The sequence below is a fragment of the Aquarana catesbeiana genome, linkage group LG03 (assembly GCF_042186555.1).
Source record: "Aquarana catesbeiana isolate 2022-GZ linkage group LG03, ASM4218655v1, whole genome shotgun sequence".
Lineage (NCBI taxonomy): Eukaryota > Metazoa > Chordata > Amphibia > Anura > Ranidae > Aquarana > Aquarana catesbeiana.
In genome coordinates, this window is record NC_133326.1 from 502265870 (window position 1) to 502410048 (window position 144179).

General features: G+C 43.1%; 2 protein-coding genes across 3 annotated transcripts; one reads left to right on the forward strand and one right to left on the reverse strand.

Moving 5' to 3' along the window:
- The first annotated feature begins 2779 nt into the window (after nucleotides 1–2779).
- Nucleotides 2780–62932, forward strand: MYOZ3 (myozenin 3). The gene is made up of 6 exons (XM_073621099.1): nucleotides 2780–3297; nucleotides 38322–38408; nucleotides 48159–48313; nucleotides 49528–49732; nucleotides 50611–50782; nucleotides 60678–62932. Exons 2-6 carry the CDS (start codon nucleotides 38330–38332, stop codon nucleotides 60862–60864), a joined length of 798 nt encoding a protein of 265 aa, XP_073477200.1. The 5' UTR covers nucleotides 2780–3297; nucleotides 38322–38329; the 3' UTR covers nucleotides 60865–62932.
- Nucleotides 62933–75081: 12149 nt separating this feature from the next.
- On the reverse strand, nucleotides 75082–120123 carry DCTN4 (dynactin subunit 4). 2 transcript variants are annotated; one of them, XM_073621100.1, is made up of 14 exons: nucleotides 119357–120120; nucleotides 111596–111666; nucleotides 108346–108524; nucleotides 107846–107889; nucleotides 99250–99357; nucleotides 97422–97442; nucleotides 97138–97211; nucleotides 92826–92938; nucleotides 91663–91772; nucleotides 91493–91566; nucleotides 87898–87952; nucleotides 82150–82257; nucleotides 80970–81067; nucleotides 75082–80820 (listed from the first exon to the last, which is right to left on the reverse strand). In XM_073621100.1, the coding sequence occupies exons 1-14, from the start codon at nucleotides 119489–119491 to the stop codon at nucleotides 80598–80600; spliced, it is 1413 nt and encodes a 470-aa protein (XP_073477201.1). In that variant the 5' UTR covers nucleotides 119492–120120; the 3' UTR covers nucleotides 75082–80597. The 2 variants fall into 2 exon arrangements, with proteins under 2 accessions (XP_073477201.1, XP_073477202.1); XM_073621101.1 differs by lacking the exon at nucleotides 97422–97442 and having other exon boundaries at nucleotides 119357–120123.
- Between the last annotated feature and the right edge of the window lie 24056 nt (nucleotides 120124–144179).

Here is a 144179-nt window from a genome sequence, read left to right on the forward strand (position 1 = left end):
AACAACAGTGCCCCCCCCCCCCCCGGTCATCATTTGCCAGGCGGGATGGAATTAAAGTTGTCATCAAAGTATGGCAACTTTTCTCCAATGAGGACACTTTGTTCTATGACAACTTTCTAAGAAATTCTGTTCACTTTGGAGTGATTTTCTCTAATTTCTCTGTGTCTCCAAAACAGGAAGTGATGAAACATCTCAGCAAGACACAGGAAGCTAAAAATACCCCAAAATATCGTAACCTTTCTCTTCTCTATCCAAAACAGAAATTAAAAAAAGTTTTGGCTTTGCATCTATTTATTTAACATTGATGTTTTATATCCTATTATTCCGTCAATAAAAGGTGCACTCATTAAAGTGGTGTTCTGGCCGAAATTATACTTTTTAAATAAAAATAACCCTATAATACACAAGCTAGTCTGTAAACTAAGGTCTGTTTTGTTAGTTTATAGCAGTAGTTTGTAATTTTATAAACTTACAGCAGGCCATGGCCATCTTAAGTGTGGGCATCTGAAGCCAGACTGTATTTCTTCCTGGATCTCATCCTTGCAGACCTCGCACATGCTCAGTGCAGCACAAGCAGTGTAATAGGTTTCAAGTCAGGTTTCCAGCTTCCTGATGACGCATTCTATGATGCGAAACGCGTAGAGGCTGCTGGGAGATTTTTTTGCATCACGTGACCGGACACGAACAGGAACGGGAACGAGGCTTGAAGCGCAAGCTACACGTGGAGACCGCACAGTACTACTAGGCGGACCATGCAAACAACCAAACACCCGTCCATAACTGCTGGATAAGCTTCGTGCCGGCTCGAGGGCACTTTTAAATGTGAGTGGATACTCTTTCTTTGGATTTTAAAATAAATAGTTTAAACATATTGCGCTATGATCGTTTTTTGACCCTATGCTTTTATGTGAGGAATACTAGAGTCCAAGTGTAGCTGGTGAGGAGTGTTACTTAGGTGGAGTGGTTATCCCTTGAATGAACCAAAGACGCATCTTTAAATAAGCATCTGGTGAGTGGCCAATCTGAATGGTGGAGGTGTCTCACTAAGTCACATATGATTACTGAAGGAACATAGGAGCACGTCAGTCACAACAATTGATGAAGGATTTTGCAGCACTTTTGAAGGACTTTTTATGTATTGGTTAATATACGGTTAATTTTGGTTTGATTTAAAGCACATGATAATACCTATAAGTGATTGTTTGGAAAAATAGAAAAAGAACATTGTAAGTGGTGGTAATATGGGAGTAGCGCATTCACACACATTAATCACGGTTTCCATAGCTACGGCAGTGTCAGTGGAAGTTGCGGCCCCTTCCCAGAAGGCATTGCAAACAGGAAATGATGCGATGGGCCATGGCCAGGGAAGAGGAAGTGAAAAATGAATACAGCAGATATACAGTAGGTGCTGAGAAAAAAAATTATAAATATCCAATTCGTTTACAGTGCACAGTTTAGTGAGGGATGCTGAAGAGTTGTAAAAGTGGGTGGAACTCCACTTTAAATGAGTTTCACAGAACATCATGAGTTGTCTATTGTTTGCATTCAGACCTTGTCTGTCTAATTGATTGCCTGTAGTAACATTACAGAGCAGACCAAGGAGGAGGCAATGGGAGTGTTCACTCCACTTAATCATTCAACTGTGTGTGTGATTTGAACTTAAAGCAGAGCACCGTCTGAAAAAATAAAAATAAAAGTCTGTATCTACAAATACTGTAGCTGCTGACTTTTAATATAAGGACATTCACCTGTCCAGGGATCCCACTAAGTCGACACCCAAAGGCGATTTGCCCATTGGCTTCAGGTGCAGGCCCTGGCATTGCAACAAAAGGAAACTGGCAGGGAAGTTTTCAGGATTCACAGCCAGTTTCCTACTGCGTATGCGTGAGTCGCGCTGTGCTTTCTGAATGGTCCTGCCATCTTCTGGGACACACACAGGTTCCAGAGGGCAGCAGGGGGAAGGAGGAGGGGCCAGATATGTCGTAGATTGTGGTGCAGTGATCTTACCCGGAAGTGGGATCGGGTACCTGTCAAAATCAGGTACCCGCTCCCACCCAAAAAGTCCCCCAAATGTGTCATTGGAGGAGGGGGTGCGAACAAGCGGAGCTTCCCCTTTTGGGTGGAGCTCCGCATTAAGACACTGAGCTTGGTGAACAGACTTTTTCAGCAAAGCAGTTAAGATTAGTCTGGTAAACATATATCAAGAAGCATAAAGATCCACCTGTTGGCTATAAATCCTGAATGAGATTTCATACCTGTGACAAACCCAATCAAAGTTTATATTTAAATACCACATCCCTAAAATTGGAGCTTACATTGGAATTACAATATGGTACTGGCATGGGACTTTTAAGGCATTCATTTTACTGTAAAAACACATTTTATTGTTTATATTTCTTTAAAAACATCAATATATATTCTTATTGCACAACAAGGGTACATAATAGTAAAATACAAGATTAATCCAAAAAGGTCAGCATTAATACTGTAATATGTTCATATATAATAGTCTTTATGGCTCAACGCGTTGCTAGGACATAATCCTCTTCGTCAGGAGCCACCGATATAGACTTTATATAACATGCAATCTTATAAGTATGGTGAAGGATTTAAGCTGCTGTTTTTTCACAGTAAGGTGATACTCATTTAATCCACAGTAAAGACAAGAAGTCAATACCTATATGACAAATAAAAGAAAATGAATCTAAAAAACCTATACTTTGCCTTATAATTGCTTGCAGAGATTTAGATCAGTACTATACACAAACAAATTTCTCCTAGCAACACTGCTTGACACACTGTAAATATTACTTACAGGACATTGGGTATGAGAGATCCCTAATGGGTTTTACATTTGGTGTGCTGTCTGTGCTAACTTTAACCTGTAGCCTGTAATAGTGGCATTATGTCATCATTGGAAGACCCAGCACAGTTATTTTGAGACAGAGCAAGTCTGGAGGGAGAAAGCTAGACTACGAGGACTACCAGAAGAAGAGAAAACAGTGAGCAATAGGCAAACCTGTGTGGAAGAAGATAAACCTGACTGTAAAACAAAAAAAGGGAACTGTGAAAAGAAAGACAGACAGAAACAGATGCAAGATATAAAAACAGGTGGTGAGAAGTTACACATGAGAAGATAAGGCAGAGTATTTCGCATTTCGAAAGAGAAATTGGGATAAAGAACATTTTGATCAATAAACAGCACAAAGGGGCATCTAAAAAAAGACAAAAGCGAAAAGAGCATAAGATACATAAATAAGAAAACTCAACGCCTGAAGACTCAAGTTTTTCTAAAAGGTGAGCAAATATATGCTAAAATGCACAAGGCTGAGCTTCCCATGTACCCAATCCAGGCATGTGCCTAAGGGCAGTGTGAATATAATTATCTAAATGTTGTATTGTTCTTTAATCAACTAATTTGGCTACTAATGTCCTAGGAAACCATTTTGGTATGGTCATTTTACCAGGTAGAGATTACAAATAATAACTTTCGGACTATGGTATTGCAGGAGTAGATCTTTTGGGATGGAAACAATCAACCATTTTTCTTTTGTTATCTATTTATAGTGCAGAGAGCGGATGGCATTGCTCACACTAGAATACTTGTACAATATACCTCAGGTGAGAAAAGGAGCTTCTTAAGGTCTAAATACTCACTAATTCCTAGTGAATGAAGTAAAATCTATCACTTTTCCAATTCACAGCAAAGCAACCAGTTTATCTGAACACTTTCCTCCTTTGTTGGAGATATCTTCCCCTGTGCACCCCTGCTGCCCCACTATTCAGCCAAAGCACTATGACCTACCTGGTACTTCTGGGTATTGGGGCACATGTAGCCCTCTTTCTTTCTTCCCTTGAGTGGCCAATTTCCAAGCCACAGCACTGTCACATGAGGGAAGATCTTTAGCTCCGTGGAAGTTCCAACAAAGACCAACACAAAGCAACATTAGGCATTTTATTCAGGGCTCCAACAGGATAACATGGCAGTAAGGGAGCAAAGGAAATGAAGGTTAATTGGCAGAGGAGGTGAACTGTCAAGATAATGCATTACTTTGTCCTAAATGCTCAGTGATATGTTCACTTTAAAAGAGAAGAGGTGCTTAAACTGAATACTTTTTTTTAGAGATCTCTTGTAATATGCATTGTGAACTTGAGTTTGAGCACAGAATGGTGCAAAGAGTAAAATGCTAGTAGGAGAGGGGCAACCAATCATATTACCCCTGGTACCATTTATTGAACACGCCATAAGTGTCTAGAGCAGCATCAACTCATAATAAGCACTGCAAATATCAAACAATGACCTCATTCATTTTGACAACTACAAAATAAATGTGTTGCGCTAAATGAAAACAAAAGCAAAAACCAAACATCAAAGTGAGTCCAAGAGTAAGCAACATGACATGAGACATGAACAAATTCTTGACTGTTGTGTCACCAATTGCCTCCACGAACCACCACCAATGATAAAGATGTGCTCTTACCAGAGAGCGTTGGCCCCCTATTATGGGAGGTCAACAAGGGCTCTTGTGCATAGGACACTCCAACTCCGTTAAGAGATCCACATGGGATATGCAGGAGATGCAGCTCCAACTAGCCCGTTGGAAAAACAAATAATCCTCTTAATCCAATCATGACACCAATTAGCGTACACCAGTCGAGAGATAAAAACGCCAATATAGTGTAAAACCTTTTCCAACAGGATTTATTTAAGGTAATGCACTTACATGAGAACGGCTAAAAAACAGCATGTCCCGGACACAGTAGCTTCCATAGACTGATCCTTTAGTCGCGATGACAGGAAGTGACACATAGTCATCTAGACTAGAGGATCAGTCTATGGAAGGTACTATGTCCGGCACATGCTGTTTTTTATCCATTTTCATGTAAGTGCATTACCTTAAATAAATCCTGCCAGTGTCCAAACAGTACAGCATATTCCGATACAGATCTTGTTACTCATGCAAGTAAAAGAAGCAACTCATGCGCTGTATACTACTACCTTCTTCTAATGTAGAGGGAAGAATTGATCCCATTGTGTACACAATTTCCAATAACCTGGATTTCTCTGCTCCATATAAGCGATTCCAATGTTGAATTATCCCCAAGAGTAGTAGTCTTCATTTGAATGTTGCATTAGACTTTGTATGACCACCCTAACTATGATGTGTCCATGCAAAGTACAGTTTGCAAGGGACAGAAAAGAACCTGCTGTTTTATTGTGGTCAACTCATTAAAAAGATGAATTGGTTGGTTGCTGTGGATTGGTTGTTGTTGTATGCGCTGACCAGGGCTGGATTATTGGCAACGTAAGCAGTTTCCTGGGGCCCAGCAAGTGCAGGAGGAAAAAAAATCAATCACCTCACCTGCTATTTAGAGATATGAAATGCACTTCCTCCTTTGTTCCCCGGAAACCATGTGACACAGCTGATGATACTCTGGTTCCGGTGTCCTTGTGGGCTGGCTAAAGAGAGTGGGAATGTTCCTATGCAATTCTGCATGGCAGATGTGATCATTTACACAGGACCACTTCATAAGCTCACTCTCTCTGGACAATCACACACAGGAAACGTTCACTCTTACTTGACCCCCTTACAGGACTAGACATATTTACTCAATCACCCATCTGTCCTACACACTGCAACACTCTACAACAGATTCCTATTTCTCACACAAGACAGGAGTTCTCTCACCAGACTCTCTCTCTCACAAAGGACTAGGCAGTGTCACTGTTCTCTCTCTGTCACAGGACTAGGGCAGTGTCAATGGGCCCCTCTCTGTCATGGGACAAGGGCAGTCTCACTGGACCCATTCTCTGTCACAGAATAGGGACAGTCTCACTGTTCTCTCCCTGTCACAGGACAAGGGTAGTCTCACTGGGCCCTCTCTCTATCACCAGACAGGGACAGTCTCATTGGGCCCTCTCTCTGTCACAGAACAGGGGCAATCTTACTGGCCATTCTCTTTGTCACAGGACAGGGACAGTCTCATGGGGCCCTCTTTCTGTCATATGACAGTAGCAGTCTCACTAGGCCCTCTCTCTGTTACCGGACAGGAACAGTCTTACTCAGCCCCCTCTCTGCCATGGAATGGGGTAGTCTCACAGGGCTCTCTCTCTATCACAGGCAGTGGCGAAGCTAGACACTCTTTCACCTGAGGTAAAGACTCAATTTGACGCCCCCCTCAAAGAGGATGGTGTCATTTTTTAGGAGCCCTGTTGGGGGGGGGGGGGCTCTGGTGAAATATCAGAGTATAAACAGACCCCTGATGTCAGATTCCTCAGTCCCTTTCTCTGCAGCCTCAGATGCACTGGGCAGTGGATGAATGGGCAGCGCTCTGTGCTGAGTGGCTTCCTGTGCTTTCACAGACTGAAGCATAGTAAGCACAGTTTTTTTAAAGAGAGCACGGGGGGGGGGGGGGGGGATTGGGCAGACAGCAAAAGGAAGGGGAACCTGGAGAGGAGGGGAAGTGGGGGTTGGCATTTAGGGGAACCAATGGGCTGTATTTTCCTCCTGCAGCAGCTAAATATTGGTGGGAGGGAGAGGATTATCAGTGGTCATCAGTGGCCATCAGTTAAATGAAATGCCGCACCTGCCATCCCTCTTCTCCAGCAGGTTCCGACGGGCTGCCAACCCCTGAATATGGATGTTCCCTGGGCGCACCCCATGTGCATGCTTATGGGACCTGTCCTCACTTTGTGCTGGGCAGAGGAGTTGGGAATTTACTGTGCACACGCTGAGCTGATTCTGCTTTTACCACACCAATACTATAGCCCACCAATACTACACCCCAACACACTAATACTAAAAACAACCACACCAATACTATGGATGACCACACCAATATTACGTGCCACACACTTACTGGCTACTACACCGCACACTGCATGGCTACTACACTCCAGCACACCAATATGACAGAAAACCACACCAGTACTACGGACCACCAATACTTCACTACGCACACTACTACATCTCACCACACAAATACAATAGCCCACCAATACTACAACCCAACACACCAATACTACAGACCACCACATGACACAAATACTACACCACAACAGATACTACACCCTACTAAATCAATATTACAGACTACCAATACTACACCCCCATCTCACCAACTCTACACCACATCTAGATTTATAGATTATCAGCCACCACATCATTACTAGAGACCACCACACCAATACTAAAAGCCCCAGGGCACCGGAACCCCCATATGACACCATGACTACATGTACTGTGCCCCATCATAGTGCCCAATTATATCTTTCTGTATTATGGATCACACTCCTCCCTGATGATAAGTACAACACATTCGGATCTTGGAGAGTCATTATCTCTCTGGTACATAATGGATCCCTAGTATATAGAACAGATCCCCTGATCTGAACACATGTCACTCGAATCGGGCCCCACCTCTTGACATCAGCATTGTACAGCCCTGGACCCAGATCTTCTCTAGTACCAGCAAAGGCGGGTACAAGGCGGAGAGGGGATGTTCCTATTATGCTGACCCCACGTTCAGCCGCTGGGTGTGACTGTCTAGTAAGTGACTAGACAAACAGTCACTTGCCATTCATGTATCTATAGGGGCAGAGCATTATCCAGTACGAGCCTGTGCAGTGAGTTCAAGCACGTGCCCCTTCTTGTCCTGGCCATGCTTCCGGAGCCCGTCTCAATGTGGTGCCTGGTGCCCAGGGCACATTCCCCCTTGCCCCCCCCCACCCAGTTTTGGCCCTGGTCACAGGACAGGGCCAGTCTTATTGAGTCCTATCCCTTATCATGGGACAGGGGCAATATCATTGGTCCCTCTGTTTGTTACAAGACAGGGGCAATATCACTGGTCCCTCTGTTTTTCACAAGACAGGGACAGTCTCACTGAGCCCTCTCTTTGTCACAGGATGGGAACAGTTTCACTGGGGCCTCTCTTTGTCATAGGACAGGGGCAGTCTCACTGGACCCTCTCTTTGTCATAGGGCACAAGTGATCTCACTGGGTCCTCTCGCTGTCACAAGACAGGGACAGTCTCACTGCACCCTCTCTCTGTCAAAGGACAGGAACAGTTCCACTAGACACTCTCTCTGTCAAAAGACAGGGACAGTCTTATTCGGCCCCTTCTCTGTCACAGGACTGGAACAGTTTCACTGAGCCCTCTCTCTGTTACAGGACACGGGCAATCTTACTGGGTCCTCTCTCTGTCATAGGACAGGGACAGTCTCACTGGATCCTCTCTCTGTCACGGGTGTTGGGGGTCTCTAAAGTGTACAGTAGAGGATTTGCTAACTAGTAAGTTATTTTTAAACACCTTGTAAGCTAGTGGCAATATATTGATGAGGAGGGGAAGCAATCATTCTGTCTAGGGTCCATTGTAGTGTCACTTCAGCTTTGGTAGTGGTTTATTGAAAATCTTTTTAATATTTCATGAATAAATCTTAGATACATTTAGAATTGTTTGTATTTGATTTTATCCACAAATCTGACATTATTCATAACTGATCTGTCTTGTAAATTTGCACAGATCTAAGAGGAGCTGTTGCTTAACGACAGAGGTCTCAGTATTTCTTACGTTCCTCTAATGCACTCTGGAAGCTGATATTAAATCCTGGCAGCTGTAATGGTGGTCTATTTTAAGGAATTATACATTGTAACTTATGCATGCTTCAGATACAGTAATCTGATTGAACTCCATGCTCTGGTGTAATGAAGAAGACCACCGGACGTCACTGTGCAGTGCTAAACACATTCTTAATGTCTCACCAAGCATGGCAACTCTGGAAGCATGCAGGTTCCAGTCTGATTGACAGGTTCAGAGAAAAAATCTTTTACAGGCATAGGCAAAAGAGCAATCATTAGTTAATGGGAAAATTCTAATTAGACTCAATTTTGAGGTTAAGCTACAGATCAAAAATAATTTGACCTGTAAAAATTTTTTCTCACTAGTGAAGGAAAATGCTTTAAGTGTTTTGGCTAGACTTGGTCCTCACGATCACACAGAAGCAGCCACATTTTGCTGATTAATTAAATTTTCTGCTGTAGGCAAACAGTCTGATGCATGTGCCACCCCCTAGCTGGGGAGCTATGGTCACATGTCTCTGGCCATGGGCCCACAATATAGGCAACACCTACATATAGGATGGAAACACAGGGCCCGGGTTGTTAAGCCGGTTCCTTGCTTAGTCACCCACTTAGCTTTGCAGGGAAGGAGCAGGAAAGCCCAGCCCCATCCCACCCAAACTTTACACATGCCAGGATTCCAGAAACGTCCCATTTAAAGGTCTGGCCAGGGTCAACACTTAAATACTTTACATTCTCAAGGTCCTAAATTCTTCTAGTGGTCTCATATCTGGTCCCTAGGCAGAGTCTGCACCATGTTTGAGAACTGTATTGCATTAGCCCAAACATTATAGTGAGTGCATCCATGAAAACTACCAAGCACACCACTTTCAGAGATGTCGTCTCCAGACGACCACCTATTCCTGACCTTAGTTAGGTTCTAAAAATACACTCTTCAGGTATTGACTGTACATCTCACCTTCAAGAGACACATGAGATTTCCTGCATAAAATCACTCATGGTTAAGTCCTTGCATCCATTGTCAGTGACATTGACTTTAATGAAACTTTACCAAAAGCTTATTAAAACAGCTCACAAACGTTCAATTGCACTGTGTACAATTCAGTTCCAAACATGGTAATAATGTGTCCAAACAGTATAATGTAATTTCCATAACATGCCTCTTAATGAACTCTTAATGTCCATCTAAACACTACTCAGAAGGGGGTGCTGTGGTGCTCACCTTGTCATATTGTCAAAAATGTTCATAAAAAAGGTCTTCAGGCCTTAACGAAGAGTTCCGCCCCCCCAGCAAAAAAAATTTTCAAGTCAGCAGCTACAAATACTGTAGCTGCTGACTTTTAATATTAGGACACTTACCTGTCCTGGAATCTAGCGATGTGGTCACCCCAGCTGATGTTTCCATTGGCTTTTGGGAGCTGCCGCCGCCTTTCGTAGGAAGGAAACCGGCGGACGGCGGTTCCCTACTGTGCAAGCGCAAAGCTGCGCTTTCTAAATGGCCGTTGGCGGGGGAAGGAGGAGGGGGCTGAACATCCGAGTGATCTCGCAGCAGCGAGATCTCTCGGAAGTGGGGACAGGTACCTGTCAAAAACAGGTACCTGCTGCCCCCCCAAAAGGTGCCAAATGTGGCACCGGAGGGGGGGAGGAGGCTGGTAATCGGGGCTTCCACTTTTGGCTGGAACGCCACTTTAAGGCCTGTACACACAATCTAAAAATCGTACAAAAAATTACGCTTTTGAATCGATCGTACGGTAATCTGATCGTTATTACACAGCTTTTGTCTGAAATTTTCCAAAGGAACAAACACTGAAATGTTTTTCATATATTCCCAAAATATTTATATAAAATCTGTCCTGTATGAGGCACACCACAAACAACTGGACGATTGAGTGAGAAAGATCCTAGCCAAACTGGTGGGGATGAGGTATATTCTATGCATAAATTTGTATTGTATAAGATGGTCCCTAGCCAACACCAATCTGAAAAAGGAAACCTCCCGGAGATCTTCCCAATCATCCCCATCCAGCTGAAGAAAGTCAACCAACCAGGTGTTTCTACAAGGTGCGAGAACCTTGCCTATATCAGTATACAGTATATTAGACAAAGCCTTAGCTAAGGTATCCTCACAGAGAAAGGCCTCCAAATCCCCCATTCAGATAGTAATCACAGAGGATCCAAATTGGGCATGGTAAGCAAGGTGGAATTGCAAGTAACGGGAAAAGTGTGATTTAGGTAAGTGATATTGAGATATCATGACATCAAACTGGAGGAGTACCCCATTTTTCACTACATCTCCAACTTTTTTAACGCCACACTTGGTCCATCTGATGGGATCAGGGTAATTATAAAAATTGGGTAGCAGTGGGTTCTTTCAAAATAGTGTATGAGGGGATTATTTATGGTCATCTCCCATTTCTGCCTTCCTAGCCACCTCCCAGGCCCTGACAGTACCACGTATAGAAGCTGTGATAGGATATGGAGCCCTACCTCCCTAAAACACCAAATGAGTCAGTGCCTCATAGGAACCTATTATAGCTGCCTCCAATGCCACTGCCGCATCATCCTCTGGGAGAGTCAGCCATCTGTGGGCAAAGACCAACTGACCCGCCAGAAAATAGAGAAAAAAATCAGGGACCGCCAGCCCACCCTGTTCCCAGGGTTGCTGAAGCAACTAAAGTTTGATCCGAGAATTACGCCCCCCACCACAAAAAGGCTGAAACGAAACGATCTATACTCTTTAATATAGTCTTCGGGATCCACACAGGCGAATTCCTGAAAATATACAGAAAAAGGGGGATGAATTTCATTTTAAGGATGTTAACTTTCCTGATCAGTGATAAGGGAAGATTCTGCCAGGCCAGAAGTCTATGTTTTAGCGTTTGAAGCAACGGAGTAACATTTAGCGGAGTAAAATCAGAAACTGAGCTAGATATATGAATACCCAAATATTTAACCTTATCAACCCATTGTAATGGCCAATTTTCCAGGACACATAAAGTGGGCAAGGGTGCTTTAAGTGGCAGGACTTGAGACTTACTCCAATTTACTCTCAGTCCAGAAAACACGGCAAATGTACTTAATATCGAGAGAGCCACAGACAACGAGATGTCAGAATCATGAAGAAAAAGAACCATATCATCCGCATATAGGGCTGTTTTTTCTACCAGGCTACCAACTTGAATGCCCTTCATCCCCGGAGAAGCTCTTAAAGCTGCAGCCAATGGTTCATGAATGTAAAAAGGCCAGGGTTCTTATTTTAACAAGCAAGCACTATACAGTACATAAAGTGGAACTAAAGGCAAAAGGGAGTAAGGAAGGGTTATATACCTTGTCAGTTTTCTTTTTTTTTTGCTCTCTGTGTCTCATTGGAGAGATTTCCCTTTACTTCCTGTCCCACAACAAAAACAGGGGTAATCCCTCCAAACTGAAGGAATGCCTTGTCATCAGAACTATTAGAAGATTTTTCAGTGGGGGGTTTTAGTGGTTTTGCTAGAGTTGTAGGGATGATACTTACCAGTGTTATTTTCAATAAATGAGCATTGAGGTTTTATTATCTATTTAAGATTTCCCCTCTATTCCTTTTCTTGTGACAACCCAAAATTTTGGATTTTCTTTCACTTTTGGTGATAGTGGAGGTGACTATGCCTAACGTGTACAGACAGCAATAAAAACCTGGCAGATGTTTTAAAAGCTCTCCACTCTATCCAAAATAAGAATAAAAATAAAAAAAAATTAAAAAAGTTTCTCCTTTAGTTATACTTTAAAGGTAACCCACCCACTTTACATGCAGATTGTACGAATACTTAAAAAGAAGTATAGGGTTCTGCTACTGGTTTACTGTATCCCAGATCTAACAGCCTTACAGACAGCGTAAACTCTTTCCCTATGATGGATAACTGAGACTGTGATGAAGTCTGAAGATTTGCTAAACGTGCAAGGGGAGGTGTAAAACTAAAAACAATAGGAAATGTATATAAAATAAGTATGATGCCACAAACAAATAAACAGCACAGTACAATGCAAATGCAAATGCAATTCATGGACTATAATAAGGCTAGACCTGGAGTCTCCAAACTGCTGCACACAGGCCAGATGTGGCCCTTTGCTTGCTTTTATTCAGCCCTTGGGGCCCTTTTCTTCTTTTGGGGCACAAACAAACTGAAAATTCTAAAAAAAAACATCAATTGCAGCCTCACTGTGCCCATTAAACGCAGCCACTGTGCCCATCAATTGCAGCCACTGTGCCCATTAAACGCAACCACTGTGCCCATCAAACACAGCCACTGTGCCCATCAAACGCCGCCACTGTGCCATCAAATGCAGTCACTGTGCCATCAAATGCAGCCACTGTGCCCATCAAATGCTGCCACAGTGCCCATCAAATGCTGCCATTGTGCCCCATCAAATGCTGCCACTGTGCCCCATCAAATGCCTCCACTGTGCCTATCAAATGCCGCCACTGTTCCTCCCACTGACACCAATTATGGGGCACTATTCTTCCAAATAACACCAATTATGGGGCACTATTCCTCCCACTGACACCAATTATTGGGCACAATTCCTCCTATATACACCAATGATAAGGCACAATTCTTCCCACTGACTTGGTCACTAGAAGGCACTGGCCCAGTCATAACAGAAACTATGCAAGAGTTTTAAATTACATTTGAACAAACATCGGCATTTATCAATATGCATGCCCTCTGGGGCAGAGCATATGGCATTGTACTAGGTAAAACAAGATGATCTTTGTAAGGAACTTAAAGGAAGCCTATATGGAGAGAATATGAAACCAGGCATTGCTGAGCTCTCCTTCAAAAAATACACTCTTCCTGGTTTTTATGCTGGTCCAATGGTTGCAATATTTTCTGAGGCAAAGACCTAAAACAAGCATGCTGATCGGGAATTCTGTCTTCATTCATTCCTGTAGAACTCCTTTGTCCAGTGTCCTCTGTCTAAGATGAAGACACTGGGAAAATGGTGCCCTGAGTCCAGGATTGTATGTCCCAACCCTGCAATCCAGCACTGCTCCATGTGAATCTTCTAGGATTTAGGGGCCCATCTATATTAAATGTGGACCAAACGGTGTAAATTACCATTACAGTATCTGTAGCCGGCTGCACCAACCTCCTCAAGATGGTCTGGATGCCCCAACTGTTATACTTTTTACATAATTCGTCCTGTTGTATCCCACTCAAGTATTTTAGGAAGAATAATGCAGTGTTTAGAAATTTGATCTGGTGAAAGAAGACTCCTAGGATTAAATTAGAATTTTTGCAATATTCTAAAAAGCAGGAGGGACTGTCTACTCCTAACCCATGGGTGTATTTCCTTGCCTCTTAGCTTCAGCATATTGCGTGATGGGGGAGGCATGGACCTCGGAGGTCCTCCTTTAACCTCCCTGGCATTTTCCCGAGTGTGGTTCGGGGTTAAATTTCAGTACCATTAGCGGTAACCCCGAGCTACACTCAGGATTGCATTGCAGGATCCTGTGCAGGTAATTACCTTGTCCCCAGGATCCTGCGATGTCCCCTCCACTGTGTCTGTGGGCTGTAACCTCCGCCCGATGCCTCTGTGTGCCAGGCTCTGTTCCCTGCGAGCTCCGCGACGCATGGGGGCGGAGCCCAGCGGCAAATTCAAAAAATAGAAAATTCATAACACATACAGTACACTGTAATCTTACAGATTACATTACTGTATGAAATCATTTCACATCCCTTTTGTCCCTAGTGCTTTGTCCAATGCCCTGCAAAGTGTCCCTTTACGTCAAAAGTGGTTTTAGACCAGCTAGAAAACAGCGATAGTAAATTAGAACACTTGCAAAAGTGAGCGATAGTGAATCTTGGGGAAATTAATTTAATTATTATTTTATTATTATTTTTTATAATTATTTATAGTCATTTATTATATTATAGTTTATGATTTTGTGTTTAAAACTTTATCATACCAGGGATATCTACTAGACTCTTGTTTGGACAGATTTAAGTGTGTTATTGCTAAGAATTACAGGCCTACAATAAAAAACGCCAAATTTGTACCGCTTTGAGACGCAAACATTTGACATAATCATACCGCCAGGGTGGTTAACGTGCTTTTTTTTTTTTTACTTAAAAGGTAAAAACACATTACAGATGATAGACACTCGTACTGTTCTTAAATTGCAATCTGCACATCTTACATTAAATTTGATGCATAAGGTATGGCAAACAGTTAAAAACTCTTTTAGAAATCGTTGGATACACCAGATATACTCAAGTTTGATTCAATGATAAATTGGCGGAACATTTTCTCGGCTGGAAGGTTTTTTGAGGTGGGAGAGAGCAGGAATCACAGCTCTGTCTCAGCTTTATTTTGATGGAACCTTAAAATCTTTTCAACAATTGCGTTCGGAGTTTAATTTGGAACAGCATTGGTTCTATCAATATTTACAATTACGTCATGCACTTCATGCACAGGGCTTGATTCCATCCACCTCCTTTGCCTCAACGCCTTTGCTTGATATACTTGCCCAGGCTGAGACTACTAAGGGGTTCATCTCATTGGCATACACACAGTTGTTGTCAAAATTCCTTCCTAATGCCGCGTACACACGATCGGAATTTTCGTCGGAAAAGCCTTGGATGGTTATTCCGACGAAATTCCGCTCAAGCTTGTCTTGCATACACATGGTCACACCAAATTCCGACCGCCAAGAACGCGATGACATACAACACGTACGATGGGACTATAAAACGGAAGTTCAATACCCAGTGCGCCACCCTTTGGGCTCCTTATGCTAATCTTGTGTTTATCTCGTGTTAGTAGAAGTTTGGTGAGAGACGATTCGCGCTTTTCAGCCTCGTGTTTTTCATTCCGTTACTGCTCTTCAGTTTGTGCTTGTGGGTTTGTATCTGTTTTTCAGTGCGTGTAGTCAGTTCGTATCTGTTTTTCAGTGCATTCTTGTCCGCTCGTTCCTGATTTTCAGCTCGCTCTTCACAGGCCTTTCTGTTCTTCAGTGCGTTCTGTTAGTTCGTTCTGACCAGCCGACCGTTTTGAAGCCATGTTGCGGGTACGTACTCATCGTAGAGTTCGTGCTATGCGGGGGCTTGGTGTTGGGTTTCTTGCTTTGACCCAAGCCCAGTCCATGAATAGAGTGGGAAGGAGTTCATGGACCAAGAACTGGTTACTCCAGCGTGACAAATTCTCTCATATGCCTTTGCTGCGTGAGATCCAGGAGAATAATCCTGATGATTTCAGGAATTTTCTCCAGATGACGGACCCCATTTTCCACCGTCTGTTGGCTTTGCTGTCCCCTTATATTATGAAGCAGGCAGTGGCGTAGCGTGGGTTGTCAGCACCCGGGGCAAGGCAAGTAATTTGCGCCCCCCCCCCAACCTGCGGACTTTTAGCTATCCCCGAGTCCCTTCAAATACAATAGTACTGACCTACCTGATTCCTATACTGACCACTACACTGAGAACTACACTGTCCACTACACTAGATTGTCCACTACACTGACCACTATACTACACTGACCACCATACTACACTGACCACTATACTACACTACACTGTCCACTATACTACACTACACTTGACCACCATACTACACTGACCACCATACTACACTGACCACCATACTAGGTGGGCACTGCACAGCAATTTATATGATGGGCACTGCACATGACATGGTGGGCACTGTATGACACAGCACATTACATGGTGGGTACAGCGCATTACATGGTGGGCACTGCATGGCACAGCACATGACGTGGTGGGCACAGCACATTACATGGTGGGCACTGAATGGCACATAACATTACATGGTGGGCACAACACATTACATGGTGGGCACTGCATGGCATAGCACGTTTCATGGTGGGAAATGCAACTGCACATTACATGTTAGGAACTGCACATGACATGGTGGGCACTGTTGAACAGCACAGCACATTACACAGTGGGCACAACACACTACATGCTGGGCACAGCACATGGCAGGGTGGGCACAGCATAGCACATGACATGGTGGGAAGTGCACATGACATGGTGGGCGCTGCACATTACACGGTGGGCACTGCACATTACACGGTGGGCACTGCACATTACATGGTGGGATCACTGTATGGCACAGCACATGACATGGTGGACACTGCAAATTACATAGCGGACATTGCAAGGCACAGCCATGACATGGTGGGCATTGCACATGACATGGTTGGCACATCACATGACATGGTGGGCACTGCACATTACATGGTGGGCAATGCAAGGCACAGCACATGACATGGTGGGCACTGCACATTACATGGTGGGCAATGCAAGGCACAGCACATGACATGGTGGGCACTGCACATTACATGGTGGGCACTGCAAGGCACAGCATGACATAGTGGGCACTGCACATCACATGAAGGGAAATGTAATGCACAGCACATGACATGGTCAGCACAGCGCATTACATGGTGGGCACTGCAATGTACAGCAAATGACATACTGGACACAGCACATTACATGGGGGGCACTGCAAGGCACATGACATGGTGGGCACAGCGCATTACATGGTGGGCACTGAATGGCACATAACATTACATGGTGGGCACAACACATTACATGGTGGGCACTGCATGGTAAGCACGTTTCATGGTGGGAAATGCAACTGCACATTACATGTTAGGAACTGCACATGACATGGTGGGCACTGCAAGGCACAGCATGACATAGTGGGCACTGCACATCACATGAAGGGCAATGCAATGCACAGCACATGACATTGTTCAGCACAGCGCATTACATGGTGGGCACTGCAACGTACAGCAAATGACATACTGGACACAGCACATTACATGGGGGGCACTGCAAGGCACATGACATGGTGGGCACAGCACATTACATGGGGGGCACTGCAAGGCACATGACATGACATGGTGGGCACAGCACATTACATGGGGGGCACTGCAAGGCACATGACATGACATGGTGGGCACAGCACATTACATGGGGGGCACTGCAAGGCACATGACATGACATGGTGGGCACAGCACATTACATGGGGGGCACTGCAAGGCACATGACATGACATGGTGGGCACAGCACATTACATGGGGGCACTGCAAGGCACATGACATGACATGGTGGGCACAGCACATTACATGGGGGCACTGCAAGGCACATGACATGGTGGGCACAGCACATTACATGGGGGCACTGCAAGGCACATGACATGACATTGTGGGCACAGCACATTACATGGGGACACTGCAAGGCACATGACATGACATGGTGGGCACAGCACATTACATGGGGGGGCACTGCAAGGCACATGACATGGTGGGCACAGAACATTACATGGGGACACTGCAAGGCACATGACATGACATGGTGGGCACAGCACATTACATGGGGGGCACTGCAATGGACATGACATGGTGTGCACAGAACTTTACATAGTGGGCACTGCAATGCACATGACATGGTGGGCACAGCACATTACATAGGGGCACTGCAATGCACATGACAGGACATGGTGGGCACAGCACATTATATGGGGGGCACTGCAAGGCACATGACATGACATGACATGGTGGGCACAGCACATTACATGGGGGGCACTGCAAGGCACATGACATGACATAGTGGGCACAGCACATTACATGGGGGGCACTGCAAGGCACATGACATGCGGGGCACTGCAATGCACATGACATGGTGGGCACAGCACTTTACATAGTGGGCACTGCAATGCACATGACATGGTGGGCACAGCACATTACATAGGGGCACTGCAATGCACATGACAGGACATGGTGGGCACAGCACATTACATGGGGGGCACTGCAAGGCACATGACATGACATGGTGGGCACAGCACATTACATGGGGGGCACTGCAAGGCACATGACATGACATGGTGGGCACAGCACATTACATGGGGGGGCACTGCAAGGCACATGACATGACATGGTGGGCACAGAACATTACATGGGGACATTGCAAGGCACATGACATGACATGGTGGGCACAGCACATTACATGGGGGGCACTGCAATGCACATGACATGGTGTGCACAGCACTTTACATAGTGGGCACTGCAATGCACATGACATGGTGGGCACAGCACATTACATAGGGGCACTGCAATGCACATGACAGGACATGGTGGGCACAGCACATTACATGGGGGGCACTGCAAGGCACATGACTTGACATGGTGGGCACAGCACATTACATGGGGGGCACTGCAAGGCACATGACATGACATGGTGGGCACAGCACTTTACATAGTGGGCACTGCAATGCACATGACATGGTGGGCACAGCACATTACATGGGGGGCACCGCAATGCACATGACATGGTGTGCACAGAACTTTACATAGTGGGCACTGCAATGCACATGACATGGTGGGCACAGCACATTACATAGGGGCACTGCAATGCACATGACAGGACATGGTGGGCACAGCACATTATATGGGGGGCACTGCAAGGCACATGACATGACATGGTGGGCACAGCACATTACATGGGGGGCACTGCAAGGCACATGACATGACATAGTGGGCACAGCACATTACATGGGGGGCACTGCAAGGCACATGACATGCGGGGCACTGCAATGCACATGACATGGTGGGCACAGCACTTTACATAGTGGGCACTGCAATGCACATGACATGGTGGGCACAGCACATTACATAGGGGCACTGCAATGCACATGACAGGACATGGTGGGCACAGCACATTACATGGGGGGCACTGCAAGGCACATGGCATGACATGGTGGGCACAGCACATTACATGGGGGGCACTGCAATGCACATGACATGGTGTGCACAGCACTTTACATAGTGGGCACTGCAATGCACATGACATGGTGGGCACAGCACATTACATAGGGGCACTGCAATGCACATGACAGGACATGGTGGGCACAGCACATTACATGGGGGGCACTGCAAGGCACATGACTTGACATGGTGGGCACAGCACATTACATGGGGCACTGCAAGGCACATGACATGGTGGGCACAGCACTTTACATAGTGGGCACTGCAATGCACATGACATGGTGGACACAGCACATTACATGGGGGGCACTGCAAGGCACATGACATGGTGGGCACAGCACTTTACATAGTGGGCACTGCAATGCACATGACATGGTGGGCACAGCACATTACATGGGGGCACTGCAAGGCACATGACATGGTGGGCACAGCACATTACATGGGGGGCACTGCAAGGCACATGACAGGACATGGTGGGCACAGCACATTACATGGGGGGGCACTGCAAGGCACATGACAGGACATGGTGGGCACAGCACGGCACATGACATGGTGGGCACTGGGCACAAGAGAGCACATTACATGGGGGAAGCAGCAGTCTGTCCCCTAGCACAATAATTACACAACATCCCCCTAACAAATGTACTGACCTTATCATAACAGCATGGGAGATGTCCTTCCTCCCGGGCTCCTGCTGGTTAGAACATCAGCGCCCCTCCCCCAGACACTGAGGATCTGTGTGTGTGTAACAGATCCTGTGATAGGGGTCAGTCATCGGCAGAGACAGGACTTGGCTGCACTGACTTGTCTCCTCCAATACTGTCCACTACACTGCCCCCCATAGTGACACTACACTGCCCCCCATAGTGACACTACACTGCCCCCCATAGTGACACTACACTGACCTCCATACTATACTAAACTACACTGTCCTGCCTACAGTCTCTCTCTCTCGCCCCCCTCCCTCCCCCCCCCAGTAACATGACTCTCACTTACCTTCTTATCCTGGCTGCATCGGTCCGGATGATGAGGAGAACACAGCGGCGGCTCACTTTCTTCTCTCCCCTGCGCTCTGCTTGCTGCCATGTTCAGTATCCAGCGCCCTGTGATTGGGTGGATGGGGGTCATGTGCGGAGGCGGGGCGCCTCACATGACCCCCATACACCCAATCACAGGGCGCCGGACACTTAACATGGCGGCCGGAGCCCGGGGACACAAAATTAAAAATTAGGAGGAGGCAGCCAGTGACACATACTGGCGCCCCCCTAAATATTGCGCCCGGGGCCACGGCACCCCCTGCACCCCCCACGCTACGCCACTGGAAGCAGGGCACCTGCATGTGGCAAGCCATCACTCCGGAGCAGAGGCTAGTCACCACGTTGCGGTACTTGGTGATGGGGAGAAGTCTCCAGGACCTCAAGTTCTCTACAGGCATCTTCCCTCAGGCTCTGGAGATCATTATTCCAGAGAACTGTTCTGCCATCATACAGGTCCTGCAGAAGGACTATATTAGGGTAAGTTTTCTCCTTTAACATCACATTCTATGTATTTAATGTATGCTAATGTTTTGTATTTCTTTCATCATTCCCTAATTACCATGATTGTAATATGCTGTGAATGTCCTCTTTGTCCTCATGGATGCTGTAAGCTTTTAATGCTCTTTTTTTGTCCTTCATGCATATTTGCCTTCACTAACCTCCCCAGCATGCTATCCTGGGCCCATATACACCTAGGCTAGTCACTTAACAATGTATTTTGTCAACTCCATTGTAGTACTTTACCATAAACACCCCCTAAAATGTGCCCAAATGTTATTGTTGTCCTTAAATTAAGGTAGAGTGCCAGAGGCTTTTTTGGGGTCCAAAACTCATTTATAACCCTCCCCCCCCCCTTAAAATGTTTCCAATGGGCCATCGGGGGGGGGGGGAGGGTGAGGAATCTGATAAGTGGACCTTATATTTTTGTCTTTAAATACTCCTTAAAATAAATGTTATACTGATGTTGGCCAAGAATGTTTGTGTCTAATCTGCTTGCAATGTTATGTGCAAAAGTACTAATATTTATTTTTATTTTTTGATTCCATAGTTTCCTTTAATGTCACAGGAATGGCAGATTGTGGCTTCCCAATTTGCTTTGCGTTGGGACTTTCCTAACTGCGGAGGGGCAATCGATGGGAAACATGTACACATCGTCCCACCACCCCACTCGGGGTCATACTATTTTAATTATAAAGGTTTCAATAGTATTGTGTTGATGGCGATGGTGTCGGCAACATACGAGTTTCTCTATGTGGACGTGGGGAAGAATGGCTGGATGTCGGATGGTTTAGTCTTTGCCCAGATCGAGTTCTACCGACATCTCCAGAGTGGTGGCTTGGGATTGCCACCTGCAGAAAGGGAACGTTGAAGGACTCCCCATTTGCTTTTATTGCTGATGAAGCATTTGGTCTGGGTGATCACCTGATGAGGCCATTCCCCCAGAGGACCCTCACCCCGGAGAAGAGGGTTTTTAATTACTGGCTGGCCAGAGCCAGAAGAGTCGTGGAGAATGCCTTTGGGATAATGGCCAGACGGTTCCACCTATTTCTTAAGGCAATAAATATGGCGGAGTACAAACTGAACCACATAGTTCTAGAATGCTGCATACTTCACAACTTTTTAAAGAGAAATGGTCCAAATTATGTTGCCTCAGTTGGGCCTGAGACTGGACTTCCAGAAAATACAATGACGGCCCTGGAAGCTGGCCATCCTGGCTTGCCCCCCCAAAGCGTCCGTGAAGTGCACCAAAAATATGTAGATTATTTTATGGGTGGGGGGGCATTGCTATGCCAGCAAATTAGTAAAAATTTTCAATATTAAAAAAAAAATTTATCTGATAAAATCTTGATTTTGATTTATTGCTTGTGTTTCTTTTAGCTGTCTCCTAGGTTCTCCTAGTGCACTTGTAGTGCCAAGTGGTTTTTCCATTATTAAATAACACCCATTGTCACTGTAAACACCAACTTAATACAAAAACTGGTATTGAGCATTGAAAGAAGAAGCCACACATTGTTGAGTATAAAACCTTTTACTCCGTGTACATTCACATGTGCGTTGTAAAACATTTTTTGTTAAAAAAAAAAAAACATCTTGGTTTTATAAAGTTTTACCTTGAAAATATTTTTTTAGTACATAAACAGGCATATTTCAAAACATAACATACACAACTCAGGAACTTACAAAGTTCAACATTGAAAAACTGAAGGCAATATCAGACATTATAGTGTCAAAAATGTGTTGATATTGCCTTCATCAGATGGGGTGATGTCACCCCTGTAAAAACCAAATTTTTAAGATGCACACAAATTGGGAGTCAAAGTGGGGATTTCCCTCCTGATCCCATGCCTAATGTCAATGTGTGCTATCTCCCATCATGGGGGATCAATGGACGTGTTTTGGGGGTGCAACCACTTCCTCTCACCTACTTGAGTTACAAGGAAGGGGTTGCACCCACAAAACGGGTACATTGATATCCCCTGATGGCAGATAGCACATGTTGACACACTGTGTGCATCTTCAAAATTTGGCTTTTAAAATGAGTCAAAAATATAAAAAAATTGGTCACAAAAAAAAGAAAATGGTGTAATTTTGTTGTTATTTAGATTATTCCTAGTACATCAATCATGTTCTTCAGTTTTTGTTCAACCTCATTTGTTTTTTGCTTGGTGATGTCTAAATTCCGACTATAAAACATTATGTCCTGGATTGGCCTTTGTGCACTGTCACTGGTGAAATGAGGAGATTGTTCTTCCACAACATGCACATCACCTAAAGGAAAAAATATACACCATGTATTATAAATTTGCAGGCATACATCTATTACCTGAATCTGTGGTCTCAGACACTCACCTGTTGTGGTGACAATTTCAACCACCTCTCCTTCCTCCACATCCTCTGGTTGTGGTGTCCTCTGTTCCCTTTCTTCAGGAGGTGGGGGGTTCCTGGTGTCCTTAAATGTCCAGAGTCTTTTCTTCCCTATGAGAATGAAACAAAAGGTATACTTAGCACACCAATATTTGAGGCCAGAAATAGGAATATGAAACATTGCTTGGAAGTGGGGTGCAATTGTCTGTTTTGGCAGAGTTCCAAGATGAAGACATGATTTTTTCCCTTACCAAAGCTGGAATACTTACCTTTTTTGGACAAGTTTCACACATGGAGACACCCCAAGTATCCACAGGAGTACCTGCATGGGACACCCTAAAAAGTTTGTTCTTGTGTCCCACACAGTGCTCCTGAGTCCAGATGTGTAAACAGCTGCTGAGTGTCCTCTCCTTACATTACACTGAATCAAGTTTGCAATTCTTTCTAGTTTCAAACCATCTAGACAGCAAAGTGCTAAACTTCTTTTAATACAAATTAGCATGACCAAATGTAGTTAACCTTGTATCTGCCAAAAACATTGTATTTAGTAGGCAAGCGAACAATGTTTACTGTGACCGATTACTGTGCCCACGAACATTTTAGCCATTTTAAACTGTACAACAGTAAAGAAAAGCGCATGGAGCAGCATGCAAGTAATAATAACAAGAGGAACACACGACTAGTACATACTTTTTAGAAGCACTTTCTTGATCCTTCTGTACTGATCCTGCTCCCCCAATTTCAGGTCTGACCAGCATTTCCTCAATTGCTCCTTGGATCGTCGTACCCCAAAATTCCTGTGCAGACTCTTCACAACTTTAGACATGATCTTGGCCTTTCTCACATTTGGGTTTGAGTAAGGTCCATACTTCTCGTCATAGTCGGCCCTCTTCAAGATGTCCACCATCTCTACAAAGGCCATATCTGATGCCTTAAATCTCCCGTGGGATTGTGCCGTTTCTGGCTCCGGGCTTTCCTTCTCGTTACTGCTATTACGCACCTGCTGTGTCTCCGCCATGTTCCTCTCCCACTGTGATGAAAGGAAAATTCTAGAAAGAACGTCAGGGGCGGGCGACGCGGGCGGAGTTTCACGCAAGCGCACTGTATATAAAGTGTATATAAAGCTAACACACGTATGTCGTACGTACAATCTGTGAGTGGAGGAAGTGCTGATCGTGAGAACGAAGGTAACATTTTAACTTGGGACATCAGTGGCCTATACTGATTCGAGAATGAGGCCTATATTGGGATAAGATTAGGAGAGTTTAGCCTGATATTAGCAAATATGAAATGATTCAAAGACCCAGAATTAATGGGCCAGTTCATAGACAGATACAGGGATATGAGAAATTTGTGGGAGGTTAAAAACCCTTTATATCAAAATAAACAAGCTAGGAAGGCATCGCTGGAGAAACTGCTGCAATTTGTGAAGACGCAGGTCCCCGACGCAGACATCGAGTTTGTGGATAAGAAAATTAGTAGCTTGAGAAACATGTATAGGAAGGAGCTTAATAAGGTCCAGGCTTCCAAAAATCAGGAGCAGCAGCAAAGGATGTGTATGTACCCAGTCTGTGGTACTACAACAGGATGCAGTTTCTGGAAGACCAGATTGAAGACAGGGACTCACTTTCTACACTTCCATCCACCCTTCCCTCAACCCCTCCCTCAACCCCAGCTGAGGCTTCCGAGGACCAACCTGGGCCTTTCATCCTGGAAGAAGTTGAGGAGCACAGCTGGAGGCAGGTATAGTATTTTTGAACATATTTATTGTGTGAAAATTAGTGTTGTTAACTAGATGTTATTATTGATAACAAATGAATGATTGAACAAAAAGTGTTTTACATATCAATAGACAGTAGGGGCCAAAAATGATTGGGACAAGAATGAAAAATGCTGGGCTCAGAATGATAGTCTTTTCTATTTATTAACATTAAATTTGCAACAGTCATGAGCTGAAAATTGTGTGTGATTGATGAACCTAAAACTATGTCCCTTTTTCATACACAGGAAGACCTCAGCCAGGACGAGGCTCTGGAATGTGTCAGACAGGAGGAGGCGGGAGTAAGTGTCAGCCAGGAGGAGGCGGGGTAAGTGTCAGCCAGGAGGTAGCCAGGCCCAGTAGTCTCACCCAATCCCAGGTGCCTCCCCTCCGCCTTACAACAAAAAGGGCCAGGAAGGGGAGTAACGTGGAGGAGGCAGCACTGGGCCTCATTAAGGACACTAACGCGGCCCTGAAAACACCCCCCGATGCTGAAGAGGCCTATGGCTGCTATGTAGCTACAAAATTGCAGCAAATGGAGGAGGGCCAACGCCTCATGTGTGAGAATATTATTTTTCAGGCCCTTCAGAAGGGGTTGAGGGACCAAATGAGTGATAACATGCACTTATGTGCGCTTGCCCATCCTCCTCCTCCTCCTGCCACAAGTCCACCTCCAGAGCCACAGCCTCCAAGGAAGGCTGCAGGGAAGGCTGCAGGGAAGTGTGAAGGGAAGGCTGCAAAGAAGACATGAAAGTGATGGCCTGGGTTCAGTCTGGTCTGATAGAAGACGCAGGCTGTTGTAGTACCACAGCCTGGGGACATATATGTCATCTGCTGCTGTTCCTGATCTCTGGGAGTCCTGGACCAGATTGTGCTCCCTATTATATGGACTTCTCAGGCTACCAATTTTTATTTACAAAGAGTTGATGTTTGCCCTGGGGGCCAAATTCAAGCAGTTTCTCCAGCGTTGCCTTCCTCTTTATTTTGTTATGAGCCAGAATAAATGGAGATTTTTTTATATGAAAATACTTGCCTATGTGTTTTTATTCAAAAAGGACAGTTTGTTTGTGAGTAGGCTCTGTGCTAGATGTGGCCATCCATGCCCAAAGCTTAGGCGTTACTGGCAGGGGGTTATCTCAACTTTAAATGATTCATATGGTATTTTCCTAACCCTTGACCCTATTTTATGTATCCTGGGAAATGTTGATTCCAATAAATTGGACTCAAAGTTAATTGGAATTGTTGCAGTATTAAGATCTCTTTTTATTGCACGAAAACTGATTGCTTCATGATGGGTATCCTCAACTCCGTCATCAGTGGATGAGTGGAAATCCAAAGTGATAAAATATATTCTATTTGAGAAACATACGTACCTCTCTTGCAATGCTCTACATAAGTTCACAGCAATAAGGTCTAGTTGGATAGACGCGATGGGCCTGTCTATTAACCTTTGTTGTGAAAGTTGCTCTCATTGTTACATGTGGGATATTTATTAGGGCTTGTTCACACTTTCTAGCGCTCAACAAATGCTCCTATAGCGTTTGTATGGTGTTAGTATGGGTGTCAGACAGGCGTCAATGAGCTTTAGTATGGGCATTAGACAGGCGTTTTACAAGCATTAATGAGGAGTTAAAACTGCTCCCCAAACGCCCTATGGGCAGTTTTGAAGCGTTTGACGAGTGTTAAAACTGTTCCACAATTGCCTATTCCATTACAGTAAGGGCTTGTTCACACTTGCTAAATTACTGATGCTCAACAAACGCTCCTATAGCGTTTGTAAAGCGTTAGTATGGGCGTCAGACAGGCATCAATGAGCTTTAGAATAGGGCGTGGTCCCTATGAGCGGTTTCGTAACGTTTGATGAGCGTTAAAACTGCTCCACAATGGAAAGTGACAGATTTTAACGTCCCGCAACCACCCCAAAGCCGCGCCGAAAACGCCTGCCAAGCATTTGCGGAGTGTTACTATAGACTTGAATGGGAGGTGTTGAAAAGCTTCAACGCCTCCTGACTCGACATGAAGTTTCAATTTTGAAACGAATCAACGCTAACGCTTCATGTTTTTGTAATGTGAACAGCACAATGTGCTGTCTATTGAATCTTGTGCATAGGTGTTTGAGGAATGTTTTTAACGCCTGTCAAACGCTTCTCAAATGGCTGTTCTTAAGCCAGTTTGAACTCAGCCTTAATGAACGAATCTTAACGCCCCACAACTGCCTGCCAGAGCATTTGCAAGGCGTTACCATAGACTTGAATGGGAGGCGCTGAAAGGCTTCAAATGGCTCCTGACAAGACATGAGGCTTCAATTTTGGAGCGACGCTAATGCCGCGTACAGACGATCGCACATTCCGACAACAAAATCCATGTTTTTTTTCTGACGGATGTTGGCTCAAACTTGTCTTGCATACACACGGTCACACAAATCTTGTCGGAAATTCCGAACGTCAAGATCGCGGTGACGTGCAACACGTACGACAAGCCGAGAAAAATGAAGTTCAGGAGCCAGTGCGGCTCTTCTGATTCAGAGCATGCGTGGAACTTTGTGCGTCGGAATTGTGTACACACGATCGGAATTTACGACAACAGATTTTGTTGTCGGAAAATTTGAGATCCAGATCTCAAATTTTGTTTGTCGGAAATTCTGAAAATGTCCAATGGAGCCTACACACTGTCGGAATTTCCGACAACAAGCTCCCATCAAAGATTTCCTGTCAGAAAATCCGACTGAGTGTACGCGCCAAAATGCTTAGTGTGAACAGCACTACGTGCTGTCTATTGCATCTTGTGCATAGGTGTTTGAGGGGCCTTTTTAACGCCTCTCAAACTCCTGCTCCTAATGCTAGTGTGAACTCAGCTTGATATACAGTATTTATTTAATGGCAACTTGTGGGTTTAGTGCTGTCATTTTTTTTTCTTTTGTTGCTATTTTGTTTACATTTTTCTATTTTTAGTTCTTTTTTTCTGTATGACAGTGTGTCTCTATGTTATTCTGTACTTGCAAAGAAAAAATCTCTAAATAAAATTTGATTAAAAAAACAAATGTGGACCAAATGCTGGATCCCTTCAGCTATTAGATACACTCAAGCCTAGTACACATAAAGGGAGCCCTTTACAACATGAGGGCAGACAGTACAGTTACAATACGATTTTTTTCATTCAACCCAGCAGGCTGAACAAAAAAAAAAACTGAAGAGCTCAGGAGGTGCCGCTGTACTAACCGCAATGTTAGTACAGTGATTTCCCCCCCCCCCCACTGAGCTATTGTGTTCTGACAGGGGGACTACCCCTTTCGCCAGAACACCCCAGTCAGCGCTCTTAGTCATTGAGTAAGAGCGCTGATCGGATGCTGATTGGCAGACCTTTTTTGGCCATGTCCCTTCGAAAGAAGCCAGCTGCCGTACACACGGGCCAAATGTCGGCCAGTTTCTATTGAACCAGCTGATGCCATCCCATATTCAGGCCCATGTCTACTAGACTTTAGACGTGGTTCACTTCTATCTAGCTGTAAATTAGTGAACAATGAATAAGTGTATTTACTAAGTATAAAGATCAGTGTTCCTATGTACTAGGAACACACAATCTGTCTCCTCTCCCCTGACAGAACATGGATTTGTGTGTTTACACACACAGATGCTCGTTTTGGCTCTGTCGAGAGTAATCGGGGGTGCCCGGCGGACATCGCGACCGCCGGGCATGCGCATTGGCTCCCCAGTACCGTGGCGGGCATGCACATGCCCCCTATACCCTTAAAGCAACTGCCGTACAGCTATGGCGATTCGCACAGGGGAGCCATTCTGCCGCCGTCGAATGACGACGGGCGGTCGACATTCGGTTAAGGAAGGAGGCCCAAAATTGTTCTTGCACAGGGGCCCTCTGGAGACATCAACACTGGGTGAGAAGACTTTTCCATTGCACACCATTACTACATCATGGGCATGCGTGGCTTTGCTTGTCTGGCATGCATGTTCTTGATGTAATAATGATCCAGGGCTGGAGAGAATATGTTATCGACAAGAGAGCAGGCTTTGTCCCTCTTCTGACTTATGCAGCACCGTGTATTGTGAATAAAGGTAAACAGCAGGAGATCATATATAACCCACTTAGCATAAAGAACTATCTTGAATGCACCACCTGCTGAATGTATAATTTCGTTTTTACTGGACTAAAGTTTTTAAAACACAAAATTAGTTCTATGTATAATTTCATGTTATTAGAATTTATAAAAACAGACAGTAGAGATGGGACGAGACACTTATGTTAGGCACAGAGAGATTAAATAATTTGATCCCATGTTTAGTTTATGGTTGGATTCCCCCTAGCACTGATAACAGCTGCCGCAGTATGTCATCAACTCCACAAAGGGTCACACACACATACAGTATACAATATCAGTGCACCATATGCAGCTCAAGGATAAAATTCCCTTCTACATTCCTCCATTCAATCGCTTCCCAAAAGTGACACAATTGGAGTCTGCCATCACAGAGGTGCAATTACAGCAGACAGTATTTGCTTTGTTAGTCAGTATTCAAACACCGATGTTCTTTAGCACACTGCAAACAGTTTTTGGTTGTTTCCAATTGATAGGAGAAGCATCTTCAATGTCATCTGCTGTTGTACTAAACGTCTAAAGGTAATATGGATGTTATAAACCACAACTGTATTGTGATGTTAAATGTATGCTGGTGATTTGTACTTGTGGCCTAACTCCCAATTTCATCACCCACATTCTGCCTCCATTGACTTGAAAATGCCCAAATCCAATGATCATGCCATTGCCAGTTCTGATAGTCCATTCTTCATAATCTGTTCATATGCAAAGCATTAGAAAAAATGGAGATGGGGGTTGATGTATCTGTGTCTCAGATAGGCTGGCACAACTTCTGCTGCAGACGCTGTACTTTGATTTCTCTGGTCACGAAATGTATGTTCCTCAAAGCCAAGCAAGAAGGTCATGTGTCTCTAATTTCAACATGCTTTCTACATCACTTTAGAAGGGATTATGTTGATAGGAGTTCTTGTCAAACGCTTCATTTTCCCTTTGAGCACATTCACATTTGATCAGAAAATGTAGCATAGGACAAGAAAAAGCCGTGTTTGACCTGCCTTGCCTGCAGTTTAAATGCAACTCAATAGGACATGCTGTGGTCAAAGAATCAGAATGCAATGTAAAGCTGGTCTAACACAGCACCTAAACTGCCATGTGTATTGCTCCTTAAAGTCGGTGGGATTTTGCAGACTTGTTTGTACGTTGCAAACACGGGCCAAAAAACAGGAAGAAAAATGCCCGTTCTTTTGGAAACAATCACAGATGTCATGTGTAATTCTATTCTGATTTCCTTCTCTTTAAATATTTAGGGATGTTATGTTATTGTAACTATAAACTAGACAAGGAAATGGTCTATGTTCTGCATTTTGTATTTGTCTATATCTTGGAAATGTTTCAGGTTATATTTCAGAATTGTGAAATCGCCTGCTTAAATTGTACAGTAGGTGAAGACAAAAAAATTAGTTTTTTTCCAGTTTTGCATAGAGTGGGGAAAGATTAGAATTCCTATTGGGTTTTTGCTGCTATCTGGGGCTCCATTAAAGAAATGTAACCACACTTCTGTTCTGCTGACAAAGGTTTCACCAGACAGAAAGTGTGGTGAAATCTACAAGAAGGACCGAGACACAAATAAAAATTTGAGATAGAAGCGCTACACCACAAGTTTATAGCCCTGATAGAATTTTATTCCAATATAAAATTAGGTAAAAGATTATACAAGAGTGTCAACGAGTTTCAAAGACCAAACCTCATGTCCTTCATTAGTGTCATGACCCCTATATGAACACCACTGCAATACTTTTGAATAGTAATGCAAATGGTACATTTCCATGGTTCTAGAACTAACTGTTCCTCAAAAAAGTAAAAATCTGACAGGAGTTCTTTTCTTTTTCTACTCTGCTAAATAAAACCAATTTTCATTTATGTCTGTGGAAGGATATTCAATATGGCACTAATAGGTGCAGACTGGGTTGGATCAATGTAAGTGAACTGGGAGGGCAGTTTGGGTGGATATTCCACAGGAAATGTCCTTTGATTTGGTAATGGATCCAAAACCAGCACATTTGACGCAGCACTTCTGGGAGACTAAAGAGATCTTTAGGTAGACAAGCAAACAGAGCCAAGTGCGCAGACTAATGCCCTGTATACACGATCGGACATTGATCGGACATTCCGACAACAAAATCCATGGATTTTTTACGACGGATGTTGGCTCAAACTTGTCTTGCATACATACGGTCGCACAAAGTTGTCGGAATTTACGATCGCCAAGAACGTAGTGACGTAATCTCGTGTTAGTAAAAGTTTGGTGAGAGACAATTCGCGCTTTTTCAGACTCGTGGTTTTCAGATCGTTTTCTGCTGTTCAGTTTGTGCTTGTGGGTTTGTATCTGCTCTTCAGTGCGTGCAGTCAGTTCGTATTGCATTATTCAGTGCGTTCTTGTCCGCTCGTTGCTGTTTTTTAGGTCGCTTTTCACAGGCCTTGCTGTTCTTCAGTGCGTTCTGTTACTTCGTTCTGAGCAGCCGACCGTTTTCTAGCCATGTTGCGTATACGTACTCCTCGTAGAGTTCGTGCTGTGTGGGGGCTTGGTGTTGAGATCCTTACCTTGACACAAGTCCAGTCCATGAATAGGGTGGGGAGGAGTTCATGGACCAAGAATTGGTTGCTTCAGCGTGGCCAGTTCTGTCATATGCCTTTGCTCTGTGAGATCCGTGAGAATAATCCTAATGATTTCAGGAACTTTCTCAGGATGACGGACCTCGTATTTCACCGTTTGTTGGCTTTGCTGACCCCCTATATCAGCAGGCAGGATACCTGCATGAGGCAAGCCATCACTCTGGAGCAGAGGCTCGTCACCACCCTGCGGTACTTGGCGATGGGGAGAAGCCTGCAGGACCTCAAGTTCTCGACAGGCATCTCCCCCCAGGCTCTGGGCATCATTATCCCAGAGACCTGTTCTGCCATCATACAGGTCCTGCAGAAGGAGTATATTAAGGTAAGATTTTTATCCTTTAATATTACATTTTATTGTATTTAATGTTTGATAATATATTGTATTTCTTTCCTCATTCCCTAATTACCATGATTGGAATATGCTGTGAATGTCCCCTTTGTCCTCATGCATGCTGGATTTTTATGTACTTATTTTTTTTGTCCTTCATGCATATTTGCCTTCACTTACCTCCCAGCATGGTCTTCTGGCCCTATATTCACCTCATGTAGTCACTTAACAGTGTATTTTGTCAGCTCCATAGTAGTGCTTTGCCTTAAATACCCCCTAAAATGTGTAAAAATGTGATTTGTGTGTTAAATTCAGGCAGAGTGCCAGAGGCTTTTTTTTTGGGGTCCCCAAATCATTTGGAACCCTCCATCCCCCCAACTGCTAAGTCAGCTGATACCAATTCTCTATCTATCCTCAATCATCTATCTGCTGACTTTGCCAAACCCATACACACTATACCCATCTCTTTGGTGGTCAGATGTATGGATGAATTCCCCAAAGCATGTAGTGCAAGGGCCTGCCTGTATACTTTCAAATGGCACTGTTTAAAGTTTTTGTATCCTATTATTATCTTGATAGGTAATAGCAGAATGTCCAAATGTGCTAAAATGTGTACAATGTGTATTTATATCTTTGTATTATGACACTTCTTACCTGTCCAGGGGGCTGTCAATAGTGTAAGTAAGGAGGGTCTGGCCATAGTAATACACATTATTTAGGCATTCATCTCTCAATGAAGTGGATAGGGTTACCTGTCCAAAACATCTCCCCCCCTAAAATGTTAGAAATGGCCCATGGGGGGGGGGGGCTCTGATAGGTGGACCTTATACCTTGGTCTTTCAAAACTCCCTAAAATAAATGTTATACTGATGTTGGCCAAGAATGTTTGTGTCTAATCTGCTTTCCTTGTTTAGGTGCACAATGATTATTTTTTTTTCTTGTTTGACTCCACGAACGAATAATATGTCCATGAACATGAAAGTTGCCATTTTAAACTGTACTACAGTTAAGAAAAGCACATGGAGCAGCACTTATTTTTATTAATAAAAATAAAGAATAGGAACACAGCACAACTACTTACTTTTTTGCAGCACTCTCCTGATCCTTCTGTACTGCTCGTGCTCCCTTAATTTGAGGTCCAACCACCGCTTCCTGAGCTGATCTTTCCATCGTCGTACCCCGAAATTATTCTGCACACTTTCGCCATTATCTTGGCCTTTCTGACATTGGGGTTGGGGTAAGGTCCATACTTCCCGTCATAGTCGGTCCTTTTCAGTATGTCGACCATCTCCAACATCTCCCCAAAGGACATATTTGAGGCCTTAAATCGTCTCCTTCTGGATCGGGACGTTTCAGGCTCCGGGCTTTCCTCCTCCTCATTGCTGTAATTAGCACGCACCTGCTGTGTCTCCGCCATGTGCTCTTCCCCCACTGCACCGAACGAGAAGGGGTGGGGAATAGACTAGAAAGAACGTCAGGGGCGGGCAGAGTTTCACACATGCGCAGTGTATATAAAGCGTAACACGCGTGCGTAGTACGTATGATCTGTGAGCGGAGGAAGAAGTATCGGAGGCGCCAATCGTGATAATGAAGATAAGATCTAAACTTGGGCCTATACTGCTTCTAGATTGAGGCCTATATTGTAACAAGATTAGGAGAGTTTTGCATGACATTAGGGTTTGTCTTGTGTTGTGTCTTGCAGATAAAATGGATGGCTTCAATGACCACAACTTCCTCCCCCTGTTCATAGACAAATACAGGGAGCTGCCCTGTCTGTGGCAGATCAAACACCCCCAATACAACAATAAACAAAAGAGGCAGGCAGCGCTGGAGAAACTGCCGGAGTTGGTGAAGCCGGTGGTCCCCACAGCAACCATCCCTTATTTAAAAGCCAAAATTGGTGGCCTGAGGAGCACTTATCTTAGGGAACGCAAGAAGGTCACGGATTCCCAGAGATCAGGAGCTGCAGCAGATGACGTTTATGTCCCCAGACTGTGGTACTATGAGAGACTGCGATTTCTGTAAGACCAGACTGAAGTCAGGGAATCCCTCTCAACCCTTCCTTCCACTCTTCCTTCCACCCTATCTTCCACCCCAGCTGAGGCTTCCAATGTCCAACCTGGGACTTCCAGCCAGGAAGAAGTGGAGGAGCCCAGCTTGAGCCAGGTATAGCATTCTTCTACAGATTTCTGGTCAATAAATAAATGATGTTTACTAGATGTTATTATTGATCACTAATTGCTGATTTAATGAAGTGTTTTACATATTAATAGACAGTAGTGGGCAAAAATAATTGGGACAAGAATGAAAAATGCTGGGCTCAGAATGATAGTCTGTTATATTTGTTAACATTCAATTTGCAACAAACATGAGGTGAAAATTGTGTGTGATTGATGAATAAAAAACTCAAACTATGTCCCTTTTTTATACACAGGAAGACCTCAGCCAGAACGAGGCTCTGGAATGTGGCACACAGGAGGAGGCTGTGGAATGTGGCAGCCAGGAGGAGGCGGGGGTTAGTGGCAGCCAGGAGGAGGAGGGGCTAAGTGGCAGCCATGAGAAGGCCGGGCCCAGTAGGAGCCTGACAGAATCGCAGGTTCCTCCCCTCCGCCTTCCAAAAGACCCAGGAAGGGGAGTCACGTGCAGGATTCAGCACTCAGGCTGATTCAGGAGGCATCTGCGTCCCTCAGAGCCACCCCCACTCCTGAAGAGGCCTTTGCCTCCATGGCTGCCACAAAACTGCAGGGCATGCAGGAGGGTCAACGCCAGCTGTGTGAGGACCTTCTTTGCAAAACACTAACTAAGGGGGTGAGGGGCGAAATCACACACAAAACCCACCTGTGTGAGTTGGACCATCCTCCTCCTCCTCCTGCCACAACTCCAACACCACAGACACAGCGTGGAAGGAAGACCAGAGAGTGATGACCCTGGGTTCAGTCTGGTCTGGCAAAAGATGCAGTCTCTTGTATGACCACAGCCTGGGGACACAGATGTCATCTGCTGCTTTCAGCATCTCTGGGACTTCTGGACCAGACTGCACTCCCTTAGCTAAGGACTCCTCAGGCCACCAATTTTGCAGTAAAATAATTGATGTGTGCCCTGGGGGCCAAAGGCTTCGCCAATTTCTGCAGTTTCTCCAGCGTTGCCTCCCTCTTTGTTTGGTTATGAGCCCTTAATAAAGGATTTTTTGTTTCAATTAGACTTGCCTTTGTGTGTTTCCCTTCAAAAAGGGCAGTTTGTTTGTGAGGAGGCAAGTACACTTGTAAACTACAATGTGAAATTAACAAGAGATACCAACACCAAGCAACCTCCTTGAGATTAAATAATACAAGATAATAATGGTGTTGTGGTAACTTGACACACAAAACACACACAAAAATATTCAGGATGTAAAATCAAAAAATAAAAATAATTAACAAGATCAGGCTTGAAAACAATACAAACCAAAAAAATAAATAAATAAATAAAATCAGGCTTGAAAAAAATACAAACCAAAAAAATAATAATATATATAATTTTTGTCAGATGTGACAAATCAAAATATATTGATGAAATCACGAGAAATAATAAAGAAAGAAGTTTGTGAGAAGTCTGTGTGAATATGAGCAGCAAAACTACTTCATTCTTCTAGCATTATAAAGAAGAAGAGAGTGCGCTGTATTAAACTATTTTAAACATTGCAGCCTGACGAAAGTGCTCTATCCATTCCGAACGCTAATTTTACCAGACCGAGCTGTTCCGTCTCGGAATTTCTTCTGAGCATGTGTGGCACTTTGTGCGTCAGAATTGGCCACACGCGGTCGGAATTTACGCGATCGGATTTTGTTGTCGGAAAATTTTATAGCCTGCTCTCAAACTTTGTGTGTCGGAAAATCCGATGGAAAATGTCCGATGGAGCACATACACGGTTGGAATTTCCGACAACAAGCTCCAATAGCACATTTTACATTGGAAAGTCCAACCGTGTGTACAGGGCATAAGTGTAGAAGGTAACATGACATTTATTGGAAAAAGACAATTGACTCACATGTAGTAAAATCAAAAGAGATTATCATAGTTCTCAGGTGGCTTTCACAATCGGGAGAGATCCCTGGAGGGTGTCGATATGGATACCCTGGTAGTGGTCCTTATGTTTCCTGTAGTAATTAGATAGACAGCAAGGGGGTGCCAGACTAAGTGCAGTATGATAGAAGAATGGACACAGCCTCTTCAGGAAGCAGAAATCAGCACATGGGGTCTGTGGAGCGCACATGGGTCAGGAAATGACGGATGGACGACGACGCATTTTGAGGCTGCCGCCTCTTTTTTAAGCCAACTGGCTTGAAAAAGAGGCATTGCCCTGGCCATCCAACTTAACTCCCATAGAGGTGGCGCCCTCCTGGGATCCTGGAATTTTACCACAAGCTGCAGGAGTACGTGAAACTGGCACCTTAGCATGTCATTCATGTGCATGCCTACACAATTTGAGTGCCAAATTTTTGTGCTCAAAGAAGGAAGCATGGAATAAAACAGGAGAAATCCAGTGCACGGAGGATGTATGCCAAAAGTGGAGAAAGTCTCTAAACCAATGGCTATGAATACAAGGAGACGAGCTCAGTCCATAAGTCCATCAATCCAAAATAACTATTGGTGGCAGCCATCCTAAGAGTGTGTCCAATTCTGAAAAGATATGAGAAGAGAAGTGAGAGAGGGGAGGGGGCGCCACCTGAGTGTAGTATTAAGGTACAGGCTTTATTATTACATGATTAAAAACATTCACAAGGTATAAATGGTAAAAGTGCTCATCAATAATACCCAGCCCTGGGGGGTCCCACTGTCCTGCAGGCTCCGCCTGTATCATCCACGCTGCTGGAAGGACATGGTTGGAGGCACAGAGACCCCTGTGAGTACAGGAAGTCTCATGCCGAACCAACATGGAATGCACGGGCGGAAATGACGTCACTAGAAGGGATGCAAGTCAGGTCTGGAGATGAGGAATGCAGGCTACGTGCTTGGAGCTCACAGCTCCTTCTAGTGGCCTCCTTTTTGTACTGTGTCCATTCTCCTCTCTTACTGCATGGAGTCAGGCACCCCCTTGCTGTCTGATTATTGCAGGAAACATCAGGACCACTACCAGGGTATCCATATTGACAGCCCTCCTCCAGGGATCTCTCCAGTTGTGAAAGCCACCTGGTAAGCTACTTTGATTTTAATTGTCTTTTTTCAATAAATGGCATGCTACCTTCTACACTTATAGGGCGTAGACACGGTCGGACTTTGTTCGGACAGTCCGACAACAAAATCCTAGGATTTTTTCCGACGGATGTTGGCTCAAACTTGTCTTGCATACACACGGTCACACAAAGTTGTCGGAAAATCCGATCGTTCTGAACGCGGTGACGTAAAACACGTACGTCGGGACTATAAACGGGGCGGTGACCAATAGCTTTCATCTCTTTATTTATTCTGAGCATGCGTGGCACTTTGTCCGTCGGATTTGTGTACACACGATCGGAATTTCCGACAAAAAATTTTATCTCCTGCTCTCCAACTTTGTGTGTCGGAAAATTCGATGGAAAATGTCCGATGGAGCCCACACATGGTCGGAATTTCCGACAACACACTCCGATCGGACATTTTCCATCGGAAAATCCGGCCGTGTGTACGGGGCATTAGTCTGCGCACTCTGCTCTGTTTGCTTGTTCATTTCTGTCTGTGTTGCTACTGTGAAATTTCCCTCACTTCCTGTTTAGCAAAACATTGCCAGCAGGGAAGAAAGTGAAGGCAAATCTCTCTAACAGAGCCCCAGATAGCTTTAAAATCATCCAGGGTTTCCTATCCTTCTAAACGCCATCCAAAACTAAGGTAAAAAAATTGGCAACACATATACAGCGTTTTTACACGACTATTGTTTAAAAAGCAAATAAATTGTAGTTTATTTAAACCCAATAGAGGTACAGTAAGAGCCGTCTTTGGCGGAATAGATTAGGAGAACATCCCTTTTGAATTTTCAGTGTATAAGTAGGACAAGTTTACTCCTTCAACTACCTCTTTACATTATCACATGTATTCTATAATATGCTTTTCTTTCTCACTTGGCTTCCAGTCTTCAGTCTGAGACTGTACAAATATCTGACCTATAGCCTAGCACAGACATAAACAGCTATCTTTCCTTTCTCATCTGTCTAAGTCTCTCAGATGTGCAGTTGAAATATTAAATTATCTAGAAGAAAAAAGGGGATTACAATAAATCCTTGTGGTATAATTGTTCTTTTCTCTTCTTAGCCAGGAGAATGTTTCCCACATATGCAGATCTGGTGAAGGAGAGGAAAGGTCTGGCGTCTGCAATAGTACGAGAAATAAGAGGGGAAGGTGAGCATTTAGCAAACTGCGTTTATTTGTGAATTCTTAAAGAGGTTGTTCAAACATGTGTACTATTTATGTCTAGTGTGTCTGAATATCAAAGAGGATAGGGCCTAATAATTCAGTTTATCACAATCATGGTACTGAAAGTGTAACCAATGGTGGGATATAACAGGAGCAACCTAGCTACCGGTAGTAGCCTGGCTATGCATCTTGTAATCCTATTGAACAATCTTCTTGAGATGTACAGACAATTATGCAGGACAAAAAGGTATCAGACTAGATTCAATTGGACTGTATTGTTTAGGTAGGGGCTTCAACTATATACTACACTAAATTTGGTAGATTTAAAGGAGATTGAATAGAAATGCGTTAATTTGCCATTGCTATCAAATTTCCATAAAGTTTATAAAGAATGTGAATTATGTCAGTTTATTATCTCACTGGGTGATCATAGCCAGGATATCTATATATCTTTGAGATTCTGTAGCTCTAGCATTGCTGAGTGAGTTTTTCCCTATGCCCGTGAAGGGGGCTAGAGATCTTTATCTTCATGTCAAAAGATTGGGTTGCTTCTCACACCAAAGAAGGGGTTGAGGTGTCTTTTCTGGAGTCAGCTGCTTCAGTGGACTTACTCCTGTCACTGTCTGTAAAGCCATATATTTAACAGTATATGCAGCATTGTTAACAGCAACAAGTGTTGTAGCTATTGTTATTCTTCTGAGCAGGGCCCTCTTTAATGTTGATTGGACCCTGGGCAAAAATTTTCTTAGGGTCCCCCCCCCCTATGCAATTTTGCTCTCCGCCTGCTCTGAGACATACAATAAATATCAGCTAGACTTAAAATCAGTTTACTGTATCAGATCAGGCAATGATTGCGATTGGTTGCCAGAGGTTACAGCATATCATTACCACTTACTGACTGGATGTTGAGGTTACAGCACACATTACGGCTCACTGATTCGTTGCCATAGGTTACAGCACATGATTTCTTCTAGTTGATTGGTTGCTAGAGATTACTGTACAGTAATACTGCTCACTGGTTGCTGGAGGTTACAGCACATCATCTCTTCACTGCAGAGGGGCATGATATACATATGAATGCCACCTTTATTTACATATGAATGCTGCAGGCCTCAGCTATTTACAAATGAATACTGCCGCTATTTACATATGAATGCCGTTGTTATTTACATATGAATAACGGTTATTTACATGTAAACACAGGGTCTGCAGGTGAGTCATCTGTACACAACAATAGGGCAGATCTGGGCAACATTAGTAGCAGCACTTCACACTGAGATATCAGGACACAGCAAAGGACTAAAACTTCAAGGGACAAGAGAATTTAAACTGGGATAGTTGGCAAGTATGAGGCTGCTGCTTTGGGCCCCACAACAATGACAGGGCTCAGGGCAGCTGCCCCTTTTGCCCTGCCTTAAAGACGGCCCTGCTTCTGAGTGTACTTAAAATAGGTCTATAGTATTCGCAATGCTAAAATTGTGTTGTGAGGTAAGCAGGCACAAGAATGTGTCTAGATTTGGGAGGGGGAGGGAGTGGAAGGAAGTAGCAGGGTGTCAGGACACTATTGTTAAACATGTATGAAGATGCTTGTTGTAGTTCCTTCAAGTACCTCCGGGCAACACAGTTTTTTTGCCACTTGTGCAATCATGTAAGTTCCCTTTTATGTAGGAGTCTCACCCATGATTTGCTAGGCAGCCTCTGTCCATGACCCTAGCAGAGCCAGGGATACATGAGCAGGTGGCGGGAGGAGGTGAGTAGCAGAGTGGAGACTAGAAGGAGTGGAACTCCTATAAGTCTGAGGAACTCCTGGACCACAATGCAGTTGTGCCCTCCACCGTTGAGATATAAAGTAATATGCCCTACTGTGAGACACCCTGTAGATGTACCTGTTAAAGAAATTAACTAACTAGGTCTTTTCTGCAAGCGAGTAGGCAAGACTGGTCTCAAATTCTTTCAAAGGAGTTAACGGTGTAGCTAATACCTGGGGAGAGTGAATTTAGTAGCCAGTTCAGGTGTGGGTAGGGGTTTACTAGTGGGGAGTCCGTCAGTGGCCAAAAAGGTTCTCCCGGGTGCAGACATTCGCCATCTGGACACGTGTCTCGAGGGCCCAAGGTGTTAGAAGGGGTCCCTCTTGAACTAAACCCTATGGGCTGATGTAACATGCAAGCTGAGCTTGTGTGAAGAGCTAGCAGGGTGTAGTCGTAGCTTTGGCTCGTCGCCCCTACAAAGTGGAACCGTAGGCCACCATCTGGGAACTGGTTTAGCAACCCAGATGTTAGGGGGCCTTCTAACATATTGATTTCTTTTTGGAAAGGCTGTATTTTTCTTAAATTGTGATGATGAAGAAAATGTTAATACATTGGTTTAGACTCTGCATAGCCACATCTGATCTCAAAACAGGAATCCTTGGGTGTTTTTTCTCTTCATCAATTGAAGCATCATGATGTGCTTTTAAACTAGAAAGGCTTTCATATTTGCTGATTATATTGTGTAAAACAATTATGATTATTGAAGATATCATAAGAAGAGCTTTTGGGTCCTGGCTCACATGTGACCCAGAGGATCTTAGGCTTTACTGTACCTACAATTTGAAATCATCTCCTACCAGGATGATTTGTGTTTGTATGGCTTTTCTCCAAATGTCCTTATTTCCTCCTAAGACCCCATAAAGTACAGGTAGATTAACAGTTCTTCTGCCTAAACTGTGCTATGAGCAGCCAATGCCTTCAAACCATCTAGTATTAGTGGTAGACAACTGGTTGTTCCGCTCCTGTAAAAATGTTCAGGATATTGGTAGAGCTGGGAACACAGGAGAGAAAAATTTGCTGAGCAAACAGAACAAACTTCCTTCACATCCTGTTATATGTAGCAATCATGGTCTTGTGGTCTTCACCAAGGTCTGAACCACCTCGGATGAGAATCCCTGCATCTCTAGTCCGGGTGATTCAATAGAAAGGCTATTAAGAGTCTCACTGGATTAGGGTGCTGCCATTGGTGTTGGCATAAAAGATCTTGTTTGACTGAAAACGGGATTGGTGATGCTGATGACACCTGGGGGAGCAATTAAAACCAAGGCCTCCTCGGCAGGTGGAAAGCACCTGTATGGCATAAACATGTTCTGTCCAAATTTTCTGAAGAATCTTCATAATCAATGACACTGGAGAAAGGCAAACACCAATGGGAAAAACCAATGGCACTGTGAATCCATCTTCTATCACTTCACCTTTGTACCTTGTTGCAAATACCAGATCCTGTGTGTTCAGTGGACTCTCTATGAGAACTATGGCTGGAATACCCCATAGAGCCAACGCTAGTTGAGGTACGTATTGTTGGAAAATAATTTGCCTAACTGATCCGTTAGTGGATCCTGCCTGTAAACTGCTCTCCGCTCAGTGAAAAGCTTATGTTACGAAATGTAACAGGAAAAGACAGACACAAGACACTTGGTGCCCCTTGGTGGGCAATGTAGGCTACTGCTGTCTTATTGTCAATCATCAACTTCACTCAGGCCCCTTGGAGGAAGATCCTGAAAGGCTTGCAATGCTAGAAAAAAAACTGCCTTACAATTAGGACAGATAGAGCATCTGCAATCCACTAGGCTCCGATGGCCTTGCACTTGTCTCCTCAGACTGGAGGCAGACTGGCATCCGATGTCAGAATTATTCCATCTCCTGGGCCAAGAGACACACTGGTGTCCAAAAACTCTAGTTATTGCTAATTTGATCCATAGACAGCCCATCCCATTGACTGAGAAAGGCAAACTGAAAAGCCCCTGTGTGCTACTTGGCCCAAGGCAGCAAATTTTGCAGTTTTGGAAAACCACTTGACTTATCCGGGCATGGAAAACTACTCCAAGATCCTTCATAGGTTAAGAAGGAGTTAAGTGCTTTCCCTGTTTGTTCACTAGTCAACTGAACTTGGAAAAGAAATTCTAGGACAAGGTTGTGATATTTTGCCAGCTCCTGGCTTACACATGAGACAATCAAAACATCGTCCAAGTAGTGGTAGAGCCTTATCCCCAAAGATGAATTACTGCCACTACTGCCAACAAAATGTTAAAAGAAAGGTTCTTGGTGCTCTGCCATTTCTAAAAATGGCAAACACCTGAACTGGAAGTGACAGCCGGTCACTGCAAATCTCAGATGTCTCTGGTGTTATGCGCCGATTGGTACATGGAAGCATATGTCAGCCAGGTCGATTGACACGAATTGGTCCTTATGCTGAACTATCACCATGATGGTTTCCATGAACTCCATCTTGAACCTTTTGTTGTGTATGTACTCATTCAATTTCTTCAAATCCAGGCAGTAGGGAAAGCTCCCGATGCCTTGGGTACTAGAAACAATGGGGAGAAACCCCCAGATTTGTTCTTTTGGTCGCACCAGCACTATGGACTTGTTGCAGTATAATTCTTGGAATAATTCTTTCTTCTTGAGATCTGTTGGTCATGAATAAAAACTTTAGGTGATTGTACTCTCAGCTAGCTGTCTTTGATGTTTGTCATCAAAACAATCCAAAAAAGGAGGCTATCCTGGCTCCCACTGGAAAACACTGGTTGGGCCCACCTTCAAAGAGTTTCCAAATGTCTAGCTGCCTGCTATGGATCTGATTCCATGTAAAGAGGAAGTTTGAGCCCCCTTCACTGTGATCTGGTCAATTACAGCCTGGCCTATAAGATTTGGCCCCCTGAACCCTTCTGAAGATCGACTGATTTGACCAAAAAGATGGCTGCTTCCTCTGTGGCCACACTCTGGACATTTCTTCTGTCACTCCCTTCGTCCAGCGTTTTGCCAAACAAAAACCTCCCATTATGGAGAATGTTACAAAAGGCTTGTGTGGAAGCTTCATCCATCCTCCAGTGGTACAACCACAAAGCTCTCATCGCTGTGACTTAATGCACCAGCCCTAGAACTAGGTCTATTGAAGCCTCGGCCAAAAGTCAGCAGCCAGGTTCAAGTCCTCCAGAACCATGCCCACTACTGCAGGTTCCCCTTGAATTAAAGGCCATTTCTTAATGCTTTAAACATCACAGTTAACGCTGTTGCTAGTCAACAGGAAAAAAACTGTCACAGTATAGATTTTCTGCAAATCTGCAGGCCAGTTCACCACAATTTCTGTGTTGAAGGGGTCTTTCAGCAAGCAAATTTTTGAAATGTTCAGGTGCTTTTTCAATGCGTTTTGCCATGTTACAGATGCATTCCATACAGGAAAAAACGCAGCCTGTTCTACTTTAGTTAACTGTACTTGAACACACTGTACTGGTTTGACGTAGGCCATTGGAATCCATGGTAAACACTGTTCATGCATAAAATTGCATTGGACTGCATCTGATGTATAGGATCCCTAAAGTATTGAAAGGCAAAGACACTTGCACACCAGACACTGGCAGGCCCTATCCACTCCTGGAAGTGCATTGCTTAAACATGCATCAGCCTGCTTCATTGGATAAAGCTTGGAGACCCTTTACTGCAAATCGGTCTTCTTATCAGATCTCTCCCATTCTTCATTGTTGAGCTTTTAAAGCAGGGTTCCACCCAAATTTTGAACATTATCTTTATGCATTCTCTTCCTTGCCTAGATGCTGACATGCTGTGTAAAAAAATTTAAATCGCCGTAATTACCTTTTTTTTTCTAATCTTCTTAGCACTTCCTGGTTTTCCTCCCATGGGAGTAGGCGTGTTTCTAGCCTCTCCCAGACCTCCCACAGTACCCCGGGAGCTAGTCTCAGGCTTCCCAGCATGCATTGTGCAACAGCGTCATCACAACATCTCGGTGAATGCTGGGAGCACAGCATTCACTGCATCCAGGAAATACATGCTTGTGGGCTTCAAATGCCCACAATGAAGATGGAAACCGCCTTCAGTGAATTTTATAAGTTATTCTTTACAACGAAATCGGATACAGGCGGACTTATTACACAGAACACGTGAGTAGATAATCATGAGAAGAAAAGTTTGTGAATGAACTCCAAAAAAAAAAAACGATAGATAGGTGGACCCCTGCTTTAACTCTGTGATTATGAGAAAAGAAAGCCCTTTCTTTTTTCACCTTTTGGAAATATCTGCGTGCATTTTGCGATGGTTGGGCCTGTGGCATAGATATTTTCTGCATACTTTCCGCTACAGCCTCTAGGCTTTGAAATTTGTGCTTCCTTATCCATTGTCATTTTAGGCGATCCATGCCAATTAATTTCCCATCACTGCAGACTGCATGCCGGTCCAGCAAGCATCCAGGCCTGGGCAAGGCATTTTCTATTGTGCTGATTTAAACGCATGTGAGCCATTGCCGTGTGAGCTACTTAAGGAGCATGAAAGCCGCCTTGTGGGAATTTGAGGAATGCAGATTGTCCTGGTCAGGAGATAACCAGTGGCAGGTCTTATGTTTTCTGGAGTGTTTGTGTTTAGGGCTTCTGCTCCTAAAATAATGCAAAACACCATACTTTGCATTTCTTGAGCACTCTTTTTAAAAACATGTCCCACGCTGCCTCCGCCTACCTTTTGCTAGTGTTCTGTGTCACTGACAGTTGTGATGAGCTCATGCAAAAATATATAGAAAAAAAAATCATAATTCTGTCACCAAGAAAAACAGGTACACTGTCCCTTTAAGACCCATCTGCTTCCATCCACTTACTTCAGAAGCAGCAGCAGGTGAGGTCAGGCAGCCTTCCAGAGGCAGACAGGAGACACAAAATCTGAGACAAAACCAGTCAGACTCTATAACCCCCGGGAACACAGCACAGCAGGATAGCAACAGTCTTTACCGCACAGGAGAAAACTGGCAGGACTGCAGAGAGAGTGAGAGAACCCAGTTCCTCTGCCAGTTCCAAGACTGTTTAAGCTGCTGCTTGGTGGATGATGTGGCAACCCTATTGGTGACTGGCGATTACTACCCCACGCCGCCCCTTCTCCCTGTCCTCTGTGACATCATCCACCGCCGCTCTCAGACTGAATAGAAAGCCAGGAGACCAGTTTGGCATGCTGCCTAAACAACACAGGAAAAACCCCAATGGTGACATTACAGAGCTTAGTAATACCACAACGGTGGACTATTCATGCTATCTAAGCAACATTGCCCAAGGCCCGGCACAAAGGGCACCCAGTTTTTAGGAGGGTTCACCATCCAACATTCAGGGTCTCCCAACTCCATGAGAGGCTGAACATGGAGGGGTAGGTTCGGCAGGGGGGATATCCTTGCAGTAACCAAAGTACTTACCAACTGCAATCCACAGGTGGCCTGGAACATGACCAAAACATTATATTTAGCAAGAAAGAGGTGGTCCTGTGAGCTCCAGAGGAAGCGTTAACCCATTGTGTGCTGACGTGAGGTAGGGCCAGGAAAATACATTAACAGCAGCTACCAAAAATCTAAACGCTCATATATTGGAATTTGAAGAGGATACATGATTTGGACTTTAAATGGCACTGGATAGGTACTGATGCAAACGCTACAATATTTCTTGTAAAGTGTTATAGCATATCATCATTAACAATAATACAATTAGAAGTCAGCGGTTGATTATTTTATTCTTTGTACTTTGAAGTACAGTTTGCATTATATAATACTACCATTATATAATACTACCATATACTGTATGCCCAAGACATTTCTATTAACTATAACAAAATTGTTCCTGCTCGTAACATGATATAAATATCTAACCCAACCAGCAACATTTCAGACAAGCAAAGCCAGGAAAATACATATTTATTTGGCACAAAGATGTTCTTCTTCACATGTGCCTGCACAGAAAAGACATTTGTTCACCGAATTTGGGATGGCCCCTTCAAATTTCAGAGGGTGCTGTTAAATTCAGGGAGGCATGAAATGTAATGCCTTGCCTGAAACAATCATTAAGCAGGATATATGCTGTTCTGTTCAGCGTGGAATGGAGCTTACAACTGTGTTTTAGAAAGGTAAATACTGCCCTCTAGTGATCAGACTGTGTTTAGTTTGATGAGTGTATAGAAGAGCTCCCTTACATTAGAACTCACGTGTAGGGCTCCATGCACACTAGTGATTTTTTTTAAGCTGAAAAAATACGCTGGATAAAAAATGCTGGTAATGGCATTTTTTTGTAGCGTTTAGGAGCGTTAGCGTTTTATTAGCATTTTTTGCAGTTCCTAGAAAAAAAAAATTGCTAAAAAAAGGCTTAGTAGTTGATGTCCTTTTTTCCCACAATAGAGCTTTCTTTTGGTGGTATTTGATCAGCTCTGCCTTTTTTAATTTTTTCCGCTATAAACAAAAAAAAAAAAGAGGGTCAATTTTGAAAAAAAAGCTAAATTTTTTACTTTCTGTTATAATACATGTCCCAAAAAAATGTAAAAAAACAAATTTATTCATCAGTTTTAGCTAATATGTATTATTCTACATTATTTTGGTAAAAAAAATCCCCATTTATCACCACCCTCTGGACTCGCCCCTGTAGCCAGTTTTCAATCCAGGTACTCACCCTATGGTCCGTGCCGACAGACCTTACTTTGTACAGTAAACGTTTGTCGGGAACTGTATCAAATGCCTTTGCAAAATCCAGATACACCACATTCACAGTTCACGTCTTTATAGAAGGTTAATAGATTGGTCTGGCAAGAACAAATGGTCTAGCTATCACCTGACTGAGTTCCTTAAAGATCTTGTCCCAGTGACTTGTTTATGTTAAGTTTTTCAAGTCTATTTCTAATTCTGTCCTCTTTTAACCATGAGGGTGCTTCCTGTGTCATGCTATGAAAATTAACATTACAGTCTTGGTTACTGTATCCCCCCGTTTCCCTTGGGAAAACTGAAGAGAAAAATGTATTGAAAACCTTTGCCATCTCTCCGGCTTTTGTAACCAGATTCCCTTCATCATCCTTTATGGGGCCAATATGATCTGGCCTCTCTTCCGTGCTATTTATGTACTTAAAGAATTTCTTGAATTTTTTTTTTACTCTCCTCCGCTATGTGCCTTTCGTGTTCAATCTTAGCCACCCAGATTGCACCCTTACAGTTCTTATTGCATTCTTTGTAAAGTTGGAATGCTGACAATGACCCCTCAGCTTTTTTTTTTTTTTTTTTTTACACCTTTTCTTTTGCTTTTATATGCATTTTTATTTTGGAGTTGAGCCACCCAGAATTTTTATTAGCTCTTTTAAATGTATTTCCCATTGGAATGCACTGCCCACTACCTTTATTTAGTATGCTTTTAGTATGCTTTTTTTCCTCCGTGTTCTTTGTTCCTAGGATTTTATCCCATTAAATACAAAGAGCACAGTTTAGAGAAGTTGGCTCTTTTGAAATTCAGGGTCTTTGTATTACCCTTGTGTTTCTTATTTCTGTGATTTATACTGAAACTACTTGACCTATGGTCGCTGTTTCCTAGTTTGCCCCGTATTTCCACATCCCTGTCTGTATTGTTAGTAATCAGTAGGTCTAGTAACGCATTGTTTTTTGTTGGTGCATCCACCATCTGACCCATGAAATTGTCCTTCAAGATATTTAGGAAATGACAAGCCTTAGACGATTGCGCTGTTCCTTCCGCCCAGTCTATAACTGGATAATTAATTCCCCCATTATAATGACACTTCCCATCCTTGCCACCATTTCAAACTGTAGGTCAACACACTAAAAATATAACAAGCCTGATCTTAAAGTCCCACCAAACGAAAAATCCCAACAGTAATAGCGTCTAAGGTATGTGATTAGTGTACCTGAACCAGAGAGGTGTGCATGTCTTCTAATTTGATGTTTCTGTTGCTGTAGGTCCAACTTTGGACCTGGGTAAGAAGGTCAGCATCCCAAGGGACGTAATGATGGAAGAACTCACTTTACAACGCAATCGTGGTTCTTGTATGTACTTGGAGCGTCAAAAGCGCGTTCAGAGGTTTACATTTGAATACCCATCAGATCAGATCCACGTAAGTTGACCTTTGTAATGTTATAGAAACTCTTAAAGCTGAACTGCAAGCAAACAAATAAATTTGCTGATGAAATATGCATGTAGTTGTCTTACCTGAAAAAGAATTTGTCCATCCAGCCCTGAGATTTGCACCTCTGCCACACAGTACAGTCCTGTCTGGCAAGGCAGAAGACCTGATTTTTCTATGTTGAGTTAGGCAACGCTTACAGGTATTGTCCCTTCTCAGCATGTAACAGGGCAGTGAAAGGAGAAGCAAATATGTTTAAGATTTAATGTATTGTGTACCCTTATTACAACAAATCACTACAAGTACCTCTTGGACAGTATACTGTAGGTCAGGTACCCCCTAATGTGTAAACATGTATGCTTTCTAACAATCACATATGCTTATGAAAAGTTAATAACATAACACAAGCCTCCAGGGAGGCATTGTAGCCTAGCACCGGACAGGTTGTGGCAATGAGACCACCATCCCTCCATATATAAGGTCTGTATTTAATATTATAATATATGTAAACCTAGTCAGCAAAATCTCTAATAAGAGGGTGACAGACAATATGCTGTGCCTGTCCCTGAATTAGGCTCATATGTTATCAATCTGTTACAGTTGCCCCTGGTGGTGACATTGCTGCCGCACATTGTACACCCATGGTCCATTGTTACCACCAAACGGAAACCCATGCTTAGAAATGACACACAGCAGTTGCTGGAGGGTATATTGACAGGAGGTGGTTGCAAAGAGGCTACAATAGATCAACAGAACTGAGACGCAACAGATGGCAAAAAAGGGAAAAACTATTTTATTTGAAATTAAAAAAAAAAAAGAACATGGCAGTGGTTTGTGATACACAGTGATTTAAAAAACTAAATTCAATTAGGGTGTATTTTAAATGTATGATATGGTGGCAAGGGATTATTCTCAGATTAAATTACCATTATCCACCAATGAGCATACAGTACTGCATGTTAATCCACATGAGATCTGCTAGTTTTTTGCATTCCACTACTTACCTTGGCAGCTAACACAGAAAAATAACTGCACAGCAAAATGGCAATCGCCACCTATATCAGTACTATGTAGGTCTGGATTACTATTATAATATTATTATAATACATGTACACAAATGTTTGTGACTATCATATTTTTTACATAAGGTCATATTTGTTTGGAATTACTCAATCTGCATAATAAAATGACTCTTCATTTATCAGGCAGGTAGCAATGTACATGCCCTGAATGCTGATCAGACAGCTGTCAATGGCCTCTCTGGTTCAGCAGGGGTTGATGGGAAAGAGAACTTCCGCTCAGAGATACACATAGTCCCGGGAGGAAATCAGACCCCACCAAATATCCCTAAGAAATCTGCCAAGGTCTTGCAGATGAAGATGCAGTTGAATCCAGGAGGGATTGCTCCAGGTAAGAGTGAATAAATGCTACAACAGATGGGTCCATTGAACAAGTCTGGCTTCAAACAGGAACAAAAATGGCAACTACACCAAAAAGAGTAGATCTAATTTCCTTCCTGAGACCTCAATAGCAAAACACAGTTCACGCTGTTTTGTAATTGAGAGCTCAATAAAAACTTTAGATCTACTCTTTTGGTGTACTGGTCATTTCAGTTCATAGATTTATACAGTCTCCGTTGGCCTTGCACCTTTCATTAGGAGTGAAAGGTGTAGGTGCAGAATGGATAATATGCATATTCTAAGCAGGGATCTAACCATGCCACAGATCCACATGGCACCTAACACTGTCTACATCCAAAGATCCTGTCTATTCCCGAATATTCATACCTCTACCCTACTGTCATCTACAGTGGTCCCTAAAATAAGCTCCAGCATTGGTAAGCCCCCTCTCTTTCATGGCAAGCTTATGCACAGCTCCCCTCTAGTAAAGAGAAGTGTACTGTGCTCTCTCACCCTCTGATTGTCTAACATATCTGTCAATTAAACAGAGAAGAACACAGCTCCCCCTTCCTAGACGGGCAAAAATGTCGGTGTCAGAGACTTCAGCACGTCTGCATCTGCTTAATGTGTGTTAGAATGGAAGTAAAGTTTGTGAGGGGTAAAGGGGCTCTTACACAATTGCCCAGCATTGGAGCTTGGGAGGAATGTGCCATGCTGCTATTTTTTTTCCAACTGCTCTATCGCAGAAACAGTGACAATCTACAGACCTGGGGGGCTGTTGGCATGTATGTAATATTCTGGCTCCTCTTCTGCAATTTTTTTAAAAATTTGTTTTAAAATGTCCTGATGATGATGTTGTATATTGAGTTCCTGCCTGTCTAATACCAGGTTACTCTGGACCTTTAAAGGGAGTGCCATATGAAAAGTTCAACAACACAGCCATCCCTTACTATTGCCCTTGGACTGAGGGCCACTCGGTGGAGCATGTCATACCTGGTGATGAATCATTACCACCACCTCCAAAAACACCACTAAATGTCACACACCGTACCCATAACAGGTAAGTGTATGATTCTTCACTATGAGAGTCCTAAAAGGTTGCTTTAAAGTGGGCCTATGCCCAAATACTACCTTTAAAGGTTTTAATAATCTTGCTGGGATGTACAACTAAGGTGCATAAGCAAGGCTGAAATACTTTCCAGCCCTTCCATTTCTAAAACACTGGGCATTTGGCCACATTGACACGAAGGATCAAAGTTCAGATTTGCCGATTTTCCTCTATAGCAAAAATCACATGATCAAATGCCTAGGCAGAAAAGGGAGCATAAAGCAACCCATTTCAGAAGACTGAACTGGGTGTTAAGTGGCTAAGTGTTAGGGTGCAGAATCATCAATCTTCATAAAGATTTCCTCTTACTGTTGCATCTCCAAGACAGGATATGACAATAAATCTTTCAACAAAGTCACAAGCAGGAAAAAAGAAAAAAGAAAAAAACATGGGTTTAACGTATTTCAATCTAAAAACGTAAGATATATGTAGCGCTACCTCCATAGGAGCCGCTGGTTAGGATGGGTCCTCAACCTCCTGAAGAACTTTAGCACCTCTGACACACTAGATTGAGTGTACAAAGAATGCAATATCACAGAAAATCACGAAGTAATACTTAGTACCCAATACATGTAATATTTCAAAGAAACAGGCACAGATCCAGTTAGTAAAGGAAAATTTAATATATTGTCATCTGATATGGTTGGTACCGAAGTAAGCACAGAAATAGATTAACATTGCGTGATAGCACAATTTAGTATACTGGGTGATTAGTGATGAGGACTAGGCATAAGATCAGCATAAACAGTAGCAAGGTCACCTAAAATGCAGCAGTGAGCAGTAATAAAGTTTCATTTACCAAACACAGGAATTATACTGCCAAAATGCATTAATGGTGACTATGCTAGGCCTAGACCAAAATGAAGGAAAGGGGAGAAGGAAACAAAGGGGTCTCACAGGATAGTTTTACAGAAGGGGCAGTCCTTTATGTGTTTTTCCTTTGGCTATTATTGGGGCCCCTTAAAAAGCATTGGTGCACCTAATGACAGTTTCAATAAACCAGCATGCAGTATACGTGAAGTATAGGTGTGGTATACTCAATGTCCTGTCTCCAGAAACTGCTAGCAGTGTGAACAATGGACAGTGCCCCCTCACCAGTTCCCGTGGTGTGGCTATGATCTCTCTCTGTACAAAGAGGTGGGGCCCTCAGTCTCTCCGGAGATTCAGCAGTGGGAAGAAGAGGGTGCTCTGGTCTCCCTACGGCAACAGAGCAGATGCAGTCGCTGCAGTCTGTGCTGTGCTGACTCGGGTGTCTCCACTGGTCTGGCCTCTCAGAAGCCTGGTCAGATATGCAGCACATGTGCTTTCATTGGTTCCCTTGGTGCCAAGAGGAAGAACCTAACTAGCCAGCCTCAGCAAAGCAGTTCCACTGCTCCTCTTTGCCCCACTACCTCTTGGAAAGTTTATTGCAAAGGTTCCATAAGCTCCACAATATGGCTAATTTCCTGGAGTTCAAATCCCATGATCCTCAGCATTGTGCATAGGATTCCATAAGTTTTTTTTCTGGCTATAGTTCTCCCTCTGCTGACTGGAGGGGATAATGCAACATCACATTCAGCATAACAGCAGAAAGTGAAAGTAAACTGATTGTAAAGAGGGAAAAGTCTCCTTCCCCATGTTTCTGCATTCCAGCACCTGGCAACATATTCTATACAGTGGGGACGGAAAGTGTTCAGACCCCCTTAAATTTTTCACTCTTTGTTATATTGCAGCCATTTGCTAAAATCATTTGCGTTCATTTTTTTCCTCATTAATGTACACACAGCACCCCATATTGACAGAAAAACACAGAATTGTTGACATTTTTGCAGATTTATTAAAAAAGAAAAACTGAAATATCACATGGTCCTATATATTCAGACCCTTTGCTCAGTATTTAGTAGAAGCACCATTTTTATCTAATACAGCCATGAGTCTTTTTGGGAAAGATGCAACAAGTTTTTCCTTGTCAAAAGAAGTTTATTGAGTATACAATGTTATAAAGATACATAAAGTAAGTTTACAAGGATCTATAAAGTAAGCTTATTGTTTTACAGTAGGGTTTATATAGGTAAATATCATGAAATTTCAAATATTAAACATTGGGTTCACGTAAACCTAAATTAAAGATATATATAATTTCCTTAGTTACTTTTGTAGGTATTTAAATGATTTATACCTACTATACATATTGTTTACAAGTAGAGTGTATATAGGTCAAATAAATTCTGATAATGAGCTTTAATCTTAAGGTGGAGAAAAGGAAAGAGAAAGAAGAAAAAGGGTTGAAAGGTAGAGGTATGGTCCACAAGGTTGTCCCGCTCGTCAGTTTATTATTCTTTTTAGTTCTCTTTGAAGCCTTAGAATGGGTGTCTCTGTAAGTCATTTAATCTGTTACCATGGCAACAGGACAGAGTCATTGAAGTTTGACAGGAACTGTTGTTTTATCCAAGGATGCCAAAGTTTTTCAAATTTTGGAATTTGATTTTGATCGATGGCTACCATCTTAGCATGGGACATTGTATTATTCATTCTGTGAATTGTTTCTGCTAGTACCAACGTAGGAGATTTCCATGCCTTGGCCACTGTTTGTTTTGCAGCCGTTATTAGTTGGATCATAAGTTTGAATTGAGAGAGTGTTAACCATTCCGGTTTTAGATTAAGTAAAGTTAAATATTTTAGATGCAATCACGAAGACTTCCTTCCAGAAGGTTTGGATTACTGGGCACGTCCACCATATGTGTAAATATGTGCCTATTTCTGGGCATCCTCGAAAACAAAGAGCTGAGGTATTAGGTGAATATTTTGCCACTCTAGCGGGTACAAGGTACCAGCGAGTTAGGACTTTATAATTTGTCTCCAGTGCTAAGATGTTGGGTGAAGATGACTTAGATGTGAGCCATATGTTAGACCAGTCCGTGTCTTCTAAAGTTCGTCCCAGGTCCTCCTCCCAACTCTGAACGTAAGAGGGTCTATTAAGATTTGCTACTCCATATAATTGATTATAAAGTGATAAAATTGTACCTTTAGCAAATGGATCTTTTGTACAGATTGATTCAAAAATGGATAATTGGGATAATGGTGTATCCCCCTTTAGGAATGGTGTATAGAAATTTTTGATTTGGAGATATCTAAATATCTCAGAGTTTGGTAGATCATATTTTTCTCTAAGCGATGGGAATGAAAGGAATGATTTAGATGCTATGAAATCATTTAGTGTCTGAATGCCTGATGTTGTCCAAGCTTTAAAAGAATTTGGGTAGATCCATGCCGGATAAAAGGCCGGATTTCTGATAAAAGAAAGGAGAGGATTGTGTGGAGATTGTAACTGATATTTGGTTTTTAGTTTATCCCAGAGAGATAAGAAGTGTTTAGTTATGGGATTATGAATTTTAAAGCGGTCTTTAGGATCAAGCCATAATAAATTTGATATTAATAGAGGGTCATTTTCTGAAGCCTCTATAAATACCCATAATGGGATTTCCTGTTTTGCATGGTATTTGGACAGACTGGCCAAATGTGCTGCTCTGTAGTAGTTAGTAAAATTAGGGTATTCCAGGCCTCCTTTATTTTTGGGAAGATGTAGTGTGTGTATAGGTATACGTGGTTTAGAAGAGCCCCATATAAACGAAGTTGCTCTTTTTTGTACTATTCTCAAAAAATAGGAAGGAATTGGAATAGGGAGGACTCTGAATAGATAAAGCAATTTGGGTAGAATAGTCATTTTGATTGCATTAATCTTCCCTATCCAGGATAAAGGAAGTTGCAACCATTGTTTTATTAGATTTGTGATCTGTCTTAATACAGGAGGATAATTGGTTGAGAATAAGTCAGAATGAGATGCTGTTAAATGAATTCCAAGATATGGGATTGATTTTTCTGCCCATGTGAATGGGAGTGCAGCCCTAGCCGGGATCAATTCCATGTTTGTGAGTGAAATATTAAGCACTAGGCATTTCTTAGGATTAATCATAAGGCCGGATAGGGCTGCAAATCCATCAAGAGCTGGTATTAAGTTAGGACCAGAGACCTGTGGTGATGATAGAAAAAGTAATATATCGTCTGCAAATATACATAATTTGTGTGTAATACCTCCTACTTCAATGCCAGTTATAGTTTGGTTTGCTCTGATGTATTGGGCCATGGGTTCGAGTATAAGAGCAAATAATAAGGGAGATAATGGGCAACCCTGTCGGGTACCTCTTTCGATATTAAAGGCTTCAGATTTGTATCCAGCATATTTTATATAGGCTTTGGGTTTATTATATAATGCTTTGATCCATGTTAAAAAGTGGGGTCCAAAACCCCATTTTTGTAATGAATATTGCATATATTGCCAGGATACTGTGTCAAATGCCCTCTTAATATCGAGAAATAGAAAACATAAAGGGATTTTCCGTTTTTTAGCAATATGTGCCAATAACACTGCCCTGCGTATATTATCGCCTGCCTGTCTATTTGGCATGAAGCCTACTTGATCTCTATGTATTAATTTTCCTATAATGCTATTGAGGCGTTTTGCTATTATTTTTGCTAATAATTTAATATCAAGGTTTAACAGAGAGATAGGCCGATAATTCACACAGGAAGTATCATCAGAAAGGGGTTTTGGGATCATACAAACAATTGCTATTAGTGTTTCTTGCCGAAAAGAATGTCCATCTAGAAGTTTGTTAAAAGTTTCAGTGAGAATGGGAGAGAGTATTTCTGAGAATGTTTTATAGTATAAAGCAGAGTAGCCGTCTGGGCCTGGTCTTTTGTTAAGTTTTAGGTCTTTTATGGCGTTAGCAACTTCATCTATAGTTATAGGCTCATCCAAACTGGTTTTTTGATTCTGAGATAACTCAGGTAAGGTTATTTTTGAGAAAAAGGATTCAGCCTCTGTAGGATTAAATTCATTGTTTGTCTTGTATAAAGTTGCGAGATGTGAGTGAAATTTATGGACTATTTTAACTGGATTACAAGTGTAAACATTTTTTGATAATTTCAAACGTATTGGTTTGAAAGATTTGTTAGTTGAATTTAATGCCCGAGCCAAATATGTACCTGGTTTGTTTGTATTCATGTAGAAATTGTGTTTGGAGCGTTTGAGGGATTTATCAACTGACTCAGTGAGAAATAGATCGTATTCCAATCTAGATTTTTCCAGATGAGATTTTGTACTCTGAGATGGATTATCTTGAAATGATATGTAGGCTGCATTAAAATTGAGTTCTAGTTTTTTTGCTAGATTTTTGCGTTCCCGTTTAAATAGTGCCATTTGTCTTTGTATTGTACCACGCAAGACAGGCTTATGAGCTTCCCACAGTGTTATTGGGGAGATGTCTGTTGTATTATTAATTGATATGTATTCCTTTAAAGCTTGTTCAATGGCCATCTGATGTAGTGGGTGTTTGAGCATTATGTCCGGTAAGTACCACGTTGGGTCATGCGCTTTTGGTATGGCTGAGGCTATAATAGTGTATACTGCATTATGGTCAGACCACGGAATCGGAATTATATCTGATGCAATAATTTCTGGTATCATTCCTTTGTTAGAAAAATATGATCTATTCTGGTGAAGGTTTGATGAGGGTGCGAGAAATAAGTGAATTTCTTTTTCATTGGGTTACTTTCTCTCCACGAATCTACCAGATTGTATTTGGAAAGAAGTTGAGAAAAAGGTAATCTAGAGGTTATTTTGGATGGTGTAAAAGGTGATTTATCTAGAAATGGGAGGAGGACCTGGTTCGAATCCCCACACATTATCACTGTTCCTATTTTGTGTGTATTAATCACTTGTAATATATGTGAGAGGAATGGTGTAGGTTGTTTGTTAGGAGCGTAGTAGGAAATCACCGTGATTGCTGTATCCATTATATAACCCATGAGTATCAGGTATCTACCTTCTGGGTCTTTAATTTCTGATGATAAGGTGAATGGTGTGGATCGGTGAAATGCAATTAGAGTTCCCCTTTGCTTGGTACAGGCAGAAGCCGTGTAAATTTGTTGATAAAAAGGAGAAATATATTTTGGAGTAGAATCTTTGGTGAAGTGTGTTTCTTGGAGGCATACTATGTGAGCCTTCTTGTTATGGAAAGTACGGAAGGCTTTGGTCCTTTTTTGAGGGACATTTATTCCCTGAACATTCAGGGAAAGTATATTCAGTGGTGCCATGGCAATAGATCAAATAGTTTTGACTTACTTTTTGTTATGCAGAGCTGACTGCGCAGATCAACCTGTGTGGACTGAAGAGATGAATAGATAGAAAAGAAACCAGTGAATTCTGGAGTAAAGAGTAAACAAAAAACATATGAGATTAGATGATACATTGTATAAATTATTTTTTGCAAGTAATCACAATTTACCCGTGAAAGAGAATAAATATCTCTCTCAGGGGAATAAGTGCCTTCGTCACACTCCCACATAATATGGTTGGGAGAATGAGGAGGGCTAATGGGGGTACACGGATCTTCCGCTTACAGGAGAGAAGTGCTATGTCAAAAGACATCAAAATGATGTTTCATTAATTGGAGTGCAGAATATAGTTTTTGTTGAAATTATTTATTCCAGGGTGGTTGTATATGGTTAGTCTTGCCCTAGGCTAAATAATTCAGTTAGAAAGGTACTGTTAATAACATTGGTATTGATGAAGATAGTTTGAATTATTTTGGGATTTTAACCCTTTTAGAGTAAACAATTACATATTTTATTCATATGTAACTGTTTAGATATGTTAACTCATAAAATTGAGGTTGTATTGCTTCAGATTAGAATAAACAAAAACATAATTCTAGGAACTAGTTAGGTAATAATATATTTGTTTTAAGAAAAGAAAGAAAAAGCTTCCATTACTTCTGGATTATTGAACATATTTGTCCTAAAAAGTAATAAATCTATTGTTATTACCTGATAATATATAACTGAACAAGAATTTCCTTATTTCACTTATATATTCTAAGGCTATATGAATCAGAAGTAATAAGAAATATAACTGGAATGTAACATGATCCCACACAGTGTGTGACTATCAGAATGCAGTTACATTCAGTTATAAATATAGGTTTTTTTATAGAGAACCATCTCTTAGTATAATAAATGAAGAGATATCAGGAATTAGGATGTCAGTCCATTGAATCTTCTTGGTCCATGGATGATGTGGCATAACGGCCTCTTTTGTGAGAATGATGATTCCCATTTTGTTCTGAAATTTTCTGGGTGCTGCCTGAAGGTGAAGATGATGCCATTCTTCTGCGTGTGGGAGTGTTGCTGCTTGTGGGTTCTGTCAGATTTAATTTTAAAAGGGTTTGTTGTAGTTCATCTGCTGATCTGCTTCTGTAAATTGTACCTTGGTAGTTAAATCTGACTGAAAAGGGGAAGCCCCATTGATACATAATGTTGTGGCGTTGCAGTTCCATTAGTTGGGGTTTCATGGATCGTCTTTTAGTAATAGTGAGTTGGGATAGGTCAGCAAAAATTTGATAATTGTGTCCTTGAAAATTAAGTTCCTTTTTTTCTCTTGCAGCAATTAGTATTTGTTTTTTCGTTCTGTAATAATGAAATTTTGTGATTATATCACGTGGGGGTCCATCTTTCTTTTTGGCTGTGAGGGCTCTGTGTACTCTGTCCAGTTCTAAACGTTCAATAGGGATATCTGGCTTTAGTTCTTGTAATAGAGCAGTAATAGTAGATTGCAGGTCTGTCACAGTTTCAGGTATTCCCCTTATGCGCAAGTTTGAACGTCTGGCTCTATTTTCGTAATCTTCGAGCTTAGTTTGAAGTATTAAATTCTCTTTTTTTAATTGTTCCAATTCTGTTATATGTTCTTGGGTTGTAATTTCAATTTCATCCATTTTTATTTCTAAGGCTGCGGTGCGGTTTCCCAGCTCTCTTATTTCTTTGGTTAGGCTTTTTGTTATTTGGTCTGAGGTTTGTTTTAAAGCCTTATGAAGCATCTTTTCAAATTGTAATAATATTACTGGGGATACTGAGGAGGCTTGTGGAGAAGTTTGTGAGAGGATTTGTTCTGTATCTGACTCAAATGGAGAGTCTTGCTGTGACATTTTCTGTCTGTGAGAGCGCCCTGATGCTGTATCTTGTGAGGTGACTGGAGCTGCTTCAGCTGCAGTGAGTGCCTGTGAGCTCTTTGTGAGGTGATTTTTATTTCTGCCACGGTTTCCTCCCAGTACCATATTTCCTGCCCAAACTTTCACAGTTTGTTCCCTGGGGCAAAAAGGTTCAAATGGATACCTTTTGAGCCTGCAGGCTCCGCTTTTACCTTCTCTTCTCTCCTCAGCGGTGTGGAGCTCTAACAATGCATGTCTGCTCCGCTAGGCTCCGCCTCCTGCCCCCTCGCAACAAGTTTTTCACACCTGGATTTGGGGATCCTCTGCCATTCCTCCTTGCAGATCCTCTCCAGTTCTGTCGGGTTGGATGGTAAACTTTGATGGACAGCCATTTTTAGGTCTCTCCAGAGATGCTCAATTGGGTTTAAGTCAGGGCTCTGGCTGGGCCATTCAAGAAGTCAGAGTTGTTGTGAAGCCACCCCTTCGTTATTTTAGCTGTGTGCTTAGGGTCATTGTCTTGTTGGAAGGTAAACCTTCGGCCCAGTCTGAGGTCCTGAGCACTCTGGAGAAGGTTTTCGTCCAGGATATCCCTGTACTTGGTCGCATTCATCTTTCCTTTGATTGCAACCAGTCGTCCTGTCCCTGCATCTGAAAAACACCCCCACAGCATGATGCTGCCACCACCTTGCTTCAATGTTGGGACTGTATTGGACAGGTGATGAGCAGTGCCTGGTTTTCTCCAAACATACTGCTTAGAATTAAGGCCAAAAAGTTCTATCTTGGTCTCATCAGACCAGAGAATCTTATTTCTCACCATCTTGGAGTCATTCAGGTGTTTTTTAGCAAACTCCATGCGGGCTTGCATGTGTCTTGCACTGAGGAGAGGCTTCCGTCAGGCCACTCTCCCAAAAAGCCCCAACTGGTGGAAGGCTGCAGTGATGGTTGACTTTCTACAACTTTCTTCCATCTCCCGACTGTATCTCTGGAGCTCAGCCACAGTGATCATTGTGTTCTTCTTTACCTCTCTCACCAAGGCTCTTCTCCCCCGATAGATCAGTTTGGCCGGACGGCTCTAGGAAGGGTTCCGGTCATCCCAAACGTTTTCTATTTAAGGATTATGGAGGCCACTGTGCTCTTAGGAACCTTAAGTGCAGGAGAAATTTTTTTGTAAAGTTCTTGTTAAAAAAAAAAAAAAAGTTAAGCTTTGGCTAGGGGGAAGGTCAAAGTAAATTTGTGCTAAAAGAAATTATGTGGCTGTGATTGCTAGCTTCCTTTGGAAGATGCTAAATGTCTGTCTATCTCTGGCTTTAGGACAATGACCTAGAACGAGCATGCAGATTTTTAAAGTCAGAGTGAAGCGAAAATTCCTAACCTGAATACATGTTCCAATTCAGTGACACAGGAAGTACTGGAGCTATTGGATTAGCATGAAAGCCAAAAAAATTTTTACAAAGAGAGGTCAACTATAGAAGCCTCATACTTCCTCTCCGTAGGTTGTCTTGTGGCAAGAAAAGCAGCACCAAGCATTAGACATCATAAACATGCTGACTTTTTGCATGAGGTCCAAATAATTTTACATATAAATGTGGCATTGCAAGGTCATATAAAATAGGAGTCTAGGGGGAAATTACAGATAATAGTATTTATTGCATTACAAGGACCCTGACAGGCTGTAAACAACTGCTCAGGGGTTCTTTTGCCATGTACAGCAGGTCACAATCACTTCTATTTTTTGCAAACTTTAATTTTTTTGAGTTGTGAACATGCATGTCAAATGAAATGAACGATTTTTCTTGAATTTTTTTTGTCTTATTAATTTCCAGAGCTCCGTTACCCTTTGGAAGTTTATCTGTAGTTAATGGCGGAGAAGCTCCCTATAATTATGAGGAAATTCAAGCTCAAATTGAAGAATTACCCAGCGGACAACAATTCATGTTCCAAAGACCCAGCTTCAACCGAGCACCTCGGGGGTGGGCAATGACCTTTGTGCCTGAATCAGCAGACTTATAGATTTAATTGAGGTGTTAGGACAATGTGTACAGATTGCTTCACATTGCTTTGCTTAAAAGTAGTTCAGATACAAATATTTGCATTAGTTGATGAGTAGGTATACTCAAATGCTCAGACTGTGCTTTAAGTATGTCTGTATGACACTAAAAAGCAAAGTAACATTGCAGTTGGTTGGCAGGTACCCTTCAGTGCTACATGGTATATTTACAGAGAGTCTGCCCACCTATTAGAATCTTTTCTATAAGGCTAGTTATGCCTTCTGCTCTACATGTGACAATGTCCTGGCCTTGTGATAAGTCTTGAATAGAGGAGGAGAAATGCGTATTTATCTTAAACTCAGAAATCCAGCGTCTGTAGGGCTCTGCTTGGGTACAATGTTGCACCAGAGGGTGCCTGCCAACCATATGCAGTGCATTTTATCATGTAGCACTACATTTTATCTTTAATACATTGTAAATTTAGTGCTTCCCTACAGGAATTTTATTTTGTTCTTTTATAATTACTATTTACTGATATTACCAAAACACAGTAAAGCATCAGGGAAGGACTTGGAGCATTTGGCCTTGGAAGGCCAACACAACCAATTAGCACTTTCACGGCAAAGACAGATTTTTTTTTGGGTGAAAGAACAATGCGAAGTGGTTACAGTACTGGATAAAAGGGAAGGGCATGGGAATAGGTGGGTGTTCCTAAAGGACTGATAAAATTATTTATTTTGACACAACTTCACATGTTCCAGAATCAGGTTCTTTGGTAGCTGTATGCATTGCTCATATGACAACTGTAAAGGGAGCCACTGCAGCAAGTCCTCTTTCTTGCACTTGTAATTTGATGAAGTATCTCCACTCCAGACTACCAACCCAACATGTCTTACTAGTGCTGGCCTGCTGTGGTGCATATGCCTTATTGCCCCCATCTCCTGCACAGTTCTCCCATCAAGCATGATCATCCTGGCATACACAGAATATTGCTTAAGGAAGGGTTCACATATGTACAGCCGCGGTTCACAGCATGAGGTCCAGTGCGTTCCTGCTCACCGATTTAGGTTCAAACCAGGTCCGAATTTTGCCTGAATTTGCACCTGAATTGGAACCAAAGATGCACAGGACCCTTTTTAAATGCGGACCGCCCCGAAACTGTGTGAACGAGCTCCATTGAGAGCCGGTCACACTCTCCTGTCATGTAAATTGGATGTGGGGAAACCCGCATCAAATTCTCATATGTGTGAACCCTGCCTAAAGGTAAAGTGCAGACAAAATCAAAAAAGAAGAAAAATCAGCACAAGGGACATAAATAAGGGGCTGTCACAGGGTCTCATTAAGGGAGCTCACCCTTTCTATACTACAGCTTCTACGAATGGAACATAATACAATAATTGAGGACAGAAGATGATCGATTGGGGAGGAGGGTGCTTTCTACTAAAAGAAGAGGAATCCGCACAAGGGATGCATCCTACTAAGTTATGTCCCTTGTTCTGATTTTTTTGTTTTTGATTTTAGCAGCATTTAATCTTTAAAGAGCAATGCTACCAGGAATCATACAGCCACTTAAAATGTCACTAAGCCCACATCATAAAAAAACTATCAATAAATGGTGTATTACATGCTATTTATTCTCACTCAGTCACTATGAGATTTGTTTTCTGTATTCTGCAAAAAAAAAAAAACTGATTGATCCTACTGCTCTCTATCTCCACCTTCTGTTTATGTCCCTAATTCAGCTAGGGATTTTGCAGCTGTGGTGGCAACTTTGCACATGCTCAGTTTTCAGTGAGTTTCTATGCTGAGCGTTTCCTCTTATTACATCTGAGCAGCCCGAGTGACTATAAAGTCACACATGTGGGTGTATACACAGTGGTAAGTGACAGCTCACTCCCTCCCTCCTCCTCCAAGCAGACTAACCAGTTAATCACAATGGGGCAGGATATTACATGTAGATTAATGGTGGCTTCACCTCCCTCAAATTCTAAAACACAGGCTGGTGGGGCGTGACACAGCCTGTAACTGGCAGAAATCCATCCACACCATGTAATTTCCACTAAATAATAAAGATGTGTTTTAAATATGTATTTGTATGGCAATTGAAAACAGTTTATTGATTCTAATTATTTATTTTTATTCCAAAGGATGATTTTTTTTTTAATGTGTGACCAGCAGCAGAGGACTAGAAGTTCCTCCTGCTTATGTTTCCCTGCAGGCAAGCTAGGAAAGATCTGGGTCATGTGAGAGCCGTATATTGATTAGGAAAAAGGTACTTAGATGTTTTTTTAATTATTTTAATAATTATAGTGCCATCATCCATATAAAGGAATAGAAGAGACAATGAAAATTAAACCGTGTGTGTTTAGTATCACTTTAAGGTCGCATAATAATGTTACTAACACTAATATTCCACTGTAAATGCAATTGGTGATGAGAAATGAAAGGTTTCTGAAACATAAGGAGATAAAAGAATGTGAACCTTTCATGACAGGTATGAGTGATAATACTGACTTATTTAAGGATCTACAGGTTTCTTACCTTTGCTGGACAAATCACTGATCGAGAAAATATCAAAGACAAGGGTGGATTTTCTAAGTAAACAATGACATATTCCCTTTAAATGCTTGCTTACCTATTCTTGGTCATTAACTTACTAAGCAGTGAGCCAGATGATGAAGATGACAGCCATGGTATGTGGTCTGCAAGGCTGGTTGTGAAGGATATTATGTGAGAGAGAAGATGACCGCACTCCAGATTATAGAGGATGAAAAACTTTATTCCATAAAATCCAAAACGTTTTTTATATCAAGACATCACAATACAGACAGCAGCAAGGGTTGACGCATTTTACGAAAAACGTTGCTGTCATAACCTTATGACTAAGCAAATTTTTTCGGAAAACGCATGAACCTTTGCTGCTGTCTGTCTGTATCATGATGTCTTGGTATGAAAAACTTTTTTTTTTAATTTTATGGAATAAAGTTTTTCATCCTCTATAATCTGGAGTGCGGCCATCTTGTCTCTCACATTGATGGGATTCTATGCTCAGAGCGCAGACTGGACCAGCGCCCAGTCAGTCAGTCAGAGGGAGGATTATTTTACCTGGAGCAGCGTTGGCTCTCCCTTTCACTACATGCTTCAACTCTGTGAAGGATATAACATTGACATTATGTTGCATTCATATTGCTTATTTCTCTTGGTTCTCCTGCTGGTAATGTGATGCTGGAAATAACTCTATATTTTGAAGACCACAAGATCAATGTCTTAAGCCTCGTACACACGGTACGATTGTTGGCCAACCGAGCGTCTGATTTTTGTCAAAAGGGCTTGTACCAGGATCTTGTCGTGCATACTAATGGTACACAATTGTCGTGTCACAAACATGAACGTAGTGACGTACTACGAGGAATTTCAGCTCTTGAGCGCCACCCTTTGGGCCCCTTCTGCTAATTTCGTGTTTGGTGAGCATTGATTCCGAGCATGCATGTTTGTACTTTCGACTTTTGTGTGACAGATTTGTGTACTGACCATACGAAAATCTGATGTCAAACCGTTGTCCGCCGAAAATTTACTAGCCTGTCATCCATTTGTTGGCAGAAAATTGGACAATTGTCAAAAGAAGCGTACTAACGGTATGATTTTAGGACAACAGTCTGTCAACAGACAATCTCCTGCCAACAATCGTACAAACGTACCGTGTGTACGAGGCTTTAGACTTAGGCAAATGATATTTTTTGTACCGTTACAGAGGGTGTTCCTAGTGGATTCAGTAATGACCATTCAAGTTGTCCTGTACACCAGGAGGAAGACTGGATCTAGTTCTGATCATCAGGATCATTCTGGCCAGTTATGATCAAACTGAAATACAATCTAATAGCTGTAGATTCTCCTTGAATTCCCCTGACTGGGCCTGTCTCAGCACTTTTGGGGTTCAACCTAATTTTCTTAGATGGATTATTGCAACTAATAACTATTATTTCCCTACAAGATAAGCTGGTGCTCAGGGGTTTCCTCCTCCATAGACCAGCCATTGACATCAGTCTCTGCGGCAGAGAAAATGATCATCTAATGTCCATGTTACCACCACAGACATCACACACAGTGGGGTCAGTTTCAGCTAAATCCAACTTCAACTCTGGCTTAGAGCTTCACCATACACTCCCACCAAGGCTACACACAGAATGTAAAATTTAAATCTGTGCAAGTGTGGTTTTCAGTTGAATCCAATATTTTTAACAGAAACCGTTGCAGTTTTTCTGAAATTAGTGCTTAAATAGTTCTCCTTTAATCTTTGGCCAGGCTAGCTTCATGAATAGGACTTTACTGTAGAGAAAGTTTCTAACATTGTTGTGAAATGTGTAAAAAAAAAAAAAAAAAAAAAAAAAAAAAAAACACCAGCCTTTTATAACATTATTCCGAGGCATAGCATTTGATATACATTTTTTAATTTTTCTACTCAAAGCTATATCTATGCTTAATCTGCATTCACCGAGGGTACCCATTGGAAATAAAGACCACGTCCAACACTTGCATTTAACGCCTTATTTTTGTATATACACACCTAAATCTTATTTTAAAGCTCAATAAAAGCTTCTTTTGCACCTCACTGGCCCTTATGTCTAATTCAGTAGCACTTGGAATTTTTACATCCTTTTTTGTCATGCCTTCCAGGCTGTTTTAACCAATAACACATCAGATTAAACATACAGAATACAGTTATTACTATATTTCCTGACAGCATATCATTGCTGTTCCTACTGGAAAGAAATATTTTTAGTGAGTGGATTTTTATAGCAGGCATCGTAAAATATTGCAGGACATTAATAGGACATACAAGGATGTTGGACTGGAGGCTATTTCGGTGTATTTGTAAAAGTCTACCAAGCCTTTTTTTTTTTACAACCCTTAAAATGATCCTATCCTTAAAATTAGATCTGCACACCTGCTCACTTATCCCCTATTCAGTGTCACTCATATTGGGGAGAGGGGGCAGTACTAGGCACTAATCAAGTGTGCTGCATGTGAATGTGCTGACAAGGAACAAGCTCACAGGACAAGATTAGAGAGTACAGAACAAGAGCAGAGATGAGCTTATTAGTGCTGCTTCTCCTTCATGAACCAATCACTGGCTAGGCCGAATAATTCTTGTAAGCGTTATTAAAGCAGAACAAAATGACCATGTGATCTGGATGCGGTGCAGCACCAAAAAAGGGAAATGCACCTCTTTGGTGCGATTTGAGTGCATTTAAAATGAATGGGCCCAGATCCCAGCACACAGAATAGCATGTGAATTGCACATGAACCGGTGCGGATCCTGTGTGATTCACATGCGCTTCATAGTGTGAACCGAGGCTTAAGGCTGGGTTCACACATATGCAAATTTAATACGAGTTTTCCCCGCAACCAATTCGCATGACAGGTGACTGTGACCGGCTCTCAATGGAACCAGTTCACACAGGTCCAGGGCGGCCACGGTCCGCATTCAAAAAGGGTCCTGTGCGTCTTTGGGTCTGATTCAGGTGCAAATTCAGGCAAAAATTTGTGCCCGATTCGCACCTGAACAGGGACGAACCGGACCCCAGGCACGAACCCACGGCCACATATGTGTGTGAACCCAGCCAAAAGCTTTGCTGCCTTTATGAGCTCTGTGGTAGCTTGCTATAGACTTCTATGTGGTGGAACTTTCATGGCTATGAACCGGAGCCAGAAGTAACAGTTGGAAGGCATAGCCAAGCGGCACTTCTGGATATCAGACACAGCATGCATTCCAGTCTAAGAGCAGAACCTATCTATAAGGTAACTGGCATTTACTGTACATCATATAAGGCACATACTGATATTTAAATGAGAGAATTATTTGGATTTCCGTTTGGTGCCATTGATAGGAGCAGTTAACATTTGTATATGTAGGAGCAGTATCATCCTTTGTACAGTTACATTTCTTGTAAGATGTGAGAGTACAGCGTTGTAGACATGTACCTTTAATAGCTGGATAATAGCTAGCTATGTAAGCTAATGTCTTAAGTACCCTACCAATACTACTAACCAGGCCCCTCAATAGTAATTGGAGGTGAAGCTAGTGAACATAACTCTGATAAATAGATGGTATATAACAGGGATATGCAATTAGCAAACCTCCAGCTGTTGCAGAACTACAAGTCCCATGAGGCATAGCAAGACTCTGACAGCCACAAGCATGACACCCAGAGGCAGAGGCATGATGTGACTTGTAGTTTTGCAACAGCTGGAGGTCCGCTATCTGCATATCCCTGGTATATGACAATGCACAGATTGCAGCAGTCAGCTATGAAGAGGAGGGGGTACTCTCGAAACACATCAGCAGGCCCTACTGACATCTCACCAGTACATCTGGAGGCATGCACAGTGGTTCTTGTCCTTCCTTTCTTAAGACTCGGGATGAGCCTTTTTTTTTTTTTTTTTTTTTTTTTTTTTTAAATGACTGAGTATATTCAAAAAGTGTAACTGTGCTGATCCAAAAAGTGCTAGTGCAATATTACCACTGATACGGTGTCTATACCTTATTTGCCAGCCTTAACAGTAAAAAACTATAAAGTGCAACGTGTCAATAGATCAATATAGAGTGCAAATTATAAAGTGCAAAATATCACAACCTAGAACCAGGGCTGTCTTAACAAGTGGGCACACCGGGGCACCTGCACTTTCCCCAAAGCAGCTGGTCCTTGAGCCCACGCTGCCCCAAAATTGGGGGCCCCATGATGGCACTGAGAGTGATGGATACACAGGGGAGGCAAACTGTCAGCGGTGCGCCGTTCTATACAGAACAATAACTATTATTTCACATCCAGCAGGGAGGGGTGGGCCCAGAGTGCCAGTGATGCTCTGACCCCGCCCCATGCAGCTTGAATGCTCGGGACTCAGAGGCCGTGGGGCAGGAGCTGGAGTGGGAGCTGCTGAGTTGGCAGCACTGAGAGCCCACCTGCGGAAGTAGCATTGTGGATGGTGTCATGGTGAGCCCAGCTGCCCAGCACTGTTTGCACCGAAGGGCTTGGAATGCTCAGAGGGATGCTCCCTCCTCCGCCCCTCCTTCTGCCTGCTTGATTGGTATAGGCGAGTCCAATGCTGGAGGTGGGCACATAGCCAAAAGTTTACATACACTGTATAGAGGGTCAGAGTGTTGGGGGGATATCTGGGGTGTAGAGGGGTCATCTGGGATGTAGAGGGGGGTCACAGTACTGGGTAGATATCTGGGATGTAGAAGGGTCAGAGTGCTGGGGGGATATCTGGGATATAGAGGAGTCAGAGTGCTGGGGGGATATCTGGGGTGTAGAGGGGTCAGAGTGCTGGGGGGATATCTGGGATGTAGATGGGTCAGAGTGCTGGGGATATCTGGGGTGTAGAGGGGTCAGAGTGCTGGGGGATATCTGGGGTGTAGAGGGGTCAGAGTGCTTGGGGATATCTGGGGTGTAGAGAGGTCAGAGTGCTGGGGGGAAATCTGGGGTGTAGAGGGGTCAGAGTGCTGGGGATATCTGGGGTGTAGAGGGGTCAGAGTGCTGGGGGATATCTGGGGTATAGAGGGGTCAGAGTGCTGGGGGGATATCTGGGGTGTAGAGGGGTCAGAGTGCTGGGGGGATTTCTGGGGTGTAGAGGGGTCAGAGTGCTGGGGAGATATCTGGGGTGTAGAGGGGTCAGAGTGCTGGGGGGATATCTTAGATGTAGAGGGGTCAGAGTGCTGGGGGAATATCTGGGATGTAGATGGGTCAGAGTGCTTGGGATATCTGGGGTGTAGAGGGGTCAGAGTCCTGGACGATATCTGGGGTGTAGAGGGGTCAGAGTGCTGGGGGGATATCGGGTGTAGAGGGGTCAGAGTGCTAGGGATATCTGGGGTGTAGAGGGGTCAGAGTGCTGGGGGATATCTGGGGTGTAGAGGGGTCAGAGTGCTGGGGGGATATCTTAGATGTAGAGGGGTCAGAGTGCTGGGGAGATATCTGGGGTGGAGGGGTCAGAGTGCTGGGGGGATATCTGGGGTGTAGAGGGGGGTCAGAGCGCTGGGGAGGCGTCAATTTAGCAGATATATTATATGCACAGGGCAGCTTTGTTACTTTGGTAGTTTTTCCCACTGTTTCTTCGCTGTACAGAATGATTGTTTATGTAGTTAATGTGAACTCCACCCAAAAGGGGAAGCTCCGTTTGTCTGCCTCCAACCTACTTTATGTCTGTTTACCTGTGCTGTCTCCATTGTAGGGGGCCCCAGAGCATTACTTTGCCCAGGGGCCCATGAAGCTATTAAGACGGCCCTGCCTAGAGCATTGGTATTTTATAGTAATCCCCCAAATCCACTTCCATTTATCATATACTTTCAATGTGCTTATTATGCTCGTTTTCATCCGTGCTCTACAACAGGAACTTTCCACCATTTCATGTGCCGCCACCACCACCTTCTGAAATGGGCACTCACCAGAGCCTAGAAAAAGTTTTGCCTTTGGTTCATATTGGGGTAACCACTCCACTTTCCTGGCGTTCCTCCAACTAGTTAACCACTGGGTGCTCCTCATATCTCCATGTCAGTCTTGGTTACTCATAAGAATTAAACATCCATTGTTGCGCAACATATTTATATAAAATTTATTTTGACCAATAAGTTAATATCCAGAATGTGTAAAATGTGCACTCAAAATTTAAAGTGCCTTAGGACCGGCACTAAGTCTTTCCAGCAGTTTGTTTTAGGGTTCTGCTACGCCGCTTTGTTCAAGTTCGGCGTACATTCCAAGCCTCGATCTGGTACGGGTCCATGACAGGAAGTGACATATGCAATTACCCAGAAGCCTTTACGCGTTTCACATACATACATGCATCATCAGGAAGCTGTGTGAGTATACTGCCTATTTTAATCTTTTAAATAAATGGAGCCTTGGTTAGTGCACGAGGCTGGTGCGCCCGCTCTGGTAGTTCTGCCTGCAGTCCAAGATGATGAATACGAGTCCTTTATTAATCCATTAATACAATCCATGTGACACACCACAGGAAAAACGACAATCAAGGCAGACATGCTCCACACAGTATCATGTGCTTAAGCACAAAGGACTCATATTCATCATCTTGGGGTGTAGCCATTTCTTCCTTTTTGCAGTTTGTACAGGGGGCGAGCACCCTTGAGACAAGTCCTTCAATTCACTTGTTCATTTATCTGGAGTCACCAATCTTAATGGTGTGCCTTGTCTTTTTCCCATTTCTGCATGTAGTGCTTAAGGAGACCTCTGTCTAAGGAGGGTTAAGGGGGGGGGGGAGAGAAAAAAAAAAAAAAAAAAAAAAAGGGGTCATGGACTTGCGATACCTGACATAAAAAGTGTTCTCCCACAGCATTGGTGCTACATTTGAGTGCAGAAGAATCACCTGTCCAAGGACTGAATGCCATCTTGTAAAAAGGCTGGGGTGAAACTAGGCCAGATCCAGGATGCTCATACAAAAGCAGAGTGTCAGATTGCTGCTGTCTAAATAGCTTAAATCTAGGAGCAGAGTGTGTAAAGTTAATGAGGAAAAGCATGTCAACTGTGTGCAAGAGCCCCCAGATATTCTGCAGGTAAGACAGTCCCAGTGTCGATCTCTGAAGGCTCTGGACCCATCGCAATAGTTGGAATATCTGGAGGTCATTGTCACACTAACTGTTCTCTCAAAAGGAGGTCATCTAAAAATTACACCACAAGAATGTGGGTCGATCATCCTGAAGAATACCCAAGGTGCGCTAAAGAGGTCAAGAGTCAGAGCCCGGTTCTATAGCAAAGTATCAGAATTACTGAAGAGATGGGATTATTAGCTCCAATACCCACAAAAGCCAGAACATCTCCCAGGTGAGAGGAGGCAGTTGCAGATTTGGTATATTCTTATGCACAGATTGTCATCTGAACCCAGACCCTTAGAGCTCCAAACATACAGAACAGGCTAATGCCCACCACAGGCTTTAGAACAGTTCTGTCACAGGAAACAAGGTTAAAGCTTGGCCCAGAAGCTTTGAAAGGATATGCAGAAGCCAGGAGTGGAAAAACAAAAGACGCTAGAGCGAGAAATTATTTTGCAGTCTGTTTTCTAGGCTGCAAATGACAGGTGCTCTTACCCTCAGCAACATCTCTGATGTTGTCCTGAGCTTTTCCAAAGAGACAACTTTCCCCCAGATGCCATGCAGTCTACTTCCTCCATCTGTGGAAATGCCATAGCACACTTTAACCAAGAGTCAGAGGGCTCCATGTATGTTCTCTGCTCATGGTAAGCTAAACTAACAAAGAAATGGGGGCAAAAAATCACAGGCTGCATATTGTACTAGCTTGTGCTCTTCCTTTTCAGCAGATTCTTGACAACTCCACTGCTGTTGAAAGCTCCATGCAATTGACTGTAACAGTGTTTTAATGCACCTCAAATTATTCACAACTATGGTAAGGTTTACCAAAGCAACACTTTTCAAGCTCATCTTCAACAGGGCTGCTATCCTTAATAGCACCTGAAGCCACGCCTACTCCTGAACTGGTAAAGGCAGCTTCACCCAGGGCTCATAGCAATTCTTTACAGTCATGAATGGCGGTTAGGAGAGCTTCAGTGACTGGTTTCTCTAGAATTAAAACTGAAGCAACCACAGCGGTGGGGTTTTGCAACCTTGAAGAGGATCTTGGACCAGATTTCTGGCACTTTTCTTACTTAATAGCAAAACACCAACCTGATGACCCTTGTCAATAAAAACCATGTGAATATTTTTTCAATCTTTGTGAACGTGTGCACCTGTATTTTTCAGCAGTGAGGACACCATTGATCAGGCAATGTTGAGGACTGTAGCCACGGTGGTCGGCCGAAGAAACTAAAAGCAGCAGATGAAAGACACACTGGGGTTAATTTACTAAAACCGGAGTGCACAAAATCTAAGCTGTGCATAGTAGCCAATCAGCTTCTAACTTCAGCTTGTTCAATTAAGCTTTGACAAAAACCCTGGAAACTTACTTCCCTTTGACCTCAGAAGATGTCCAACAGTGCCACCAGCACAGAACTGCTGGAAACCAGCGGAACCCAGGTACACACATCTACTGTCCAAAGAAGCGGTCTGCACCAAAGAACTGCAACCAAAAAGCTATACCTCCAACATGGGAAAAAAGGCTATGCACGAAAACATAGAAACAGGGATGCAGAAAAGTGGCAGCAGGTGCTATGGACTGATGAGTTAAAATAAGAAATATTTGTCTGTAGCAGGAAGCAGTTAGTTTGCCAAAGGGCCGGAGAGCAGTACAGTGATTCTCTGCAACCAACAGTGAAGCATGATGGCGGTTTCTTGCAAGTATGGAGCTGCATTTTTGCAAATAGAGTTGGATATTTGGTTGAGATCAATGGTGTCCACAATGCTGAGAAATACAGGCAGATACTTATAGCATACCATCATGGAAAATCATATGCTTATGGCATAACATCAGCGAGGCATGCGATTGCCCGCCCGCCCCCCCCCCCCCCCCCAAAATATTCTGCAGGACAAGCCCAAAGATGCTGCAAATGTCATTAACAACTATCTTCAGAGTAAACAAGGAGTCCTAGATGTGAGGGTTTGGCCCCCATAGAGCACTGATCTCAACATCATGTAGTCTGTCTGTGATTACATGAAGAGACAGAAGGATTTGAGTCAGCCTACATCCACAGAAGATCTGTGGTTAGTTCTCCAATATGTCTGGAACAACCTAGCTGCAGAGTTCCTTCAAAAAAACTGTGTGCAAATGTACCTAAAAGAATTGGATGCTGGTATGAAGCCAAAAGGGTAATCACACCAAATGTTGATTGGATTTAGATTTTTCTTCTGTTCATTTTCTTTCCATTTTGTTGTTAATAAGAAACGATTAACATTTCCTAGTTCTGAAAGCATTCTTAATTTTACGCAATTTTCACACCTGCCTAAAACTTTTTGCCCATAGTAACAGTAAATGGTCGTTGACACAGACACCAACATGTCAGCATACATGTTGTAGTAATCCAGCCAACTTCTACCAACAGAATAGCGCATAGCTATAATGGATTGACATTCCTTTTTTGTCCTTACAGAACTCAACCAAATGTGAAAAGGAAAACCCACTGTCACTTTTGGTGGTTGTCCACTCAAATTCAGCCTCTCCTGCAGCACAGTCCCTGATCTTGGGGGCTAAAGGTTCCAATAAGTCTGAGAACCTTTCTGTGGATCTTTTTGGGATGAAAAATTGGGGCCATGTAGTTCCATATACAGTGGTGAAACCAGGGCTATCTTCTCCAGCACTTTGCTTTCCTGGAATTTTACAGTCTGCTTCCCAAGAATTAAGTGAATCTATAAAGCTGTGGCGCCACATTTCCAAGACAAGTTTGGCTTCTCATTGGTCTGTTAATGTCCTAAGAAGTTGTGTACTACATCATCTTTTTGATGGGCTGCAGCCACACAAAGTCACAATGGCCATTGTGGAAGGAAAATACATTATTTTTCCTTACATTGCTGCATTTAAAATACAGCATGTTCAATTTTTTACCAAAAATCACCCCAATACAACATATTGGGGAGCAAACAGACTATTTTGGGGGGAATACATTTTGGCTCATTATTGCATTAGCCCTGTAGCCCATTCAATAAAACATAGTGGCAATGGACCATACAGCTTTTGTTTTCTCAACCAAAATGAACTCACCAAGTTGTTCACAAAACTATCAGAAAAGTGTATCTAAACTTCACTAACTATAGTTCATCCAGAAAGTATTCACATTGCTTCACTTTTTTTTCCACATTTTGTTATATTACAGCCTTACTCCAAAATGGATTAAATCAATCATTTTCCTCAAAATTACACAAATATCCCATAATGACAATGTGAAAGAAGTTTGAAATCTTTACAAATTTATTAAAAATATCACGTGTACATAAGTATTCACAGCTTTTGCCATGACACTCAAAATTGAGCTCAGGTGCACCATCTTCACTGATCATTAAGATGTTCCTACAACTTGATTGGCCTCCATCTGTGGTAAATTCAGTTAGACCTTATATAGACAGGTGTGTGCCTTTCCAAATCATGTCCCACAGTTAACAGTGCATGTCAGAGCACAAACCAAGGCCTGAAGTCCAAGGAATTGTCTGTAGACCTCTGAGATAGGAATTTATTGAGGCACAGAAAATGTTCTGCAGCATTGAAGGTGCCAATGTGCACAGTGGCCTCCATCATCTGTAAATGGAAGAAGTTTGGAAGCACCAGGAATCTTTCTAGAGCAGGCTGCCAGCTCAAAATGAGCGATCGGGGGAGAAGAGCCTAAGTCAGGGAGGTGACCAAGAACCCAATGGTCACTCTGACAGAGCTGCAGCGCTTCTCTGTGGAGAACCACCACATTTGCAGCACTCCACCAATCAGGCCTGTATGGTAGAGTGTCCAGATGGAAACCACTCCTTAGTAAAAGGCGCATGACAGCCCACCAGGAGTTTGCCAAAAAAGGCACCTGAAGGACTCTGACCACGAGAAACAAAATTCTCTGGTCTGCTGAAACAAAGATTGAACTCTTTGGCCTGAATGACAAGCATCATGGCTGGAGGAAACCAGGCACCGCTTATCACCTGGTCAATACCATCTCTACAGTGAAGCATGGTGGTGGCTGCATCATGCTGCGGGGAGGTTTTTCAGCGGCAGGAAGAACTGGGAGACTTGTCAGGATCAAGGGAAGGATGACTGCAGCAATGTACAGATGCATCCTTGATGAAAACATGCTCCAGATTGCTTTGGACCTCAGACTGGGGCAAAGGTTCATCTTCCAACAGGACAAAGACCCTAAGCACACAGCAAAGATAAAAGGAGTGGCTACGGGACAACTCTGAATGTCCTGGAGTAGCCCAACATCTCTGCAGAGATCTGAAAATGGCTGTGCACCGCTCCCCATCCAACCTGATGGAGCTTGAGAGGTCATGCAAAGATGAATAGGAGAGACTGCACGTTGTCATTATGGTGTATTTTTTGTAGAATTGAGGGGAAAAAAAAAATATATAATACATTTTGAAATGAGGCTGTAACATAACAAAATGTGGAAAGAGTGAAGTGATGTGAATACTTTCCAGATGCACTGTATAAGAGCATCCACAAATCTGTCTTCTGTCAAACATAGCACATCAAAGAAAATTTGCTTGACTAGTTTGGTATTAAATGCCCAGCAGCTAACAGTTAAAAATATATATCTGTTTGCACAATGACAGCTAGCGTTGGATGGCTATCCAAAAGAAAAAGATACCGAAATGATCAAACCAGAAAACTGAAATGCCTCCCCAAGCCCACAGAAGGAGAAAGCTCTGAGATTTTATGAAACGTTTTGCTTTCAGATCACTTAAGAAAAGGAAGCACACACTTGTTTTCTTCTTTTTTTTTTTTTTTTTTTATTACTTTGACACTGTACAGTCACAACATTACATGGAAGCGTGGTGAATCATACAATATACAATATGTCTCTGAAATGTTCCTAGTTGCTAATTATTCAGTAGAATGTGAATGCAAGTGCAAAGTATTCTTTGTTATAGGTTGATAGATGAACCCCAACCTGCTAATGCTAGTCTGAATAACAATATCTACAGAGAGCATTTACAAACCTTCAGCACAGCATTCCACAAGCTTTGAACAACTTTATTGAAGTAAAGCAGTCTTATGATCCCTATACCTGGATGTACCCAACATGGTCTCTGCTCGCAGTAATAAGTGGAGCCAGAGAAACAGGAGTATGGGCCAAACATTAAAATGAGCCTGTTACAGGTTCACTACAAAAGTACTTTCCTGCTTCTCTGACATGTCTACTACTAGAAAACACTCACTGGCAGTTTTTTGGTGTAGGGATTGGTGGGTCTGTAAATAAAAAGCCAACCTTCACTTAAAATGAAAATAAAATACCATTTGATTGAGAGATTTTTTTGGATGGGGGTACCAGGAGGCAATGAGCCAAAGATCTCAGGGGCTATACTATACATAAAGGTTTTGAATTTCTTGGAACTGCTCACAAACCGCTTTTAAAAAGGGCCCCTCAGACTTGAGCACGGCCGTAAAAAACATTTTACTTCAAGAGCAACATTGTGTGTGGCCATCAAAGTGATTGTAAAGGATAACGTTTTTTTTTCCAGCAACTCTGGCTCCTCCTCCCTGCCAAGTGCCCCCTTGGCAAGCTGCTTGCTATGGGGGCACGCATGTGCACTCACTCACGAACCAGAGTGTGGCCTGGTCTCACCCCCAGCTCCCTCAACTGGCTCCTGCTGCCGTGTCTGAGGAGAGGGGAAAAGTAGAGAGACTCTGCTCTCATTCACATCACTGGATCAAGATCGGGCTCAGGTAAGTATGGGGGGGGGGGGCTTAGGCAGGAGCTGCTTGCAGTTTCTCTCTTTACCTTCATGCAGAGAATGCATTAAAAGTAAAAAAAAAAAAAAAAAAATTCACAACCTTCTGCCTTTACAACCACCTAAATTTAGAATGGCCCCAATGCACAATTACACTAGGTATTAATAGACCTGCACTGCAGCACACAACAAAAACGCATGCTAAAAACTGTGGTGCGCTGCATTGGGGGGGGGGGGGGGGGGGGGGGGAACACGACAGGTTCAGTTTTTGGCCCTCTGTTGCACTGCACTGCTTAGCCCAATGTATAAAATCTTCCATAGTAAATACCAAAAAGCTCATTAAAAAAAAAAAAAAAAAAAAAAAAAAAAAGAGGACAAAAAAGGGGAAATTTTTTTTTTTTAATAAAGCAACTGAAAGACACTGTACAGTAAGCTTGTCAAATTCCTTCTGTACAGATTTCTATTCAGACTAGCATTGAAAAGCCAATGTCATTAGGAAAAAAATATAAAGATCTCAGAAGAGAATCAGCATCAAAATGACTTCCCATGACAAAATGATATGTGACTTTACATCGTTGTGTGATATTATAACAGCCCTTAAAAAACTGCTTATCCAGAGTAAACTTGTATTCACAGACCCATACAGTAATTATATATTTCTATAGCAGAAAAAAAAAAATCCACAGCAGAAAGTTGTGTGCTGACATAATATAGGCTGCAGACACATTATTAATACTATTATCTCATAATAAATATAGGCTAATCCTGCAAGTCATGCTGTAGGTGTGGTGACAGTGTAAACATAATATGGCTATGGACAGGCAATCATTACCAAGAAGCTACCCCTTCTCTTTAACACCATGGATAATAAACTACAAATAAAGAGTAACCTATTATCAGGAAAAGAGCTCATGGACATGCAGCAGTTCACTGTTCAGTTAAGGTAATATATTTGCCAGAGTCAGTTCAGGAGTGGATTAACATTACAGCGCAATACTAAATGTTCTCAACATGGATGCTACCATCCTGATTAACAACAGTGTCAAAAGCTCATACCTCTATGGAGCCATGTTTTCTAGAGCTGGAGTTCTAATTAGAAGGTACCAAAACCAGCCAATTTTCTATCACCAATTATTCGGCAGTTGCAACATTTCAGTAGGCTCTAACATACTGTGAGCTTGTGCTCGATACATCAGGTTTGCTTTAACTTCCCCATGTACAGAATATATTCTTCAGAACAACCCAGCTTCATCATAAACCCAGCAGACATCTACTCGAATAATGAATAGTGTCTCCAACAAGCCTATCTTTCGGGGCTCGTTCACACCAGGTGCACTGATCTACCCTTCATGTAAAAGACAACTGTTCTTTATATGCCTTGTTCACACAATACAAGCGTGTTTCAACGCACTATTGTGCAGACTTGAATTGTGTTTTTTTTTCAGGACCTTAGGTTTGTAAAGCTTGAGGTTATCATTAAATTTGGACCAATGCTTCAAAGTTTACAAGAAGTTATGTTCAGTCTTGCTGGGATAAATACGGGAGCACAATAGGATAAAATGCTTACCTTTCCCAGAAAAAATGCTGCAATGCAAAGGGACCAAGTAAACTCAGACACCAAATGGTGAACTGTGGGAGTCTAATGTGCCCTATACGGATTAGGCAGATTAGTCAGAAGGGGGCAATAGCAAAATAGCAGGTGAAGTAGCAGATAAAGTAAAAGTAAACACCTTCGATCACATTTAACCAAAACTACAGATCTATCTTGTAATTTTTTTTTTAAAGCAAGCACAGAGTAGCTTTAAAAGAATAAGTTCACCTGTGGGTTACATATTCCACCTGTTATGGTGGAACATGTAACAAAATTCCCACTACTGCTGCAACCGCCGCCCAATTCCCACCCCCCTCCCTGTGACAGCAGTATGGGGAGAAGTTCCCCAGTACTAGCTGTCACTTTTTAAAAACAGCATGGCCGTGTCATTCAATCACACAGTTCTGGCAATGAATGAACTACAAGTACCGACATCCCTTGCAGGTGTCGGCTTGCAATTCTCAATTAACTACCACAGCACTGTTAAAGTGGTTAACCCACTTTTGTTAAATGCTGCCATCCTCTATGCACCATTATAATAATGTACCTGTGCTCTGTAAAAAACCTTGTCTCTCCGGCTCACAGCTGCAAGCCCTCCTGCTGACAACAGCCAGGGAGGAGGGGGGAGAGAGGAGAAGCAGAGCGCCGAGCATTAGCTGAGCTCATACAGGTACAAATCGTGTAGTTTTTTTTTTTACAGAACACAGGGACAGTTATTATAATGGTGCAGAGAGGATGGCAGCATTTAATATGTGATATGGGAGCAGAAGGAGTGGGGGGGGGGGGGGGGGTGGGCACTGGTAGAGCAGAGACAGGCGGGGGGGTTGGGGGAGTTAGAAGATGACAGATAGCAGGCTTCGGCTGACAGAATCACGCAAACGGACTACGATGTCAGGGCTCAGCAGCCATGATCAGCAGCCGTGGTCTGTTTGCAGAGGGGAGGGTATAGCCAGGCAGGATCAGCCAGGTAATACGGGAATCCAAATGACACAGCACAAGCACTGTGCTGTATAACATGCTTTAAGGGAACAGAATCTTTATTTTATTTTTTGGGTTAACAAACGCTTTAAGCACTGTGGTAGTTCAGTGAATCTTCTGGTCAGTGTAAAACGGCCTGCCTGTACAATGGCAGACAGTTTACACTTAGATCTGCTGGAGTCCTGCATGGCACTAGCGATCTGCTGATTACTTGTGCAATGCTCTCCAAAAAAAAAAAATTTATAGTAAATGCACACTTTTTTACCTGCAGAAAAATGGGCATTTGTTATTTTTAGAAAGTGAACTTGGAGAGTTGGTCCACAAAGTCTATGGGTAGCAGCTGCATAACCTCAATTATGTGATCCAACACAAGCATCTTGAAAATTGCAAATCCAGAGATAAAAGGAGGGTGTGTTAAGGTAAAAAAAAAAAATAAAATACCCACTATGAAAAAATAATACCCAAGCACAATGACATCATCAGGGCAAAGATTGCAAGTATTGTACATCACTTGTAATTTCTTTCTTGGTCGAAGGTAAATGCAACCCAACATGACCTCCATAAACCATGCAGATGAACTTCATAGTCATAAAGTGCACATTGCCATTCTGCTGACTGAAACAACTAACATAAGAACAGCTTTTATTTATTGGAATAGTAATGGTTTTAGTGCATGGTACATGAAAAGGTGGCACTAAATGGTCATAATCCTGTCTCAGTACTACCCTTTCCAAACAGACACCAAGGCACAAAAAAAAAAAAGCCTGCTGCATTGGAAAGACATGGAAAACATTCAAAAGAAGATGAACTTGAGGACATCTCCAATCCTGGACTATTGAAATTAGCTCAGATATAACTTACTAAAATGCAAAAATGGGCCTTATCAAAGGATCAAAATGAAGAATAAATTACACAGTTGCTACATTTTTCTCTCATTCCTTCATATTGCACTGCTGGATAAGGGGGGAATGTAAAATGTTTAGCCAACCATCTTTCCTTCAAAGACCCCAATACACAGGGATCAACATAATCTTCCAGTTCTTACCCACTCTGCATAGAAACACCCTCCAAATCTTTTAGTGGAGAACAGAAAACTAAATTGTAATGCAACAAATGGCTTAAAATATATTAGGGGCATTTACAAAAACAGCCTGGTATAATGTACAAATGTGGTGCCCGTGTTAAAATGGCTTTTCATTTTTTGAGCTGCCTTACAAATACGGCATACAGAAATAGATGGCGAGGCTTTTAACACCCCGTTTCTCTCACAATTATCTGTAAAAAGGTTTTTACAGAAGTGTAAACTGATGTACAACAGTAAATAAAACACTAATTTGTAAAGAATGGAGCATAACACAAGTAGCAATAGCGTACTGTATCCCAGAGCAGCCAATCAGAAAAGGATTCCACTGCATTAGTCAATCTGATGAAAGTCAGCGTCCGATTGGATGTCATGAGCTACAGTCCACCACCATTTTTGCAATATGCACAGAATTTTCAACCACCAAAATACAAATTACTACAAGGACTTGAGTTATTAAAAAGACAAGTCAGCTCAAAACTTGCATTTTGGCTCTAGTTAGAAGTAGCATGTTGAGCAACACCAAATATTCTTACCCAACTGTGTCATTTTTCTAGTACATTATACAGATTATGCGTTTCGCAGCTACTTTATCTATTGTTTCAGTGTTAAAGCGATTAGGGGTGACCTAGTAGTGAATTCCCACAATAACTGCTTACAGACAGAGCTAGCCAGCAACCTCCAAGCACAAGTGCACTATTTAGCTCTTTCTCCACGTGTAGTCTCCAGGTGGAGATGAACATATACCCCAGGAACATGTTCTTGTAACAAACAAAAACACTGCTGATTCTAGGAAGCCGTCTGTACCACAGGTCCCAAGTCAAGCTCTACATGATGCGTCAGCCACACAGCCTCAGAGGTGGTCTCATTGTCTTCTACAGGTCGGATGGGAGCAGCCAGGTTTCTGAAGTCGTGCTTAAGCTTAAAGCTTACTATCACTTTTCCTTTTTCTTGCAGTGGGGTAACCTTTATAAATACTCCCACTTTATTGGCCTTCCTGAATGCGACAACACTGCAGAAAATAAATCACTGTTAGTCAAGCAACAATACAGAATACATATTCAAGACTGAATGTAAAGTATAACTTTTAGGAGAGGCTGAACATGTGACCAGTAGGTCATCATATTAGACAGTCAAGAATAATTTAACAGGGTCACTTACTCTGGGTCATCTTGGAAATCCTGCGGCTCTGCCAATTCATCATACTCTGCAGCAGCGTCTTTGCCAGACAGGAGCAGCTCCTTTGTAGGTACAACCACCTGCAAATGGCAAAAAAGGCTTTACTATGCATTTCTGTATACCAACAGAATCTACCATAAGCACCTGAATCACCATGTTCAAAGCTGAAATGTGTTACTCCCTATGGTTAGGTTTACACTTGAGCTTCTTGAAGCCTTTTTTAAATGCACGTTTCTACGTGCGTTTTTCAGGCCTTACCTTTTTTGGTTTTGCCGAAAAGAAAAATCTAGTGACTATATGAAGGCGAAGCAAGAAATACACACATCACGTTCGTTTTCGTGGCTCTCCCAATATAGTCCATAGGTACCAAAAACACATGACTCGGCCCCAAACCACCTCAAATACTCTTTCGAGCTTCAAGCAACATAGCACTCAGGTGTGAATGGGCACCCAGGGACTATTGGGAATCCAATATTGAGTGTTGAAGCCCTTTTAGAAAAAAAAGCTATTCAAATCACTCAGGTGTAAACTGAACCTAAAAAGAAAGACAGACGTTCTTAAGAAAGCCAACTTAGTCCCTCTGCCCTTGTAACCAAACCTTCTGGTTTAAAGAATAAAGCTGGTTCATAGATCTGCATTCAGCAAACTTTCTGCAATGTGTTAGACACCTGGCTCCCTGCTGTGCACTGTGGTTCCTTCTGCCGGCAGCTGCGTCTTGTAGTGATGTAAGGGTTGGCAGAGAAAACCACAAAGTGCAGCAGGGGTGGCAACATCTGACACTCCCAGAGCCGCGGAATACAGAAGATGATCTTTGAGGGAGCTTTGCTCTTCAACTCAGAAGAGTTCAGAGGAGTGGGCAGGAGGACAGCCTGAACTCCAGCCACAAGGAAGGATTGGAACAATTTTCAATTCCTTAATCTCCGACACCCAAAAAAATCCCACAAAACACTCAACGGGATTTATCCTTTGCCAATTCTAACAAATGCTTTCACTGCAGGTTACTGCCACAGTGGCACAATAAGTCAAGGGAAATCCCCCAGTGGGAAACTTTTTTTCACAGAATTAGAAAAAGATCTTTTTTAAATGCCATGACCACATAGTTACCTTTAAGTACCATCTACAGCATTAAAAAATAAATAAAAAGTTGTTGGGTAGAGTATACCTTAGCGGTACTGTTGATGTCATGAGGATCCCCCTCTTCACACGGCATTAGTGTCAAATGCGTGAGGTTCTCCACTGGGTTAGTCAGCGTCAGCAGAACCTGGCTCTCCTGCAACACAAAATGTTTAACATTGACACAATTAAAAAGTAGATGTAAACCTCAGACATGAATTATGAACAAAGCATATCCCTCCAAGTGTGCATTTGTCTCAATTAAGAGCAATAAGTGTCATTTCTGTCTGCTGCCTCATTCTTCTGTTGTCAGAAGTGATTCATGCTGATAAGTTTTCCGGACACCAAGAGAAAAAATGGTGACAGGGGAGATCTCCAGCACCCAACTTGTGATTGACAGCCTCAGCTCTGTTCAGCTCTCAGAGCTCTGCAGTGTGCAATTTAACGTTGTAAAGGATTTTTTTTATATCAAGGCTATACTTGCCTGCTTTGTGCAACAGAATTCCCTCTGGAGGATCTATGTACATTGTAAACTTTGTTGCAGATTCCTACCTTTTGTTATTCTGAAGAATGCTAATTATAAAGTCACTCCCATACAGATTCAATCAGCTGCTGCACCTGGGCTCATATTAAGAAACTGGCATGGTCCGCATCCCTTTAGATTTCGATCACACCAAAAATGAAATTTGTTGCAGGGGATTCCCAAAATCTGACTTTTATCTTAGTGCAGAATTCTGGGAAAAAAACAGTAAGCTAAATCACACATGCGGGAAATGACATTTTCAGGGGGTGTTCTGTACACCATCTGTGTACATGACACCTGCAGGTAGCCATATTGCATTTTACAGAAACATTGCTGCAGATTAAAAAGGAACAGTCATTTTTAGTATCCTTAACCACCTTAATACAGTGCACTTACACCCCCTTCCTGCCCAGACCAATTTTCAGTGCTCTCACAGTTTGAATGACAATTACTCAGTCATGCAACACTGTACCCATATGAAATTTGTGTGCTTTTTTTCACACAAATAGAGCTTTCTTTTGGTGGTATTTAATCACTACAGGGTGTCCCCTACTTACAAACGGAGGGAGACAACAGGAAGTGAGAGGAAATCTACCCCTAGTAAGGGAAATTCACTCCTGTAAGAGTTAATATGGGAAAAAGTGTCTCCGCTGATGCTTTATCACCGATCCTTATTTCACTAATAACCCCAAATTTTCAAAATCCAATTGTCATTGGGACATAAAGTGATGTGAAATCTTCTGAACAGTGGCACAGACAGCAAAACAAATGTTACAGGGGTGATAACCCTTCCCTATGCTATCTAAAAAACTTAATAGATTTTTTGGCTGGAGCTACACTTAAAAAAAAAAAAAAAAAAAATGTACCTGTTCCGACTTACAGATTCAACTTAACAAACCTAAAGTCCCTATCTTGTTTGTAACCCGGGGACCCCCTGTAGTGGGTTTTTTATTTTTTGTGCTATAAATAATTAAAAAAAAATTAAAAAAAAAAAAAGTAAATTGTGAAAAAAAATGCCCTTTTCTTTGTTTGGGTCATAAAATTTTGCTAATTAGTAATTTTTCTTGATAAAGTTTGGCCAAAATTTATACTGCTATACATCTTTGGTAAAAATAACCCAAAATTAGTGTATATTATTTGGTCTTTGTGAAAGTTATGGAGTCTACAAACTATGGTGCCTGCCAATCACTCAAAATTGATCACATCTGATCAGGCCTTCAGTACATCAGGTGAATCTCATTTCTTGAGACACTTAACAAGTCGGGAAAGTACAAATACCCCCCAAATGACCCCCTTTTAGAAAGTAGACATTCCAAGGTATTAAGTATAGCATGGCAAGTTTTTTTAAGTTGTAATTTTTTTCCCACAATTCTTTGCAAAATGGATTTTTTTTTTTTACAAAATTGTCATATCAGGTTATTTCTCACACACAGCATATGCATACAACAAATTACACCCCAAAATACATTCTGCTACATTTCCCGAGTATGGCGATACCACATGTGTGAGACTTTTACACAGCCTGGCCACAGACAAAGGACCAACATTAAAGCAGCACCTTCAGGCGTTCGAGCATAAATGATATCTCATTTCTCAACCAACTATTACACTTTTGAAGGTCCTGGAGCACCAGGACAATGGACTTGCCCACAAAATGACACCATTTTGAAAGCAAACACCCCAACGTATAATCTATGAGGCATAATGAGTCTTTTGAACGGTTCATTTTTTACCAGAAGTTTTTGGAAAAGGTGGGGGAAAAAAAAAACGAAAAAAAAAATCCAAAACACACACATATACATTAATATTAATATTAATATAATATAATATAATATAATATATATATTTTACACAAAGTTGTCAATTTATTAAAGATATTTCTAACACATGGCATGTATATAGCAAAAATGACTGTGACACTGTGACTCAGATGAACTGTGACAGGTACTTTGATGGGTGGTGACAGGTCCTCTTTATTGGGGGGTGGCAATCAGTGTGATTGGTGTACACTGTAAGCGGTAACGAGATGTTAATGCAATCTCCGGTAACATCTCGTTACAGCGGTTTGTTGACATTTATTTAGTGATCGGCTGTGAAAGGATCACAGCCGATCACGTGGTAAACAGCCGCCGGTGTTCTGACGAGAAAGGTCTTGCGCAGTATGGAGGACAAAAGGAGACGCCGAAAGCCTCAGAACATGAACAGCTGTTCATGAGCTCTACACGGCGCCTGCGCAATTAATAGTACATTCTGTCACACACTCCCGATGCTCATGCAACTCTGCAAGGGGCGGGTGGAGGGGCGGATGCATACAGAAGATGGCCAGAGCTCATACATTGGGGGAGGATTTCATCAACATTGCAAAACCCACCCTTCAGTTGTTTAAACACGCCCTGCAAAGATCCTCCCCTTTGAGAAATACACCCCCATCGTATGAGCTCTGGCCATCTTCTGTATGCATCCGCCCCTACACCCGCCCCTTGCAGAGTTGTACGAGCATCGGGGGCGTGTGGCACAATGTAGTGTTAATTGCGCATGCTTCGTGTACAGCTCATGAACAGCTGTTGATATTCAGAGACTTTCGGCGTCTCCTTTGTCCTCCGTACTGCGCAGTACAGGGCGGACACTATCCAACGGGGGACAGTTCGACAGGACACTGGCCAATAGCTGTTTACCAGCGTCGGTGACGAGCAGTGATCCCAGGAACACGCTGCCACCAATGTGCACGAGCAGCAAGCTCGAGATTGCACCGTGCAAAGTGGGGCAGTACCACCTGTAATCGGCCATGACTCCATCACGGTCAATCACATGGTAAACAGCCATACCCAATGGCTGTTCACCCCCCTTGGTGGCGAGCAGTGTCTCCTTGACACGCCGCCACCGAACGAACAGGGATGCGCGCGCATTCCCCGTTTAAAAATGGAAGGACGTCATATGACACCCTCCCAGAACGAGAGCCGTGCCGCTTGGCCGTTATATGACAGGCGGCTAAATTACATGACTTGGGTTGCAATTATAAACGAGATAGGATATAGATATATAGAAAGCTCTCTCTCCCCCCCATCTATATATTGCTAATGTTTTTTTTCCCCTAGGAAAGTGCAGTTACCCTAAAAAAGTAAATGTAAAATTTAAGACAGTCCAGTTGAGAATCTGCAGGATCTGCAGGCAATACTCTCCCTCAGCTCTTTCAAATATGTTAAATTGGACCCTGGAATTGGCAGGCAGCTCTTCCATTAGAGGATTAAGTATGACAAGCCAGAAAACTTCTATGTTTGTCGGTCGAAATTTGCATTTAGCTTTGAAGCTCCCAGGTTGCTTAGGAAATAAACACATGTGAAGCAGACACCCGCAGCTGCCTCTGTCCGCAGTGCAGTTTACTAGATTTTAAAAAAGGTGCGAGTTTACTTTAATAGAGCAAAATACACACACAAATACACACACACACACACTATTACCAAGAGTATCAGGACACCTGCCTTTACACGCACATGAACTTTAATGGCATCCCAGTCTTACTCCGTAGGATTCAATATTGAGTTGGCCCACCCTTTGCAGCTATAATAGCGTCGACCAGTGGCAGCCCGTCCATAGGAGACACATGGGCGCCGCCCCACCATCCATGCATCCGGCCCCCTAATCTACAGGCCAGACGCATGGTTTGTTTTTTGAAGCACACAATTCACGACTAGCTAAAAAAAAAAAAAAAAAAAAAAAAAAAAAGGAAGAAGGGGTGGGCTTGGGGCGCAGTGCCCACTCCCTTGTGTGACAATAGCAAATAATTGCTATTGTCTTCCTGATTCTCCTCCTGGCCAATCAGGTAGCAGTTCTTGAGACCTGATTGGCCAGTGAGGTTTAAGACTCCTGGACAAAAATCGGGTCCTAGTCAGGACCCACTTCCTGTTCGGCCTGGAGAAGAAGCAACAGCCCCAAAGCAAGGAGCTGCAGCCCGGATACATGTCTGCCTGATCTACCTTCTTCCTAAGGTAAGGAGGCCTCTGATCTCCACCGCATTCCTGTCCGTCTCAAATTGGGGGGGGGGGTTGGGGAGAGTTAGCGTTGGTTATGTTATATCATATGCATGCTTTTTGGCGCTTACTTACGCCAGCAACACTAGAAATGCCTGGTCAAACATTCTAAAAAGGAGGAACTTCACCTGGCTTTTGAGGAAAATAAGTCAGCAGCTAAAAGTACTGTAGCTGCTGACTTTTAAGAAACACAGGCTCACTAGCCCATAAAGTCCAGCATGGTCCTCCAAGCACCAGATATTTTTCAAGGCTTCTAATCCTTTGCACTGCCATCATGCATTTGGGAGCTGGCAGGCACTTTCAGATCACTCACAGCTTCCCCCACTGCATGGAGACAGTTTCTGTAGTCTATGTGACCTGTATCTCAGGTGTTTGAATGTGGGGCAAATGTGCCAAGGGCACATCATTGTGATCTAGGCAAGGGGCTTGGGAGCAAGTACAACTAAAATAAGGTAGCTAGTCCCCCAAAAAAGAAAAATGGATTTGTAACAGTTTGGTGAAAGAAGAAAATGATGCTGAGAATGAGAATTATTTTTGGGTGATGGTCTGCTCTAAAGCATGAGGAACAACAAGTATTGACAGGCATTTTTATGATGCTTTTTTATATTCACAGGCAGAGATCGACTGGTTTACAGCAGAGATACAAGCAGTGGTTTTGCGCACGCGCGCACACACACAGTAGCTCACAGCTACATAAAAAGGATGCGCATATTCATGCCCACTATGTGCAATAATTGATTTGGTGGTTGGTATTAAACCGGAGCTCCAGTCGTTTTTGTGTTCATTCACAAGAAGTGTAGCCGTTGACTTTTAACACTTACGTTTCCCAGGTCCCAGCGATGTGGTCACCCGAACCGTTGCATCTCTCCCTCTCCTCCTGCCCACATTTCAACTGTGGGCGCCTGACAGCTTGCGGCTTCACAGCCGGGTATGTAAGGCGCATGCGCGAGTTGTGCTGTGCCTGCGGAATGGTCCGGCAGTCTTCTGGAAATTGTGACATGTCCCAGAAGAGTGCAGGGAGGGAAGGGGAGAGGAGACCTTCTGATCCAAGTGGGAGCGATTACCTGTCAAAACTGCTCCCTCAAAAATTACATACAAAATGTGGTGGGGGGGCCTTGGGCTAGGAGGAGTGCTTAAAGCAGAACTTCCCCTTTTGGGTGGAGCTCTGCTTTTAGTGGTCTTCCCCGTTTTCCAGTTTTGAAAATTCAATAGTACATAAAAAAAAAAAAATCAAAGCAATACTGACCTTCATGTTGCGCAAGTTTGGAATGGACATAATCCTCACTTCTGGCACATAGCTCCTGCATAAATCAATGATAGGCAACAAATTAGGATCACAGATACTACTACTTAAGGCTATAGAAGCACAGCAAGACAGGATTTGGAATTCGGAGCGCTTAATTTCTGTACAGGCAGTCCCCGGGTTACAAACCCCTGGGTTGTTCTTAAAGCGGGATTCCGGCCGTTAAAAAAAAAAAAAAAAAAAAAATTAAATAAAAGTCAGCAGCTACAAACATTGTAGCTGCTGACTTTAAATAAGTACTTACCTGTCCTGGGTGCCCGCGATGTCGGCCGCCCCGAGGCCGACCCTTCCCTCTGCTCTCGGGTCCCGGCACTGCCATCCTAGGTAAGGGAAACAGGCAGTGGAACCTTGCGGCTTCACTGCCAGTTTCCTACTGCACACACGCGAGCGGCGCTTTGTGAATGGCCCTGTGGTGTTCTGGGAACACCCACAGTTCCCAGAAGACAAAGGGGCCGCTCACCGAGGAGCAGAGCACGCCGCGGAATAGGAAGAGGCAGATTAGGAAGACTGCCTAGCAACAAGGGTTTAGGCAAGTTTAAAAATTATTTTTCTCAAATGTATTTTTTTTAGGATTTTTGGTGAATTTTTTTTTTTTTTTCAGGGTGGCCCTCCACTTTAAGTTGAATTTGTTTGCAAGTTGGAAGAGGTACATTTTTAAAGTGTAACTCCAGCCAAAAAATATATATTACAAAAACAACGCTGTGGCTTGTTTGCATCTGTTGCCAACAACACTGCACAAAACATTTTTGTCAATACGGACCTGACCAGGGTTAATTTAATCATTGTAAATATTTTTGTCATAGTTTGTCAGTTGTATGTTTTCAGTGATGAAAACTAAAAAGGAAAAAAAGAATTGACAAAAACCTATGACGGGAATTCTAATTTTCAATTAGCCAACAAAAATCTCCAATACATTTTAGTCAGCTAAAATCTAATGGGTTTAAACTGCAATGTATTTAAGCATTTCTCTAAAATTTCCAAACTCATTATACATTGGGGAAGTTATTTGATCCCCTGTAGCTTTTGTAAATTTGCAAACTTACAAAGAAATTACCGTAAGGGTCTAGAATTGTTATCATAGTTGTATTTTAAATGATAGACAGAATATCAAATCAAAAATCCAGAACATGATACAAATGTTATACATTGAGTTGCAGTTCAGTGAGTAAAAGAAGCATTTGATCCCCAAGCAAAACATGCCTTTGTGCTTGCCAACAAGGGTTTCTCCAAGTACTGAGGTAAGACATTTCTTGTAGTTAGTGACCAGGTTTGCACACATCTCAAGAGGGATTTTGGTCCACTCTTTACAGATCCTCTCTAAATCCTTAAAAGGGTAAGTTCACCTTTGTACACTATGCAATCTGATAGAGTATTTAGTGAGAAGAGTGATCACTGATTGATTGCATTTCATTTAAAAATTGTGCAGCTGGGAGTAGGAGGGTGGATGATGCAGGGTGTGTGCTAATGAGATCAGCTGGTCAACTCCTTCCTGTGTCATGACCTAAAGTCTGATCAGGAAGTAAGACATTACTAATGGAAACGTGGATTAGGACAAGAAAAGTAAGCGACTAGATTTAATGGAAAGCTTTGATTTTTTTTTTTTTTTGCAAAAATAAGTACATGAATGCTATATTGGTGCAATGGGGAGCTGGAATTTAGAAAAAAAAAAGTATACAAAAAGGTGAACTTACCCTTTATGGTTTCTTGGCGGTCACTTGGCAACACAAAGTTTCAGCTCCCTTCATAAATTTTCTATAAGAAACCCCCTCCCTCAAGAAGGCACATGTACAGTCATGCCAATGAACATCTAAAGCAGGGATATGCAATTAGCACACCTCCAGCTGTTGCAGAACTACAACTCCCATGAGGCATAGCAAGACTGACAGCCACAAGCATGACACCCAAAGGCAGAGGCATGATGGGACTTGTAGTTTTGTAACAGCTGGAGGTCCGCTAATTGCATATCCCTGATTTAAAGGATTCAGAGAAGGATTGGAAGAAAGTGCTGTGGGGTCAAAGGAGGCCAAAATTTAGCTCTTTGGCATTAACTCAACTTGCGTGTTTGGAGGAAGAAAAATGCAGACTGACACCAAGAACATCATCCCTACAGTCAAGCACAGACATTATGCTTTGGGGCCGTTTCTCTGCTAAGGGTACAGGCCGACTTTGCTGCATTGAATGGGGCCAATGGACAGGGCCATGTATTGTAAAATCTTGGATGAGAACCTTCTTCCCTTCAGACAGAACACTGAAGATGGGTCTTCTAGCATGACAATGACCCATACCGCCAAGGAAACAAAGGAGTGGCTCAAGAAAAAGCACATTAAGGTCATAGAGTGGCCTAGTCAGTCTCCAGACCTTAAGCCTATACAAAATTTAAGGAGGGAGCTGAAACTTCGAGTTGCCAAGAGACAGCCAAGAAACCTCAAGGATTTAGAGAAGATCTGAAGAGTGGACCACAAACCCTCCTGAGATATGTGCAAACCTGGTAACCAACTACAAGAAACGTCTTACCTCTGTGCTTGCCAACAAGGATTTCTCCAAGTACGAGGTCATGTTTTGCTTGGGGATCAAATACATTTTATTCATTGAACTGCAACTTAATTTATAGCATTTGTTTTTTCTGGATTTTTGGTTGATATTCTGTCTCATTTAAAATACACCTATGAAAAAATTTTAGACCCCTCATTTCTTTGCAAGTGGACAAATTTACAAAAACTGCAGGGAATCAAATAATTTTCCCCATTGTATACTCCTGGAGTAAAAATCTAACATTTTATGGTATTAAGCTGTGAATATGCACTACAGACATAGATTTAGCCATTGTGATATGTCTTTATAAATAAAACTAGTTTAACAAACCAAAATATTGTTTTTTGACAAACAGAAGTGCAATTTTAACATATAAAAAAAATAAATTAATTAAAAAACAAAAAAAAAAAACCAAACACTGTACACTCTATTGGCTGTAATGCCAGGCTGCAAGTGAGGATGGGGAAGTAAATGGGAGTGAGGGAGTGCACAGGGCAGAGAACTGGAAGCTCTGGGGAGGCTGTTATTATACACAGTGCTAAACACTAACTTGCTGGGAGAGGAAACAGTCACCATGAAACATCAAGACACAAATCCAACAGAGGTGTTCCTCTTCTGTGGATTGCAGACCATTGTTCCATAACTCTTAGGCAGCGAGCCTGCATCAATACAGCTTGCCGATAGCGTCAGGGGGCTGGGGCTTTAACAGACGGAGCGGAAGGTGGAAGTTCAGGTGGGTACTGAAGATTTTAGTCAACTAAAATGTGCTGGAGATTTTAGATGACTAAAATATGACTAAAACAGGACTAAAACTAGAATGGCATATTAGTCAAAAGACTGACTAAAACCAAAATTTGACATCAGAATTAATAGTGGACCTGACAAATCAGGGCAAAATACAGACTAGTTTCATTTACAAATATTTTTTCCTAGGCTGGTTGTAGTGAAAAAGTTACGTCAAACTGATTTACACAATTATTGTCCAGCTAGGTTTTCAGATACTCACACTGCAACCAGTTGAATCTTAAATTTAATAGATGTGGGGTTAAATTCTGGTTTGCTCAGATTATGCTCACATTTCTGGAAGACACAAGGATGACAAAACACATTTAAATCACACAATTTTTCTAGGTACTCTCCTTCTCATGTTAGGATTAACTACCAGGACTGACATACCCGGCATCGGAGAGATCTCTTGATGAGGAGATGTTTGTGGCGAGGGTGAAGCTGAGAGGCACAGATGGGCTGGAAGTCGGGCTGTAGCAGACGCTGGTCCAGCGTAGTAACTACCACAAGAAGAGGAGGAGTATAATGTGAGAATCTGTGTGTGAAGTACTAAAAACGGTGAGCTGTGGATAGGATGAGGAAGCCACCACTATAGAGTCAACATTTACACAAAATAGAGGACACCAGAGATGCTGTCACTTTACCCATTCAGGGCAGCGTAACAGCGTCTGCTGATATAACTTGCTGGGGAAGGGGCTAATCACCAATCCACACTCCCTACCCAAAGCCCTTGGTGGTGTTGCAGCTTACCCAGTGGGATGAAGTTCCTTTCCTCCCCCCATGTGACAGTGGTTGTGACTGGCAATTGGTTAAGAAGCATTGTCACAAGGAGAGGTTGCATGCTCCCCCCATATCCAGGATACACACACACACACACACACACACACTATAGCAATGGAGAGAAGGCTCTGATGGAGGAGGAGTAGGGACTGGTGAGTACAGCTTGATGGGGAAGGGCTTTCAGACACAGTCACTGCAGGCAAAAAGCTAAATACACAATTAAAAATATGTGAAATCTTGCCCGACAATGGATTTCTAATTCTGTCCAGCCACTTTTGTGCTAAAAGTCTGCAAAAACAGTATAGCCAGGAGGGTGACACCACGTTCCTCATTAGTAAAAAAGGCAGTGGTATAATGAGAAGAAACCCACTGATAAGGCATTTGCTCCTGCCAGCATGCATGAATACTTCAGAGCCTGACTGGCATATTTAGCTGTCCTTCCCTCTCCAAGTGTGAATGCTGCTGTGAAAGAAAAGCCATCACCTCTGCAGAATTATTATACCCCATGAGGTGTGTGCACCAGAACTAGCACAGCTTCCAAATGTTGGCCAATGACAATATCTAATGCTCAGGACAGTACAAGTACAGCAGTAGCTGAGGTTCATACATCCCTCTACTGACTTGAGTACATAAACCAATGGAAAGTCATGAATGGATTACCTTCCAAACACAAACTGAATATAAACAGCTTATTAAAAACCAAGATATGATCCCTTGTGATTATTGATCCCAATGTTCTCTTAAACATGGCACCATCTAGCAAAAACTGTTACCTTCAGTTAGATTGATAGGTCTGGTGTAATAGTCTTCAGGGAGAGGTTCCACTTCATCCACTGCCTGTGCTGGCTCAATCTTTATCTCCTTCTGATCTTCCCCTTCCTTCAGACTGGAAAGAAAAGAATCCACATAAACTATCTTGTAACTTCTAATGACAATGGACGCTGTACATAGTTAAGTTTACTGAATGGGTTTGAGATAAAAAGAATAAATAAGGGAGCAGCTGCAGGAGTGGGAACAGGTTACATGTTCCCCTCTAAAAACGTGTTCCACCCCAAAGGTGACATTAACCTTTAAAGAAGAAGTCTATGCTAAAACTAAAATCCCATCATCTATTAGACACACATGATCTAACACTAACCCATCTAGCCCTGTAAAGGAAAAAAAAAAAAAAAAATAATATACATACCTTTTCTGAATCTGATCCGGCCTGATCCAACACTGAGCTGTCAGCCACGGCTTCTCTGTGTGGGCGGGTGCAGAGGACACGTCCGACAACAGAAGCCCCATAGTAAGTCTATGGGTGACGTCACTGCCCATTCATTTCACAGCCGTTGTCGGCCATGGCCTCTGCAGAGCTTCCGCCATTGGAGATCGGCTTCAGAAAAAGGTATGTATACTGATTTTTTTTTTTCTTTACATGGCTAGATAGGTTAGTGTTAGATCGTGGGTGTCTATAGATGCAGGGATTTTAGTTGTAGTATGGACTTCCACTTTAAGTCTCATTTCTTCTAGACAAAAAAAACAAACAAAAAAAAAAAACACACCTATTACGAAAATAAAGCTTTCCTTTGCTTTTCTAGGAAGCACATTTTCTTAGGGAACACACCATGACTAATGGGATACATAAACACTGTCTGCGGGTTATACACCAGGCTTCTATTGACTATATCCCTGCACTAGGCACTGGTATCTTCCTCAGGTGTTTGAAGGAGGTGCATGCCAAGTACCATCCAGGTTCAGTTTTTGTTTTTAGGCTTTGATTTAAAGAGCACAACTTTTTAACTTATTCTTTCAGTTTTAGCCAGCCCTGCAAATTAGGTGTTTATACAAGGCTTTCATGGTAAAACTCTAAATCACCCTATAAGATCAAGCCTTATATGTATTCCCTTTCTCTTGCAGTAATCTGATTGAAGAGTGTTCCATGCAAACCAATTTCAGATTTTCTCCATTTCTATATATCAGCCTCTACATTCATGAAATCATCATGAATGCTGCTGCCAGACTCATCCACCTTACCAAATTGCTCTGTGTCTGCCACTCCTCTCTGTCAATCCCTTCACTGGCTTCCGCTCGGCCAAAGAATTAAATTCAAAATACTAACTACGTACAAAGCCATCCACAATTTCGCCCCCAGCTATATCACTAGCTTAGTCTCTAAATACCAACTGACTCGTTCTCTTTGTTCCTCTCAAGACCTCCTGCTCTCTAGCTCCCTCGTCACCTCCTCCCATGCTAGCCTCCAGGACTTTTCCAAAGCCTCTCCAATCCTATGGAACGCCCTACCCCAATCTGTCCACTTATCTCCTACTTTATCAGCTTTTAGACAATCCCTGAAAACCCTTCTCTTCAGAGAAGTCTACCCTACCCACACCTAACAACTATATTTTCATCCCCCCCCCCATCAGCTCATCCCCCACAATTACCTTTTGTTTCTACTTGACCCTCCCTTCTAGATTGTAAACTCTAACGAGCAGGGCCCTCTGATCCCTTCTGTATTGATTTGTATTGTAAGTGTACCGTCTGCCCCCATGTTGTAAAGCGCTGCGCAAACTGTTGGCGCTATATAAATCCATAATAATAATAATATTATTATTATTATTATTATTATTATTATTATTAATAGATACAATTCCCCCTTGAACCCACACACTTTAACAGTGCTGACAATGGCGCTGAAGACGCACACAATTTTGATGCGATTTTACTGTGCTTAGGATGTGTTTTTCACACGGGTATATTGATGCGTTTTTTCAATGCATTTCAACAACAGGGAGGTGCGTTTTTGGTGCAGTTTTTTTTTTACTTTTCCAAAAATGCAGCAAGCAGAATTAACAAGTGCAATGGACCAGACATACATTATATTGTCAAAATGTATTGGGACACCTGCCTTTACACCCACAAGAACTTTAATGGCATCCCAGTCTTAGAAGGGTTCAATACTGAGTTGGCCCACCCTTTGGATCTAGAACAGCTTCAACTCTTTTGGGAAGGCTGTCCACAAAGTTTAGAACTGCATCTATGGGAATGTTTGACCATTCTTCTAGAATCGCATTTGTGAGGTCAGGTACTGATGTTGGACGAGAAGGCCTGGCTTGCAGTCTCCGCTCTAATTCATCCCAAAGGTGTTCTATTGGGTTGAGGCCAGTCAAGTTCCTCCACCCCAAACTCGCTCACCCATGTCTTTACGGACCTTGCTTTGTGCAGTGTCATGTTGGAACAGAAAGGGGCCATCCCCCAACTGTTCCCACAAAATTGGGAACACGAAATTGTCTGAAATGTCTTGGTATGCTGATGCCTTAAGAGTTTCCTTCACTGGAACTAAGGGGCCAATCCCATCCCATCCCCTGAAAAATGACCCCACAACATAATCCCCTCTTCACCAAATGATTTGAACCAGTGCACAAAGCAAGGTCCATAAAAACATGGATGAGCGAGTTTGGGGTGGAGGAACTTGACTGGCCTGAACAGAGTCCTGACCTCAACACGAAAGAAGACCTTTGGGATAAATTAGAGCGGAGACTGCGAGCCAGGCCTTCCCGTCCACATCAGTGCCTGACCTCACAAATGCGCTTCTGGAAGAATGATCAAACATTCCCATAGGCACACCCCTAAACCATATGGGCAGCCTTCCCAGAAGAGTTGAAGCTGTTATAGCTGCAAAGGGTGGACCAGCTCAGTACTGAACCCTACGGACTAATGCTGGGATGCCATTAAAGTTCATGTGCGTGTAAAGGCAGGTATCAATACTTTTGGCAATATAGCGTGCATAGAATTTAAAGGGATGCATTTTTCTTGAGCTTTTCTTGCACAAAAAAAATAAAATAAGAGAATATGCATAGACCAAAAAATAGCATTTCAGTTAAAACCACGTATTCACATATGCAGAAATCGGCCGATTTCTGCATATATGGGAATACATAATTTTAACTGAAATGCTGTTTTTTGTCCGTGCATATTCTTATATATTTTCTACGTATAAATAAAATATAGATTTTTTTTCTTTTTTACTATAAAATGGTGTGGGTCCAATGTGCCTTTAAATTCCAACTCAATGGTTTCTTCTGTTGTCAAACTTAAAATTTAAGATGTGGCAAGGCAGTGATCTTACAACTTGTATGTATGTATGTATTTATTTATTTATTTTTTTTAAATTGTCATTTTCGGCCAAGTGCATCACTATTAACCACTTGCTTACCGGGCACTTAAACCCCCCTCCTATCCAGACCAATTTTCAGCTTTCGGCGCTGACGCACTTTGAATGACAATTGCGCGGTCATACAACACTGTACCCAAATGAAATTTTTATCATTTTTTCACCACAAATAGAGCTTTCTTTTGGTGGTATTTGATCACCTCTGCGGTTTTTACTTTTTATTAAAAAAATGTAAAAAACTGAATTTTTTTTTAAAAAAAAGTTTATTTTTTTATATTTTGTTTTAAAAAATTTTAAACGGGTAATTTTTTTCCTTCATTGATGTACGCTGATGAGGCGGCAGTGATGGGCACTGATGGGTGGCAGTGATGGGCACTGATGGGTGGCAGTGATGGGCAGCACTGGCAGGTGGCACTGATTGGCACTACAGGTGGGCATTGATAGGTGGTACTTGTGGGCACTGTTAGGTGGCACTGTGGGCACTGTTAGGTGGCACTTTTATTGGGCACTGATGAGGCAGATGTGCCTCTTCCACTTGGGGACCGATGTCCCTCACATCCGATCCGGTGATCGGCTTTTTTTTCTACTCGCGCTGTCAGCGCGAGTAAAAAAAAAACCGATTACCGATCTTTTGTTTACATCATGTGATCAGCTGTCATTGGCTGACAGCTGATCACATGGTAAGGGGCCGGGACCAGCCCCTTACACAGATCGGTGATCAGCCGAGTCTCAGTGACTCGGTGATCACAACGCGCCCGGCGCGCGCCCTGCAGGGCGCGCGCAGGGAGCGTGCACAGGGGAGGACGTCATATGACGTCCTCCCGGGAATGTAGGTCCGCGCTGTAGCCGTCATTCGGCTATAGCGCGGATGCCAAGCGGTTAAATTACCTTGCAAACTGCAGTCTACTTGCAACAAACAGTTCTGTACTTACGTCAGCCCAGATAGGGGTGTGATGGGAACTCCTGGTCTTTGACGCTGGAGCCTCGTACCACGGCCATACTTGTCCTGTAAGTGGCAGATACTTTTAGTGGCACAGTATCAGAACATGTGACATTAATGTATGCTAACCATGCAAGACAAGCCATGACAAGATTAAAAAGAGCATTCTCCGAAGTAGAGATTGTTATAGTTGAAATATTAGAATAAAGCTGTATGTTGGTCATTGCTTTGGTGCAGATAGTGAAACTTTGAGACACGAGAAGGCCTGAAACTTACCGCTACATGAATAGTGTGTTGCTGTATAGTAGTTCCAACATTAACCAGAATGCAATTAAAGGCAAAAACAAAAAAAAGAGTGACAGTCAGACAAAAGAACTGTAACACATTGCTGAAGACATATGGGTTCATCAAGCTATTAGGCACATTAAAGGAGAACTCCCACCTATGTTGATGAAGTTCATAGCTTTCATTACTTATTATTTAGCTCTTAACTCAGTGATTTAGGACAGCGTGTCCTAAATAGAGAAAAAAAAAAAAAAAAATTCCAATGTGTCCTTTTGCCTACACACTGTTCGAAATTTGGCTGGTCCCTGCTAAACCAGCAGAATTTCAGCATATGGTCAGCTCAACTCCCACAACCACACATAACAACTGGCACTATTGGGAGTGAGAAGACATCTGGGTGAGTGATCCCATAGCTGACTGGTTAGTGACCACACTGGCTCAATCCGTAATGGGGATCAGGGTAAGCCGCAATGCTGATAGAACAACTTCAAGGAGTTCTGCTGTGAACTTTAAGAATTGTTCCACAATGTCTGCAGTTAAAGAGGTCAGTGAGGGCTTGTTTTAAAAGATAATATTCAAAGACTCGGATGGTCATTGCCTGGACAGCTTCACTTTAAGATCAGCAAGTAGTCAGAAGAACCCATACTGGGTCTGTTTCCTCCAATACTACATCAACATGACCGATACATGAATTGTAGAAATAGATATCCTATTGGTTTATGGGAGCAGATTTATTTAGTGCCATTACATGTTTAGATCTGCTCAGTTATAACTTGCTAAAAAAGGAAGGAGTAGTAAGAACACACAGTCTAATTTTCTGAATTTGTCATGAAAGCCATGATAATGTTGGTTTCTGAAAATTCATTATAGAGATGGAGGTCCTTCTGTAAACAGCTAGGAATACAAAACAGACAGATACCATCCTGCACATTAATCTTTGCCTTATTAGATTAGGGTAGCCATACAACAATGCCCACACCCAATGCTAGAAAAGCTTGCACCAATCAGAAAGCGTATGGTTCAGGAAATTATGAAACCACTGTCTGAAATGCTCATTCTGGCACAGCAATGCTGCAAAATATTTGATCTAGTGAGATTAAAGGCCCATGTACATCTATTTGCATGCAACAATACACATCACTGCATGCATTTCTGTACATTTTAAAATTTGCAGGTTTCTTTTCTCCCTTAAAAATGCAGAAATATGGGTTTTAAAATCCCAGAACTGCATGGTACATGTGTTTTTGTACAATTTCTAATAATTGGGTGTGCCTAAAGTGCTTTACATCAATTTCTTCCTGGCCATCCACTAACAGCACAGGGGAATAACTTGTCTGGGAACCCCTTCCCATGTGTACAGTGCCCACAGCCTCCTGGGATACCCATGTCACAGGTCCCAGGAGGCCATGGGGCACTTTATGGTGCATGTACAGCATCAAAGGGCTTGCAGTCTATTTGTTTTTTTGCAGCCAGAGAGTGCCAGCACCCCCCTGGTGACATCAGCGGAAGATGGTGACACAGGACCAAGCATGCTGTGGTGAAGTGGCATATCTGTAGAAGACACTGATGGATAGCAGGCATGTGTTTTTTTTTTTTTTGGTACATCCTGGCTTTACAGATAAAAAGGAGAGAGGAAAAGAATAGAACATTAGAATGCAACATTTTTTTTCTTTCCAGATCTCTACCTTTGTATGGCCAGCCTAGAAAATAACCCACCGAAAAAAGGGATCATCAGCTGTGACCACGATGGCCAATTACAAGCAAAACCACGTTCATCATTCCTTGTTTAATTCTTTTACCTAATGAAAGCTGCACTTACAGAAAATGCCAGGGGCATGTAGTTTCTACGTCGCACCAGCTTCTTACGGTCACGTTCAATTTTCTCTTTTTGTGCCAGTTGTTGGTAATACTCCAAAAGTTTGTTGATCTTCAATGAGAACCACAAAGTAAAAAAGAAAAATTAGAGCACAAGCAAATATATTTTAAAGGCAGAACTGTTCAAACGAGATGTATAAAAGTCGGCACTGTAGACTAGACTTGTTAACATGCTTATCTTTATCTTCTCTACACAATTTCAGGGGTAACTGATGTGACACAAGCATGTACATATCAAGTGACAGAAGTGTAGGGATGACACCCCTGTAGCTTGTGCCTTTAAAAAGGGCTCATTAATGGCAGTGCAGTAGCAACAGCTCTCCTTATGAGCTACTAGTGTCTACAAATCTTTCCTCTCCTCTAAGAAGTGCACCATTTCTGTTAAATAGAATTAAATAGTCAGCAATAGTGCTCTGTACAGTGTATTATATTCTACTTTCCTGCTAAAATTCTAACGTAAAGGATACATTTTTAAAGTAGAATACATATAAAATATCTTCTGATACAACACAGTGCCATGTGTAGAAAGCTCACCTGTGTTCATTGCTGGACATAAGTGTTTAGTGACACTCCCCCCATCGGCTGGAGGGGATGCTGATACAGAATGAGTGGGGGTGGGGGGTGGGGGGGGGGAGAATTCGGAGGACACAAGAACATCAAAACCCAGGGGAGGAGGTGTTGGAGTCTTCCAGAGGAGAGCTTGCAGATATCAGCCAGGGAAAGGTGAGGACTTTACTGTTTGTGCCATGCGGTCTCTGCTTCCGGGTTTTAGCTGGAGACACACTGCCATGGAAACAGAGGCACGTGAAGAACGTGCTCGTTCTGGATAGCAGTCTGGGTGTGCACCTCTTCACCAAACACAACCACATGTCCTCCAGAGGGAGGGAGCGAAGGAGTGGCTGGATTGTGGAATTTTGTCTACTCCTGCAAACTTTTGAACTGAGAAAGAACCATTAGAGGCTGCTTCTGGGCTCTTCAAGACTATTCTGCAAAAACTAAAAGGGCTGAGGAAAGAAACAAACGCAATGCAGGTATGAGGGTAGTATGTACTACCTATTTTTACATTCCCATACTTCTCCTTTCAAGTGAATTTGTGCTGTGCCCATGGAACTTCTTGTTGGTTCTAGCTACCATAAGTTCACTTTAAAAAGTCAACGTCACCAGATTTATACAGAATTCTCTATAGGAACAGAAAATTCTGCTTCAGTAGTAGCACTGTAACATTCAATCAATTCAATCGCAAACCTTTTAAATGTTTTGGCACAGAGTGGCAACAAGATTACTGTTGTCTGACCATAAAAGAGGTCTTCCCTACTTTGCCATCTGTTAAAAGATTGCATCAACATGACCTTTTACAGTCATATTGCAGCACAAAATAGTTTCAGATCTCCCTGCCAAGGTCTTGGAGACCGCAAAAGACCCGATGAAACCATTTTACTGTGGTAAAGCAATAGGTTCAGTTAAACACTCCCCCCTCCCCCTTCATACTTATACTTTTTTTTTTCTGTTCAGCCACCAGAAAAAAAAAAAAAATTAACAGCATTTCCAGACATGGAGTGGAGCAAGTGATTAACTCAACCTTTCTTCTATGATGTAACAATGTGCACATTGCGTAATCACCAGGTCTCAGCACTGCAATGTGGGGGTGAAGAGTCATTGTTATTGACCACTTCCCTACCCGGCTATTGTAATATGACATCCACAGATGGGATCTCCCATCCTGGGTGTACGTCATATGACGGCTTGGGCTGCCCGGCCGCCTAAGGGGCTCTCGCTCGCGCCCGCCGCGTTGCTCGGGACACGGTGCGTGTGCCCGGCGGCTGCGATGTCCGCCGGGCAGCCGCGATTGCCCGTTAACTGGGCCGGACCGTGGATCTGTGTGTGTAAACACACAGATCCACGTCCTGTGAGAGGAGAGCGATCTGTGTTCCCAGTACAGCGGAACACTGATCGGTCTCCTCCCCTTGAACGTCCCCGCCCCCTACAGTTAGAATCGTTCCCTAGGAAACATATTTAACCCCTTCACTGCCTGTCACATTTACACAGTAATCAATGCAATTTTATAGCATTGATCGCTGTATAAATGTGAATGGTCCCAAAAATGTGTCAAAAGTGTCTGATGTGTCCGCCATGTCGCAGTCACGAAATGAAATAAAAAAAAAAAAAAAAAAAATTCAAGTTAGACTTACCGGTAACTTGTTTTCCTTGAGTCTTTCAGGACAGCACTTGAGAGAGCGACTCCTCCCCTTGCCAACAGGAAACACCTCTTCCACCAAACTTTAAAAGGAGGCTCCTTTCCACACATTGTCAGTAGTAGTAGAGAACCTCCGGCCCCAAACTGGAACACATAATCGAGATATGATTAGTCACAGTATATATATGAAAAAACAATAGGGCGGGATGCTGCTGTCCTGAAAGACTCAAGGAAAACAAGTTACCGGTAAGTCTAACTTGAATTTTCCCTTATCGTCTTTCAGGACAGCACTTGAGAGGATAATAGAGACTTACCCCCCTAGGGAGGGACCACAGCCTGCAGAACCTTTCTGCCAAAAGCCTGATCACCTGCTGATAGGAGATCCAGTCTGTAATGACGGACAAACGTTAAGTAGCTTGACCACGTAGCCGCCTTACAAATCTGATCTGGGGTGGCACCAGCTCTTTCTGCCCATGTAGTGGCCTGGGCTCTTGTTGAATGAGCCCTAATTCCCAGCGGGGAAGATAAACCCATTTGAGAATAGGCTACAGAAATAGCTGTCTTAAGCCATCTAGCCAATGATGCTTTTGATGCTTGTTGGCCTTTCTTGTTTCCAGAGAAAAGAACAAATAATGAATCTGAAACTCTAAACCCTCCTGTTACTTCCAAATACTGTAATAGGATACGTCTTACGTCTAAATTGTGAAACTGCTCTTCCTTTGCACCCAAAGGGTTAGCAGAAAAGGTTGGTAGAGTAATCTCTTGAGACCCGTTACTAAAGCTTGCCACTTTTGGCAAAAACCCCGGATCTACTTTAAGGACAACTCTATCAGGAAAAACTGACAAAAAAGGCTCTTTTACTGATAGGGCGTGCAGTTCACTAATCCTTCTTGCTGAAGTAATTGCGACCAGAAAAATAGTCTTCAAAGTTAAATTCTTTAGGGATATGGCCTGTAAAGGCTCAAATGGTTCTTTTGCCAGAGCCTGCGGAACCACCGAGAGATCCCAATTTGGGAAATGCTTCACCGGTACCGGTCTCGACCTGGAAAGTGCTTTGAAAAATCTCATGATCAGAGTTTCTGAAGATAAGGATCTCTCCAGATAAACTCCCAAGGCAGCCACCTGCACCTTAATAGTGCTGACCGCCAGATTCTTGTCTGCACCCTTTTGCAAAAATTCCAGCACTGAAACTAGGTCTTTAACCCCCCTATGTTCGGAATGACAGAAAGAAACATAGACTTTCCATACTTTGGCGTAAATATCCCTGGTTACCTTTTTCCTACTGGAAAGCAACGTAGCAGTTAAACGTTCTGAAAAGCCTTTGCTTCTCATTAATTGCTCCTCAGATACCAGGCAGTGAGCTTTAACCTGTCTACCCCTGGATGAAGCACTGGCCCCTGAATCAACAGATCCTGACTGAGCGGGAGATGCCAACATGGTTTGATTGCCAACTGCAGAATCGTGGAAAACCAAGCTCTCTTTGGCCAATATGGAGTAATCAAAATGATTGATACTCTCTCTTTCAGTATTTTCCTCAACGCTAGAGGGATTAATCGAAATGGAGGAAAAGCATACCCCAGGTGAAAATCCCACGGATGTGCCAGAGCATCTATCCCCTGAGAGCAAATGTCTCTCTGAAGGGAGAAAAAATTCGGGAGCTGCGTGTTTTGTTTTGAAGCAAAACAGATCTACCTGCGGAAGGCCCCAAACACTGGTGATTAATGCAAACACCTTCCTGTTCAGACTCCACTCTGATTCCTGAACTTTTTGTCGGCTCAGATAATCCGCTACTTCGTTCAATGTGCCTTTTAGATGGACTGCGGATAGAGATAGTAAGTGGTTCTCCGCCCACTCCAGAATCTCTACTGACAGTAAGTGAAGGGCCCTGCTTCTTGTGCCTCCCTGTTTGTTCAGGTAGGCTATGGCCGTGGCATTGTCCGACAAAATCTGGACATGGCAACCTATGAGGTTTTGAGAGAAGAAAGCTAATGCTAGGGCAACTGCCTCCAGCTCTCTACAATTTGAGGATCTTTGGGCCTCGAACTGGGACCATGTTCCCTGCGCTAAGGCTTGACCCATGTGGGCCCCCCATCCCTGCAAACTGGCGTCTGTTGTGACCACTTTCCCGGTCGGAAAAGACCAAAGAAGACCTCTTTGCAGTACCACCTGACTTTTCCACCACCAAAGTGAACGTTTGACTCTGGTGGGAATCTTTACTTTTGTATCCAAACTCTCCGTCCTGTGGTTCCATGTCCTTAGAAGGAACCTCTGGAGAGTCCTGAAATGCAGCCTTGCCCATTGGATGGCTGGCATTGAAGAGGTTAATGTCCCCAGAGCCGACATAACCTTTCGGACTGAAATCAGTTGATTTGTTTGTAGTGCCGTTATTACCCTTTGGACCTTGATCTTTTTCTCTTCTGGGAGAAAAATCTTTTGCTCCACTGAATCTATCAAATAACCCAGAAACAGTACTTGCTGAGCTGGGATGAAATTTGATTTTTGAACATTCACTATCCACCCTAGTGACTCCAAATGACTGCGGGATTTGTTCAAATCCTCCTGCAACTTTTCCCTGGATGGGGCAAAAAAGAGGAGGTCGTCCAGATATGGAATTACCGCAATCCCCTGGAGTCGAAGAGGGGCGAGAGCTTCCGCCATTATCTTCGTAAAAATACGAGGAGCTGACGACAGGCCGAAGGGAAGGGCCCTGAACTGAAGATGTATAATCTCCTTGCCCATATTCACCGCAAACCTCAGGAACTTCTGGGACTGAGGTGCTACAGGAATATGAAGATAAGCATCCCTCAGATCGATTGATGCCATAAAACAATCTTTTGTCAGAATGTTTCTGACCGTGAAAATTGAGTCCATACAAAACTTTTTGTATAGGACTGACTTGTTCAGGGGTTTTAGGTTGAGGATAAGACGGAAGTTTCCGGATGGTTTTCTTATCAGAAAGATGTGTGAATAGAAACCCTGACCCTGTTCTTCTGGGGATACTGGTATCACTACCCTCTGGTGCCTCAGATCCTTTAAAAGGTTCTTCATGGCCAGAGCCTTTGTTAGATCCCTTGGTAGGTTTGTTACAAAGAATCTTTCTGGCGGGCGATCCGAAAACTCTATCCTGTAACCTTGGGACAGCATGTCCAAAATATATAGACTTTCTGTCATGCTGGCCCAAAGGGGAAGGAAACTTTGAAGCCTTCCCCCCACTGGTACGCACAAGTCATTGTGCTTTACCGGAGGCTGCAGGAGGATGGAAAAGGACATTTCCTTTGCCTTTACCCTTCTGCAATGCCCAATTTTTTCTTTTCTCCTGGGGTTTGGTTTGTTCTTGAGCCCTTTGGGAACGAAAAAAACGTTTAACTGGCTGCTTTTTCTTTTTGATGGGAAAAGACTTCTTTTTATCAGCAGTTCTATCTAGAACCGCATCTAAATCAGGTCCAAAAAGCAAGTCACCCAGGAACGGTATCCCACACAGCTTGTTTTTGGATGCCGCGTCCCCCGGCCAAGTTTTCAACCACAGAGCCCTTCTGGCTGAGTTGGCTAGGGCAGCAGATCTAGCTGTCATTTTAATTGATTCCGCTGAAGCATCCGATATAAATGCGACAGCGGCAGACAGAGTTGAAAATGAATCCAAAATTTCTTGTTTTGGTGAGTCTGCTGAGATATGGGCCTTAAGTTGCTCTAACCAGAACTCCATATTTCTGGATACCACTGTAGTTGCCATAGTAGGTTTAAGATTTCCCATGATGGATTGCCAAGCCCTCTTTAGTAGCTGGTCCATCCTTTTATCCATGGGATCTCTCAACACCCCCATGTCCTCGAATGCCAAATCTGTAGACCTCGAGACCTGGGAAAACGCGGCATCTAGTTTGGGGTTTTTGTTCCAAACCGCCGCTGGATCTTCATCAAAAGGGAAACGCCTTTTTAAGGCTTTGGGAAAGAAAGGCTTTCTCTCTGGCTCTGCCCACTCTTTCTTAATAGCTTCAGAAATAACAGAGTGTACTGGGAAAATGCGATTTTTGTGCTCGCTAAGCCCTGCATACATTTTATCATGCAGAGATAACTCCTTTCTTTCCTCCTCCAGACCCAGTGTGGTATAGATTGCTTTTAACAGGCCATCTACCTGTTCTAAAGACAATTTAAATCTTGAAGGTAAATTTTTTCCTTCCTCACCCTCATCAGAATCCTCAGATTGAGAGGGGGAATGTCCCTCTGGGGTAGGAGATGCCTCAGTCTCCATCGCCGGGACTATAAGTGAGCCTTGGGAGGACTGTGAGGTAGTAGGCTGACTCAGGGATGGGTTTGCTAGGGAAGAGCGAAATGATTGAATAGTCGCATCAAGTTCCTTTTTAACTGATGCAATCAAGTCGCTGCAAGCGGAAGAAGCTTCTTCTTTAACTAGCAAATCAATACAAGCTTGACATAACGTCTTCTTCTATCCTTCAGGTAGCTTGGATTTACATGAAGGACATTTTCTTTTTGCCACTGGATCAGAGCTCTTGGCCTGCCATGAGACAAAAGAAGAAACCATCCCAGTGAGACAACCTGTCCTATACCCAAGGATGCTCACCACAGGTGCACAGTAAGAGCTAACTGCTTTATGTGCCCAGACAGGCCCCTGCCACCGGGGGGGGGGGGGGGGGGGGGGGGGGGATAGAGAGAGAGAGAGAGAGACCCCACAGTACAGGGAAGACAGTATACAACTGCACCTTACCTGGGCCTTGCTGGTGCCTGTGCCTGTCCCACTCGCTGCCGCCATCGATTCCATCAAGGAGCGCTTGCTGTGTTTGTGTGGCTAAACGCCGGTTCCGGACTCCAATAGCGCCAGTCCAGAACCGCTAAATAAGCACCAGCCCCGTTCCTCCCCTTTCCCTCTGCGATTTCCGGCGGAAATAACGCCGCACGCCTGTTCCGTGGGCGCCGCCCCCTCCGGATGCCTCACTTCCGGCGGATGGAGCCCCGCTGCCATCCCCAATATGGCGGCGGTGCAAATGAGCAACAGGCGGTGGACCTGAGAAAAAAATATAGTAAACGGCCACCGCCTGTCTTGCCGCCGCCTAGGAGCGATGCCCACGACAGTCGGACTCACCCTGAGCCCATATGAAGAGGGAGAGGGAGCCCAGCCAGCAGCACTTCACCTCAGCTGTGGAATGGGAGGAACAGCTCTCATGAGGTAAAAGGTGTTTGATGAAAAAAAAACAGGAAACCTGAGCTCCCAGGACAGCACCTGAGAGCCCTGACTTCCCCACGAAGTGTTCCCTCCGGAGGAAACACAAAAACTGACAATGTGTGGAAAGGAGCCTCCTTTTAAAGTTTGGTGGAAGAGGTGTTTCCTGTTGGCAAGGGGAGGAGTCACTCTCTCAAGTGCTGTCCTGAAAGACGATAAGGGAAAATCGCGATCGCTGCTATTACTAGTAAAATAAATAAATAAATAAATAATTTTTTTTTAAAAAATGCCATAAATCTATCCTGTATTTTGTAGGATGCTATAACTTTTGTGCAAACCAATCAATATACGCTTATTGCAATTTTTTTTTTACCAAAAATATGTAGAATACGTATCGGCCAAAACTGAGGAAAAATATTTTTTTTTTTTTTTTTTTTTTAAATTGGGATATTTATTATAGCAAAAAGTAAAAAATAGTGTTTTTTTCAAAATTGTCGCTCTTCTTTTGTTTATAGCGCAAAAAATAAAAACCGCAGAGGTGATCAAATACCACCAAAAGAAAGTTCTATTTGTGGGGAAAAAAGGACGTCAATTTTTTTTGGGTACAATGTCACACGACCGCGCAATTGTCGTTTAAAGTGCGACAGCGCTGAAAACTAAAAATTGGCCTGGGAAGGAAGGGGGTGAAAATGCCCTGTATTGAACTGGTTAAATAAGCTCTGGCTGGATCAACTTAGTGCAGACATAGGGCTTTTTCTCTTCTTCAGGCTAAAAAATACAGTATTGGGGAGAAAAAGGCAGGGAATAAGGAGAGTAGTGTGTGTGTAGGTAGTTGGGTGCTTTGTCCTACACAGGATTCCCTCTATTCGAATATTCATAAATAACCCCCCAAAAATTATAGTAAAGACAGCAACAGAAAAAATATTCTACATATAAAGGAAAAAAGGCATAGCCTGGGAAGAAATGTAGATCGAGAAAAGACATGGCCTGCAGTGAACATTATCACATTTAACGTGGAGTCTACTACAGACACTGATAAGGTAATGACATCATCTTGACACAAACGCAGAAAAACAGCAAGCTTTGTGCCAACTTGCATGTGTAAGGTCACTGAAGGATTCTTTATTAGTCAAAATGTAGTGTTAAGTCGAAATTAAGGCATAATCTGCTTACCCTCTGGGTGTATGGGGTCTCAGGTTCCTGCCACCCGCCGCTAGCTGCAAAAAAGAACCAAGATGACACTTCCTTTAACTGTTGCTTGGAGATGAGATTTAAAAACAAAAAAAGGATTTCTATGATTTTGTTTTTATCAAAAGTAAGAAAGTACACTGAAAGCTCTGTAATCAGAATTTCATTCCATTCCCCAAGCATGTAAAATCTGCACCAGACTTTTTTTTTGTGTTTTTTTTTTTTTTTTTGTGGAAGTTTACCTTAGAATTACTCGATGGAAAAAAAAAAAAAAAAGTCGTATGAATACTAAAACAGCCATAGAACACGTTTACCTGCACAACACTTTCCTTTTTTTCATGCGCCAATTCTCCAGCAGTTTTGGAAACTGATGGCCATTTACCAACTACACAACTAATGGTGTCACTCAATCCAATCAGATATTAGGTGATATATTGTGTAACAGGACAAGCGTGATGCAAAATTAGAGAAGAGAGAACACTTACCCACAGATTTATCTGCCATACCAACATCTCTGGAGGTCCAGCGGCAAAACCCACAAGCCAAGTAATAGGCCTTTTTCATGGTGGTTTTGGCAGGGTCATCAGGAAGTGGAGCAGGAATGCTAGTGGCCCGGGTAGAAAGTGTGTGCATACAGCAGGGGCAGTCAAAACAGTTGGCACATCTGCATAACAAATCAAATCACAAAGCTGTCAATGAGATCCTTAAAAGAGAATGTACAGTGGTTGCTTGTGCATTATGTTTATTATGATCAGAACTAACCAAAATAATGTATAATTGTTTTAGTTGCATATGAATATTTTGTATTTTCATAGCAGCCAGCCAAATGCTAGGTGCATTTCCACATTTAGCAGCTCAAACTACTTTTTCTAATTAAAACAGATAAACACATGAGTAGTTGGGCAGCCAGACGTTTTTTCACATCAAGTGGACTGGATTCCTCCTCTGCATTAGAGCTGCACGATTCTGGCCAAAATGAGAATCATGATTTTTTTGCGGGGAGAGGGGAGAGGGGAGAGGGGAGAGGGGAGAGGGGAGAGGGGAGAGGAGCTACTATCAGGACCTGATGGAAGGAGTAATGGAGTGAGCTCCATAGAGCTGTCAGTTGCCACACCATAGTAGACAAAGGTTGTGTATAAACATGTGCAAAGAGGAGGCCCAGCTCCCAGCACTAACACACAGGAAAGTCTGACTCCTCTCACACCCACTCCAGGGATCACCAGGGGCGGTCCGCCTGGAAAGCCACTGACACACATGAAATAAATGGCAAGTTTACAGGATTTGAAATAAAGATGGAAGGCCCCCCCTCCTCCCCTTAGCAATGGTGCAGCCAGGGGGAGGATCAAACGCACTTCCGACCATATTGTGACCGACAGTCTGGGGGGCCAATCCAGGGGTCGGCTCACGTTGTGCGACAAAGAGGTTAGCCAACCCACTTCAAGGGCAGGCTGCCAATAATGACGCAGTGAGTTGTCCCTGAGCTTTGGTGGCCTTAGAAAGAAAAGTTGAGTGACGTCAGACGTTTCACACCAGCTCCGACGGCTTCCCCTCCCCTCGCAACAGGGAAACAAACATCCCGGGGACACCATCGATCGGTGCGGGGCGCACGCTTTTAATGTGAGCACATAAATTGCTTGATGGGTCAGAATCGCCAAAATTCGGAGTTGCAAACATGGCGGGCGGTGAATCGCAATAACAATTCTCCGCGATTAATCGTGCAGCTCTACTCTGCATTTAAGAGAAGGAGCTTTGACTGCCTCTAAACTCTTCCAAAAACCTGTGGGGTTGATTTACTAAAACTGGAGAGTGCAAAACCTGGTGCAGCTCTGCATAGAAACCAATCAGCTTCCAGGTTTTATTGTCAAAGCTTCATTGCACAAGCTAAAGTTAGAAGCAGACTGGCTACCATGCACAGCTTTTGCACTCTCCAGTTTTAGTAAATCAACCTCTATGTGTGCATGGGCACATGAGCTTCTGGAGGTGCATTCAGGGGCTTAGGCAAAAAGACAACAAAAAACATCAGTTTAGGAGCAACAGTGTGCATGAGACCTTAAAGGAGTTGTAAAGGCAGAAGGTTTTTTTATCCTAATGCATTAAGATAAAAAGCCTTCTGTGTGTAGCAGCCTTCCCAGCACCCCTTATTACTTAACTGAGACCCATCTCTGTCCACGGGTCCCTTGGCCTTCCAGGACTCTCCTCCCGATTGGCTGAGACACTGCAGCTGCGCCATTGGCTAACCGACTTTGACAGCCGTGGGAGCCAATCAGGAGAGGGAGGGGTGGGCTGAATGGACACATGGAGCTGCAGCTCAGCTGCCCCCATAGCAAGCTGCTTGCTGTGGGGGAACTCGACAGGAGAGAGGGACCAGGAGTAGCGAAAAGGGACCGGAGAAGAGGAGGATCCAGGCTGCCGCCCTGTGCAAAACCACTACACAGAGCAGGTAGGTTATAACAGGTTTGTTATTTTATTGGAAAAATAATGAGACTTTACAATCACTTTAAGAGTAGACAAGGTATGCCTCTTCATAGAAGCTTTATATAGCGTACTTCTTAAAAATTCTGTACTATACATGCAGGCTGGATAGTTTTTAAAAAAATTCAGTCAGACATAAAACTTTTAAATACTTACAGAAACCCATAGCATATTAGTTTGACCGAAGTCTCTGATTACACGTCAAATCTGTGGGCCCGTGTCCTCCCTGCCCTTGCCCCCAGCACCCCCCACCCCACATATCCTAAAACAATTGATTCCTCATAATAAAGTTTACCATTTTAATCATGAGATAAAACACCCCACTCCTTCCCAAGTGCTCATGAAAGGTGGTAGTTGCTCTTTACCCGCCAATAAGCCATTTTTAGAGCACCAAACAGACACGGCCTGTTACAGCACTTACAGCTGCTTGTACTTCTCTAGTGAAATGCGGGTCCTTTTGATTTTTCCGGGGCAAAAATTGTGTCATGACAGAGAAGATTCAGCTGCTCTAACAGGTTTGCATAAAACCGGTTTACTAAGGGGGGTATTGTGGTCTAAAAATGTTACCTGAACCCCCGCTTTACCCATTAGTTTGGTCTCTATGTGTATTTTCTTTTCATTTGGGGAACTTTCAGCTTTATCTGTTATAATAGCATGCAGGCTTACCTGTGCAATTATGGAATCCTATTAGTTCTAACTAGCTAAATATAGTGCTACTTTTTTCAGCTTGCTACAACAGTGCTGCTCCTGCTATATAAAATTTGGAGGCTATTTATGCAGCCATTTTTTGAATACTGATACACAGACCTGCTGCCTATTGCACATTACATTTCTCCTTGCTTGTTCACGAAGTTGAAGCCAATTAAAAACCATTATATTCCTTGTAAATGTCTCTAATGTTAACTGTATCAATACTCTTTCAAAAGGCCAAGTCAACCAACTGGCAGTGGACCTTCGGCTAAAAAAAATATCCCCAGTGCTGTTGCCATAGGTGCAATTCATTTTTGTGGCTTTGCACAATAAAACTTTTTTTTTTGTACAGTAATAATATCTGTTCTGAAAGTTGTATAAACATAATGCATTACATAGTAGCCACGAGTATCATAGCTTGGTGACTAATTCTCTGCAGGTTAGGTGTGGTCTATTCACTCAAGGTCTGGTTTTACAAGACTTTTTTTTTTTTTTTTTTTTTTTACACTGGTACCCATAAAAGCAAGCGCCTACATCATTTTTAGGAAATTAACAGAAAATTAAACATCAAACCTGTTTTTCTTCAGCTTTGCCTCAGCTGACGGCATATTCTCCAAACAGCTGGGACAGTAGTGCGAGTCGACCTGCGGGGGAAAAAAAAAAAAATTGTATTAACAAAATACACTTTACTAGATAAATTAACTGTACATGGTTGAAATTCCAGCTGTAGATGATCCTGTCAGCACCACAAAGCCTAACTACCAGCAGTAATAAGTCCTTACATTTAAACAGCACCTGTCATTTCAGATCCATTATGGCAGCGCCTGTTAGCGGGCATCCACTCACCTGCTGCCGCCACGTCCCTCACCTTCTTGTGTCACTGCCGCATCACCAGCCGTCCCATTAACGTGAACAAGACTGTTGGTGAGTCACCAGCGGGTCAGAGGAGGAGCCGCTACAGGACAGAGATGACATTTGCTCTTCAAAAATGATTTAAATCAACTTGATTTCGATTAAATCCACCCTGTTTAAAAAAAAAACGCACCTTACAGATTCTGAGGCCACATGGAAGAGAAAAAAAAAAAAAAAAAAAAAAAGCACTTGTTGGGATAAAAAGGAAAAATGGATGGGGCAAAATACCATCAAATTCTTGAGGAAAATCTCACTCCAATTGCTCTCAGCGATACTTCACGTGTGTGGTGCAATCACTGTGCACACAGTGTTATGTAAAATGTACACACACACACACACTTTTCATGCTTTCTTCTTTCCTCAGAATGCACCAAAGTGTTGATTTGGCCACTCCTAATGTTGCTGCTATCTCTGATGGATTTTTTTGTTTGTTTTTGAAGCCTTACAGTTGCCTGTTTCACTTGCATTGACAGCTCCTTTGAATGCATGATTTAGGTTCACAGCAATAGATTCCAAATACAAATGCCACACGATATGAAAATTGGAAGAAAAATTTTGTCTGAACAATCTGCAGATTCTCGGATCGTTAGTATGGTGCTTGCAACAGCTGATTCAGTTTTTCGTCCGACAATGGATGTGCAGACTATAAAATTTGTGATACGTAAACTCAATATCAGATTTTCGTATGAAAAAAAAAAAAAAAAAAAAAAAATCGTAAGAGCAAGACTAGGCATGTTCAGAAACGAAAGAACATATACAAAACTAGTCAACACATCACTTCTGAAGTTGTATTCGGTTGCACGAGAATTTTCGTATAGTGAGTAACCTCTTCACCTTCCACAAGACTAGCATGCAACAAAAAACGGACGAATGATCATCCAAAAATCTGATTGTGTGTACGAGGCTTTAGAATCAAGAACCGCCAGACCTTTTACCTGCTTAATTGATGAAGAAATAACGAAGGAGGGGTAGCCCACACCTGGCCATGAAACTGATTTTGATTCAAATACTTTTGGTCCCTTGAAAAGGGGGGGGGCAGTTATCTGCAATTCCTGAATCCTTCCTCCGATTTGGATTTACATACCCTCAAATTAAACCCGAGAGAGTGCACTTTTGGTCCATATCCAATATAGAACTATAGCTTGAATAGGTTTTGGTAAATAAAAAAAAAATAAAAAAAAAAAAAAAAAAAAAAAAATCTAAAATTGCTTGTCTTACATCTTTACAGTCTGTAGGTCATGACACAGGAAGGAGTTGACCAGCTGATCTCATTAGTACACAAAGGAAGAGCGAGAGCAGTGCCGCTCTAAGGGCACTTTCACACTGCCAGCGCCCGGGCATCAGCAGTAAAGCGCCGCTATTTTTAGCGGCACTTTACCATTGTTTTTGCAGCACTTTTCAGCCGCTAGTGGGGTGCTTTTAACCCCCGCTAGCGGCCGAAAAAGGGTTAAAATCGCCCGCAAAGCGCCGCTGCAGCGCTTTGCAGGCAGTTCGGCGGTGCTGCCCATAGATTTCAATGGGCAGGGGCACTTTAGGAGCGGTGTATTCACCACTCCTACAACGCTGCAAAGAAGCTGCTTGCAGGACTTTTTTTCTACTTCCTGCCAGCGCAGCACCCCAGCGTGAAAGCACTCAGACTTTCACACTGGGATTGCAGCGGAGGCTTTTTTCCAGGGCTATTATTAGCGCTAAAGCACCTGAAAAACACCTCCAGTGTGAAAGGGGTCTAAGCGTAAAGCCGCGCTGCTCTCTCTTCCTTTCTCTCATCAGAGAGTCTCTTCTGCTCTCCTGAGCTGGCTGCCGCTTTCAACTTCTACCAGAACCTTTAACACAGGTCTAGATCCAGAAAGAAAAAAAAAAAATGGACTAAAACTTCCAAACATTAACTGGACTCTTATTATTATTATTATTATCATCACCTATTTATCTCACCAGTGGCCCCTGCCAGCTCTCCATTCGACCCTCCTTAGCACACACCCTGTTTCATCCACCCTCCCATTCCCAGCTGCATTTTTTTTTTTAATGAAATGCAATCAATCAGTGATCACCCTTCTCACTAAATCAGATTGCATAGTGTATGGCCATCTTTATACAAATACATAGAAGGGAGTGGACAGAAACTCAGATGTCAAGCCACATCTCTGCATAACGAAAACTCGCATTCCCACATGCATTTTTTTTTTCTTTTAGGAGTGGAGCTTGGTGTTTTTTTTTTTTTTTTCCCTTTGATTTTTGGTGCTGTGCATTTCTGAAATGTACGGAAACACACAGATGTGAATGGAGCCTTATTGTTCTTGTGTTAACGCACCAATTTCACTTTCAGGCCCCATTCATATCTAGCATAGTGGGAGCGCACATCTTCTCACGAGACAAAATGTACGCTCCCACTATGCTAGAGGTGAATGGGGCCTGAAAGTGAAATTGGCCAATAACACAAGAACAATGAGGCTCCATATACATACATACATACATACATACATACGATTTAAATCTTGAGAGGTCAAATCGATTCAAAATTTAAGCAAATCGATTTTTGTAGATTTTTTTTTTTTTTTTTTCACCGCGCCGGGCCTGAAGAGCTGCGGGCAAGGAGTTTTTAGGTGAGGCCGCGGCTTCGCCTAAAAGCTCATGCCCGCAGCGCCTCGGGACCGGTGTGGTTTCCATTAAAAAAAAAAAAAAAAAAAAAAAAAAAAAAACCACTCGATTCGAATCGTGAATCGAGTTTTTTTTTTTTTTTTTTTAAGAAAATCTCCCAGCCCTAAAAATATATATATATATATATATATATATATATATATATATATATATATATATATATATATATATATATATATATATATATATATATATATATATATATATATATATATATATATATATATATAGTTTGGGGGTTCGAAGTGATTTTCTAGCAGAAAATACAGGATTTTTTTTTTTTTTTTTTTTACTTGTAAGCAACAAAATGTCAGAAAAGATGTAGTCTTTAAAAGGGTTAAACTGAACTTCTACACACAGAGTTCAGTCCATTGATAAGTATAAACATTGTATCTTTTCAGCTTCTTTTATCAGACTTGGCAGGCTGCCCAGAGAGGAGAGAAGTGCTTCACAGAAGACTTCAGGCAACTTGCATTGACTTCTATTACAGAAGTCATTTGGAAGTTGTGCTGAAGTTATAATCGTCCTTTTTTATCAGCACAATTGTCCGATGCCGATTAAATAAAAAACGCCAAATATCGGCCGGCCGATATATCGGTCGACCTCTAGTGATCACTGATTGATTGCATTTCATTTAAAAAAATAAATAAATAAAAAAAAAAAGGTGCAGCTGGGAGTGGGAGGGTGGATGATGCAGGGTGTGTGTTAATGAGATCAGCTTGGCAACTTCTTCCTGTGTCATAACCTACAGTCTGTAAGGATGCAAGACAGAAGCAATAGGTTTTGAATCATGGATGGAGGACAGTAAGGTACGCGTCTGTAGATTTTGTGGAAAGTGTTGATATTTTCGCAAAAAAACTACATGAATGCTATATTGGTGCACAGGGGAGCTGGAATTTAAAAAAAAAAAAAAAAAAAAATCAACTTAGCCTTTAACCACTTGCCGACCGACGATATATGTTGGCACAATGGCAGCAGTGGGCAAATGGGCGTACCTGTACATCCCCTTTAATTTGCAGGGCTAGTGGGGGTGGGGCGCGCCCGCCGCGTACAGAGTGATCGTGCCCGCGGACTCGATGTCCGCCGGTGTCCCGCGATCATGTCACGGAGAGGCAGAACGGGGAGATGCCCATGTAAACAAGGCATTTCCCTGTTCTGTCTAGTGACATGACAGGGATCTACTGCTCCCTGTCATCGGGAGCAGTGATTGCTGTCATGTGAGTGGAAGCCCATCCCCCCCACAGTTAGAATCACTTCCTAGGACACACTTAACCCCTTGATCGTCCCCTAGTGTTTAACCCCTTCACTGCCATAGCACTAATTGCTGTATAAATGACAATGGTCCCAAAGTGTCAAAAGTGTCCGATATAAATGTAGCAGTGATTAAAAAAAAAAAAATAAAAAAAGGAAGAAGTGCTTCAAGTTGAAAAAAAAAGCTCAAATGCCTGCAAAACCAGCTTTTTTTGAGCTGCAGTGCCTAAAAAAAGGCTTACCTAGAGGTAGTGTAAATATCTCCTAAACGTGCACTGTTTGGGAGATATTTACATTACATGCAGCCAGGGACATCACTGGCGCATGCACTCTGAAGGAATGGCCACGGGTGCCGTTCCTTCAGAGCCCTGTGCCGTGAACAGCGGCTCCCACGCGCATGCGTGGGAGTGACGGTGACATCATCACGGTTTCGGACACCCACAGCATGGAGCCCAGAAGAAATGGTCAGAAGGCTTCGTTCTGAGGTATTTCATAATGAGCTAGTATGTGATGCATAATAGCTCATTATGCCTTTGTCTTACAGGAGAATATAGATATAGAGAGAGAGTTTACAACCTCTTTAATTGATGTGATTTGGATCTGACATTACAGGAAGATTACCCAAGCATTCCCTGAAGTTGCCTTGAAGTCACATTGCTATAATATTTTTATATGGACTATAGACTAAAGGACTTCTGAATAAATGGCTTTGGAATGAATCATCTGAGTTTCCACTCAGGAGGAGGAAGAAAAAAAAAAAATGCAGCAGGTCATAACTTTTTTTTTAGACACACTGGAACTGCAAGAACTGCTATGAACTATGCACCATGTAACCTACTTTCTATGCGTTTTGGATGGGGAAAAAAACAAAAAAAAAAAAAAAACAAAAAAAAAAAAAAAAAAAAACACCACACTGGAATCGATATGGTGGGGACTAGCCCTTAGTAAAAGCACCACACAGTAAACACTTTACACATTGTTAGGCAGTTAACCCTTTGATTGCCCCAGATGTTACTTCCTTCCCAGTCAGTGTATATTATTAGCACGGACTACTGTTCAGTTCGTGTCGGATTGCCCACCATACTATCACTCTCCTGCTAGAAGTTGCTGATCATTACTAGTGTAATATAATATATATATATATATATATATATATATATATATATATATATATATATATATATATATATATATATATATATATATATATATATATATATATATATATATATATATATATATATATATTTATTAGATGCTATAACTTTCACACAAAAACCAAACATACGCTTATTGTTTTTTTTTTTAACCAAAAATATGTAGCAGAATACATTTTGGCCTTAATTTGTGAAGTTTTTTTTTTTTTTTTTTTATTTGTTAGGTTTTAGAGCAGAAAGTAAAACAAATATTGTCTTATTCTTCAACATGTACATCCTTTTCGTTTATATATTTAAAAAAATTAAAAATGCAGTGGCGGTTAAATACCACCAAAATAACGCTCTATTTGTGGGAAAAATATATAAAATTGTTTGTTTGACTGCGCAAGTGTCAGTTAAAGCGGAGTTCCACTCAACATGAAACTTCCATTTGCCGCCCCCCCCCCCCCCCCCCGGTGCCACATTTCGCACCTTTCAGGGGGAGGGACAGGTACCCGTTTTTGACAGGTCTCCCTTCCCCATTTCCAGAGATGGGGCCGCAGCGCCATCCCTGAGAAGTTTGGCCCCCTCCTCCGCCACCGGGCCAATTAGAAAGCAAAGCATGCTTCGAAGGCTTCACTGCCAGTCTCCCTTACCAGGAATGGCGGCAGCAGCACCTGGGAGTCAATCCGAAAATCGGCTTCGGGTGCCGATCACGGCTTTCAATATCATTTGTATGCCGACGACACCCAAATCTATCTCTCCACCCCTCAACTCACTCCATCAGTCTCCTCACGCATCACTAACCGACATATCTGTATGGATGTCACACCACTTCCTCAAACTCAACTTGTCCAAAACCGAGCTTATAATATTTCCTCCCCCACATGCCTCTTCCCCCGACTTCTCTGTCAAGAGCAATGGCAAAACCATCCACCCCTCCCCACATGTCAGGGTACTAGGTGTTATCCTGGACTCTCAACTCTCCTTTCGGCCCCACATCCAATCACTTTCCAAAGCTTTCCGCCTCAACCTCCGCAACATCTCTAAACTACGTCCCTTTCTAACCAACGAAACCACAAAGCTCCTGATTCACTCCCTGGTTATCTCTCGCCTCGAATACTGCAACTCACTCCTCATTGGCTTACCTTTAAATAGACTATCCCCCCTTCAGTCCATCATGAATGCTGCTGCCAGACTCATCCACCATACAAATCGCTCAGTGTCTGCTACCCCTCTCTGCCAATCCCTCCATTGGCTGCCACTCGCCCAACGAATTAAATTCAAAATACTAACAATAAGTTACAAAGCCATCCACAACTCTGCCCCCAGCTACATCATTAGATTAGTCTCAAAATAACAACCTAATCGCCATCTCCATTCCTCCCAAGATCTCCTGCTCTCTAGCTCCCTCATCACCTCCTCCCATATCCACCTCCAGGACTTCTCCCGAGCCTCGCCCATCCTCTGGAATTCCCTACCCCAATCTGTCAGACTATTTCCAAATCAATCCACTTTTATCCCTGAAAAACTTTCCTCTTCAGAGAAGCCTATCCTGCCTCCATCTAACTGCACTATTTTCTCCATTAGCTCATCCCCCACAGCTATTACCCTTTTGTATAACTTGACCCTCCCTCCTAGATTGTAAGCTCTAACGAGCAGGGCCCTCCGATTCCTCCTGTGTATAAATCCTGTATAATAATAATATATATATATATATATATATATATATATATATATATATATATATATATATATATATATATCTCTATCATGAAGGAGGTAAAACCTTTTGGCGCTGATGTAGATAATTTACTAGATGAACAAAATTGATAAACAGCTATGTATAAAAGCAGCAGGTATACACCCAGAATAGACCCGGTCCAGCAGGCCATTCTATACAGATCTGGTAGGCACTGTGTGTCTATGGGGCCCAGGTTTGTTTTGAAACACGTAAGCTCTGCACAGAGATTCCCAACACTCGGATTTGTACTGTGCAGCTTTCAGATCTACATTCACAGGCTGTGTACACGTACACGGCCACCATGATCGCTTGGGCCTCGGCCTCTAGTTAAAAAGCACACCAGAACCCATGCCAAATCATTCTAAGGCCCATGACAGTGACTGACATTACAGCTTCCCAATCAGCGTACAGAACACTATTACACTAGACCAATCACAGCAGGAAGACAAAACCCCACCCATTCCCTCCTAGACTTCCACTTCACAGGAAGGCGGGGAAAGCGGCTTAGCAGCATTAAGTAACCAATCAGACTGCAGCCGTAGGAATTTCCTGCTCCGCTATTGGCTAGTTCCAGGAGCCTTTGCTCTCAGAGATGCCGGATCACCCTAGAGGAAAAGGGGGGGCCGTGTTATTTACCTCGTGAGAGACGCATTCCAAAGAGCGCAGCTCACTGCAGTATCGGCAGAAGTAAAGCTGGGATAACGGCGCTCGAATTTCCTTCTCACCGTGCACCAAATACAGCACTCTCTCCAGCTGAAGCAGCGACGCCATTTTACATAGAACCCCTCCCTCGAGGTCACATGACCAGGGCGGAGAGCGTCTTATTTTTCCGTAGTTACGTAATAGATCGGCTTACGTTCTCCTCCGCCCCGCCCACCATCTTGTTAACGTGAACCTGTCACTCTGTATTTTAATCTCCCATATTTTTATCATATCTTTTCTATGAACATTTTCTACTACATGCACCAAATAGCAATGTGTGCAGACATAACAGGCAAACTTCGTACCTTTCCAGCAGCTCTGTTCTTCAAACATCACTAGGGTGCTGCTCAGACATCCCAACCTGCAAAAACTAATTTCAGGAAGGTGGCAAACTCATTCATTTTTTTAATAATTCTTTTTTCATTTTTTCAAAATGCTTTTTTGAGGGCCCGTGGACGGTGTCAGTAGCGCAATGGACAGTGTCAGATTTTTTTTTTCATTTTTATTATTTTTATACAATTTTATTTTTTTAATTATTTTTTTACAATTCATTTTTGTATTTTTATTTTTCTCAATGGGGGGGTTAGTGGACAGTTTTTATTATTTCATCTATTATTTTTAACATTTTGTTGTTTATTTTTTTTAATCATTTTTTAAATATTTTTTTCACAGTGTTTCTGGGGAAGGGGGTGGATTGAGTCAGTACTTTTTAATTTGTTTTTATTTTTTTTCACAATGCTTTTTGGGGGGAGGGTTTTGGGGCAGTGGACAGTTTTGGTAGGGCAGGGGGGAGTGATGTCAGTTTTTTATTTTATTTTTTGCAATTTATTTTTTATAATTTATTTTACAATTACATTTTTTAATATGTATTGCATTTTTTTAAATTTATTTTTTTGGAATCAGCCCTGTTGTTGGGCTTTGGTGAGCTATCGGGGGTCTAAACAGACCCCTGACATCTCCCCTTTGAGACAGAGAAAGGGACTGAGGACACAGATTCCCCAGTTCCTTTCTCAGCATTGAAGATGAATGGAGAGGAGACAGCGGCTCCTCTCCATTAATAAACTGGAGCAGAGTAACACATAGGTTACTCTGCTCAGTTATTACAGCATAGCTCCCAACTGTCCCTGATTTGGAGGGACTGTCCCTGATTTGGAGCAATGTTCCTCTGTCCCTCATTCCACCTCATTTGTCCCTCATTTTGATCTGATCTATATAGTTGTATATAAAATGCACTTTTTATTTGTCAAAAAGTGTTTCCCAGTGCTAAACCTTTCATCTGATTTCTAAATTGCAGCATTTGTATATTTTAAAAGCCAATATAAAGGAATAGTTGTGGTAAAAAAAAAGTCCTTGTGGATTTAATTAACCTTTTTTTGTTTATTCTCCTTTAAGGGGGTGTGGCAGGGGGGCGTGTCATATGCCTACATACATTTATAGTTACATAGTTACATAGTAGGTGAGGTTGAAAAAAGACACAAGTCCATCAAGTCCAACCTATGTGTGTGATTATGTGTCAGTATTACATTACATATCCCTGTATATTGCGGTCATTCAGGTGATTATCTAATAGTTTCTTGAAGCTATCAATGCTCCCCGCTGAGACCACCGCCTGTGGAAGGGAATTCCACATCCTTGCCGCTCTTACAGTAAAGAACCCTCTACGTAGTTTAAGGTTAAACCTCTTTTCTTCTAATTGTAATGAGTGGCCACGAGTCTTATTAAACTCTCTTCTGCGAAAAAGTTTTATCCCTATTGTGGGGTCACCAGTACAGTATTTGTAAATTGAAATCATATCCCCTCTCAAGCGTCTCTTCTCCAGAGAGAATAAGTTCAGTGCTCGCAACCTTTCCTCATAACTAAGATCCTCCAGACCCTTTATTAGCTTTGTTGCCCTTCTTTGTACTCGCTCCATTTCCAGTACATCCTTCCTGAGGACTGGTGCCCAGAACTGGACAGCATACTCCAGGTGCGGGCGGACCAGAGTCTTGTAGAGCGGGAGAATTATCGTTTTATCTCTGCAGTTGATCCCCCTTTTAATGCATGCCAATATTCTGTTTGCTTTATTAGCAGCAGCTTGGCATTGCATGCCATTGCTGAGCCTATCATCCACTAGGACCCCCAAGTCCTTTTCCATCCTAGATTCCCCCAGAGGTTCTCCCCCCAGTGTATAGATTTGTTAGTAGATGTCCCTCATTCCCATCTCAAAATGTTGGGAGGTATGTTACAGGACACAAGAGCGATCGGTAGCTCACTGTGTCCAATTTAGAAAAGGAAGGGGCCGGTAAATATGTAATTCCTCTGCTCTCCATCCTGACACATCCCCCACAGCAGGCAGGAGAGGAAGGAAGCTAGCTTCGGGGGGGCGGAGGAGGAGGACAGGGAGCTGGAGGAGAATATGGAGGGGGGACGCAGAAGGAGGACACTGCAGGGGCCTGAGGAGCAAACAGGGGGTGGAGGAGGAGGACAGGGAGCTGAAGGAGAACACGGAGGGGGGCCGCAGAAGGAGGACACGGCGGGGGCTGGATTAGCGGCTGGAGGAGCACACAGGAAACAGCTGGGAATGATCGGTGAGGCGGGAAGGAGAGGAAGAGAAGGTGATCACAGCTGTCCCTCCCGCCGCACCGATCATTCCCAGCTGTGAACCAGGGGACCATCCATGTCGAACGGGATTTGCGGGTGTCCAGGAGCCGTAGCTGAGATGCGGGAGGCCCCTGCACCTCGTAGGAGACTTGGGATGTCTGGCTGCTTCTCAGCTGCCCAATGGCTCAACGTATTCAATTCTTTGGGGTGTGTGGAGTTCCTGGTACCCCCAACTCATGTAGTAAATCCTATGTAAACAAGGCAGATCTCCGTTCAGTCAGTAAGGAAGACATAGATCCTGTGTTCCTGCAAAGCATGGACAGGGATTTATGTCTTCCCCTAATAAAAGCACCTCCCACACAGTAGTAAAACACAGGCCTGGCACAGATTTAAACCTTTGATCAACCCTGATGTTAACCCCTTCCCAGTCAGTGTCATTAGTACAGTAACAGTGCATATTTTTTAGCACTGCTCGCTGTATTAGTGTCACTGGTTCCCATAAAGTGTCAGTTAGTGTTTGAATGGCAAAAAGAGTGAATGGTAATATTATGCTAGTATAGTGCCACATCCAGTATTTTTAGAAAAAGAGAGGGGTTTCCCCTAGGTGGACTTTAAAAGCACATAATAGTATATATTAGAGGAGTATACAAAGTATTTATAGTAGAAAAAAGATTTTTATCGATGATTGAACATCGTCATTAAAACATGTACATATAGAGATGAAACAATGGATTGTCTAAACAATATAGGTGAGAAATAAATACTGCGCTTACACTGATTAAAGAAAAGCTGCGACTATAAAGTAGTAAACTAAATAATGTGATTCAAAAAAAAGTCGCGCTGAAAACTAAAGTGACAAAAGGCAAATGTCTGAAGAATAACGTGAAATGTGAAGATTGAATGTGGGTCATTAAGTGGAAGTGTCAAACACTCTGAAAGAAACTAGAGGTGCTATTGAGTGAATGAATATAAATGAGAATACCTGTGTATATGACAAAAAACAGATATTGCATATCACAATCAATAAACAATATGTACCTCTAGTGTCAATAAATACATTAATACAGCTTAACTATAACCACAGAGCCAAACCATATTGGTGTAACAACATAAAAAAATATAAAACTAAAGAAAGTCCGTGATTCAAAAGAGCAGTATTAAATAAAGTCCATCCATATTACATTGACATGCATAGATTAAAACTGATCTCCAGGTGCTCTGTGAGGTAATGTGACAGGATCTCGCTGTGATGGGATATAAGGTGCGTAGATAAACCTCCACCTCCAAGAAAAAAATTTCTGCCTCTTACCAGATGGAATTGGTCTCTAAATTACAGGAGACCCAGGAGGCAGATGGCTGTACCCCAGCCAGGGATCCTTAGGCAGGCACTCAGCGTACGGGACCTAGGACTCACTCCACATAGCCTCAGCATTTATGGAAATATTGCCATGTAAAAAATAAATTGCTCCACATAGTATAAAATCCAGCGATTTATTGTATAAAAAGTATAAAGGTTGCACTTACAACAGCATCGTAAATTGCAGGCATGTAAATAGAAAGCCGGCCGGCTCCAAGAAAACGCGTGTCCTACGGGTCTGTGTATCGCGGTGTCGTCGGGACGTAGCTCCTCCTCCCTACGCCATTTCGTCACAACAGGACGTGGTCACGGGTCTACTATGTGGAGCAATTTATTTTTTACATGGCAATATTTCCATAAATGCTGAGGCTGTTTGGAGTGAGTCCCTGGTCCCGTACGCTGAGTGCCTGCCTAAGGATCCCTGGCTGGGGTTACAGCCATCTGCCTCCTGGGTCTCCTGTAATTTAGAGACCAATTCCATCTGGTAAGAGGCAGAAATTTTTTTCTTGGAGGTGGAGGTTTATCTACGCACCTTATATCCCATCACAGCGAGATCCTGTCACATTACCTCACAGAGCACCTGGAGATCAGTTTTAATCTATGCATGTCAATGTAATATGGATGGACTTTATTTAATACTGCTCTTTTGAATCACGGACTTTCTTTAGTTTTATATTTTTTTATGTTGTTACACCAATATGGTTTGGCTCTGTGGTTATAGTTAAGCTGTATTAATGTATTTATTGACACTAGAGGTACATATTGTTTATTGATTGTGATATGCAATATCTGTTTTTTGTCATATACACAGGTATTCTCATTTATATTCATTCACTCAATAGCACCTCTAGTTTCTTTCAGAGTGTTTGACACTTCCACTTAATGACCCACATTCAATCTTCACATTTCACATTATTCTTCAGACATTTGCCTTTTGTCACTTTAGTTTTCAGCGCGACTTTTTTTTGAATCACATTGTCTAAACAATATCCGATATTGTCACCATATTTGTAAACACAAGGACATCCTCTTTGCACCGAACGTATTTCAGAGTACAATTTTTCTCCTTCTTCAGGGGTGTATGAAGAGGAAAATGTATATAGTGTTTGCTAGTGAGACGAATTTCACATTCCATTATATAAAGTTTAAAAACAGAAGAGGTATATATACAACTAAGAACTGTGTCTATGGGATTGCTATTTCAAGGCATCAAAATAAACAGCCTCTGAAGGACTTAGTGCTGCCAATGCTATACCCGAGAGAAGAAAGGAGAGCTTCTCTCACATTAATCTTTAACCTGCTGGATGTCGGGATGTGCGCCTGGCCTGTGTAATTTTCCTCTTCATACACCCCTGAAGAAGGAGAAAAATTGTACTCTGAAACGCGTTGGGTGCAAAGAGGATGTCCTATGTGTTTACAAATATGGTGACGATATCTGATATTGTTTAGACAATCCTTTGTTTCATCTCTATATGTACATTTTTTAATGACGATGTTCAATCATTAATAAAAATATTTTTTCTACTATAAATACTTTGTATACTCCTCTAATATATACTATTATGTGCTTTTAAAGTCCAACTAGAGGAAAACCCCTCTCTTTTTCCGTTAGTGTCTAAATGTCCGCTGCAATATCGCAGTCCCGCTATAAGTCACTGATTGCCGCTATTACTAATAAATAAAAATGAATGAAAATATCCCATAGTTTGTAGACACTATAACTTTAGCACAAACCAATCAATATATGCTTATTGGGGTTTTTTACCAAGACTATGTAGCAGAATACATATTGGCCTAAATTTTATTGTAGCATGGCCCCCTTGAGGACTGCTTGCATTTACCTGTTATTCTGCATCACTATGACCCTGTGAACATTCCAACCCACCTGACACTGGGTTGTTCAGACATCTTCCACCACTCCTTTAAATGACACGTCACACAAGTCAAATTATGTTTATATTATCTACGCTTTACTGGAGTAAGTAATGGGGTATTGATACACAGATGAAGGTAATTGATCAAACGACTGCTGGATAACAGCCCAGACTTGGAAGAATACTTTCCCTAAAAGACAGCTTAGGAACGGTTTAACAGCACAAAAGCATAATTTACATATATGTACAATGAATTACAACCTGGAGCAAAACCTGGAATGACAGTAAAAGGTTTGTTATCTAGGACAGGTCACACACTAAAGGGGAACCCCAGGCCAGCCCATTCAACCTTTATATCCTAATGAGGGATCAGACAGAATAGAATAGGGCCCCTTTAAGGGTAATAACAGCAGTGTCCAAGATGCAGGCCTGATAGTCTTTACCGACAGTTGGAGCTCATTAGATTGTATCCAATAAGGCACAATGGTGTGGTAATAGCCAAAGAGCTTAAACAGGCTAGTGATACTCCTTGAAGTGGTTTTAAGTAAAGGTGTCTATGTACAGTGTTCCAAACAGTATTATGCCCCGTACACACGGTCGGACTTTGTTCGGACATTCCGACAACAAAATCCTAGGATTTTTTCCGACGGATGTTGGCTCAAACTTGTCTTGCATACACACGGTCACACAAAGTTGTTGGAAAATCCGATCATTCTGAACGCGGTGATGTAAAACACGTATGTCAGGACTATAAACGGGGCAGTGGCCAATAGCTTTCATCTCTTTATTTATTCTGAGCATGCGTGGCACTTTGTCCATCGGATTTGTGTTCACACGATCGGAATTTCCGACAACGGATTTTGTTGTCGGAAAATTTTATCTCCTGCTCTCCAACTTTGTGTGCCGGAAAATCCGATGGAAAATGTCCGATGGAGCCCACACACGGTCGGAATTTCCGACAACACGCTCCGATCGGACATTTTCCATGAGAAAATCCGACCGTGTGTACGGGGCATTACAGTAAAGTGTTCCCAAGGTAAAGGTGTCTGTACACAGTGTTCAGATAAAGTAGCAGGGAACGGTTGCAAAGGATGGGCAACTGCCCTCTCACCAACGACCAGACCAGCTTACACCTTGCAGACAGCCATCTGAAAGAGACGTCCTCGAACAAAGTGACCAGCGATGACCCACGGCTGATAGATGCGGGCGACTATAGTGTAGATCTGCTGGGTGGGTGCCGCGTGGATGTCCGACGAACAGCAGGCAGGCTTAGGCCCTCCGGGGCCGGGTTGAAATCACTCGATCACCACATTGTAGGCCGTAGCCTCTTTCACGCACAGGGAGATGTGCGCACAGCAAGGCCCAGGAAGAAGAGAGCGCGGCAAGGATCTCCGGACTCATTTATAGTTCCTCCCAGGAGTCTCTTCGGGTTGTAGCAAGGATCCCTGGGATGTGTAGTTCAGATGTCATATCACACAAAGGAATCGCTGGCCCGAAAGACCACAATCCTTTTTGGTCGGGCTCACAGATGTGATGTCAGTCACTGGCACCCAGCACTAGAGAGATATATATGTCTATAGGTGAAGAATGACGGGGAATTGCACAACATTATGACTGTAGTCCACATCGCTACATCATGAAGAACTTGATTTTCCCTCTTCCTCTAGGAAACACTGCGCCAGCCCATAAATTCTTACTTCCCCCTGCCAGACCTCACTATTAGTGTTTCCTCCGGTGGGGAGACATTGTGCAAGGAGCCAGGCCAGTCACTCAGGGTGACTGTGGCTTGTGTTTTGTTTTTCTGATCCGGTAAGGGGAGCAGGGGCTTCCTAGGAGCAAGAGGGGTACTTACCCCTCGTTCAGTTGCCACCCCTTCCTAGTCGAGCGCGGCTTCAGGTTGCGGGGGACCCCTATCGCGGCTACAGGACTGCAGCAAGCAGGCGTTCGCCTTTCCCTGTACACTGTACAGGCCGCTCTTTTTTGGAACTAGGCGGGCCGGACGACGGGCGACGTCATTTCTGGGGCGAATGCTTGCCTTTGACCCGCGACTTCCGGTTCCGGGTCGCAAAGCTGATAGCCAGGCACAGGCTGGAGATGAGTCTGGGACGTGCACAGGCAGAGTGAGACTCGGTAGTAGCAACCACCTGCAGTCATGTTGGAAGCAGATGCTCAGCCAACGGACACTACCTCCAGCCTTCCTAAGGTAAGAGCGCCCTGGGGAAGGGTACTCTTTATCTAGGATTGTCCCTCCATGTATAGTTCCTGTCATGAGGGGGCAGACACCCTTGGTGGTCAGGGGGAGGGAGGCTCAGATCCCCACATATTAAGGAGGGTCTAGTGCACTCCCAGGGTTGTATCCTAGTTTTTGAAAAAAAAAAAGTGACAAAGAGGGGAAGGCGGAGAAATCTAAATCTACACATAGCTCTAAGAAGAGGTGTGCCTCTTGCAGGGACACATTAGGGGAGTCATGGACAAAGGTCTTGTGTAGGGAGTGCATAGACTCCCTTGTTAAAGAGAGGGACTCTGAACAGGAGTCAGGACTAGCAGCCTCAGTAAAAGAGCTCTCGTCCACCTTTTCTTCATTTAAAGCCTTATTTGAAAGGTTGCAGCCTCCCATTAATCCAGCTCCCCAGGATACAATCCCGCCTCAGGCTCAGGGCTCTGCTCCTGCCCAACCTGCAACTTCAGTTAGGGCAGAGGAAGCTCCAGGCCCTTCCGGAGTGGAACAAAGACAACCAGACAGTTCCTCCTCTGATTCCCAGGATGGTTCAGAGGGGGAGGACCAGGACGGGGAGTCCAGGAAATCCTCCAGATATAAATTGTCCCTGGAGGAGGTAGAGGACCTCTTAGGGGCTATTTATACAACCCTCGGTATTCAGGAGGACAAGAAACCCCTGACCCTCCATGACCAAATGTACAGGGGCTTGGGGAACAAAAGAAAAAAGTTTTTCCAGTACACGAGGTACTGGTTGAAACTATTAAAAAGGAGTGGCAAGATCCCGAAAGGAAGCCCTTTTTTTCTAGATCCCTAAAGAGGAGATTTCCATTCTCAGAGGATCATGCATCTATCTGGAATAAAAATCCCAAGTTAGATGCCGCCTTCTCCCAGGTGTCCAGACACACGGACCTGGCGTTTGAGGACATGGGGGCCTTGGTGGATGTCATGAATAAGAGAATAGACTCTCTCCTCAAAAAGACTTGGGACTCAACAATTGGCAATTTAAAGCCTGAGTTGGCTGTCACAGTTGTGGCTCTCAATCTGGAGCACTGGCTCTCCCAAATCCAAGAGCATATTGAAGCTGGAACGGCAAAAGAAACCATTCTATCTTCTTTCCCTACGATTCTGCGGGGTATAGCCTACATAGCTGATGCCTCGGCAGAATCAGTCCGTATGTCGGCCAGATCAGCGGCTCTGGTCAATTCTGCCAGGAGGGCCCTCTGGCTAAAAACTTGGCCAGGCGATATAGCCTCTAAGGTCAAGTTGTGTGGGATACCTTTAACAGGAGACCTTCTCTTCGGCCCAGGTTTAGAGACCGTCTTGGACCGCACAGCAGACAGGAAGAAATCCTTCCCACTTAAGCGGAAAACCCCTGCACAAACAAAAAAGGGGTTTCATCCGCAAAAACGTAAAGAAGCTCCAAAGCCGGAAGGGCAAAAGAGATTTTGGGGTCAAAAAGGCAAGGGCAGAGGAGGGGCAATTTTTTGCCCTCCTGAGCAGCCCCGTAAAAGCCAATGACTTCCCAACCACAGTGGGGGGAAGACTGGGGGCCTTCCTCCCACAGTGGGAGGCAATATCCCCCAATCACTTTATCCTAGGGGTTATAAGAAGGGGGTACCGTCTCAAATTCACAAATCCTCCCCCGCGTAGATTCCTTGTCACACACCTACCCAGGTGCACGGCAAAGGCCGAGGCTCTGTTGGGAGCACTAAGGGATCTGGAAGATCAAAATGTGGTTCTCAGAGTACCAAAAGCAGAGGAGGGAGAGGGTTTCTATTCACACATCTTCGTATTGAAAAAACCCACAGGGAAATTCAGACTGATTCTGAATTTAAAACCCTTGAACAGGTCAGTGACATACAGAAGATTCTGTATGGAGACAATTTTCTCAGTCAGAGCCCTGCTAACCCCCAACTGCTTTATGGTATCGCTGGACCTAAGGGACGCGTATCTACATGTCCCTATAGCAGAAGCCTCGCAGAGGTTTCTTCGGCTAGCAGTAGACGTAGGTGGAACAACGGTACATCTACAGTTTCAGGCGCTGCCATTCAGGCTATCCTCCTCGCCCCGCATTTTCACCAAGGTCTTGGCGGAAGTTATGGTCTTTCTTCGGCTCCAGGGAATATCAGTGATAGCCTATCTGGATGACCTGCTCCTATTTGCAGCGTGCCCAGTACAGTTAGTCAAAGATCTAGAACTAACAAAGAAGGTCCTTACAGGTCTAGGGTGGCTACTGAACTTGGAGAAGTCCAGTTTGATTCCCTCACAACGCATCACGTACTTAGGCTATCTGTTGGACTCAACACTATTGAGAGTGTTTCTTCCAGCAGAAAAAGTACTAAAACTAGACAGAGCAGTGGCCGCTCAACAGTGCAGCAATCAGGTCTCCATAAGAGTTCTTATGTCAGCCCTGGGATGGTTAACCTCCACCCTCCCGGCAGTGCAGTGGGCAGGTCTGCACTTTTGTCCCCTGCAGTCCTTCGCCCTAAAGGTGTGGGATCACAGTCAGGAAGATCTGGACACCTTAGTACAGGTTCCACACCAAGTAAAGAGATCCCTCTGGTGGTGGAGGAAGGTTTCAAACTTGTCGCAGGGTCGTCTGTGGTTCATCCCAGTTTCTCGGGTGGTAACCACAGACGCAAGCGGCAAAGGATGGGGGGCACATCTGGGTTCCCTTTTAGCACAGGGCACCTGGGAGGACGACGAACTAAGAAGGTCGTCCAATTGGAAGGAGCTGAGGGCAATCGGGCTAGCACTCAGGTTTTTCAAAAAGGAGCTACAGGGCCACCATGTTCAGGTGCGGTGGGATAACTCGTCTGCCGTGGCCTATGTAAACAAACAAGGCGGCACGAGAAGCGGAGTCCTTTTGGCCTTAGCATCAGACATTCTGAACTGGGCCGAGACCAACACTCTCTCACTCTCAGCAGTCTTCCTGAGAGGAGAAAAGAATGTGATAGCAGACTTTCTCAGCCGAACCAAGCTGAGAGAGAGCGATTGGATCCTCAACCAGGAGGTTTTCAATCTCATTTCAGAGAAATGGGGTCCTCCGGAAGTGGATCTGTTCATGTCAAGAAGCAATGCGAAAGCCCCATGTTTTTTCTCTTTAAACAGAGGGGAAGGAGCACAGGGGGTCGACGCATTGATTCAGAACTGGCATTTCAGAATCTGCTATGCCTTTCAACCCCCGGCTTTGTTGCCGGCAGTTCTCAGGAAGTTCCAGATGGAAAGCACTTCCCTGATTCTAGTAGCACCACATTGGCCAAAGAGGGCATGGTTCTCAGTACTCAAGCAGCTAGCGGTCCTTATTCCTGCCACCTCGAGAGGACCTCCTCTCACAGGGCCCAGTCCTCTGTCCACAGGTTCACCAGTTGCAGTTAGTGGCCTGGCTACTGAGGAGGGTATGTTAAGATCTAAGGGTTTTTCTGAGAATTTAATCTTCACCCTCCTCAACAGCAGGAAGAAGGAAACATGCCAGATCTATAAGAAGGTCTGGGTATGTTTCAATAAATGGTGTGAAGAAGGCTCTTTTGCGGTACACAGTTCCACAGCGGTGTTGGAATTTCTTCAGTGCGGGGCAGACAGGGGTTTATCCATAAGTACCCTTAAAGGTCAGGTGTCAGCACTCAGTGCTTATTTAGAAAAGCATCTGGCCACCAACCCATGGGTGCATAGTTGCCAACAGTCCCGATTTTCCCGGGACAATCCCGATTTTGGGACCCTCGTCCCGATTGGAGGCTGTCCCGAATCGGGATTTTCCATAAGGAAAATCGGGAATGTTGTTTTTTTTTATTTTTGGAGCAGCTGGCCACCGCTCAATCTTCCCCCTAGTGTTGAGTAAGTGGAGAGAGGAAGGGGGCTCGATCCGTGCAGCCAATGAATCGGCTTCTTTAGTTGCACGGCCCCTCCCCTCTCCACTGAAGCAGGAGACACGGCGCCGCCGTCGCCGTGTCTTGCCGAAAAGTTCCCCAGCTCGTACTGCACAAGCGCTGCGCCTGCGCAGTACAGGGGGTCCTTACTTACCGAGGGGAACTTTCCCGGCAGAACACTGGCCACTCCTACACTGAGCGGGGGGCTGCACTGAGAGGGGGCTGCATTGAGGGGGGGTCTGCACTAATAGAGGGGGGCTGCACTAATTGAGGGGGGGGCTGCACTGAGGGGGGTCTGCACTAATAGAGGGGGGTCTGCACTGAGGGGGGTCTGCACTAAAGAGGGGGGCTGCACTGAGGGGGGCTGCACTAATTGAGGGGGGTCTGCACTAATAGAGGGGGGCTGCACTAATAGAGGGGGTCTGCACTGAGGGGGGTCTGCACTAATAGAGGGGGGCCTGCACTGAGGGGGTCTGCACTAATAGAGGGGGGTCTGCACTAATAGAGGGGGGTCTGCACTAATAGAGGGGGGCTGCACTGAGGGGTGGCTGCACTAATAGAGGGGGGGTCTGCACTGATGTAGGGGTTCTGCACTGATGGAGGGGGTCTGCACTGATGGAGGGGGTCTGCACTGAGGGGATCTGCACTGATGGAGGGGGTCTGCACTGATGAAGGGGGTCTGCACTGAGGGGGTCTGCACTGAGGGGGTCTGCGCTGATGGAGGGGGGTCTGCACTGAGGGGGTCTATACAGACTCTGCCGGGGGCACCTGATGCAAGGACAGACTCTGCCGGGGGCACCTGATGCAAGGACAGACTCTGCTGGTGGCAGGCGACGTGGCTAGTGACACGCTCAGGGATCCCACTGATTCGGCATTATGGCGAGTTGAATGATTTAATTTTATATTACAATGTAATAATAATGCGCTTCAATCATCCTGACACCATAACAACCATGGTGCCGGGATGATTGAAGCGTTAACACAAGGTGTTTGGAGTATCTTTATCTGCTGATTGTTAAACTTTCTAGAATACACATATTTCTATTGTGTAGGATCTGGGGCTGCTGTCCCGTCATTCCCCTCTCCCCCTTTCCTTCTCCCCCTTTCCCTCTCCATCCCTCATTCTTCTCAGAATCTAACCACACCCTCTTGAGCCACGCCCATTTAAGCCACGCCCACTTTTGCGTAAGCCACACCCATTTTATTTCTTTTGCTAAGCTACTCCTACAAACGAATGCCCCACCCCCTAATTATTGTACGGCTCCGCCTACAGCCAAAAAAGTGTCCCACATATTTTTTCTGCAATGTTGGCAACTATGTGGGTGGTCAGATTCTTTAAGGCTCTGTCTAGACAGAGACCGGTTCAGGGCCCTCCCTTTCCCAAGTGGGACCTATCTTTAGTGTTACAGAGCCTGACAGGAACCCCCTTTGAACCTTTAAAAAGGAGTCTACTGAAGGATCTTACGTTAAAAACTGTTTTTTTAGTAGCAGTGACAACTGCCAGGAGAGTCAGTGAGATTGAGGCCTTATCTGTCAGACCTCCTTTTTGCGTTATTTTCCCAGATCGGATCATTTTCAAGACTGATCCGGCATTTTTGCCTAAGGTGGCTTCTGGATTCCACAGAAGTCAGGAGGTAGTTTTACCCTCATTTTGTCCCAACCCCTCAGGGGAAAGGGAATTAAAATTCCATTCTTTGGACGTAAGGAGATATATCCTTCAGTACCTAGATCTGATCAAGACTTTAAGAAGGTCAGACTCCTTATTTGTTTTATTTTCTGGGGCCAGAAAGGGATTCAAAGCGTCTCGACGCACTATTGCCAGATGGCTCAGAGCAGCCATTGGTCAGGCCTATACATTAGCAGGGAAAGAAATCCCAATGGGTATAAAGGCACACTCTACCAGAGCTATGGCAGCTTCTCAGGCAGAGAAGGCTGGAGCAACGCCAGAGCAAATATGCAGGGCTACAACATGGTCCAGCTATTCCACTTTCGTAAAGCACTACAGAGTGGAAATGGTGTCGGCTAGTGAGCAAGCCTTTGGGTGAAAGGTGTTGCAATGTAGTCCCACCCTAACTGGTAAGTGCTCGTTCATCTTCACATGGTGGCTGTCCTGAAAGATGAAAGGGGAAAATTGAAGTTACGTACCGGTAACGTCTTTTCCAGTAGTCTTTCAGGACAGCCCTAGTTACCCACCCGAAAGTTTGGGGTGTCTTATAAAAGACCAGAGCACAGCATGATAATGATATGGGATAGTATGTTATTAATGTGTTCTTGTGTTTCCCCAGCTAGCCAGAGGTAATCTTGGAATAAACTGAGGTCTGGCAGGGGGAAGTAATAATTTATGGGCTGGCGCAGTGTTTCCTAGAGGAAGAGGAGGAGACTATCTCTCATGGTGGCTGTCCATAAAGACTACTGGAAAAGACGTTACCGGTACGTAACTTCAATTTTTTTTTTTTTTTTAATTGGATCTGTTTTATGGCAGAAAGTAAAAAATATTGTTTTGTTTTTTTTTTTAAAATTGTTAGTCTTTTTTTATTCATAGCGCAAAAAATAAACAACGCAGAGGTGACCAAATACCACCAAAAGAACGCCCTATTTGTGGGGAATTTTTATTTTTTTGGGGTACAGAGTCGCACCACTGCACAATTGTCAGTTAAAGTAACGCAGTGCCGTATCGCAAAAAATGACCTGGTCATGAAGGGAGGTAAATCTTCCTGGGCTGAAGTGGTTAATTAATACCATCCAATAAACACAAAAGAGAAAACAAAAAAAATATATATACTATACAATCTCAGAAAAAAAAAGTCAAAGTGACCCGCATAAATCACCAAGTGAACAAATTATATATATCCACAAAGTACATTATGTTAGAGACCTTGCGCTCTTCCATTTGAGGATGCCCCACAGATGCTCAATAGGGTTTAGGTCTGGAGACATGCTTGGCCATTCCATCACCTTTACCCTCAGCTTCTTTAGCAAGGCAGTGGTCGTCTTGGAGGCGTTTTGGGTCGTTATCATGTAGGAATACTGCCCTGCGGCCCAGTCTCTAAAGGGAGGGGATCATGCTCTGGGCTTCATTACATGTTGGCATTCATGTTCAGTACATGTTGGCATTCATGGTTTCCTTAATGAACTGTAGCTCCCCTGTGCTGGCAGCACTCCTGCAGCCCCAGACCATGACACTCCCACCACCATGTTTGACTGTAGGCAAGACACACTTGTCTTTGTACTACTCACCATCTGAACCAAATAAGTTTATATTGGTTTCATCAGAACACAGGACATGCTTCCAGTAATCCATGTCCTTAGTCTGCTTGTCTTCAGCAAACTGTTTGCGGGCTTTCTTGTGCATCATCTTTAGAAGAGGCTTCTTTCTGGGACGACGGCCATGCAGACCAATTTGATGCAGAGTTCGGCATATGGTCTGAGCACTGACAGGCTTACCCCCCACACCTTCAACCTCTGCAGCAATGCTGGCAGCACTCATACGTCTATTTCCCAAAGACAACCTCTGGATATGACGCTGAGCACGTGCATTCAACTTCTTTGGTCAACCATGGCGAGGCCTGTTCTGAGTGGAACCTGTCCTGTTAAACTGCTGTATGGTCTTGGCCACCGTGCTGCAGCTCAGTTTCAGGGTCTTGGCAATCTTCTTATAGCCTAGGCAATCTTTATTTAATTCTTTTTTTCAGATCCTCAGAGAGTTCTTTGCCATGAGGTGCCATGTTGAACTTCCAGTGACCACTATGAGAGATTGAGAGTGATAACACCAAATTTAACACACCTGCTCCCCATTCACACCTGAGACCTTGTAACACTAACCAATCACATGGCATCAGGGAGGGAAAATGGCTAATTGGGCCTAATTTGGACATTTTAACTTAGGGGTGTACTCACTTTTGTTTCCAGCGGTTTAGACATTATGGCTGTGTGTTGAGTTATTTGCAATTACAGCTGCAAGTCTTTTTGGGGATGTCTCTACCAGCTTTGCACATCTAGAGAGTGAAATTTTTGCCCAGTCTTCTCTGCAAAATAGCTCCAGCACGGTTAGATTGGATGGAGAGCGTCTGTGGACAACAATTTTCATGTCTTGCCACAGATTCTCAATTGGATTTAGGTCTGGACTTTGACTGGGCCATTCTAACACATGAATATGCTTTGATCTAAACCATTCCATTTTAGCTCTGGCTATATGTTTAGGGTCGTTGTCCTGCTGGAAGGTGAACCTCCGCCCCAGTCTCAAGTCTTTTGCAGACTGTATTTGGCTCCATCCATCTTCCCATCAACTCTGACCAGCTTCTCTGTCCCTGCTGAAAAAAAGCATCCCCACAACATGATGCTGCCACCACCATGTTTCACAATGGGGATGGTGTGTTCAGGGTGATGTGCAGTGTTAGTTTTCCACCACACAAAGTTCATATTTGGTCTCATCTGACCAGAGCAATTTTCCTTTAGATTTAACAAAAAACATATAATATTAGGTTAAAACTAAACAACACTTTGATTTGTATCCAATTAGGCAGGCCCTTGCACTATATAGTTGAAGGTAAATCTAAAGAAAATTATACAGAAAATTGTAAGAAAAATGTATAATGTATGGCCAGCCTTAGGCTCCACATACATTATATAATTATCTTATTCAATTTCCTTTAAATTTACCTTCAACTATGTACGGTAGTGCAAGGGCCTGCCTGATTGCATACACATCGAAAGTGTTTAGGTTTCATATTATATGGTTTTGGTAAATCTAAAAGAAAATGGTACAAGAAAATTATATAATGTATGGCCAGCCTAACAAACCTCTGAGGGCTTCAAAGAACAGCTGTGTTTATACTGAGATTAAATTACACACAGGTGGAATCTATTTACTAATTAGGGGACTTCTGAAGGCAATTGGTTCCACTAGATTTTAGTTAAGGGTATCAGAGTAAAGGTGTCTAAATACAAATTCACGCCACACTTTTCACATATTTATTTGTAAAAAAAATTGAAAACCATTTATCATTTTCCTTCCATTTCACAATTATGTGCCACTTTGTGTTGGTTTATCACATAAAATCCCATTAAAATACATTTAAGTTTTTGGTTGTAACATGACAAAATGTGGAAAATTTCAAAGGGTATGAATACTTTTTCAAGGCACTGTACTAAAAGGAGTTGTATTTTAATTTAACTTGCTCCACTAAAGTAGGGTTGTGTTTTTCCAGGTTTAGTGGCATTTTTCTAAGATTTGAGGGGGTAGGAGAGGAGGGAGCGCCCGATAATCAATGAAATGCACAGAGAGTATAGTTTGTGATCGTTTAATGAAAGTTCAGAACATGTTTAGGCCAACACGTTTCAGGGGAAAAGATTCCCCCTCCTTCAGGGCTGCTACTGTTTGTAGATGGTGAGCAGATAAAACCCCATATGGTGAGTTTGTGATATCAGAATCGGAGTTGCTCAATGATCTCTGTGTTTGCAATCTTTTCCCCCAAAACACATTGGCCTAACCATTTTCTGAACTTTCATTAAACAATCACAAACTATACTCTCTGTGCATTTCATTGATTATTGGGTGCTTCCGTCCTTTCCTACCCCCTCTATTCATATGGGAAACAAGCTTTAAAGCCGTACCTATAGGCAGCAGCCCACGCCCTCAAAAAAAAAGGGCTCACCATCTTCTTCAAACTGTAGTGGGACAGCAAGCATCAGAAGAGAACTCTTCCACCCTACCACTACCATCACCCAAACATCGACTCATGATCAACTAAGTCAGTCCAGTGCGATCTTCAACCCTACATAAGCTTTTCTAAGATCTGGCAGTTTATTTTTATTGATTGAAAGGTTTTGGATGTCTTGTTTTATAATGTATATGTTCTAAACAAATACATCTGAAAGTGTATATGTTAGGGCAGACCGGTACAGGCAGTACTGGTAGCTGGCTGCAAGGATCCCCAGGCAGGCTCTACATGTTTATGCCTGGAGGAATCTTTGGGCTGGAGGTTCAGGTAGCTGAAGGCAATGTCACCCCACTTGAATGGCAGCACTTGGAAGTCTGCTAGCTCAGTGTACACTACAGTGAGCTGGGCTTAAGCAGAAGCTGTGTATGCTTGTGCTCTCCACAAGCGGGCTGTGCGCTAGACATAGCAATGGAAGAGCCAGCTCCTAGTAACAGCTCCTCTGCCCAGTCACTGCTGCCCTATCAGGCAGGGTCTCTCTGTGCCCTGAATGATTGAAATAGCTGGAATTAAAATACCACTCAGTAAGGTATAGTAAGGTTCCCCTTACCTGACAGCTGATCCGATGATCAGCTGGGGTGCCAACATCGCGGGCTCCCTGGACAGGTAAGTGAGTGTCCATATATTCAAAGTCAGCAGCTGCAGTATTTGTAGCTGCTGACTTTAAATTTTTCCTCGGGGTGCAGAGCTCCGCTTTGAGTACACATAGCCACAAGTTTTAATTGTGCACCATTACAACCTTCTAGCCGCTGGCGTACTAACAACCAATTACATCATCAGTTAATTAGAGGGATGTCAGGCACTTGAACAGAATCCTTGTTTTCCCATCTGTGTCAGCACTGGGGTCACATTAGCAGAGCGAGGGAGAGGGAAACACTGGAATACTAGACAGTACCAGTGTGCATACTGGTACTATGGTGTAATAATTCCCCTCTAATGTTGGGTGTCTTATGTATGTGAATGTGGCCGCATAATGTAAAACTATTAGCTTAGTCTTTTACATTTTAAAATAGTGTGCTTTCCTCTGGCCAAATGGCCCTTTTGTTACCAAAGGCGTAGCTTGAAGCTTGTGGGCCCGCTGCAAAAATTGACTTGGGGGCCCCCCACTACCACCCACCGCTACCACTACATGCTTGTCCCATCACCCGGCGTAAGTGAAAAGGTAAACTCAGAGGGCCTGGAACAGGCCTGGGCCCTCTGAGTTTACTGAATTACCTATGCAGGGTGACGCGGCAAGTGCTTTTTCTCAGCGACACAGTAAAACAGAGTTAGGCAACCTTTAAGAGGTGGAGATCTACCTGAACAACATGAAAGAGATAAAAGATCACTATGGTCCCGCACCCCCCTTTTTTTGAGAAATTAACTAGTCAGGCCTAACTAAGTAGTAGGAAAAACTTAGAAACATATAATAAAACAAATGTTGCTATAAAAATATAAACTTATCCTACCTTAAAAGTGGACAGCATCAGTCAGCATGGCAGTGGACAGTGTTAACAGTGTTAGTAGGGCAATGGACATGTCAGTAAGGCAGAGGATCGTGTCAGTAGAGAAGGCAGAACCTGAAGAGGTGGTACTGGGAGCAGTAGCCACATACAGGACAGCTAGCACCAAAGACTTTCATTTGCTACACCATAGGGGCCCGCGGTCCCTGCCTGCAAAGGGCATTTGTTTTGGGCCTGACAGAGCCAATGTCAGGTCCCCACATTAGTGCTAGCTGGTTCTGGGAGTGATAGTCTGCAAGCAAGTGTATGTGCTGAAGGTTGAGGAGAAGAGATTGTATATACAGAAGTGTATATAGTTGAGTACCTATTAAGTTTCTTTAATCAAGTGGGCATCCCATATGTACCCTTTCCTCATCCAAGTTTTATTCCTCTAATAAAACAAAAAAAAAAACAAAGTGCAAGGACTTCTTCTTGACTTGGTGTGTTTGGAAATTTGTGTGCCTGGCCGTGCGGTGGGCACCCTGCATCGCATACTAGCACATTATGACAGACGTACCTGGAAATGAAGCCCTCCAGTGGCATGCTGTCACCGCTGAAGGAGCTTCCATCTTCACCCCGTCTTCCCTCCAGGTTCGTGGGCTTCAGCAATATGAATGGCCGAGCCGGCAATGATGTCACTGTTTACAGCACGGTTCTGAAGGAACAGCACAGGTATGCCGTTCCTTCTGGGCATTTATGTCGGTGACATCACGGGCTGCATCTAAAGTACAGTGCACGTTTAAGAGATATTGCCTTGAAAAAGTATTCATACCCATTGAAATTTTCCACATTTTGGCATGTTACAACCAAAAACATAAACCAACACAAAGTGGAACATAATTGTGAAGTGGAAGGAAAACGATAAATGTTTTTCAAAATTTTTTACAAATAAATTTGTGAAAACTGTGGCGTGCATTTATATTCAGCCCCCCTTTACTATATTCAGCCCCCCTAACTAAAATCTAGTGTAACCAATTGCCTTCAGAAGTCACCTAATTAGTAAATAGAGTCCACCTGTGCATAATTTATTCTCAGTATAAACACAGCTGTTCTGTGAAGCCCTCAGAGGTTTGTTAAAGAACTTTAGTGAACAAACAGCATCATTAAGGCCAAGGAACACACCAGACAGGTCAGGGATAAAGTTGTGGAAAAGTTTAAAGCAGGGTTAGGTTATAAAAAAATATCCCAAGCTTTGAAAATCTCACAGAGCACTGTTCAATCCATTATCTGAAAATAGAAAGAGTATGGCACAACTGCAAACCTATCAAGACATGACCGTCCACCTAAACTGACAGGTGGTGGCAGCATCATGTTGTAGGGATGCTTTTTTAGCAGGGAGAGAGAAGCTGGTCAGAGTTGATGGGAAGATGGATGGAGCCAAATACAGGGCATAGAAGAAAACCTGTTAAAGTCTGCAAAAGACCTGAGACTGGGGCAGAGGTTTATCTTCCAGCAGGACAACAAACCTAAACATACAGCCAGAGCTACAATGAAATGGTTTAGATCAAAGCATATTCATGTGTCAGAATGGTCCAGTCAAAGTCCAGACCTAAATACAATTGAGAATCTGTGGCAAGACTTGAAAATTGCTGTTCACAGATGCTCTCCATCCAATCTGACAGAGCTTGAGCTATTTTGCAATGAAGAATGGGCAAAAATGTCACTCTCTAGATGTGCAAAGCTGGTAGAGACATCCCCAAAAAGACTTGCAGCTGTAATTGCAGCGAAAGGTGGTTCTACAAAGTATTGACTCAGGGGGGCTGAATACAAATGCACGCCATACTTTTCACATATTTATTTGTAAAAAATTTCAAAAACTATTTATCATTTTCCTTCCACTTCACAATTATGTGCCACTTTGTGTTGGCTATCACATAAAATCCCAATAAAATACATTTACGTTTTTGGTTGTAATAGGAAAAAATGTGGAAAAATTCAAGGGTTATGAATACTTTTTCACGGCACTGTAGCTAACAAAATAAGAGAAAACCATATTGCCTTCCTGTTAATTCAGTGCTTCCAACCATGAAAACGTTAAAATTTCTGTATAATAGTCATTGTGATTAAAGTGGTTGTGAACCCTTACATATACTCAATGAAGTGACTGGCTTCAGGTGATACACAGATATGAAACAAATCCTGCTATATAAGTCGCACCTGTTTATCTGCAATCTTCTCTTCTCTACATCTGTTCAAGCTCCAGAGTTTATAAAGTTTGTTTGAGCTGTCAGAAAAAAATGCAGCTGAAGTTACACTCTACAGAGCTCAGTGAGGAAAGCTCTGAGAGCTGATTGGAGGGAAGGGACCCGAAGGGACCCCCACACACACATACACACACACACTCACACAACACACAGGAACAGAGCTGAGGTTGTCAATCAACTGGAGGTTTCTTCCCTTTCACCTTTTTTCTCTTGGTGTCTAGAAAACTTGTCAGAAGTGGTTCATGCTGATAGCAGAGGAATGAAGCAGCATACAGAAATTACACTCCTAAAAAGAAAAAAAGGGGAAGGTGCTAACACTCATATATGCTAAACCATACTTCAAAAAAAGAAACTTAATTTCCTTTTGTGTAAAGTAATAATAAAAAGTCGATAAACATGCAGTGAAAACCGTCACCATGCATTTAGATCCATGGCGTGTCACACCACAAATCACCAGACTCTGTGTGAAATGCACATTACCATCAATCCAGCGACCTTTATAGATGAGGCTCTGGGGTTGTTGTAACTTCCTGTTCCAGTGCAATGTCACGTCAAGCTTGAACTTCCATTTTTTAAACACACGCTGCTCACCAAGCAATGCGGTGGTGCTGGATGACTTAGTTAGCAGGCTGTTTACATTGGTGCCAAAGTGAGTGTAATACTTTGTGTTTTTACATAATGTAGCACCCCCTAGCAATAGGTAGGTGCTAGTAAGTGTTATTTTACTAGGGTTTGTTCAGCACAGGCAAATTTAGGCAGGCCTATGTTGCAAGCTAGGCCTGTCTGTTTTGATTTGGGGGCTGGGAGTGGTCAGAGTAGAAGTGGGTGTGACCACTTGTGCTCTAGCTCTGAGGCACCTCCCCTGCTATTCTGGAAGAGGGGCTGGGCCTAGAGCTTGAGTGGCAGGCAGCTCAGGTGGGAGCCCTAACCAATCCCCAATCAGTATTGGCAGGGGGCAGGCCTCCTATATAAGCTGAGGTGATATGCCACTGGGGGGAGAAGTCGACTGGGTGAAGTGAGAAATGGAATGCTAGGCAGTAGCAGGAGGACATCCCCATCCGGGGGGGGGGGGTGTACCGATCGCAGGAGGAGGCCCGGGGATAGCTGTGAGGGAACTTTGCCTTTACACTGTCATTGGCAATGTCTATATCACCACACGGTCAGTGGCAGAGAACTCTGGATCAGAGAAGAGACTGTGGGGATCTGTGTCAAATCAATGTGGCCTGAGGGCACAGGATTTGCAAGTTTGGGCAGGCTGGGAACAGTAGTCCACCGCCTAAGTCATGCTTTCAAAACTACTAGGCCTTCGGGGAGAGGTTCTGCAGGCCTCAGTCCTAGTAGCGAGAAACAAGAGTCGGTAGAGGGGCTTATTCAGAGTGAGCCCCTATTACCCAATAGAAGAAGATGTGACATACTTTGGTCCAGTAACCACAAGTTTCTGCAGGAGGAAACCAGTAGGAGTAGAAGTAACCAAGTTTGTGCAGGAGGAGTGACAGTCTGCATGGAGATGCAGGAGGAGTAACAGTCTGCATGGAGATGCAGGAGGAGTTTTACAGTCAATGTTCATGCACATCTAATCTTCTGGCTCTAACATTGTGCTGTTGTGCTTAAATTATAAATATGATGGAAATGATGAATCCTATGGGCATCCCATATTCCTATCCCTATCCAAGTTGTACCCCCCTAATAAAACAACAAAAACAAAACTTGCAAAAGACTGTTCATTGTCTCTGGAAGTGATGTATGAATTCTGGCAGTGGGGTGAATTGGTGGATTGTTCGTTATTAGCTGCAACACCATGGCTATAATACCTTGGCTCAATAAATACTACACTATGAGAACATTTATGGTTTGATGTTATGGTATCTCTGGAATACAAATTGAAGAATTCAGGGGAGTTTGAAGATCTGCAGATGTATGATGTGATAGTTTCGGAGGAGTTAACCCAATGCGCTTATAGACCTTTAGTAATATAAATGTAGCACTGACAACTGTTGTTTTTAGTCATATGTGTATTATGTAGTACATAAGTTGTTATAGTGCCATCTTGTGGATAATTGAAAAGGTACAATACTTTTACGTTTCTGATTAAAGCGGGGTTCCACCCAAATTTTGAACAATATCTGTATGTTTTCTCTTCCTTGCCTAGATGCTGACATGCCGTTTAAAAAAATTTAAATCGCCGTAATTACCTTTTATTTTTCTATTCTTCTTTGCACTTCCTGGTTCTCCTCCCGTGGGAGTAGGCGTGTTTCTAGCCTCTCCCAGACTCCTGGGAGCTAGTCTCAGGCTTCCCAGGATGCCACTGAGCATGTGCAGGAATGAGCGGTGAATGCTGGGAGCACAGCATTCACCATATCCAGGAAATAAATGCTTGTGGGCTTCAAATGCCCACAATGAAGATGGAAACCGCCTGCAGTGAATAATATAAGTTATTCTTTCCGACGAAATCTGACACAGGCGGACATATTACACACAATATGTGAGTATGTAATGCTGAGAAGAAAAGTTTGTGAATGAACTCAAAAAAAAAAAAAAAAACGATAGATAGGTGGACCCCCGCTTTAAGTAAAGTGACATGGAAGTGATTGATTGTTTATTTCGGAACTTTAGCCGTGACCTACCCACAATGCTCCTGGAGTGTTGAACTGAACTGCATTGTGGGCGGATATAAAAGGACTGGGAGCGGCCATCTTAGGTCTCTTGTTCCTGGGACACGTGGCCTGCCAGCAGGACTCTGTGGGTATGTGTATCCCACAGGGTTGCAGCCTTCTTTGAGAAGGAGCGGAACAGCTGCAAGGATTCTGCCGTCATATCACAGTGTGCTGGAGCAGCAGAAGTGATCTTTCCGGAGACCCGTGGGGAAGTAACCGAGGACTCCTGGTCGTTAGTGAACGGAACAGTGTGACGGCATGGTGGTGCCTCCATACGGACTGAGAACTGCTGAAACGGAGACATCCATCTGCCTGGATCCCGTGTGGTGAGAGGGTTAACACCCGGAAGTTTGTTTGATACTACACACACACTTAGAACTGTTACAGAGTGTTGCTGGGACTGATAGTCCTACAGAACAAGTTAAGTTGGAAAACAGTACATCTGCATAGACTTCAGTATTCAAGAGCGGATGCTAGATGCTTGTCTTCTTCATATGAGAACACTTAGTCAGTCTGCCGGATTATAACTGCTTTAGTGTATTACCTTACACTGCGCAACGCCCAAGAGGAACCCCTTGTGGATTACAATTACAAGTTTTTAGCTAGCGAAGACTGAAGACGTCAAGACTATCTTTTTTTATTGCAGGGCTCTGCATTTATTTACTAAGTATAGTGACTTTACAGGAGCTCCCTGGTATAGATATATACAATTAGGTATATTTGTGTATGTTATCAATTGTTATAACTATTTACTATACTGTTACACTACGTTGGTGCAATAGTGTAGTCATTGTAAGAACCCTTTA

Bases quoted from the DNA above. Each gene is read 5' to 3' on its own strand.
- MYOZ3 (XM_073621099.1), top strand. From the start codon at position 38,330: ATGTTTCCCACATATGCAGATCTGGTGAAGGAGAGGAAAGGTCTGGCG. The intron at 49,733-50,610 runs GTAAGAGTGAAT...GTCTAATACCAG, and splicing joins TCCAGGAGGGATTGCTCCAG to GTTACTCTGGACCTTTAAAG. The intron at 50,783-60,677 runs GTAAGTGTATGA...ATTAATTTCCAG, and splicing joins ACACACCGTACCCATAACAG to AGCTCCGTTACCCTTTGGAA.
- DCTN4 (XM_073621100.1), bottom strand. From the start codon at position 119,491: ATGGCGTCGCTGCTTCAGCTGGAGAGAGTGCTGTATTTGGTGCACGGT. The intron at 108,525-111,595 runs GTTTGATGTTTA...TTTGTTATGCAG, and splicing joins GCAAAGCTGAAGAAAAACAG to ATGTGCCAACTGTTTTGACT. The intron at 99,358-107,845 runs GTAAGCAGATTA...TTCTCATTGAAG, and splicing joins AGACCCCATACACCCAGAGG to ATCAACAAACTTTTGGAGTA.